At 40.8% G+C, this 144179-nt stretch overlaps 3 protein-coding genes and 2 long non-coding RNA genes across 9 annotated transcripts; 3 read left to right on the top strand and 2 right to left on the bottom strand.

The window, feature by feature from the left end:
* Positions 1 to 7800: 7800 nt before the first annotated feature.
* On the bottom strand, positions 7801 to 11075 carry LOC310713644. 2 transcript variants are annotated; one of them, XR_014529379.1, is made up of 2 exons: positions 11024 to 11075; positions 7801 to 10553 (listed from the first exon to the last, which is right to left on the bottom strand). It is a non-coding gene; the product is annotated as an uncharacterized lncRNA (long non-coding RNA). The 2 variants fall into 2 exon arrangements; XR_014529380.1 differs by lacking the exon at positions 11024 to 11075 and adding an exon at positions 10701 to 10765.
* On the top strand, positions 10697 to 60582 carry PDE7A (phosphodiesterase 7A). 2 transcript variants are annotated; one of them, XM_083517978.1, is made up of 13 exons: positions 10714 to 11543; positions 23952 to 24012; positions 36094 to 36177; positions 46020 to 46171; positions 48122 to 48185; positions 49607 to 49702; positions 50770 to 50870; positions 51202 to 51333; positions 52424 to 52519; positions 52893 to 53033; positions 54952 to 55048; positions 57248 to 57328; positions 58707 to 60582. In XM_083517978.1, exons 1-13 carry the CDS (start codon positions 11406 to 11408, stop codon positions 58916 to 58918), a joined length of 1455 nt encoding a protein of 484 aa, XP_083374104.1. In that variant the 5' UTR covers positions 10714 to 11405; the 3' UTR covers positions 58919 to 60582. The 2 variants fall into 2 exon arrangements, with proteins under 2 accessions (XP_083374105.1, XP_083374104.1); XM_083517979.1 differs by lacking the exon at positions 36094 to 36177 and having other exon boundaries at positions 10697 to 11543.
* Positions 60583 to 65094: 4512 nt separating this feature from the next.
* On the bottom strand, positions 65095 to 86805 carry MTFR1 (mitochondrial fission regulator 1). 2 transcript variants are annotated; one of them, XM_083518020.1, is made up of 8 exons: positions 86588 to 86805; positions 80318 to 80459; positions 78929 to 79027; positions 71401 to 71519; positions 70319 to 70557; positions 69009 to 69261; positions 68466 to 68616; positions 65095 to 66558 (listed from the first exon to the last, which is right to left on the bottom strand). In XM_083518020.1, exons 2-8 carry the CDS (start codon positions 80381 to 80383, stop codon positions 66499 to 66501), a joined length of 987 nt encoding a protein of 328 aa, XP_083374146.1. In that variant the 5' UTR covers positions 80384 to 80459; positions 86588 to 86805; the 3' UTR covers positions 65095 to 66498. The 2 variants fall into 2 exon arrangements, with proteins under 2 accessions (XP_083374146.1, XP_083374147.1); XM_083518021.1 differs by lacking the exon at positions 86588 to 86805 and adding an exon at positions 86497 to 86517 and having other exon boundaries at positions 80318 to 80461.
* A 2211-nt stretch (positions 86806 to 89016) lies between these two features.
* Positions 89017 to 106698, top strand: ARMC1 (armadillo repeat containing 1). 2 transcript variants are annotated; one of them, XM_083518053.1, is made up of 7 exons: positions 89017 to 89291; positions 92024 to 92223; positions 94555 to 94646; positions 98737 to 98926; positions 103343 to 103459; positions 103556 to 103630; positions 104384 to 106698. In XM_083518053.1, the coding sequence occupies exons 2-7, from the start codon at positions 92050 to 92052 to the stop codon at positions 104573 to 104575; spliced, it is 840 nt and encodes a 279-aa protein (XP_083374179.1). In that variant the 5' UTR covers positions 89017 to 89291; positions 92024 to 92049; the 3' UTR covers positions 104576 to 106698. The 2 variants fall into 2 exon arrangements, with proteins under 2 accessions (XP_083374179.1, XP_083374178.1); XM_083518052.1 differs by having other exon boundaries at positions 89018 to 89291; positions 92027 to 92223.
* Positions 106699 to 109737: 3039 nt separating this feature from the next.
* Positions 109738 to 112708, top strand: LOC310713783. The gene is made up of 2 exons (XR_014529460.1): positions 109738 to 110227; positions 110261 to 112708. It is a non-coding gene; the product is annotated as an uncharacterized lncRNA (long non-coding RNA).
* The last annotated feature ends 31471 nt before the right edge of the window (positions 112709 to 144179 follow it).

Consider the following 144179-nt stretch of genomic DNA (forward strand, 5'->3'; position numbering starts at 1 on the left):
AAACGCCATTTCCAGCTCCTTGAAAGATTTCAGCAATGGCATCTCCGAAAATTTTTACACATCACTTGGGAAGACAGGCAAACTAATGCCAATGTACCGGAAGAAGCAAAGATTACCACTGTCAAAGCAATGACTCTTCAACATCAACTTCGTTGGACTGGTCATGTTGTGCAGATGCCTGATCAACGTCTTCCAAAGCAACTACTCTATTCCAGACTTTAAAATGGAAAGCGTAATGCTGGTGGTCAACAAAAGAGTTTTAAAGACTCTCTCAAGGAAATCTTTAAAAAGTAGTATAAACACCGACAACTATGAATCACTGGCCTGCAAGTGCTCCAATTGGAGAACAGTGTTTACCAAAGGTGTCATGGACTTTAAAAACACTCAAACTCAGCATGAAAGGGAGAAACGTGCTAAGAGGAAGGCATGCTTGGCAAACCCTCACCTTGATCAACTCCTGCCCGGAAACCTATGTCCCCACTGTGGAAGAACCTGTGGATCCAGAATTGGCTTCCACAGTAACTTACGGACTCACTGTTAAGGCTGTGTTCATGGAAAACAATCTTACTCGGCTACGAGTGATCACCAAAGAAGACTCTCAGGTAAGTGTGTGTAGGATGGCAAACTCAGTGGCTGAGAAGACCCAGTTTCCTTACTTATATGTGAAGCATTTTTCCCTTGGGAAAAGCTGGTGTTTCTATGAAGAATAGTGAGAATTAATTATACTTTGCTGTCTGTGATACTGTGTTCATACTGTGTCTGTTTTTCCTGAGTTTTTGCATAAGCTTTTGGATACCATTTGTTGTTTTCCGTAGTGATAGCAAATATTTGCATTTGTGGGTTTGGAAACATATCATTTCACTCAGCTGTCTAATCCTGGGTTCCTGAACAATTCTCTTTAGCTGTTAAATAAAGACGAATAGTGGTACCTCGGGTTAAGAACTTAATTCATTCTGGAGATCCGTTCTTAACCTGAAACTATTCCTAACCACTTTAGCTAATGGGGCCTCCTGCTGTTGCTGCACCGCCGGCACACGATTTTCATTCTCATCCTGAGGCAAAGTTCTCATCTCGAGGTAACTCTTCCAGGTTAGCGGAGTTTGTAGCCTGAAGTGTTTGTCACCTGAGGTGTTTGTAACTTGAGGTACCACAGTATTGCTTTCTGGAGGGGCCAAAGAGGAATAAAAGTGGGGCAAAAATAAACCAGAACATTTGTGGTATAAAAACAAAGAAGAGAAAGAGATGGCCAAGAGTGACCTGGTATTGTAAAGAAATATGGTGCACCATCAAGCAAAGCAACCTCTTCATTTAAGTACTGTCATGTGGTAACACTGGGGAAGCATAACAAAATGAAAGGAAGCAGAACAAATCTACCACCAGTACACCGTGATTGTGTCAAGAATATGTTAATGAAAACAATAACATTTGTCTGGAGGGGCCCTTAGTCTAACCAGCAGTGTTAAAAGGTATGAAGAGATCCTAGATCCACAGAAAAACTCACTGAGGAGATTCTAATGAAGCAGGTGTCTCCTCAGCATTCAAGTTATCTTTTATTGCAAGGTATTTCTTGTTATGACTCCATTAACCAATAAAGCTAATCTAGGCACTGGCCTGTTTCCAAGGAAAATAGCTTATCCATGACAGATAAATACAATTCAGTTACAGAATCATAAAGATACAGATGTCTAATATTTAGTCCATGGTTTGGCACATTATGTGGTCTTGAATTTCTTATTTAATCACTAGAAGCAAAGACAATGATTCAGATACACGTACCGAAAAACTGAAAAACTTCAGCAGTGAAGTGCTAGAAGCAATGGTGCCAACTTGAATAAAATATTGGGGGGGGCAGCCCAACATAATAAATAATATGATGCGGTGCGCACACACCCATTTGAATGGCAATGCCCATCAACTTGTGAGGGAGGGGAGCGAAGACCCCTCAGCCCCTAGAAGTTGGCTCCTATTCCTGGAATGCCTGAGTTTATAGGTAGAGTTTTACTATGGAAGTAACCCCGTTCTCCAAAACAGGCTTGTAGCCAGAAATATTGTTTTTTAAATATTTATTATTATTATTGTGGAAAAGGAACCTTAAGGAGGTAGTGCCATATTGCAGAGCAGCCAGAACATAAATACAAGCAGCCTTGTTTGTTTGAAGTTAAGTCTTGCTGGATCAGACAAAAGGCTTGTTCAGTCCAGCATCCTATTCTCATAGTGGCCAATGGGATGCCTATGGAAAGCACTTAAAGAGCATATTCACTTCAGTGTTCCACATGGTGGTCTAAATTGCCCTTAAAATTGATTTATGCCAGCAAAAGGCAGCTCATTCATAGATGGTATTTAACACCAAGAAAATTAGCACAAAAACACCCAGAAACTTCACCAAGATGAGGCTGGTGAGGTATATATATTTACCGTATATGTGGTGGGAGCGTGACAAAATTGTGGTTGTCAGTTTTATGTAAGATTAGCAAAATTACTAAGCAGCAAATAGAAGTGACACCATAACTAGCTTTATTTAATATATTTCAAGGTAATAACTCAAATCTGCATGATAAAGAACTCATTAGTCATCTGCTATCATCTGCTAACCTAGAAATACTATAGCTAGAAAAATCTCTCAGGGGTTTAACTTTACTATGTATGCAAGTCTTCCAGATAATAATGAATCCCCACCAACCGCATATAACTATATATGACTAGAGTGGCCCCACAAAAGAAAAGGGGTTTAGGTTTCTATCTCCCCCCCCCCCCACATTCGCACAAACACATCCTGTTCTCCATTACCCAATAAAGGAAACATTTAGTTCATTAATAATCATCCCTGCTCTAAACTCACTGGAATATCTATTTTTTTATTACTAGATGGCTGCCACTCAAATAATGCTGATGAATGTACTTAAGAAATATTGTATTATTTTCTATTTATAGATTTTTATGACTCTTTCCCTCACTTCATTGTCTTCCTTTTGTTGACACTTGCTTTTTAATAGTTTTAATATTAATATCAGAAATGTTTCTTATTTGTTAAAATTTAATAAAAATGATTATTATTTTTAAAAATCATCACAGAAAGCGGGTTAGACATATCAAAGTAGAAACAAAAGCGGCCAGAGACATCATAAATACATTCCAGACTTTTGGTATAATAGAAATTATTATTGTTGTTTAGTCGTTTAGTCGTGTCCAACTCTTCATGACCCCATGGACCAGAGCACGCCAGGCACTCCTGTCTTCCACTGCCTCCTGCAGTTTGGTCAGACTCATGTTGGTAGTTTCGAGAACTCTATCCAACCATCTCGTCCTCTGTTGTACCCTTCTCCTTGTGCCCTCCATCTTTCCCAACATCAGGGTCTTTTCCAGGGAGTCTTCTCTTCTCATGAGGTGGCCAAAGTACTGGAGCCTCAGCTTCAGGGTCTGTCCTTCCAGTGAGCACTCAGGGCTGATTTCCTTCAGAATGGATGGGTTTGATCTTCTTGCAGTCCATAGGACTCTCAAGAGTCTCCTCCAGCACCATAATTCAGAAGCATCAGTTCTTCGGCGATTAGCCTTCTTTATGGTCCAGCTCTCACTTCCATACATCACTACTTGAAAAACCATAGCTTTAACTATACGGGCCTTTGTCAGCAAGGTGATGTCTCTGCTTTTTAAGATGCTGTCTAGGTTTGTCACTGCTTTTCTCCCAAGAAGCAGGCGTCTTTTAATTTTGTGACTGCTGTCACCATCAGCAGTGATCACGGAACCCAAGAAAGTAAAATCTCTCACTGCCTCCATTTCTTTCCCTTCTATTTGCCAGGAGGTGATGGGACCAGTGGCCATGATCTTCGTTTTTTTGATGTTGAGCTTCAGACCATATTTTGTGCTCTCCTCTTCCACCCTCATTAAAAGGTTATTTAATTCCTCCTCACTTTCTGCCATCAAGGTTGTGTCATCTGCATATCTGAGGTTGTTGATATTTCTTCCGGCAATCTTAATTCTGGCTTGGGATTCATCCAGTCCAGCCTTTCGCATGATGAATTCTGCATATAAGTTAAATAAGCAGGGAGACAATATGCAGCCTTGTCGTACTCCTTTCCCAATTTTGAACCAATCAGTTTTCCATATCCAGTTCTAACTGTAGCTTCTTGTCCCCCATAGAGATTTCTCAGGAGACAGATGAGGTGATCAGGCACTCCCATTTATTTAAGAACTTGCCATAGTTTGCTGTGGTTGACACAGTCAAATGCTTTTGCATAGTCAATGAAGCAGAAGTAGATGTTTTTCTGGAACTCTCTAGCTTTCTCCATAATCCAGCGCATGTTTGCAATTTGGTCTCTGGTTCCTCTGTCCCTTTGAAATCCAGCTTGCACTTCTGGGAGTTCTGGCAAGCCGCTCCAGTATCCCTGCCAAGAAAACTCCATGGACAAAGACAACAGGCATAGAAATTATTACATGTCTATAAAAATAAAAACAACATTAGCAAGGCTATTCTTTATTTTCCAGGGGATGAGCTGCAATTTCCTCTTTTTAAAGGCAAGTTGATGGCCATCGCTACATTATATGGGAGCAAATTCCATAGTTTAACTATATGCTGTGTTTCATTCCTTTGCATATTTACACAAATGTTCTACTGAGGTCAGTGGGCCTAAGTGTGTATTGGATTGAAGCCTTAAATATTGAGCAATTGCATAGATACTGCTTGCACACTTTCCCTTGTGCCTCTAGTCTATACACAAAAAGAGCTGAAGACTTTCCAATTTATTGAAAAGTGAAAACTGAATATTCATTGAGGGCCTGAAATATTCTGGAGACGACCTGCTGTGGCTACCTTGTGCCAATTTGCGTTTCAATCTCGTTGCAAAAACTCAGGTAGAAGGTACAAGTTGGTCCCACTTCCTCATTCAATGCTTGCAAAGCAGAAGTCCAGTCCACCTTAAATATATGTCAGGCTCCACTTATGGCTGGGTGTTGCAATATATTCAAAACAAAATTAAAAATGTTCCTTCCAGTAGCACCTTAGAGACCAACTAAGACCAACATGGCTACTTACCGGTAGTTGGTCTTTAAGGTGCTACTGGAAGGATTTTTAAAATTTTGTTTCCACTACGGCAGACCAACACGGCTACTTACCTGTAACTAGCAATATATTCAGATAGCCCTTTGTTTCATGGCTATCTTTCTTTGAATCTGTTTGTGTTCAATAGCTTGGTAAAAGCTTGGTAAGCAACTTTTCTTGACAGACATTACTATATAACCTACATTTAAGCTGTCTTTAAAACACTGTTTCAAAGCAAATCGAAAGTAGACACCTTGTTTGCAGTGAAAACATTGTTTTCATATAAAAGTTGCGGGGTTGGAATTTGAGCCATACATTTTGACCACTCAGATTTTATGTGTTTTCTAAACCTGGCTGCTAGTCAAACATTAGGTGAAACAAATTTTCTGACCAATCTTAAAGAGAAGACAATTCCTAAGATACGTATTTAGAAGAAAAGGACATTGAAAATATGATACAGTGGTACCTCAGGTTACATACGCTTCAGGTTACAGACTCCGCTAATGCAGAAATATTACCTCGGGTTAAGAACTTTGCTTCAGGAGGTGAACAGAAATCGTGCTCCGGCGGCGCGGCAGCAGTGGGAAGCCCCATTAGCTAAAGTGGTGCTTCAGGTTAAGAACAGTTTTAGGTTAAGAACGGACCTCCGGAACGAATTAAGTACTTAACCCGAGGTACCACTGTACAGATTTAACAGAGCAATCATTCAGGCTGGATCTAAACACATCAAAGAGGTGTTTCAGTTAAACGTGTTGCAAACTTTGTATGAGAAATCGGGTTAGGAAAAATGGGACTCCATAGCGCCATCTGGTATCACAGTGTCATAATGCATACGCAACACATATAAAGCGCTTTTTCTTTGCCAATGTAGCTGAGTTCACATTCAGAGTTGTGCTGGTAAAGGTGGGCAGTTACCTCTCTAGAGTTCACATGGCATCCAAGCAGTACCTTGGGAGGTGGTGAGAACTGAGTCTTCTTATATTTTTTCTAACTTGGTATAGATTCCTGGTGAGTTTTCTGGGAAACCAATGAAATGAAGGGGTTTAGTGTCTGGGATGGTCTGCAGTCCTCCAGTGTGTTGCCCATAACCCATCCATGACTCTATCCTATTTTAGTGATCCAACTGGTCAACTTAGCCAGCACAGCCATCCTGCAGCATGTGGAGGCATTTCCACAGGTGCGTGGTTGGTAAAGGTGGAAGATTTGCACTTTCAATGGCATTGGGAGCCTTCCTCTCATCCTAATTGCTATGGCTCATCTGTGCCAGGTATTCCAATGGACAAGACAGCCCAGAAAGTTCCAACTGGGCAACTTGCTCCAACAAAGGCTGGAGGTAAGGCTGGAAAGGAACCCGAGGCCTTGAGTCACTTCACCCAGTCTACCTTTCCCAAGCTCCTCTTCCTTGGTTTGAAGGCTGTGGCTCTTATAACACCAATCTATAACACCCATATTTTGTTGGGAGCTGTCCAGAGTGGCTGGGGAAACCCAGCCAGATGGGCAGGATATTAAAAATTATTTATTATTTATATTATTATAACCTTCTGGCCCACAGGCAAGCTTGTCTGAGCCTTTCTGCGGCCTCTTGCCCGACACGTTTTCTGTGCTGCTAGGCAGGTGTGGTAGAATGGGAAGTATTTGATTCCTCTAAGTCAAACTTGGGGGTGGCATGTGCAAGGGTCCTGGATTAGGCTCTGCAAGTTCCAGACTGTTAGCCTCAGGTTCTGTGGGCTCCAAACCATTAGTCTTCGGGCTCTGTTGACTCAGAAATACCAGTGCCAAGATCCTGACCTGATTCTCCAGTTGGTGGTACAGTCACCTCATACTTGTCTTGCTTATTCTCTTTTGACTCTGAGCTCAATACCATGATACAAATGCTCCTCACTTGGCAAACCTCTTAGTATGGTTTTGCACTATTAGTCAAATAGTAAATTCCTGTATCGTGGGAAACACCTCTTATTTGCACTCTGCTTGCAGTTTCTGTAAAATTAATTGGCTGAAAATAAGAGTTCTAATTGCACTTTTAAAAGGTTGCTAATTAATTTTAGTAAAGAACAAGATTTCATTTCATATAAATGATGCTACCTCCATTGTGAAATGTGAACCACATTCTAAAATGTTTTGAACCAAAATTGTAATAGCCACTCACAATTAGCATGTTATTTTAAATATTAGACTTGCACACAGTGAGATGTCATTTCCTCCCCACAGTTGTACACGAGTTGCATGGGTTCTACACTCATGTGCAAATTAAACTCATCCAATAAACACTACAAGCATTGTAGTTAATTAAAACAAATATTATTGTTTGAAAATAAGAACTTTGAAATGTATTCAGCTTCTGATTTTTCTAGGCTTGTATCATAATGTAGTGTAGATGTTGGCAATGTGCTCACACAGGCTGTCTGTACAGCTGCGTGTGAAGTAATAGATAGAAGAATGTAAGTTGCCACAAACTGCTGTGGGCATCACGGAACGAGCCTGCTTTACACTTTATGTATTGTAGGTTTACCTGTGGGCTCTCAGCATCCTCAAGAAACCATAGTTTACTGTGTGTTTGCCTATATTTGCATTCCTATTTAGTGTCTCGGGCCCAAACAGAAAAACACCTGCTTTCTCTTTCTACATTGTTCTTTGCTGAACCCAACAAATCCCATGGCTTTCAGTATCACCCATATGACCATGATTTTGAGATGATGTAGAGATATCAGACAGAGAGCTATAGCAAAGGGTCAAATGTCAAATTTGCATAATCATTAACCATACTGTTGACCAGGTAGACATAGATGGCTTTATTTTTATTCCTCCATCTCCTTTGCTTTTAATCCCTTACCAGATAATATTACTTTACTCTACACAAATGTGAAAAATGGTGAAAAATATTCATTCTCTGGTAATCATCTCCTTGATACCTTCCTAACCCCATGAGGCTCTGGTAACAGGTGCATCCCAGCCTGGAGAATTCATATCATAAATCACAATTATTACCTGATAGTATCAATACGGTGGCCTATCAGTTTACCCATCCATTTTTGCTACAGGGCTAGAGTTCTATATGTCATAGCAAGTGTAAGGTGACAAGCAGAGACAAGCTGAGAAGAGGAAACAAAAGAGGGTGGAGAAAGAGGTGCAGTAAGCTGAGGAAATATTTTCCTTTATCACGGTGCTCTCAAATTTCAAAGAAAAATGATCAGGAACTCGGTTTTCTCTCTCCTTCTCATACTTCCACACCTTCCATTGTGCAATCTTGGATCTTGCATTATACTCCACCTGCATATTTGCTTTGGCAGCAGGAGCAGGAAGTGGCTAGAGTTCAATGGGTTTGGTGCTTTTGGTGCTTTCAATTGTTTATGTTTCTTCTGGGAATTCTCCCCCTCCCTTTACATATATAATGTTATAGTGTGGCACGTGGGGTTTGTTTGGAGGGATGTTATTACATTAGTTCAGTTGCCCTTTAAACACACGCAAAATAATATGGAAGCTATTTCAGCATGATGCAATCTATGTGGTCAGGGTTGTTTTTGAGGGTCTTTTCTGCAGTATTGTCATCCAGAATTGCCAGCAGTGAAGCTTCCAATTCAGTGTGAAAGGCCCATGTGATTTGCCTCCTGGTCATACTATTGACATGTATATCCCTGCAGAGCAGGAGTAAACAATTTTGGAAAATGTCCCACACATGGATGTTTGTGTGGAAAGTGCTGTACCTTAAAAAAGTAAAAATAAAATCCATTATAAACAACCTGATAGCATGTCCAGACATACAATCTTGTTCTTGCTCATTCTTAAGATGCTTTATGAAGGAACATGCATTCTAGGCATTTATAATGTGCCAGTGATTTAGCATTATGTCTCAGTCTGATTAAAAGCCTGGAAATTAATTGGTGGCACCCTTGGATTCAGTAATTCCTCTACATAAATAAAAAACCATGACTACACTACATCATTTGGAGAATAATTATGGTTCCTCAACTACTGGATGGGAATACTTTCTTATATGAATCACAATTCCCCTTTAGGAAGAATGTTGCTTTTTTGATAGTTTTCAAGTGATGGCAAAATTGCATATCTCCATAAGTTGTGTTCTGGCTCCCATTCTTTTAAACTTTTATATTAATGATTTGCTGCCATAATTAGGTAATGAAAAAAACCCTTCTCTGGTAATTAGGAACAGAAGGATATCAGTCTTGACGTATGCTGATGATTTAGTGGTCCTCTCTTTCCTGATTGGGCCTCAAAATCTATTTGAGGTATTCAGCACATACTGTAATCAAGTCTGTCTATACAATACTCTCAAGGCCAATATTATGATTTGGGACAAACATAGTCCTAGGTATAAATGGTGCTCAAATCAGCAAGCTTTAGAACAAACTAACTGTTTAGATATCTGGTGTTCTCTTTAGTGAAACCCTCTCTTGGAAGTGTCATATATGTGGTGTATACACTGCTGGAGTCTAAGAAGGTAACTGGGGTATCTGAAGAAGTGTGCATGCACACGAAAGCTCATACCAATAACAAACTTAGTTGGTCTCTAAGGTGCTACTGGAAGGATTTTTTTTATTTTGTTTTGACGACAGACCAACATGGCTACCTACCTGTAACTAGAACTGGGAGAAATGAGTGAGTTTTTAGGTATTAGGGATGTCTGAAGTGTACCAGTGATTAAGGGCCAACAGCATGCCAGGAGTGCTGGAGTTTCTTCCCAGAAGACTTACATTGTACTATACAAAGCTGTATACAAGACTAATTATTTACAGTACTTATAATTATATCCAGATTTTCTTCTTTCATGGAACCCATGGAGGCATTCATGTGGTTCTCAAGACAGTCCCAGACTAGACCCAGCCCTGCTTAGTTTCAGCAAGGCTGTGGTTTCATGTCCTTTCTTCACATATACCCTGCAACCTATCATTTTTGAGAGCTGAAGCAGTACGATAAGAGCCATTGTTTTCCATAGCTTACAACACAATTCTTTTCTCATGCTAATCCTTTTTGGGCGAACAGGTTTTGTAGGTAATTGAAGCACTACAAAAACATGCAAACAAAGGCGAGAGTGCAATGAAAGTGAGCAATTGTCAACAATGACTCTTATCATGTCACCTTGAGTCCTTCATCTCCTGCCATCTCGCAGAGAACAGGCTAGAAATTGACAAGGCAGTCGTAGGATGGGTTGAGTGGAGAGGAAAGAAGGCAAGTGGAGCTGGAGCCACATTGCAAAGCGAGGCAGAGGTTGCCTAGGGCGGGCTGAGCCTGAGAAGTGTGGTTTTGAGTGCTGCTGCTGCTGCACTAGCGGCAGCAGCAAACAAAAGCGCCGAGTGCCACATGAATCCCTTCAAAATGTAACTCAATTTATGTGAGATTCTGTAGGTAAGATAATTAAAACAGAGGCGAGGAGGGGGAAGGAAAAGTCGGTTGGATGTTGCGGCCATCAAGTCTGCATTCAGCCAGAACATCAATAGAGATTTTCTCCTCACGAGGTGCTGGATAACGAAGTAGATCGAAACTGAAGAGATATAAGGGGCCTCTAGGTAAAGAAAAAGAAGATCCTATATACTGAGTAGGGAAACAGAAACGATTGTGAAGAAAGCACCCGCCCTCCCTTTACTCTCCCATAGCAAAAGCAACGGGGGGGGGGGGTAAACCAGGCAGGAGGAATGACGTCACGACGCACAAGCTCCGTCGGCGTCCCCGCTGCGCAGAGGCGCGCCGACACACAGCCTGCCCGCCCGGCCGCCCGCCCGCCCTGGCTGGTGCTTCCCTGGGCGCGTGCGCTCGCCTTCGCTTGGGGCTTGCGCCTGACTGCGGGCGCGGGAGAGGCAAAGGCGGCCTCTCCTCCTGCACGCGCAGCTGCTCTCCCCCCCGCCCGCTGACGCTTCCGTCGCCTCCACCACAGCTGCGGCATCACCAACCGCCACTACCTGGCCCCTCCCCTCGCGCGGGGCCGCGCCTCGTGCCGGACAATAGCGGCGCTGCCGCAGCCGAGTTGTGTCTCACCCAAATCAGCCCGCCGCCGTCGCCGCAGCCACCCGGGCCCGCTCGCCGGCACCCATGAGCGGCGGCACGCGGCCGTCCCGGCTGCGGAGCTGACCGGGGGACTCGAGACGGGACTTGCCGCGGCTGCTGCTTCTTCTCGTCCTTCTCCTTAATCCTCGGCACTTGCTTCCCCCTCAGCCTTCCCTAGGGCTGCGTCGGCGGGCGCGGAGCGGGGTGGGCCGGGGTGCGGGGAAAGCCCCCTCAGTGCCGCTTCTCCTTTGACCGACCCGTTCCCGGCGTGTGGGGCAGGTGAGGGCGGCCGGCCTGGCCTCGCTTCGCTCCGGGAGCCTGGCCTGGATTTTGTGGTCGCTCCAGAAGACGAAGCGGCGGCGCCTCCGTTTCAATGGAAGTATGTTACCAGCTGCCGGTGCTGCCTCTGGACAGGCCGGTCCCGCAGCATGTCCTCAGCCGCAGAGGAGCCATCAGCTTCAGCTCCAGCTCCGCGCTCTTCGGCTGCCCCAACCCCAGGCAGCTCTCTCAGGTGAGGCGGCCTCGAAACACCCCCTTCCCCTCGCGCTTCTCCCTTCCCCTGCAGAAATGGGGTGCTGGGGTTGGTGGAGGAGTCCGTGGAATTGGGGAGTTTGCAAAACACACGAGATCAGAAGCAAATATGCCGAAGAGGCGCTTGCCTCTGCGGAATACGCTCTTTGCTCTCTGTCGGTCAAGTTTTGTCATTTGTAATGCTGGGTAGAAATGCACTCCAGAGTACATAGCGATGCCTTTGAGGTGCTTCACTGTACATTTATATTGTCCTGCTTTTGTTGACACGTTTCTTCAAGGAAAGCTAGGGTAGTTTCTGCTTTTATGGTTGTCTTCTATTAAATGTTCCTGGGCTAAATAATACTGCTGAGAATCTAGAGGGGGAGCTACCAGCTGGCTATTGCCAATACACTTGCATTTTTATTTTGCAAGACAGCTGTAGTGACATCTTTTAAATACTTTTTTTTACCCTTCATGTCAGAGTAGTTATAAAACTTACACAGGGTGTGATTCAGTCAAGGTTTTAGAGGGAGAATTAGTTGTTTACATTTGACTGGATTGCGCCCAGTCTCTTAAATGTTTTGTGAAATATTGGATTCCTTCCCTAACACCATATGGACTAATGTACAGTATATAATGTTCTTCCCTTATCAACCACTGAAAGCTTTTAGATAGAACTGTCCTAGATTTGCAGTGGTTTCTAAAAAAAACACCATGTTGTCTGTGCAGTTCACATTGATGTATCCCATTGTGATTATAACAGTAACAAAATTATCCATAATAAATGTAGGTAGGCGGTGGAGTGTGGAAAAATAGATCTTGTTGCCATTTTTGGCTCTCTTCTCTTCAAATGTTTTCAGAATTCATTTGCCAATCTGTTGTTGCCCCGATGCAGTCTGCTGAGATTTCCCTGCAAATGATAACAAATCTCTGAACTTTAAAGCATCTGCCCAGAATAAGATATAATGTACTTGTTTTATTGTCTGATTTGTGAGTATTCTCAAATAGCATAATCCCATGTAAGATTACTCAGAAGTAATCGAGTTTTATTTATTTATTTGTAATACTATATACTTCAGTAGAATATTGTACAACAGCTACAAAGGCCTGTGGTTATAAACAGTACAGTGGGGCTTACTTCAAAGAGGTGGGTATACGATTGAGGTCTAAACTGAGTATTTTCTAAACTTATTTAGGCTTCAGTTTTATACCCACTACCCTGGAAATAGGCCCCATTGAACTCATGCTGAGGTGATATGTATAAGATTGAACTGTTGGGTATCTAGTGGTGGAAATCAATCAATCAATCGATTGATTGATTGTATACCACCCTTCATCCAAGGATCACACAAAATGCATAATAACAAAACAAACACATTTAAAAGGTCATGGAATTTTGTCCTGTCTTTGACATATGTGGGTAAATCTCTTATTAAGAGAAGAGGAAATCATCCAAGGTTTTGCCTCTTCCTCTGGTGCATAATAATAGCACGTCAGAGTTTGTTATAGAATATGTTTGTTAGGTAATATTCATTTTAATAGAGAGAACATACATAGTTGGCCCAACGTTTTAAGTGCTAGCATATAGGAATACAGTGGTACCTTGGGTTAAGAACTTAATTTGTTCCAGAGGTCCGTTTTTAACCTGAAACTGTTCTTAACCTGAAGCACCCCATTTAGCTAATGGGGCCTCCTGCTGCCGCTGTGCTGCTGCTACACGATTTCTGTTCTCATCCTGAAGCAAAGTTCTTAACCTGAGGTACTATTTCTGGGTTAGCGAGTCTGTAACCTGAAGCGTATGTAACCTGAAGTGTATGTAACCTGAGGTACCACTGTACTTTTATGAATATTGCCTTAAGAGTAGAATGAAAAATATGCAACTTCTAGTTATTTAGAAGTACAGATTTTGTTTGGTGGAGATACTCTTATTGGGAACTACATGTTATGCATTAACACTTAACTGTCCTGGGGTCTTTGTAAAGAAAATTAGCTTTAAGGTTGAACGGTGAAACTGTGTGGGAAGAGGGTGGTTGCTTCTTTTCCTGTCTGCCATTTTTCTTTGCTACTCCCCCCTACAACAGGATGCAGGTAGACATTTAGAGGTATTAGCCTCGGTTGCAACATCTGCAAATAGTGTGGTGTTAGTGCTTCAATGACAACATGAAAATGTACTGTTCTAGCTCTAGTCTAAAATAATTCATATGCTGTGTTTTACTCCTAAAAAGGGTTCACGTAAGAATTCAGGAAAAATTAAATTAAATACCTGCAGTTTCTGCCACAGGAAGTGATATGCTCATGGATCTCCTTTTCTGGATTGTGGGGTGTGTGTGTGTTGGCACTAGTACATCAGCCCTAAGTGCTTTTACACTTTGAACATGTTTGCATGTACAGGCATATCTCAGAGATATTGCAGGTTCAGTTCCAGACCACCACAATAAAGCAAACATTGCAATAAAGTGGATCACTATTATTTTGCGTTTCTCCCTGTGTATAAAAGTTATTTTAAGCTATACTGTAGTCTGTTAAGCCAGGCCCTCCTGGCTGCAGGGGTGGCAAGGGAAAACGTGGTTCCAGCCCCAGCCAGCTCTGCTCCTGTGGCAGAGCTGGGGTGGGGGCTAGCCAGTTTTTTTGCCCTGAGTGAAGCCTCTGGAGGGGGCACCATTTAAGCTTCCAGCCTCTCTCTCTCTCTCTGTGTCTATGCAAATGCATGTGGGGTGTGTGTGACAAACTGGGTCTTTGACCCAGGTGAAATAAAGCCTAGTTTTGCCAGTGGCCAGAAGAGGGGCAGCGTGTGTGTGCGTGTGCGTGCGTGCGTGTGCTTCCTTCCCCTGAGAATGGCCAGGCTGCCTGCAGCTTCACCCACATCCTAGCACAGAGCAATATCTGAGCACAATAAAATGAGGTATGCCTGTATACACATTTTTCTGAAGGTTAGTGAAACTTACTTTGAAGTTTAGGCCTGAGGATCATAGTATTGCTTGACTCTGATGTTTTTAGCTGAAGCTGCTATCCCTATTAGCTTTTAATATATATATATATATATGTCTGTTTAGCTTTGGGGTATAGTATTTAACACAAGCAAGTTGGCTGACATTAGCTAACTTTGTTACATGTTAGTCAATTTTCTGTGTACTAAACGTTATTTCTGCCTTGGTCCAGGTATCTATTACATAAAAGCAAAAGTCCTTCAAATGTCTATTGTTTAACAGTTTTAACTATTGTAGTGTGAATTGAATGCCTTGTTATTACCAGTGAAAACCTTAACCTGAAATGCTGACTTATAATTCCCCTGAATAACTTCACTGAAGGAGTAGGGTGAGATCTTTCATTTTACAAGTCAGGCAAACCTCTTTGCCACATAATTTTTATTGTTATGAAGTCCCCTTCTCAGTTTAGACCTTAAACTTTAAAGACTGTAGAGTTTGTCATTTCCATCACAAGAAGTGTTCTCCATAAACAGCCAGTTTGAGAGCCTGAGATAGAGATAAGTATTGCATTCAGAATCTTTTTCCATTTATGCTACCCAAAACAGAAGAACGTACCAATAGATTCTGATGAACCTTTTGTAACTTGTTTTACAATTGAGAAATCACTTCTAGTAACCAATCAGGTTTAAACAACGTGCAATATTCAGGAGGGTTCATAAATAGTTCTAGTATTGTGTTTATTGTACATATGCTGGTCTTGGATGGTGTAGCAGGGCAAGGTCTTATCTTTAAAAGAAAGCATACTTTTAGACACATTGTGCTAGTGTGGTTAGAATCTTCTTCAAGAGCACTTTCAGCCCCCTCACAGCTGTATCAAAACAAAAGTGAAATACCATATTTTTCTATGTATAACACGCCCCTGTGTATAAGACTACCCCCCTTTAACACTATTTAAAAGTAAAAAAACCTAGTCTTATGCACGGAAAAGTATGGTAATATTAGCAAACAAAAAAGGCAGAGCTTTCCCCCACAGTCACTCTGTTTTTAAAGTCACAGTTCCTTTGATAGGCAATATACAAACACAGGGTAGATGGATTTCTTTGAACTCAAGCAGGCAATGAGATTGGATCAGTTGAAATAACTTTGATAATATCTCGGTTCCTTGACTGTACTGTTGTGTTCTATTGTCAGCTAATCTGCACGTCTTGACTGTTTCTGTTTTATAGGGATAATGACATCTTTGGGTTCCTTTCCTTCTGTGTTTCAGAAGTAACCTGTGCTTTCACATGTTCCTTGGTAATGGATAAAAGTAGCTGTCAAATGTTATAGAAGCTTAAACTTCCTTCTGCACTGAAGCTTTGCAGGTTTGGAGGTGTTGTTTTTCTTTTTTTTTGCTCCCCTAAATTTTATACAACAGTATTTTTCCACCCTGGCCATTTTGAAGTTCTGATGCAGGGAACATTTGCAGCCATTTACCGTATTTTCTGCCCTATAGGACGCACTTTTTCCCTTCCAAAAATGAAGGGGAAATGTGTGTGCATCCTATGGGGCGAATGGAGGCTATCGCTGAAGCCTGGAGAGCGAGAGGCGTCGGTGCGCACCGACCCCTCTCGCTCTCCAGGCTTCAGGAAGATATCGGCAAGGCTTGCGGGCAGCAGGACCCGTTCTGGGGTCGGGGGAAGCTCGGGCTTCCCCCGTCCCCAGCCCCGCAAGCTCTGGGAGCGATGGCGAGGTTGCGCGCAACCTCGGCATCGCTCCTGGACCCGTTCTGGGGGCTGGGGTCAGGGGAAGCTCAGGCTTCCCCTGCCCCAAGCCCTGCAAGCTCTGGGAGTGATGGACCCCCAGCCCCGAGGCTAAAAACAAAGCCAAGACAGCTAGCGGGATCCATCCCGCTTGCTGTCATGGCTTCTTTGCTCTTTGGGGCTCAGGGGGGAAATAATTTTTTCCCCGTTATTTCCCCCCCCCCCAAAAGTGCGCCCTATGGGCCGGTGCGCTCTATAGGGTGAAAAATACGGTAAGTTTGTACTTTGGGCTGTTAACATTATGCCTGTGGGTAACCTTGGTCTGAGTGTGAGAAGTTTTGTGACCGATCAGCACCACTATGCTGCTTTAATAGTTTATTTTTGCAGTGATAACTAGGGAGTCTGAAGTTGAGGCTTCAGTAGATAAACATGCTTACTAAATTTTCAAGATGAATTGTATTACAGTTTCATACTGAACCACTGTATTTGAGACTAACCAATAATTTTGGCGGCCTTTTTCTTGAATGATAAATTGTGGCAGGTTTGGTGGTGGTGTTTTGTTAAAGACAACAATAAGGAGACAGTGGGTTAATTAGTGTGTTTAAGTTAGCAGTGGATTAGTGTTGAAATATTTTGTATATTCTTAATGTTGAGGAGCATTCTAAGGTCAGATAGTAGAGAAAATAAGCAGACATAACCTTCAGCCTCTTCGTTTGATCTGGCTTCATAGTCTGATTGTGTGTTAGTGAAACATTAGACCACCTAGTTTTAGAAAGAGTGCAAGCTTTTAAATTGCATGTTCTTAATCAAGCTCGGGGTATTTAGAGAGGGAATGAATCTTGTATGTGGAAGCTGATAAGTGATTAGTTTTTCTAAATTCTTGATTAGAATTTAGATTGAAGTTGATGAGGCTATATCAAATGATGTTTGTCTTGTGCAGTAGTAGTATTTTTCTGAAATTTTTAGTAGCTACCTCATAGACTTGCACACTGTTTGTTCTCCCATGAACATTTCATCTTCCATCCTGGCCCTGGGAAAGGTGGATGTGGTTTGCCCTAAAGAGCCTGGCAGGCCTAATTACACCCATGTGCCAGAGGTTCCCCACAACTGAGCTAGAGCTAATTATGGTTAACATTAGGGTAAATGTAACCTTACATCATGGTTAATGTAGGGAATGTAGGATGGAATTTGTGTGGAAACAAGGAAGATTGAAGGGAGAGAGGTTTGTGTGGCTCTACATTTTTGATCTTCAAAGAATGAAAGCTGAAGAAAGGTTGGTCTCAGCTGTAGCTCCTCCCATTTGCTTCAAACCTGCAACCTGTTTCCACAACATTTTTGAAAACTGCTCCCAAAATACCGTACTTTGCTCTATACAAGTACAGTAGTACCTCTGGTTAGGTAACCCTCTGGTTACGTAAACTTCAGGATGCGAAAGCGGCAAACCTGGAAGTATTTGATTGGTTTTGCCACGTGCGCATGCGCAGTGGAAACCTCGGGATCCGACTGGATCTCCAGAACGGATCCCGTCTGCAACTGGAGGTATCACTGTAATAAGGGCATTCCAAATGTCACTAAGTTTTTGATACAGTCTTTGCAAATAATAAATGGAATTCTGATACTGAGCTGCTAGCGAATTGCAACTAATTGACTAGAATAGTTCGTTCTTCCTGGGTTGCACAATTTTACTGCTGCCCTGTGCACAATACTTAACTTATACACACAGTCCTTTGGTAGTTATTGCTGATTAGTTTCCAGAATCATCAACACTTCTATCAGTGCAGATGAGCTAGGCTTAATTTGGACAAATCAGGAACCCTCTATTTTCTGAACATAGCTGCTGCCAGTATGGAAGGTGTCCTGTGAACTGTAAGCACACTGTAAACGTTTTGGTTTATTTATTTTACAAAATTTATATACTGCTTGATCATAGTAAAATCTCTAAGCAGTTTACAAGAAATATTAAAAATATTTTTTTATTGTCAGCAGTGAAAAAGACTAAAATGTGTCAGCAGTTATGTGTCTGGATAAAGGTAAAGGGACCCCTGACCATTAGTTCCAGTTGCGGACGATTCTGGGGTTGCGGTGCTCATCTTGCTTTATTGGCCGAGGGAGCCGGCGTACAGCTTCCGGGTCATGTGGCCAGCATGACTAAGCCGCTTCTGGCGAACCAGATCCCTGAGTAGAGGTGCTATATGCTGACAGGGTCATACTTACTGTGCCAGCACTATTGCAGCAGTGTTCTGCACTAACTAGAGTTTCCATGTCAAGTGCAAGAGACTATCTACACAGAGTGCATTATATTAATGCAGTCTTGAGTCCCCAGTGCCTGAACTGCTGTGGTCAGGCTCTCCTAGCTCAGGGATCTTTGAAATTGTTGTACCGTAACAACTTGTAAAAGGCACTTCTAGCCATGGAGGCTACCTGGGCCTCCAGAAATGGGTAATATTATTGAAAATTATATTATTATTTAATAATGTTTAGCGTGCTTCAAAAATATTGTTGATGGTTTGAAAAAACAGTTTGACTCCACATTTACGTGATCAGCTCAGTTTGTATTCTGGCCATATAACAGCATTGATAAACAATGGGTACAAAAATATTAACTTGAAGTAGTCCTTATTGGCTTCCTTGATAACCTATAAATGGTTATTTATATTTTTACACATTTCTTCTGAGAAAGTATTTCAGTTCTTAGCATAAACATTTAGCTGCTTGAATAACTAGGAACCCATAATTTTTTCAGGCGTGTTACAATACTGTTGTTGCCCAAATCAGGTTATACACTACACCCACAGCCTGCTTCCTGATACGATACTGATTCCGATATTTTTTTTATCTTAGTGGTAGGAGATTAGATTAGCAGGATTCTTAAGAAACGTTTTCCAGTTGGTCAGAGTTAAGTGTTGTAACAGGGGGAACGCAAATGTGGATTGGGAAAGTTATTTCTCCATTGACAGTTGCCTCCATCCAGGCAAAGATGGAGGAACTTTTTTCTATGTTTGATACACTCATAAAGAGAGGTTACTTTCTCTATCTCCCCCGTACCCTGCAGCAAGAGTAAAACTTGCAGCAATCAATAGGAAGATCACATGTCTCTTGTTGATCCCAACCAATCACATGCCTGTAAGCTTTCCATCAATATCCTCTGATATTCTTAATAGAGCCAACACCCCCTCCTTTGCCATTAATTATCCAGTATCAATTATCTCCTTAAGAGTCCCTCACAAAGTTCTGTAGATGCAGACCTCAGTAGGCAGTTGTACCTCTTGTAGATATTGCCTGTGAAAGCCATTATCATTTTAGAGGATATGTAATTTTTGAGGTAGTGACATAGTGTATTCATTAGAACACTAGACTTCTGGGAAATATTATAACAATTACAGAGCATTATTTGTCTAATTTGAGATAACTTATTAATGAACCAGTACTGTACTTTGATAGGATTGGAATCTGTGCCGCCTTTCCCAAATGATTCAAAACATGAATTTTTAAAGCAGATTTTTTAGTTGGCTTTTACAGGCATCTCTTACATTCGTTTAAAAGGAAAAGTGGATAATTCCTGTTAATGTATAAAAACAGCATGCGGCCTTTAAAATTATATGGCATTAGAATAGAATTAAAATATGATATTCTAATCTAACCTTAAATTCTTTTAATAGTAATATAAAAAATTACACCATAAATAACAGCTTGGATCCAAAGATCCTGCTGAGCATGGATCATATAGATTTTGTGTTTGTGTTGCTAATCTCCTCCCCCCCACCTCTGCTCTTGAAATTCTTCGATCTGCAGGATATTGTTGTGTGGGTGGGGTGCAGACAGGAAAATTTGGTGACTCTTCCCATTGTGAATGGATGTACCATTTGAGTAGTAAGATTCTTCTTGTTTTCGGAAGTAGTGGGATATTGTGCTGAAATATATAATAATAATAATAATTAATAATAATCAGAATCAGAATCAGAATAAAACTTCAAACATTAAAAACTTTCCTAAACAGGGCTGCCTTCAGATGTCTTCTAAAAGTTGGATAGTTGTTTATTTCCTTGACATCCCTTGACATCTGATGAGAGGGCGTTCCACAGGACAGGCACGACTATCAAGAAGGCCCTTTGCCTGGTTCCCTGTAATCTCACTTCTCGCAGTGAGGGAACTGCCAGAAGGCCCTCGGTGCTGGACCTCAGTGTCTCAGCTGAATGATGGGGGTGGAGACACTCCTTCAGATATACCGGGCCGAGGCCGTTTAATAAAAACAGTGGAAGCTGGAACATTTGTGCTTTCATTTTGTACTAGTGCAGATAGCACTCTGTTTGAAGCAATTTAGTTCAAACAAATTAAAGACTAGATATATGTTGCTTGTAATCAAATCCCGGTGTTCAAAAAAAATGCCCAGTATTGCAAATACTTATGTCTGTATTTTCTAAGCTAGTGTTGAGTAATCTGTGGGCCTCTTAATATTATACTCTACTTTTCACATAACCTGGGTCTCAAAGTTGCCTAATTGTCTAGTTGCTATTCCTGACTCTTGGTCATGCTTTGCATTACAGTCATACCTCGAGTTGAATGTGCTTCGGGTTGAGCGCGTTCGAGTTGTGCTCCGCGGCAACCCGGAAGTAACAGAGCAAGTTACTTCTGGGTTTCGCCACTTGCGCATGCGCAGACGCTCAAAGTGACGTCACGCACATGCGTGGAAGCGGCGGCACATGTCTTAATGCAGACATACAGAGGTGAGCAAAGACAGTAGTGCTGCTGTCCAGGCTAGCCAACCTAGCGCTCTTTAGATGTTGTTGGATTCCATGTCACATCAGTCTCAGCCAGCAAGGCCAATAGTCGGGAATAGTTGGAGTTGTACTTCAACAACATCTAGAGGACACTAGGTTGGCTTCTTCAGATCTAGAAACACAACTATGTCACAGTTTAAGTTTTGGGAAGCTGGGACACAAATCTTGGTGAACTTGGCCAGCATCTTACTAATATAGTCAAAGAGATGGACTTTGGGGAAATACAGAAAACAGTTAAAGAGATGTAGCTGTAGCCACAGACATGTACAATGGTCCCAAGGAATGGGGAGAAGGAAGCAGGAGCCAAGGTAAAGAGAGAGGATAGAAAGCAGTTGGCTTAGAGAAATGCCAGGTTACTAGTACAGTGGTACCTTTGGTTACATACGCTTCAGGTTACAGACTCCGCTAACCCATAAATATTACGTCGGGTTAAGAACTTTGCTTCAGGATGAGAACAGAAATTATGCAGCGGGGACGCAGCGGCAGCAGGAGGCCCCATTAGCTGAAGTGGTGCTTCAGATTAAGAACAGTTTCAGGTTAAGAACAGACCTCCAGAACGAATTAAGTTCTTAACCCGAGGTACCACTGTATAGTATATTTTAAAGATGCTTATTTATGATTGGTTCTTAGTTAAGAATGGGACTTTCCTATCATGGAGTTTGATTCCATATATGTGTCATTATTGCTGGAAAGCTCTGGTACATATGCCTACTTCAGCACCACAATGGGAATTTAGACACAGGTGTTCAGGTACAGGCAGATTCAAATCCAGGATGTCCTTTAGGTAACCTGCTTTAGGTAAGGGCTATAATGGTAATCACAAGCACTTTAAATTGGCACAGTTTAGTGGCATATTACAGTGATAAGCTTTTTGCGTATAGAGCAGGTTAATAGTGCTCTAGTAATTAGCAATCTCCTTATACAATCATCGCTGTTAGTCGTGAGCCCATCCTGTATATGCCGGATGGACTTCACTATTGTGGGCTTGGGAGGAAGAAAGCTTCCTATACACATTTGGAGGTCACTCTTCCATAGCTAGCAGTAGGAGACGTGAATGTACATAGCACTCTGGTTTTTAAAGAAAGGCTTTAAAGTAAACCTTTAATTAAAATCTAGACACAAGCTTTAGTTCTGTCATGCCAGCATTCTTTTTATATAAGCTCACTGGGAAAAAAATGACTAAAAGGAATACTTATTCTTTATATGTAGAAAATGGTTACCAAGAGAACAGGTGAGAATGGATGATGATAGTCATTTAGCTAATTCTATGCATGTAAAATGCAAATTAATGTCTTGCATTCACTACATGAATAACTGTAGTAGGATTACATTCCTAGTGTTTAAAGGTCTCTTTGGGTGATGTAGACTTTAATTTTCTCCAACCATTAACCATAGTTAAGGGATTATTATTACTTATATTCTACTTTCCCATACAAAATAGTTCAAAGCAGTTCAGAAGGACAGAGGTTGTAAAGATTGGGTTTCAGCACTGTGTGAACTTGCACAATAGAACACTGACCTCTCCCTCTTGCTGTAGCCATGGTTAACGGCTACATCAGTGCTGACATTAACTGTAATTGACTAACAAGTGTATGGGTAACCATGTTAGTGTCCTATAGATGGGAGGTATGTTGGGAGAAGTATGCTTCAAGTATCTAGCGTGGATAACTGACTAGCTCTGGTAAAAAGCACTCCTAATTAGCACTGCCACTTGAACCTCTGCAAACAGTGCCAGTCAAAAGTAACCCTATACAGTGGTACCTTGGGTTACAGACACCTCAGGTTACAAATTCAGCTAACCCGGAAGTAGTACCTTGGGTTGAGAACTTTGCCCCAGGATGAGAACAGAAATTGCGTGGCAGTGGCGCGATGGCAGCAGGAGGCCCCATTAGCGAAAGCATTCCTCAGGTTAAGAACGGACCTCCAGAACGAATTAAGTTTGTAATCCAAGGTACCACTGTACTATAGTGGTTCCCAATTAGCTAAGTACTGCAGACCCCCTATTTTTAAAATGCCAAGCCATGGACCCCCTACTTTTGAAAATTTTGATAGTTTTCTTCAGGTGAATGGTGCCACAGACCTCCTGGGGTCCGCGGATTACCAATCTGGAACTACTGCCATACTGCAAACTTGATCAAACTTGATCAAAGAGAGTGGACTCTGTCCAAAGCAGGCTAAACCTCAATGTCTTTTAATACCAGTACAGTCATACCTTAGTACTTGAATGGAATCCATTCTGGAAATCTGTTCAACTTCCGAAAACGTTTGAAAACCAAGGCGCAGCTTCTGATTGGCTGCAGGAGCTTACTGCACTCAGTTGGCAGCTGTGTAAGGTACATCAGATGTTCAGGTTCCAAATAATGTTCGCAAACTGGAACACTCCTGGGTTTGCGGCGTTCGGGTGTCAAAATGTTCAAGTTGCAAGTCATTCGAGAACCAAGGTACAACTGTAGTTATACAGATAGTAATGAAAGCATCAAACATTACTTCAGATAGATTTGCTTGGGATCCTGGTAGCGTGCTGCTAATCACTGAAACCATATATTTATTAAAGTGACTATAACCAATTTTAAATTCTTATAGCAAAATATTTGGTCTTCCATCTTCATCAGTTGCTCTGATAAAGCAAATAGTGAATAAGATATAAATATCTCACTATCACTATCTCACATCTTTTAGAGCATAATAACTATGTGGTTACATTCTAGAAACATATCAGTGGTTAAAAACATAAGAATCCAGAAGCATAAGTAAGCACTAAGTCTCAAGAACCAGCAGTCTAAAAACATACTTAAAGAAAGTCAGATTGGAGCAAATAAGCCTCTAACCATGGTTAAGGGGTGTGTGGGGGCGGAGGTGGGATTGTGCAGTCTGCTGACCCACTCCTTTAAACATGATTAATGGAGGTAAACCATCCAAAGCCTAATTTCAGAAATAATTATTTTCTGTTTTTTGTTTCCAGAGACGTGGGGCAATATCCTATGACAGTTCTGATCAAACTGCATTGTACATTCGCATGCTAGGTAAGTGTGGTTGTTTGTTTCAACACCCAGATGTATGTATATACGTGTGGCTGTCTGCTGTTAATTAGATGGTGTACACTACTGCATTTTAAAACCTTTCTGGTTTTTATTCCTCCCTCTTCAGCTTTTCACAACGTGTGTTGCTGTTGCTTGCTGTTTGGCTCTGAGTATTTCAATATTGTTTAGCACAAATTTCACACATTCAGGCACTGAGCAAATGCATAAGGTAAAGGTTCTCACAAAATAGGAGATCACAGGCTCCCCAGCAATGCAGATTTAACAGAGAAGCGATGAAGGCATTGGGGTGGGTGCAAATATTAGAGAAAATTTTATATTTCAACATTTCATATTGCACATTTTATGTATTAAGGCTGATATATTTGAGTAGTAACAACCTTTGCTTGCTTTGAAGGTTAGTTCTTGTAGCCGTGTTTCTTATTTCAAATGCACAAAGAGACTAGCAGAAACTTGGCACATATGAGATTAAGAATTTGTTTTCTTAAAGTTGAACTTGAATGACTCATCCAAGCAAATATTTGTATAGGAAAGTTTCAGCTTAAACTGTAAACTGAATATTGTTATGCGATAGCAATCTTGAAATAGCACAATGGTGACTGATGGGAAATGGATGAGTGTGAGGAGTTTCAATTAAAAACATTTAAATTGCTTGCTATAAATAATAAGTAAACGTTGGAGAAAATTCCAGCATAATATGTAATCAGTGTTCTGTGCCTCTTAAAAAAACAAAACAAAAAAGCAACAATTTTTGCTTAGGTCGTTGGCTTATTTATGTTTGGCAGGGACTTGTTAATAGGATTTTAGCTTTGAGATCATTGGATCATGAAGTTGCTATTGCTGAACTGTTAAATTTCCTAACAGTAGTAGAAATTGATGGCCGTCAGTAAGTTACACATTTGTTACCTGTATATTATTGTAGCCTTTCTGAGCATCTCTCATTTTAATCATTCTCACAAGTAGAATAATATGTCCATTTGTGTCCATGCATTTATCTTTGTCACTCTTTGCGCTTTACAGTCCAGCCTTGGAAAATTAGCTGCTCTTTCCAGGATTCCATATGGGATACCTTCATCAGACATAGCTAGTTTTCAGCTGCACTGCAGCCATTGGTGTTTCTGCTCATTCTCCTTTTAAAAGGAATGTAATTGTTGGTGCCTATGCTTCCATGGATCTCCTGGTGTTTACATTTGTGGAGTCAGCTTTTCCTTACCATTCAGTGTAAACCAGTTATCTTCTACTTGGATTATTATATACTCTTTCACAGAGTTCTTTTGAGCTATTTGGATAAAATTCAGTAGCCTTATGTACTATTAATTAAATATGTACATGTAATATCAATGAGTATCAGATCTTTAGCACTAATAGTCATTTACTATCTTTTAATTTTGAAGTTAAAGTTTATGGAGATAAATCACATTATAAAGGGGGGATTAAACCATTCCATAGTCATTATATATTATATGATACAAGGGAAAATTATGGATTTTCTTAGACAGAGACTAACATCAAATCCAAATCCAGTTATTTTATTAACAGAATTATATATCATTAAAAGATATTTTATTGGGGCTACACTATGAATTACACAAAAGTTTGAAGGGGCAGCAACATTGGTTTAGCTTGATGATAACCCCCTTGTGTATTGCAATGTATGCAAAGGGTTCTTTAGCCCACCAACTTCCTTCTGTGTGAGCTGAAGGGTGGTCCTTAAGTCAGAGTAGATCCACTGAAAGCAAATCTTTGGTTGGAGCAAATGATTTGGTTGGATGTCCCTGTAAAGAGTTTTCTCCCAGAACTTCTGTTTTGTGTCTGAGTTTAGATATAGTCAAATAGAGGTTTAAACTCATATGCAGAAGAGCTCTACCAAAGCCTCTGTTGCTGCTCACAGTGGCAAAGAGGCTGTTTAAATAGCCCCATAGGAGTAAGTTTTTAGTGCTTAATAAAAGGGGGCCTTGGGATTTGGGGCTGGGCTGGGCTCATATAGCTTCAAGGGAATGAGCTTGCAGGTCACCAGTTGCCTACTCCTATTATAATTGACTTAGGTGTTCTATTTTGTGATGGTACTGTTTGAAAGTCATTTTAAAAACTTTTCCTTTCCATCCAGACTACATAGCCCATGAGGGGATTGTTAATTGTGTGGCAAAAGCAACTTTCCTTGTTCTACTTATCTTTAGTGACTGTGGAAGTATATTTGCACAGCAGCCTATTTAATTTATATGTGTCAGGAGATAACATAGAAAGTTTTAAACTGTATTGTGGAATTGTTTGTACCCTGCCCTGGAGCTTATGATAAAGGGTGGGTAATAAATTGCAACTAAATAAATAGAGATAGTTTATATACTCCAGTTTAACTAAGGATTTGTTCAGTCAGAATTCTTTCTCAAAGTTATACTAACAGTGAAATCAGAAATGGGTCATAGGGCTTGCCTGACTCTTCCACTTCTGTGTTAACTGGGAGAGCCTGTATCAGTTGGACTATGCAGTCTCTAGTTCAGAGAAACAGAGAAGTTAATCTGAAACCAGTGTATAATAGAGAATCTATTGGTCCAAAATGCCGATGAAATTTTGATAAATAACTTGGGGGCAACTGTAGATTTTAAAAAATGCAGACTAAACTAACACATGCAAATGCTATTCTATGAAATACCTAGATAACTCTCGTAAAAACATTGGCGTTCAAAGCAGGTAGAATGAGGAAAGAACATTATGCAAGTCATGACTGCTATAAATGCATAAATGCATAACTGTCTATAGTCTTGGAGAATTCTTGGACAACAGGTGAGGTCCCTGCAGATTGGAGATAGGCATATGTTGTCCCCATCTTTTTAAATATAATTTTTATTAACAATTTCTTAGTTTACAAAAACATGTGCATTGTCTCTTTGGGTAGCGGGGGGTGGGGTGGGGAGACCCAGGTACCAACCAGTGGTGAGCTTGACATTGATACCAGGAAAGTTCATAGAACAGATAATGAAACAGTTGGTGTGTGAGCACTTAGAAAAGGATGTTGTGATTACCAAGATCCAGCATGGGTTTCTCAAAAACAAGTCATGCCATTTCTTGTTTTGATAGCATTACAAGCTGGTGGATCAGGGGAATACTGTGGACATAGTGTATCTTGATTTCAGTTAGGCATTTGACAAAGCCCCTCATGATATTCTTGTGGAGAAGCTGGTAAAATGTGGATTGGACAAGGTAACTGTTAGATGGATTTGTAGCTGGTTGATAGACTGAAACCAAAGAGTGATCACTAATAGTTCCTTGTCATCCTGGAAAAAAGGGACAAATGGGGTGCTATTCAACAGTAGAAGAAACTCCCATGAGAGGTGGTGGACTCTCCTTCCTTGGAGGTTTGATGGTCATGTGTCATGTATGATGTAGCTGAGATTCATGCATTGAGGGGGTTGGACTATCTGACCCTCTGGGCCCCTTCCAACTCTAAAATTCTATGATAATATATTGTTATATTGATCAATTATAAAAGATAAGTGCAAGTTAATGGTCTTCAATCTATCCACTTTGAATGCTGACTCGTTTTTTAAAAAAGATATCTAACACATCATAGAATGGCATTGTTAAATACTGATTTTATTCTGCATTTGTTGGTGTTCAGTCTCTCACACATTTATTGCATCATTGGATAATCTGTATAGATCCTTCTTTGGAGTCCAGTTTGCTTCCATTCTCTTAGTTTTTGATGCTGCTGTCCTGTTTTTTGGATCTATAGTATAGCCATTATGATTAAATTTTATTTATCACTACATGTGCAAGTTGAGGAGTGAGTATTGTCTGAAGAAGTCTTAAGTAAACCCTTATGTCTAAATTTTATTTAGTCAATAATCTGTTGTGGAATAAATGTAATTTGTGAATGCTATTAAAAGAAATACATACCTTACGTTATATCTAACAGTTGATAGCTACTCAGTTGCAGTTTAATTATTTTTCCACAGGACATAATCCCTGGTATAAGTAAACAAATGGGCACATGCTACTTTAAGTGGTCTACTAACAGTTTTGCTGAGATCATTAGTTAGCTTATTAAATACCCTCTCTTCTGTTTGATAGCATGGTATTTTGCAGAATCTTGTACAACCTTTTAAAATGTAATTAAAATTATTTAAAAGTAGTACCCACTCTCTCCCAATTTATTCACTTGATATTCCAAGAGGAAAACTGTATACTGTAATAGACATCCTGAGTTATCCTTTCCTTGAGGTTGCATCTGTTACCAAGGAAAGTGCCCATTCTCTCGCTACTGCTTGGTATTTCAGTTATTTCTTGGTTGTTGTTTTTTTAAAAAAAATCTCTGTTCCTTCTGTGCTAGATATATAGGGTGTTACCAAGTCCTAATCATAGTCTATTCATTGAATCAAATGGATTTAGGTTACATAACTCAGCAGGTTTCAGTGGATCTTATCCGAATATGATTTAGTTGGCTATAATCCATTCCCCGCCCCCCCCCCCCCAATTATCTGAGCTATTTAGATACAGCTTGTGCAAAATTATATCCTGGATAGATATTTAATTCTGTCCTCTCATTCTAAGGTCCTCTATCTTGGGAATTTTCCCTCCTCCAATCTGGAAAAGTAAACAAGTTGGAGGAATAATTGTGTTGGTCTAGCTTGCTGTTCGTTGGTTTTTTTCCAGGATTTACCATTTAAGTTTTTTAAAATTCCCTTTGTCTTTGTCTTCCCTGCAGTTCAAACTTTTTTTTTTTTAAATGGCCATGGGAATTGAAAGTATTCTGAATGGAAGCTGGGTTCTCTACTATTGGGAACCTGGAATTCTCACTAAATAGGTAATGGTAGAATAGTTACTAGAGCAGGGCAAAGGTTTATGCAAATCCTCCTAGCTCGCTGGTGTTCCAACAAGTGCTACAATGCAGCTCAATCATCTGTCCTGGAACTGACTGTTGAAGCAGCTGGATTAGTCTGTCATAGGCCAATACTTCTTCACTTGGGTGGTGGGATCTGCTACTGTCTTTTACAGGAGGCAAATTCCCTTCCAGTCCTCAAGTACACTAACTCTCAAACTTTAGAGAGCTAACAATTAAAAAAGAAGGATAACACTTCTAAACTTAAAGAGTAGCAGAAAGAAACACAGATGCCAACAGCAGCACTACTGTTGCCAATTCAGAAATATATGCAAATATATGCAAAACTTTTTATTAAGCCAGGAGAGATGGGCATAACAGTTTTTTTTCTGGCATACTTCGTATTTTGGGACAGTGACTTTTAAAGGCCCCCACTTTCTACTCATAGATATCCTTAACTTCAGTGAGGGGAACTCTCAGCAGGACCTGCCCAGAATATCTTATTAGAAGGAGGTATTTGTCATATAGAAAGTGCACTGGAATGAAAACCTCCCCAAAACTGAGGTGCATGTAGGTTGTTTTAAAACAATAAAAGGAAAATTAGATGACCTGGCTATGTCTAGACAATAAACATAGGTGGTGTAGTATATTTTACTGCTAATGAGTGGGACAACCTGATTAAGTGATACTACTTAAACATGCACCACGTAATTTGCTCTAATTACCAATTGCTGAGGGCGATGCTAGCAGAGTGAGTGATTTGTCCTGGGACAATGAGTCTTACTAGGCAGTAGTAGTACACTGATCTGCTATAGTTAAGTACGTAAATGGAAGTGGTCCTTGAACTTGAGAAAGCATATCCTTCATGAAGCACTGCTGTTTGAAGAGCTCAAACATAGGGAGAAAAAGAACATTCTGACTTTTGAAACCAAGCAGTGGAATAAGCAAATAATCAGTGGAAAAAGCAAAATATGTAAAACAATGACTCTGAAATTCAGACCTTTTAAAAATCCCAAGTAAGTTTTTGTAGGAACATCTTATTTGTAATTGAGTTCATTATCTGCTTGAGGTCAACTTAGATGCAACACTGTGGTGAACAGTTAGTGCACAAACACTCTGGCATTCTTTCCTTATATCTGATACTAAAATGCTTGATCAGTGCATTCCCTGGTTCCACTCTCATTTGAATTTCCAAAATTTTGGTAACAGGCTTAGATGCCATGGTTAAAATTATTAATATTAACACTTAACATTTTAAGCACTTTGTATGTTAAGATAATAAAAGTATAAGACTCCTGTCTACTAGCTCACAATCTCAAGAGGCGCAAGACAAAAAGGAAAAAGGAAGGGGGGAGCATTGGAACAGCTGTTATTTCACTAGTTAGTAGAAGGCACCAAGTTGGTTACTCTCACTTGTCATGATGATCTCCTTGGAATAGGGCTGCCCAAGACATTTTGTGTGAATGAAGATCTACACCAGGAACAAGCAGGGAATAAAGATGTACATTGGGAGCAAGGCAGGGAATCAAATCAACATTACTTGACAGTTGAAACTGGAATCAAAGTCTGTTGTGGAGGACAGGGCTCCTTCTCTGAATCACACTGGGCAGGTACGGATCCCAGGAGACCCCAGAGGGCAGTGCCTGTCATTTCCTCCCAAGTGTGAGAAGAGACCAGAATCACTTCCTATTTGCCAAGAGTCCACTGTATAGGGGGCATGGGGTGGGGAGCCTGCCAAGAACGCAGCAGATCTGGCCTCCCAAGGAGTGTGTTGCAGCAGCAACAGCAGCAGCAGCAGCAGGCAATGTATTTGTTGGCGGCCAGATCTGCCCCTTGTGGATCCTGCCACCCGAGGCAGTTGTCTCACCTTGCCTTAAGGGTGGGCAGGGCTGGCCCCACCCTGGAAGACAGGACATACAGTCCATGGTCTGCTGGCTGGTGACAGAGGTTAGAGTTAGTCTTGTTACTTTGCTATATACAGTATCTATTACTGTGAAATTGTGACAACATTCTCCTGGGGATATGTTTTTATAACTGGTGCTTGCAAAACTCGGGGTGCTTAAATTTGATGCAGTGTTGTATAAAATGCTACATTTGAGGTTGCTTCTTGTCTTTGAACGTGTCTTCTGTGTAAAGCAGAGCAAAACTTTTAAGATAAGAATATAAGTAACAAAAACATTTTATTGAGTTGGCAAAAGATGGATCCAAAATAGTCTATGCTTGTAAGAAGGAACAATTTTCACTTCCAGCTGCAGCACTGAATGTGAATTGTAGGGGAAGGCAAGGGGGTAGCACAGTGGGCTGAAGTAGTTGGTGGCTCCTGAAAGCCCATGCACAAGCCATCAGATGCAAATGTAATGTGGAATCCACAATTCAGTGTTGCAGCCATTTATAGTAATAGTTTATTATCAACGTTACAATTTTTTTTTTTGTTCTCAATACAGATTGAATCTTGTCTGTATTGTAATCTGAAATGTAGCTTTAATTCTATTTCTAGGAGAGTTTAATAAAACTCAGCTTAAACACATTCAGTAGCCAAAGTTTGATTTCTCCCTGTATATTTGCCAATTTCCTTGCTGAGCATAATGGTGTGCTCTTTAATGTTGCAGTAAATGGTAATAAATCTGACAGATGAGTATTTATTGCGGCTACAGTAAAACACACAAAATTGATCAGTGCTTATGATTGAAATATGCTATATTTACCAACATTAAATTTTGTACCAATAGAACAGAGGTGGGGAAACGCATGCATGGGGGCCAAATGCAGACTTCCAAACCTCTCTGTTGGGTCCTTGGCACTCTTCCCATGCCACACCCCTCACCAGCTTTTTTTCACTCTCTCTTTGAGTGTTTTTGCTTAACTGGAATGTGTTCTTGGACTCTTAATAATGAGCTTAATAGTGAGCTCTTAATTGAGCATGTGTGTTTGTGTAGAACCTAGCCAACCGTACAAAGGTAAAATTTTCTTGGTCATCCTGATAAATAATGTTTATTGGGGAAAGGACAGGGGAATGTGACCCTGTTATTCTTCCTAGGTCTCTCAGTTGCTTTTGAAACCATTGATCATAGCATCCTTCTGAGCCAACAGTGGGATTGGTATTGGAGGCATTGCGTTACAGTGGTGATGGTCTTTTGGCTCCCTGGTAGTTGTGATGTGGGCTGCTGCAGGGTATAATCCTGTCCCCAATGCTGTTTAACATCCATATGAAGCCATTGGGAGTGGTCAGTAGGAAATGAGGGTATAACCCTGTCCCCAATGCTGTTTAACATCCATATGAAGCCATTGAGAGTGGTCAGTAGGAAATGAGGATTGAGGTATGCTGATGATATCCAGCTTTACTTCTCTGTAGCATCTGAACCAGGAGATGCCAGGCAAGCCCTGGACTGGTGTCTGGGTTCAGTGGTGGGATGGATGAGGGCCAATAAACTAACTCTGAATCCTGGTGAGACAAAGGCACTGTGAGTGGCTCCCAAGTCCAGATAATTGGTCAATTGCCTGTTGTAGATGAGGTCATAGGTCCCCTGAAAGAGCAGCCTAGTAGTCTGGGGGTGCTCCTGGATCCATCTTCATTGCCAGAGGTCCAGGTGACCTCAGTGGCGAGGGGTGCTGCCTTTTAAGACCGCTAGCTGCAGCTGGTGCAAAATACTGTATGGTTACTGGGACAGGATGTAGCCAAGCACCCCCTACTGTTGAAAGAATTGCATTGGCTACCAAGTAGCTGCAGGGCTACATTCAAGGTTTTAGTTTTGGTGCATAAAGCCCTATACAGTCATACCTTGGGGTAAATATGCTTCAGGATAAGTATTTTTGGGTTGTGCTCTGCGGCGACCCGAAAGTAACGGAGTGCGTTACTTCCGGGTTTCGCTGCTTGTGCATGCGCAGACAGTCAAAATGACGTCACGCGCATGTGCGGAAGCGGCGAAACGCGACCCGCACAGATGTGCTGTCACGTCTTACATTCTATACAGGATACGAACGGGGCTCCGGAATGGATCCCGTTCGCATCCCAAGGTACCACTGTACAGCTTAGGTCCAGAATACCTGGCAAAATAATATTATCCTATATATGCCTAATCAGTCACTGCACTCTGCAGGTGAGGGCCTCCAACAGGTACCATCTCATCAGGATATCTGTTCTACACAGCGTAACAATTGGACCTTTAATGTTGTGGCACCTACCATTTAAAATCTCTCCTCTTTGACAGCTGCTGTCCCCCCCCCCCCTTTTGTCTTTCCTTTCTTAAAGAAGCATTTTAAATTGAGATCTTCCCCAGTCTTCAGCTGTATTGAAATTGTTTTAAATATCACTCGTTTCATCACACATTTGCTGCCCTGGTCTCCTTTGGGAGGAAGGGTGGGATATCAATTTCATAAATAAGTAAATAATTTGTTTAGATTTTACCAGTGCCATTTAATGCATAGATAGAGTTTGGCATAACATGAGCAAGCCTTAAACCTCAATCAATAGACGGGGTCAAATGCACAGTGCTAAAAGTTCATAAAATGTTTATGTAAATGACTCACAACTCCAGTTCCAGATACTCCTTGGCCATTATGACATTTTGATTTCCATGTGGTGTTTCAGTGCCCCCATACCTTGAATCAAGTGAAATACAGATTTTTTTATTATTATTATAAAAGCATGTGGGGTCAGTTTTACCACTACAGTGGTACCTCGGGTTACAAACACCTCACGTTACAAACACTTCGGGTTACAGACTCCGCTAACCCAAAAATAGTACCTCGGGTTAAGAACTTTGCCCCAGGATGAGAACAGAAATTGCATGGCGGCGCAGCGGCAGCAGGAGGCCCCATTAGCTAAAGTGGTGCCTCAGGTTAAGAATGGCTTCGGATAAAGAATGGACCTCTGGAACGAATTAAGTTCGTAACCAGAGGTACCACTGTATTGTGGTGACTGACAGAACTTAAAAATACATGCACTTGAAATCCTAGGGATTGAAGTGTCCCTGCAAAATGCTGCTCAGTTTATTAAATTCTTTTCATGGATGGGATCCAGTGTTATGCCTTCTCACACCATGAGACTACTACTTGTCCTTCCCCTATAGTCCCTCTCATCTGCCCCAGTGATTTAGGAAACCTGTTGGAGCAGATTTTGAGGGCTTGTGGGGTGCTGGAATATGGGGATAAGAGAAACCAGAAGACCTGCTGTGCAAGCAGATTTCTGTAGTGGATGCAGACAAACATAACTACAGATGCTTAGCCCAGAATTTGCTTTTTTCATATTTTGTAAGAAAAGAGAAAATCGGTTATTTGAAAACAATATTTTCATAATTATAATCAATGGACTTTAGGTGAACCCTTTACTCCCATAGGAATAAATTTCCAAAATATGTTGTTGAAGGTTTCTTCAGGTGTATTTATAACCAGCCAGCTCTAGCAGCTAAAAACATACACCAGGCAGTGGCTAAGAAATGAACACATTTGCGGAGAATGGCATGTAACAGCTGCTGACTTTGTCATTAATGTGCCACTAGCCAGTGGATAAACTAAGGAAAACTGTGGCCCGTTGCAGGGAGGGAGACTGACAAGAAATTCCCTCAAGATTCTTTACTGATAAATTCTGGAATATCAATACCAACTAGCATTTTTGGTTCTTAAGGAGATTTGATACTGGTAAGTTACATGTCAGAGAAAGAAGATGATTCTTTCTTTTTTTTTTTTAATGCTGTAGTGAAGTTTTGGCTCATAGGCATAGGACTAAATAGGTCTGCCAGGGTCAAAGCGTAAGCAGCATTTCTCTTACCCTAAATCTTAGCACTAAGATCAAAGATAAGCTTTTTTCTGCTCTGACTAGTTGAATTTTGAATCAGCTGATATATAATGTCAGGTAATTGACAGCTGAGCAATCCTGCCACAAGTTCAAGCCTGAGATCATCATTATAACAAAAATGCTTGAGATTTATTTCATTATAATGAAAGTAAAAGTGTTATGGATACTGGTGAAGTGATGAGTCTCTATACCACATTAAAACACTTAATGAAATGGGGCCACTAATGTATTTTATCAAATGTAGTAGACATCTGTTTAAATGCCAGTACTGTTTAGAAGCTAACAGCCACAATGGAGTGAGTTTGGAGTTGGTTATACTGTACTCTGAGATGAATACAGAAACATAGTCATATTGTCTGAGATGTCAAGAGAGGAAGCTTCAGAATTGGTAGGGCCTTCCACCAGGACAGCATAAAAGAGGAAGCTATTGCCTCTGTTGTTAATGCAACAACAGAAAATTGCAGCAACAATGTGCTTCATGTAACCATTTTGTCTGTTCTACTCATGCAGTTGTGAAATGTGCTGCTTGAGTAATGTGTGCTATGGTTGCAAGGTCTGTAAGATTTGTTGTTGCAGGTAATTCACAACTCATGATTATTGCACAGTTATACTTGTGTAACTGTTATAATATGTATGTTAATAGCGCAATACGTTTTATGTTTAAAAAACTGTGGGGTCAGTTAGATCCTACATACTGTTCTTGTAGCTTTATGTGCTTTGAGTTGTGGGGTATTGTTGACCCTGATAATTTATCAGCAGGTTTTTTTTTAATACTGAAAATAAAGTTCTCAATGAAGGCATACTTTAGCTTGCAAATGGTGTCATGCTTAATATAGTTTTATTGGGGCACATTTGACTAAAAGATTGTAATTTGAGGCTTTTTTATGTTGACAGCGCTAAGCTCACATAGACCCTCCCCAACTTCCCTTGTCAAAGCAAATAATAATTTGCCATTATGGCTGAAATGATCAAACTATGATTTGTGCAAGCCAAATTAAAATTTAAAACAAATGAGGAAGTTGGGGTAGGAGTGAGTGTGTTGGTCAAAGACTAGTTCACATAACATGGTTTGCTGCTATTTCCAAACTGGATAATACCGTGAGCTGTTCAGTTGTAGCAAGAAGCAAAATAAAATTCTGTGTTCTTGTTTAGTTATTTTCACCTCATTATGGTGATAAAGCATAGCAGATGCAACTTCATCTATATACTTATGGCTAGATTTGATGAGGTAGGAAAATTTTATGGAGAGCATGCAATTGCATGTTTGAAAGATTTTAAAGACTTTGTTTTGAACTATCATCTTTAAAATAAAAGGCATTGATCAGGGCATTTAGTAGGTTCACTGTATGACTGTTACACTACATACAGAAACGTCTACACCTTGCAACTGTGCTTGGTTGCAATTTTCTCTGTAGCTCTTCGACACGGTGTATTTCACTTTTGACCCTATTTCTAGGAGATGTACGAGTAAGAAGTCGGGCAGGATTTGAAACAGAGAGAAGAGGTTCTCATCCATACATTGATTTCCGTATTTTTCACTGTAAGTATTTAAATAATAGCAGAACAGTAATAAAGGGTTCCATTTGTGTTTGGCTGTGGGGCTTCAAATAATTGATGGCTGATTTAAAATGGAAATTTACATATTTTTTTTTCATTTCCCTGCAAATCTGTTTGGAGAAATTAAGAATTTACACAGTATGTGTGTGTGTGTGTGTGTGTGTGTGTGTGTGTGTGTATATATATATAAATCCATGTGCTACAGAGGTGAAAAGAAACTGTTTCTTTTAAATTAATGAATAAAAGATCCATATTCTCCAGCGTGCTATGCAGTCAGCTTGATATGAAGCTGGTCTGTTTCATATTCTTATTCCCAAGTATGTCACCAATACACCAACAATACCTGTGCACCAATAACATCTCTCTGTATGACTGATAGAAGAAAATTCTTATGTAGCTATGCATGCTGAATATTAAAAGTAGGTTGGATTCCAGAGATGCAATTACTCAGCTAACTGGACACTGTTGGAAGATATTGACTTTTTCTAATTCCCCCTGCTGCCTCCCCTGAAAATTTCCTCTGAAAATCTGCTCTGGTAAGGGGGAATCCTTCAAAACAACATGGGAGATGACATGGGGGAAGGTGAAATTGTTAATTGTCTCCCCTTCACCTCTCTTGGATCTGACTTGCTTTTGTGAATAGAATGAGCCCTCTATGGAGGGGCAAGTCTGTATTCAATCCATTGCCTATGCTGTTGTAATTCATTTGGTAGAGCTTTCTTGTTTAATCTAAAATTCCAATGGTAAAACTTCTCAGCAGTACAGCTTTTGGTTTCTAGCAGAATCTTGCTCCCAGTAATTCAGGTTTCCTGAAGTTTAGCTTAGCTATTTTTTCTGCAGCATGAAGCCTGTTTCAATAAATACTCAAAAAACAGAGCTGAACCTAACTGCAGTGCATGGAGTCTTCACCTACAATGTCAGGTGTTAAATTTTTATTTTCTTTTCCCATTTTTTGTTGATTGTTTTATGTACACCACTTAGAAATGCACATAATTAAACTGTATATAAATGTATTGAATAAAAGAAGAGAAAGTAGTTTAAATTGCAAAATAACCTCCTCTTTGTGATATTCTTCTCTCTCCCTTTTCCCTAAAGTTAAGAACTGAAAGATATCATGACAAAGAATGAATTATCTTTGTTTAAGCAACCATTATCTTTAGATGGAAGTGGAGATATTTGTCCTTTGGCATGAAGGTTTGAGAATAACATTGACAAGTTTCTTCAGAAAGAGAAATCATTCACTATCCATAAGTAGTAGCACAACAATAGAACGGTACTTGATAGGCCTTGGTAAGACATTTAAAGCAATTTTTTTCAGATGCAGTTATCCCCATAGTTTCCCTCTTGGGCAATCCTACACCAAACACTAACTTTGCACATATATATTTCTTATTTGAGAAATTATTTGATTAATTTTATTATCTTCAAAATGAAGATGCATCCATATTCCATAAATATTTTAAAATGTTTAGTTTGTTCTGAAAGCTGCTTCCTAATGTTGATGTTTCTGAGAAGACTTGGCTTGGCTTCAGCTGGACATTGTATAAAGAAGCAGCATTATGCCTGAGATGTTTTTCTTCCAAGGGATACTCTTAAAGGCTTATATAAATTTGCAAAAACATCCACCTGATCTCCCACACATAACTTTCATAACTGTAACTTTCAGCTGATGTACGTTGTTTGATGGTTTAGTTAATTTTGTTTATTATAAACGAACACTGATTTTATACGTGTTTGTCGTTCTCTACCCCTTTCTGGAGATCACGTGGTGCATGGTGGGCTATCAGTATTTGATTTTTTTTTTTATAATAGTTTTTTTATTACTTTTTTCCAGGGTAAAAAATACATCATCAATAGCACAACAAAAGCGGTTTTACAAAAAAGAAAAGAAATTATAGAAAGAAAAAAGTTCACTTTTTCACATCAATTTTCATATTCAACCAGACTTCCCCACGTCCTCCATCCCCTGTTTTCTTTACAATAAAAATAAACAGCAAATTAATACCTTATTTCAAATGTTTTTGTGTTTTCATTTAGTTATATAGTCCACAATTTATACCTTTCTAAGTCTTAACTTGATTTCCAACGTTTACCAATTTCAATACTGAAGCATGTTTTTCCAGAACACTTAGCAAATTCTCAACATTCATATAACTTATAATGTTTTTGTAAATAGTCCTTAAATTTTTTCCAGTCCTCTTCCACTGCATCTTCTCCCAAATCTCGGATTCTGCCCGTCATTTCAGCTATTTCCATGTAGTCGATCAGCTGCGAATGCCATTCTTCCAGCGTGGGTAGCTCTTGTGCCTTCCAGTATTTGGCTATAAGAATTCTTGCTGCTGTAGTTGCATATAAAAAGAAAGTTCTATCTTTTTTTGGCACTCTCTGGCCCACAATGCCCAGGAGGAAGGCCTCTGGTTTCTTGTGAAAGGTGTATTTAAACACCTTTTTCAACTCGTTATAGATCATTTCCCAAAAAGCCTTCACCCTCGGGCATGTCCACCAGAGGTGAAAAAAAGTTCCTTCAGCCTCCTTACATTTCCAACATTTATTGTCAGACAAATGATATATCTTTGCAAGTTTGACTGGGGTCATGTACCACCTGTATACCATTTTCATGATGTTTTCCTTTAAGGCACTACATGCCGTGAATTTCATACCGGTGGTCCACAACCTTTCCCAGTCCTCAGACATAATGTTGTGCCCAATGTCTTGTGCCCATTTTATCATAGCTGATTTGACTATCTCATCTTGAGTGTTCCACTTAAGCAGCAAGTTATACATTCTTGAAAGCACTTTCGTCTTAGGTTCAAGTAATTCTGTCTCTAATTTTGATTTTTCCACCTGGAAACCAATTTTTTTGTCTTTTTTAAAAGTCTCTAAGATTTGGGCATAATGAAACCAGTCTCGCACCTTTCCTTTCAGTTTCTCAAAACTCTGCAACCTCCAAGTATCACCATCTCTTTCAATTATCTCACAATATTTCAACCAGCCACTCTCCATATTACGTAATTTTATGGCCTTAGCCTCCACCGGTGATAACCACCTCGGGGTCTTACTTTCAAATAAGTCCTTGTATTTAGTCCAGACAATGAATAGAGCTTTCCTGACAATATGGTTTTTAAACAATTTGTGAGACTTTGCCTTGTCGTACCAAAGATATGCATGCCACCCAAAAGCATTACTATGCCCTTCCAGATCTAGGACATCAGTGTTTTCTAACAGAAACCAATCTTTCATCCAGCAGAGAGATGCAGCTTCATAATACAATCTTAGGTCCGGCAGGGCAAACCCCCCTCTTTCCTTTGCATCTGTTAATATTTTAAATTTTATTCGGGGCTTTTTGCCCTGCCAGACAAACTTCGCAATGTCCCTCTGCCACTTTCCAAAACATTCCACTCTGTCCACGATCTGAAGGGTTTGAAACAAAAACAACATTCTTGGCAATACATTCATCTTAACTGCTGCGATTCTACCCGACAAGGTAAGTTTCAATCTTGACCATGTTTCTAGGTCCTTTTTAATTTCCGACCAACATTTTTCATAATTATCTTTGAACAAATTCAAATTTCTCCCAGTCAGATTAACCCCCAGGTATTTTACTTTTGTAACGACATTTAATTCTGTTTCCTTCTGAAACCCATCTATTTCTGAAGGTGTCAAATTTTTTGCCAAAACCTTGGTTTTTTTGTTTGTTTAGCTTGAATCCCGCCACCCGACCAAACTCAGAAATTAGTTCTAAAGCTCTTTTTGTGCTAACTTCTGGCTCCTGTAATGTCAAAACCAAATCGTCTGCAAAGGCCTTTAGTTTATATTGTTTTTCTCCGACCTGTATTCCTTCGGGCTATCAGTATTTGAAATAAATAAAGTGGAAGAGCAATATTGAATCAGTTTGTGAGTTGACATGATAACACTTGTCTGAAGGGCTGTTGCATAGTAAAGGGCAAATACTCGGTGCTGCTTCAGTGGGCAGGAGTAGATGTAATGGGCTTAATATACAGGAGTTAAGATTTTGGTTGAATAGTAGGATAAACCTATTGACAATGGAACCAATTAACTAGAGACATAGTGGGTTTTGCCTTGCTGAAGATCTTCAAGAAAATATTGGACTGCTGATGGTCTGGAATCTTCTTGCTCTGGTTTCCTGTATCTTTAGGAACCTCATGCTGGACTTTTGTCACAGTTGTGGCGACAGGACCAGACACTGTTTTCCAGAACTTGAAGTTTGTAGCATTCAACTTGTGTTTATAGTCACAGAAGTCTCTTAAATTCCAATAAAGTACTTTTTAAAAGTCCCATGCCCTCATCTTTTTTTTTTTTTAAAAAGGCTTACCTTTTCCAAACAGAATTGACATATGAAATACCAGTTTCCTTCTGTAACAAGTGATGAGCAAAGTTTGAATCTTACAATGAACTGCATATTCAATTAAAAACGTGTTTTGTTCCATAGAGGTAATATTCTTGTTCCCTGGTCGTCTGCTAATTTTTAATTTTGAACTGAACAGATGGAGAATTTATCTCTAAAAATTGAGACACAAGCAGAGGGCTTTCTAATTTCTTCCTCAGTGTAAACAGCAATAGAGGGTTTCTCAGGGTTCTCCTCTTACATTCCCACACTGCTCACTCCCCTACACAAAGCAAGACAGGTGAATTGAAGTGAGCAGCCAAAGCATGCAAAGGAAAAGTGCTTAGCAGTTGCTGTTGTTTATCTCTACTCCAGTGCATTATTATTAGGGTGCAGGTTTTGTTAGCTACGGTAAATCTTAGGAGGCTGCCTTATGTTGAATCATACTGTTGGCCCGTTTAGGTCAGTATTGTTGTATTTGGAAGCAGCTCTCCAGGATTTCAGAGAGGCCCACATGGAGGTGTTGAGAATTAAAACTCTGACTTTTTATGTGCCAAGCATGTGCTTTATCATTGATGTATGCGCCTTCTTTTAAATGCCAATGCCAATTCAAAACATTTGGACAAATTAATAATGGGGCTGCTTAAGACATAGTTAGGGCTTGTCTAAATCAAGCAGGATATCTCTGAAGTGTCCTAGACCAAAGCAGGGCGTTCCAAAGTGCTTCAGAGATGTGGTTGCTGCAGACAGTGTGTCTGCAAAGATGGAAACATTTCTCCTGAAGCTTGCCATTAAAGGAAAGGCGTGCGTACTTGGGTGGGAGGGAGGAAGAACTCCTTTGTGGCTGATGGGTCTTGATTCTGATCAAAGAGAATGATTTTACCAGGGTGCTTCAATCACAATGCTTTGGGGAAGGAATGTTAAAGTAATTTATCACTTTGTTCTTCTATCTCCTGTTCTGTAATTGTTGTTTTGGGGGTGCTTGCTTGGAACACAATCAGCATCCATTTCTCTGTGTCCACACATTCACTCCTGTCAAATTAACTGCACTTTCTATGGACAGAATCCAACTGATACATCTAGTGCAAGGATTTCCACGTGTTACACAACTTCCCTTCCCTTTCATCTTCTACCCTCTCCCCTGATCCTCCAAAAATCGGCTCAGAAGGATTGGAGGAAATGCACGCATTTAAGGGGGCATGCAGGGAGAGGAGAGGAAGGGGATGTTCCTTTGTGCAGGCCAAAGTCCTTGCACTAGCAGATCTGCATAGTTTGATACCACCCTATAACTTTGGGTGCCAGTTGAGCAGAACACGAGCATGTAGCTGCATTTTTCATTAATCAGTATTTCCTAGCCTCTGCTCTCTTCTTTTTGAAATTTTGCAATTACTTTCCTTGGGCACCTCTATAATGTATGACATAGGGGAGAAAGCAGATCTCTCCTCCTAGAAATCAACTTTAAAGGCAACTAGTACAAAACCCCATAGACCTATTTGTTGATAATTAGGCTGGGTTCTTACACTGGGATACCTCTTTCCATGTATGTTATATTTTAATGCAGCTCCTCACAAAGCAATGGGGGGAAATTAAGTGAATCTGTTTTACCCAACCTCAAATTGTTAAGGTTTCGTTGCAGGAAAACTACTGCAGCTATCCAGTGCAGTGAATTCATTCCCTCAGAACTGGCAATGATGCCTGCTTATTTCTTTCAGTTATCCCTCTAAATAAAAATACTATTCCATTTGGGGGGGGGGCAGTATCACATTTTAAAGGTGCCCAGCAGAGAAAATCCATGAACCTCTTAGAAATTCAGCTGGTGCTATCCGCTCAAGATGGATAATAGGTCTGCAAATTTCATTCATTTCTATCAAAACAGAAAAAGTTGAAACTATTTTTTAAAATTCCTCATGAATGTGAATGGAAGGAGCACAAAGCTTCATTTTTCTCCCAATCAGGTTTTGAATTCAGACCCTGAGCTCAATTTTACATCTTATGAATTGGTGTAAACAACAGCAGCAGCATGTTGGTGTATAATATAGTGTGTAAACAGACTTAAGTTTGTAAAGGGTGCTTTTGATCACTGAAACATTAGTTGAGTTGGAGCATAGAGATATGAGTGTGTGGAATTTATAATTTTAAAGCTCAACCTATTGTATATTAAAATTCAAAAATGGTTATCTTGAGATATACAGTATGCTCACAGCTTATGCACATTTAACTTGTACACATTCAGCTTGCTTGGCAATGAAAAAAAAATTAAAAGGGGGTTGGGAAGAGGGCAGTTGTCCAGGAAAAAAGACTTTGGCAGTCCCGCCCTCCATTAAACGCAATGTGTTTTGATTATGTGCAACTTTGACTTTAGGTGCGATCTACAGAACATATACCCTGCATAAGTTGTGGGCTTACTGTATTTACCTTTTTATATGCTTTCCCATATTTCTCCACTTTCCTCTTCTTCCTCCTATTTGAGTGACTTATTTCATTTGTGCTGATGGTGTTTATTTTTAAAACAGTAATGTGTTCTTTCCCTGTTTTCTCCAGTTTGCATGCTTCTCGTGTAATACTTTTTCACTTGGCTACACCCCCAAATAATCAGTGCTGCTTTAGTGTTATTATGGACAGACGCAGACTCATTATTTCATTCGTGTAGGTCTTTTAAAAACTTGTTCTAGAATGAATGGAAGAGAACTTTTCAAACCTTAGGTTCCGATAAAAAAACAGACTGACTGGTTTTTATCTCTGATCAGGATCATGGGATCTTTAAGTAGAGGTGAAAGATTTAAAATCCTGTGGAAATGTCAAGACATTGTCTTGTAAAAAGAGAGGAAGATGAAAGGTTGTGTTCTTGTGAGAATAATGTGTCTTACTAGCAATGAAGAGTGCTGAAATTCACTTTTTAGTATGTTACTAGGAGCATGTGGAGGTTTCCAAACTGCTGTGTACTATTTTTGATTAGCTAAAATTAATGTTTCATGTGTAAACTTGGTAGGGTGGGTAGGGTTATACTGTAAATTCTTCTTTTATTTTGGGAAGGATAAAAACAAAATAGATTTCAGAATTTGCTTTTCACACTATGAAGTGTAGCTGTCTTAGAGGATTTGATGTTCACCACATAATTAACGTTTTTATTCCACTGAAGGAAGCAGACGAAAGAACCTTAAATTTAACAAACTAGAACCGTTATTAATACTTCACAAACTGAAAACACAATAAAACCCACAGGGCAGTTTACAACATAAAACCACAAAATGAGAACACAAAATACATAATAAAAGCAAGAACAAAAATGTAAACAAACCCTTCCCACAAACACATTTAAAAGGCCAATAAATGTTAATGAACTAAATGCTTGGATATAGAGAAACGTTTTCGTCTGCCCCTAAAGATGAAGCTGCCAGGCGAGCCTTCTAGTAAGTAAACCTGTAGTGCAGACCATTGCAGAGGTGGAGAAACTTCAGCTGTGTTGGCTCAGCTTTGGTTTCTTTTTTACTAAAACCCCACCCAAGCCAAGTACAAAAGATATATAGTTGAATTAAATAACATTGTGCCTCTGAGTCCATTCAAAGCCTAGGAATTCATTCCACTACAAAACTGAACTGAGCTCATGGTCCTTCCACACAAAAGGCTTTCTTTTAGCTTTATTTCAGCATCATGATTTAGATGGGAAAGTTGTTTTGTTGAAATTGTTAAATAATTGGGAGTAAACAAAATAAAAGATGAACTACTGCAAATCACCCTGAGATATCCTCATTCTGCCTTCTGTACACCCTTGTTAGTGAATTTAAGAAATTCTGTTTTAATTCTGAAGTCTGTATTTGTTTCATATTGGAGAATTGTACAGTATAAGATAATTCCTTATACTGTAGTTACAGGTAGGTAGCCGTGTTGGTCTGTCGTAGTCGAAACAAAATTAAAAAATTCCTTCCAGTAGCACCTTAGAGACCAACTAAGTTTGTTACTGGTATGAGCTTTGTGTGCACACACGAAAGGTATCTGAAGAAGTGTGCATGCACACGAAAGCTCATACCAATAACAAACTTAGTTGGTCTCTAAGGTCCTACTGGAAGGATTTTTTTAATTTTGTTTCGACTACAGCAGACCAGCACGGCTACCTACCTGTAACTACAGTATAAGATTTTAGTTCAGAGAAAGCAGGGAAATACCTTAGTTCCCTTTTCATGCTAGCTTTTTGGAGGGTGGCCTCTTCCCATGCTATTCAGGTAATGTGGGACACCCCTTGTTCTGTGGGAATCCAGATCCTAGAAGAGAAGATTCTGGTGTTTGGGCAAGCCACAATGTGATCTCTTGTAGGATGGGCTGGAGTTTCTCATACAGTCTTGAGAGGCCCAGGAAGGAGGTGACTTGCACTGACTCTCATGGCTGAGAGGGGGACAGAGTGTACTAGTAAAAGATGAAGCAGAACAGTTGTTTTCCTGACCAAATTGTCTGATAACTCCAGGAATATTAGGGATGCTCTTTGTTGGGGAGTGGCTGTAGTGCTTGTAAGAGACCATAGCAGGAACAAACAGTAAAATGAAAAGTACACTTTGGAAATAAGTGCTTTCTGCTTGGTGCAAATGAAACAGCACCTAGAGACTGGGAGCAGGTATGGGATTGTTAACTCCCTTTCCTACCCACCTCTTTATGTGTTAGTTCCTCACTCCCATCACTCTCCATCTCAGTTTACTGTTAATGTTTAGTGATGCTTAACTGTTTCAGATTTAACCTGTGCATAATCCTAAAATTCATTTCAGAACCAAACCTTCCCAGTGTATTTTACTTTTTGGTAGTGTTATTTCTGATGCAGATCTCAAGAATTTATTCACTATAATACATCAAACTATAATACATCAGATATACCACAGTAGTGATTTGCTAATTTAATCTTGAAACTGGTTTTAACAGGGGATTGGGTTTTGTAAATCCACATTAACAGTTTAGTTGCAATTATATGATAATTGTAGTATAAGGATAGCCATTACAAGCCTAACAAGTTTTCCAATAGCTTTGGTGTGTTTGGAATTCAAGAGTTGGATCCTAAGATCCCCTGAATGGAGCTCCATTTATGGAAAACATGTTCCCAGCATCCTGTAACAGAAGGGGGACCATGCTTTTCACCATTCCCTTCCTACACTTTTTTTGCAGGTGCTTGCACTTTCTGGAACTGTTCTGTGAATCCTCCAGAATAGCAGGGAGAAGTACTGGTGGGGTGGGTGTGCTATAGTGAAAGGGAAATGGCAAAAAATGCCTCCTCCCTTCTGTTAGTGATTGACTTTGATAGCTGTAACCCTAAATGTGCAGTACTGTTTTAGGTTACCATGATTCTATTTAGGTACAAATATGCTGAGGTTAGTGTTAGGTTAACATGTGTGATTACAGTGCAGAACACAATGCTTGAACTGAATGCTGTTCTTATAGATCTATTTTTTAATGTTTTATAGATTCACCATGCATTTAAGGCTCTTTATTTCCCCCCTCAGCAAATTCTGAAATTGATGTTTCTGTGTCTGCAAGAAATATACGAAGGTTACTGAGTTTCCAGCGGTACTTGAGATCTTCCCGTTTCTTCCGTGGTATCACTCTTCCAAATTCTTCAAACATTTTAGATGATGATTATAATGGACAAGCTAAGGTCTGTTTTTGAAACTATCATATAACTTTGCCATGAAAAAAATATTGATGTGTGTTAAGATCTGTAAGTGACCATGTATTGCATGTACTAAATACTTTTGGACTTATATTTATACTCCATAGAAGTAAATAAAGCAAAAATAAAAATGAGGGTATGAGAATAATCAATAGTGAGATTACTACAGTTGGTAACAGGAAATAGTTTGAATAGCTCAGAAAATTCATTCACTGTGATGGCAAGCTGAGTGTGTATTGTTTTAGAAATTATAGTAGATAATAGATACTGTACTAGACTTGGCCAAAATGTCTTAAAAGGCAATGAAGTATAAAACCTAATTGGATAACTAAGTCAAATGCTGAAACTTCATTATATGTTTGCATTTAGTTGTGTTATAATTGGCAATACCTTATTCAGTCTGCCTCTTTTTGTTCTCTAGAACTAACATTATTTCCCTCAGATATTCCCCCTTCTTTTTCACTTCATTAGTGGTTTTAGAAACTGAACATCTCTTGAGTAAGAACAAATATTTCTAGATAATCATACATACAGTAAACTGAAGTTTTCCTCTTTAGTATTGTTTGTAAGGGAGAAGTCATGTCTGCCAATGCTCTAGGAAAAATCTTAAATTATGGTCCAAAGCCACTTGTTCCATTTTTTCTTCCTGCCCTGGTATAGTTTGTGAATGTGCTCCAGGAGCGGCAGGCACAATATGATGCTGTACTCATTCTGTGCATAAATATTTATATGCAGATATATGTATATTGGGATGCGGGTGGTGCTGTGGTCTAAACCACTGAGCCTCTTGGGCTTGCCAATCAGAAGGTTGGCAGTTCAGATCCGCACAACGAGGTAATGCTCTGTCCCAGCCAGTGCAAGTAGATAAATAGGTACCACTGCGACGGGAAGGTAAATGGCTTTTCCGTGCGCTTTGGTTTCCGTCAAGGTGTTCCGTTGCGCCAGAAGCGGTTTAGTCATGCTGGCCACATGACCTGGAAATCTGTCTGTGGACAAACGCCAGCTCTCTTGGCCTGAAAGCGAGATGAGGGCTACACCCCATAGTCACCTTTGACTGGACTTAACCATCCAGGGGTCCTTTACCTTTTTACCTCTACCTTACAAATATGTATAATGACTTGTGCACAAGTTTGGCCCTTGTTTCCACAAGGGGCTGTTTAAATCAGTCTTAGGGTATTGTTACTCTGTACAGTGGATTTGCCACATCTGGCACAATATAACTATTCTCTGTGATAGCGTATTTGGTCATGTGGATGAGAAGAGTGAAGGAGTAGTGTGTAAACTGAACATTTTCAGAGCCCGTGATGAAATCTTTTTAGTAAGCCAATATGTGCATGAGCTTCATGTACTCAACACACAGCCCCCTTTGCTTCTCCCTTTGTGTGAATTGAACAAGCCAGGAAGCCACAGTTAACCATACTTCCTGTTGAGAGCTATCTGGAAGGCAACTTTAAACCATGGGTTCATATTCTAGCTTGTCCCGTCCCCCAATGAAGGGAGGAGTGAAGTGGAAGCAAAAGGGCTACATGGGAGTGCATGAAACTTTTGCACATCCCTGTTTATTAAACTGAGATTTGGCTATGTTTGGGTGATCAGTGTATCTTAAGGAAAGAGTGTTTATCAATGCTTTTTCCATATAAGATAGTATTGTAACTTCCAGATGAGAGAACATTGTGGCTTTAAGAAGCCAGCTAGCTGCAACTTATGACCCATTAGGCAAGATCAGTTGCAGAATGACAGTTTATGGGGTTTGTGAAACAGAAATAAGTGGTGTGGTTACAAATATGCTACTGATCACCTTTTACATCTTTGCTAGTTCATTTTCAGTATCCTGTCTTGATTTGTGGGGTGAAAGGAAGGTGAATCAGATATGCAATGTATTCAGATAAGTGCTTTTAACTTATTTGTGAAACTTCCTTTTTGTTTTCCTTTCAGTGTATGCTAGAAAAAGTTGGAAACTGGAATTTTGACATTTTCCTTTTTGACAGGTTAACGAATGGTAAGATTAGTGGTTTTTTAAATATTACTCTTTAAGTCAGTTGTCCACTAAGCCAGTCCCTTTCTCCTACTTTTCATTGAAGAAAGTTCCTTTTTAAAGTTGTGAATGAGTGGCTGTTTCATGCAAACATTAAGTGCACATCCCAGACTCACTACTGATACTGTATTATTCAGGTATGGATAGCCCATATGACCTTGTTATTTTCAACAAAAATATGCTAATTCCTTACATTCAGCCCTTTATACCTTGATTACCATGTATCCTGTATGGACTTAAATTTGTAGTGTTGGAAATAACTTCTCTCTGAGAAAGAAATCCTGTGACTTAAGCAACTTGAAACAGGCAGTATATTCAGTTTTAAATATCTGCTTTACACTATATATTTGAAATGGACAATATTTATATAGGGTATGGTTACCATATTTTATATTTTCTTCCTCTTAATGTAAAAAATATTACCATGTGTATTAAAACCCACTGAATTCTCATTGATTAGCTTTACAGAAAGTAGTTGATTATTAAATTTGACCACTTGTCCTGAGAAGCATTTGCTAGACACTTATTCTGTTTCTGTAAAATGAGATAAAGTTACGTTTTTTAAAGGAGAGGGTACATTCCATGAAGTCTGAATTTTTAAAGTGGTTCTCAACCTTTATGAGTATGCATACCCCTTTTAACCCCCCCCCCATTTATTTATTTTTACAGACTTTTAGAAGCTTTAAGATTCCACACACCCCTCTTATTTGAGCATCCAGAGGCACAGATGGCATTGGGATGCTATATTAAAGCCCTTGGCAAAATCTTTCTTTGAAGGAGCCTCTCCCTCCTTTAATCTAAAAATGTGTTACATTTCACAATTTTCATATTCATTTGAGTAGATTATCCAATACAGAAATTTCATTTATATGAGATCTGTGTTTTTATAAAATTCTGAACTGACAAATGCTATTAAACTGATGGGTTCACTTTGCATCACCTAGAGAGATTCTTCTGAGTCCCAATTCATTGCTGATGGATCAGATGTTTTGCACTGAAGTAAAAACACTAAATCTTAAAGCTTTAACTACTATTCTGCCTGAGTAAAAAATAGAAACAAAATGTGCTTGAAATTCTTAATCATTATGTTGAATGAAACCACTGTTGTTCTGTGGATCAGGAGGAATAATTATAGTAACTTAGCTTGTGATGGTAGTATACCACAGAGCTTTGCTAGTAATGTGGATAATAGAGATAATAGAATATTAGCTGTCGGTTACTTGCAAAAACTAGTAAGTAAGATTTCTTGTAGCTGGTCTGGAAGCATGTGCTGTATGAATGACTTGCTTCAGGCCCATGCAATAGAGTGCCTTAAAACATTTAGCCTGTCTACATTTTTGATGCTTCCCATTAAAGATGATTTTGTGTTTTTTGGTTTTTTTTAGGAAACAGTTTAGTCACCTTAACCTTCCACCTGTTTAATCTTCATGGACTTGTAGAGCACTTCCAACTCGATACAATGAAGCTCCGCCGATTTTTAGGTAAAATTTTTCAGAGGTTCACTTCAGTCAGTTTTGCAAAAATAGGCTACAACAGCCCATTTGCTACTTTAAATTATGCTGTCCAGCATGGAGAGCCCTAAGGAACTGGGGAGAAGAGAGAAAAGGGTGATAGACTCATGAAATGATCGGTATTGCTGTTACTGTCATGTTAGTTGCCAATTTATTTTGCAGGTTTTAAAGTGTTTCTGTTAAAAGTGGACACTCATCTTCTAAAGACTTTTTAAAAACCTGCTGTACACCGTTTACTGGTGGGTGGGAGGAAAGAATGTTGGATGGCACAGGTGCTAGCCAGCAGTTGCCATGTGCCCCGCCACATCCAACCATGCTTCACAAAGCACTGCAAACCACAACAGATGTGCTAACTGTATGAAAGCCTGCATTAAAATATTATTAAAAAACAAGAGGAACCCACATCTAAAATGCTTCCTTGGAGAAGGAAAGGTGACTCTTTTTGTGTTATAGTTGTGTTGTTTAGTAAACAATGTAAAACACTAGTCAATAAAGGTTTTTGTTTCAATGTTACATTTAGATCTGCATAAAAATGCATTTTGTATAATGGGATTTTCCTATAATAGAACAGCTTTCGTGCATGCACACGAAAGCTCATACCAAGAACTAACTCAGTTGGTCTTTAAGGTGCTACTGGAAGGATTTTTTTTATTTTGACTATGGCAGACCAACACGACTACCTATCTGTGAATGGTTGAGTGGTGTAAGTTTCTTCTAAAATTTATATGCTATGTAAAGTGTGAGTTCGATCCTCTATGTGAGCACCTAATAAGGGCAAACACCTGGTTTACATGATTACTCCTCCACCATTTTAGATGTAGGGGAAATAATGTGCACTGGGACTTTATGGACAGATATTCTAGTGCATACAGCCTGATTTGCACTGAAGATAATCTGTATGGTGGAAGGAGGATCATGGGCTCATACTTCTGCTGGCTGAATGTGTGACCAAAGCTGTTTGGTTTTTCAACAGTAACTTATAAAAGTGCACGATGATATGGAAGGTAAATTAATGCAAGATTTCTTCTCATTTGTAGTAATGGTTCAAGAAGATTACCACAGTCACAACCCATACCACAATGCAGTTCATGCTGCTGATGTGACTCAGGCCATGCACTGTTTTTTAAAAGAACCTAAGGTAAAAATATCTCCTAACAGTTTTCAGCAAAGAAGTTATACAGTTTCAAAAGCAGATTTCATGTGGCATGGGACCAGCCTTTTTAAAAAACAAATAAGTAAATACTAGTTTTGTGTAATAAAAATGTACACCTCCCTTACTGCTTTATTATTGGTCTTCCTACAGAGAACTCTGAATCCTATATTCTAGATAAAAGTATAAATAAATGAAAGAAGAATTTGATGCATTGAAAGATGAAATTCAGTGCATTTTTAAAAAGAACAGATGCAACCCAAGTTTGCTTGAAGTGTCAGTAGTGAATATTCATGTGGTCATGCTTTATATATTTCAGCTTTCCCAGTCCCTGACTCCATGGGATACTCTTCTTGGCTTAATTGCAGCTGCCACTCATGATTTGGATCACCCAGGTGTTAATCAGCCTTTCCTTATTAAAACAAACCATTATTTAGCAACTTTATACAAGGTAAGTGAGGAAAAATATTTCTGTTCGGAAAAACATAACCAAGTGCAAAAATGCTTACTTGCTGGTAGTCACAAATTCTTGGTGGGAGAGATTTTTAAAGGAGTGATTTAATTATTTATAGCAGCTTTGGGGAATGGATTGGCTCAAAAAGTGGCCACACCTCTGGGAGCAATCTTTGACTGGTGGAAAGGCTTAAATCTGCCAGAAAACATTGTGTCTTGTATTTGGTGTTGTTTCAGTTCAGCGCTGAATGCAAGCTATGCTGCTTTCAGCAGAAAACCTCCCCGGTTAGGAGCTGCAATTCCCACAAGGAATCAATCCAGCCGGGGTTGCGTTTAGCATATAATTAAATAGCACCAAATGCAAGCTCTGCTGCCAAGGAACAGTTGGGATTGTGCTTTACGTGTCAATTACCTGATGCCATATGATTGACAGCTGGGCATGGCCAACCAGAAAAGGTGTACAAGCTAAATTGTCCAGCTTGGGGTGCCTATTGCACAACGATCTGAAGCTGAAGTTGGTTGGGGCAGACCTTGTGTGATTTAAGGTTTTTAACATCAAAGCTGGTGCCTGGGAGCAAACTGGTAACGAGTGAAGCCCATCGAAGAGCTATGTAATGATGGTCTAAATGGAAAGCTTCTTCCAGCAGCCACATTCTGGAATCCAAAGGTGTAAATGAGAGAGTTGGGTAGCATCTTCTGCATACTGATGATGCCGTATCCCAAAGCTCTGGGTAACCTCCCAGTGATTTCATGTAGATGTTGAAAAAGCATGGGAGATGAAATTAAACTTTATGCCACCCATAGGCCCCTGCACCACATGCTGGAACTTTCCCCTACGGTAGGACTGGAGCCATTTTGAGCCACAATATTGCCTAGTCCCAAGTTGGAGAGAGAATTCTGAAGGATGTGATCACGGATGACACTGAAAGCCACAGAGACAACCAGGAGAGGTTGTACTCGCCCTGTCTATCCCCTAGTGAAGTATTGGCATAAAGGATTGTTCATTCATGAAAATACAATTCAGAATTCAATGAATATTTGATAACCATAATTCTCTCTCTTCCTCTTCCTCTTCCCTTTCTTTTCAGAATACCTCAGTATTGGAAAATCACCACTGGAGATCTGCAGTGGGATTGTTGAGAGAATCTGGATTATTTGCACATATGTCACTAGAAAACAGGCATGTGTCAGATTTGCAGTATCGCATGCATCTATGGAAAATGTATTGCAGAACATTTTAAATGGATGTGAAATGGAAGTAAAAACACACTTCCAAGTAATATAATGTACTGCATCTTCATATGATGAAGGCAATTGTATCCCATCCACCCCAATCAAAACAAAACAAATCTTGATGCCTAACTTGCTACCCTTGAGTGATATGAAGACTTCGTTAAATTATTGCACTGTTGCACTGGGTCTTAGTTTGTTAACAAAACTGTATTTTATAGTAATTTAATCAGGGTTGGCCTGAATTTTGTGAAAAGTTAACAAAGACTGTTTAAATGTTGGTCACTTATTTCATTCTTCTTTCTGTGTATCTCCAATTTAAGGCAGCTGATGGAAAGCCAGATAGGAGCACTGATACTTGCCACTGATATCAGTCGGCAAAATGAATATCTATCCCTATTTCGCAGTCATTTGGACAAGGAAGATTTATGCTTAACAGAGGAAAATCATCGTCATCTCATTCTTCAGGTAATTGTTTGGTCCCTAAATAGAAAAGTAGTACAACTGTTCAGTAACAACTGCTTTGCCGTCTACTGTACAATAATTTTTGATTGATGCACATAGGTTTGAAGATGGCCTTATGTGTTATCTGATGGCATAGTTCTAACAAAAATAGTTTTCTAGTACAGAAAACTTAGATATTCCATTTGCCAGTAAAATGGTTGCAACTCAGTAGCAAATGTTTATCTTACTCTGTTCACCACAATCTTAAAACAATTGAAATTATTTTTAAAAAGATATTCTTTAACACTTTAAAATCCTGTTAATTATCTAAGTGATCTTGCTGTTGTTGCAGAATGTTGGGAAGTGAAAGTAGCATTTTTTAACTGAGCGCTTACGAAAAATGCTAGCTACCTGCTTTTCTTACTATTTTACCTGTACAAGTAAAACAATCAAATTGCTTTGCACGGCCTCCAGCCCCAGTGGCTACAGGCCTAAAATAACTCCTTAGGAATCAGTCCCCTGTGCTCTTTAACATGGAAGTAAGCACCATTAAACACAAGTGGGACTTGTGCGTCTAAAGCATGCCATAATCAGGCCGGATTAAGATTCATTGAAGCTTTGGAGGTATGCTAATTTGAGTGAGAGAAAGCTGAAAAACATTGCCATTTATAGTACAGAAATGCATTGTTCTGATTAAAGGAACCACAATTTTGTTGCCTCCAAACATTAAATCTCCATTTGCAGCCATTTTATACTTCCTTGTATGTATTCATAGCAGCCTTGTAGTTAGGCTAGGCTGGGAGTTGGTAAGTGGCCCAAACCAAGAAGTGGTCAAAAACAAGGATGAGAAGGGGGCCCTATTCTGGGCATTTCAACAGACCCCCAACCACCTCAATCCAGTCTTGCTTCTGAAACTTTTCCAAACAAGAAAGCAGTAGCATAAGAATGTAAGAAGAGCCCTGCTGGATCAGGCCACAGTCCCATCTAATCTATTCTGCTCTCACCATGACCAACCTGATGCCTATGGGAAACCACATGCTGGACCTGAGTGCAACAGTGTTTCCCCCTTTGTGATTCCCAGCACTGGTATTTAGAGGCATACTGTCTCCAATAGTGGAGTCATCATGGTTGGTAGTCACTGATAGGCTTATCCTCCATAAATTTGTCTAATCCGTTTTTAAAGCCATCCATGTAAATGGCCATCACTGCTTCTTGTGGGAGCGAGTTCTGTAGTTTAACATTCCGTAGCCAAAACAGTGTGCTCTGTTGCCCTGGGCTCCTTTTGAAGGAAGGGTGGGATACAAATTTTAAAAAGAAATAAAAGCAACGTTGCATTAATTTACAGGCAGGCATTCGTAAATGGTGAAGGATGAAGTGCAGTGTATTGATGAATGCTCTTTCATGATAACCAGACATAGCCATATTAAATTGATATTGCTTGCTATCAGACTTCTTTATTGGTGCTATAGAAGATGAATGTCTTCATAATTTTCCAAGATTGCATTGATGTTTCTTGGAGAGGTTAACTCATACATGTTTAAACATATTTCCTTCCCAAAACACACTGCTTGCTCAGCTAAGTTACATTGGATTTAGTGATAGCGATCCACATGTGTGCTGCATTGTAGCCCCCTTTGCTCGGTATCACTTGTCCATTACATATTGTTAAGGATTTTAAAAGAAGCTGACTTAGAAGTCACAGAATCAAGGAGTTGGAAGGGACTGACAGGGTCATCTAGTCAGCCTCCCGCAATGCAGGAATCCTGCTCACAGCCACCCCTGGGTGGCCTAAACCTCCAACCTTCTTTTTAACAGCCAGATGTACTGACCCATTGTGCCATGTGACACTTTGCATCATCTGAAGTTGCAAAACTTAAGTGTGTAGTTGTTAGCAGGCCACAATATCTTGCATAATATGTTGATGGTTTGTCTTATTTACTAGATGGCTTTGAAATGTGCTGATATTTGCAACCCCTGCCGGACTTGGGAATTAAGCAAGCAGTGGAGTGAAAAAGTAACAGAAGAATTCTTTCATCAAGGCAAGTAGCGAAAAGTTATTTCACTGTGGAATGTGAAACAAAATGATAAAAGAATGGTAGTGAAGCATGGCTCTTAGAGAAAATAGAAAATTTTATTATTTGCAATGACTGCACCTTGAATGGTTTCCTCAGACCATTTTTACTGTATAGATTGCAGCTTTGTAGAACACTTGACATTTCTGCTTACCTTAACTTTAACTGGATGAGAAGCTATTTCACAGTAATAAAGGCTTTATTTTCACCTGCTGCTTCAGTCCAAAGCCACATGTATTGAGGAAAAAAAAAGCTGAATTTATCTCCGTAGAATTGCTTGATGATTAAAAATTATGTAGGACTGTGCTATGCAAGTTCAAAGGTTGAACACACCGTTTTGTGTACATGGATTTAAGTTGTCAGTGCAATTGAGACGGAATTGCAGTTAGGTTTCTGGAATCTTGCACTTTTTGAAATTGTATATAATTTTTTTTAACTGTGCAGATCTTCACTGGTATTGCATTAAATAACTTGGGCTTGCTGATCGAAAGGTCAGCGGTTTGAATCCCTGTAACGGGGTGAGGTGAGCTCCCATTTTTCGGTCCCAGCTCCTGCCAACCTAGCAGTTCGAAAGCATACAGTGCAAGTAGATAAATAGGTACCTCTCTGGCAGGAAGGTAAACAGTGTTTCTGTGCGCTGCTCTGGTTTCGCCAGAAGTGGCTTAGTCATGCTGGCCACATGACCCGGAAAAACTGTCTGCGGAAGTGGACAAATGCCAGCTCCCTCGGCCTGTAAAGTGAAATGAATGCCACAACCCCAGACGTCGTTTGCGACTGGACTTAATTGTCAGGGGTCACTTTACCTTTACCTTTAAGCTATTAATGATATTGATAGCAACCAATGCCTACTCATTAGCTCAGCTTTTGAGTACAATATACTGTTACTGGATCATTATCACTTCTCACAAGCAGCGATTTTCCTTCAAGTAGCAATCAAAGGTTGGTTAAGTCTTGTCACTTTCCTCACTTATGATTTTTTGTTTTCGAAATGCATTTATGTATTTCAACAATATGGTTTTTAAGGCAGGGAGTGGAAGATTTTGAACCTGAAGCAGCTAACATGGCCCTGTGGTTTTGGATCTACAGCCTGAAAGTTCACCTACAAACTTTCCGCAAACCATTCTTGTATGAGAGATTATTACAATAGTGATAATTATGGCATGCTACAGGTCTTGTGAAGTAGTTCAACTCGTGATGTATTTTTTAATGGAAAAATTCATAATGGAAATCATGCTACTGATCTTTCAAGTTACATTTGCTCATTGAGAGATAAATGGGTAACTTTCTTGCTGGGTAATTCCATATCAAGTGATCCAACTTTTTTACCTCATGTTATCCAATTTTCTCAATATTTTGTACACTTGTTGAATCATAAAAACTAAGTTTAAATCTAAATTTTAGCATTTTATCTCATCTTGTTGCTCAGCCCAGCATTGAGATAAGTCAAAACTAAAAACACCAATCTCTTCAGAACCTCATGGGCTTTAATATATGTCACAAGATGGATTTACTTTAAATTTTAAATTGAAGTTACAAAACTTAAAATTTTAAAAAGAATAGATACGATTAAAAAATTAAAAAAAATGTATTATTTAATATTTCTAAGAACTACTTGCAAAATTTCATCTAGGGATCTCAATGGGATCACATTGAAAAAATATTTTGTATATACGTGTCTGCCTTATTGGGTTCTGTTTAGGATAAATGGGTCTTCTTGGAGTAAAACATAACAGAAGAAACAAGACTTCAAACTATAATATCAATTACTTCAGGCAGTTCTTTAGAAAGTTATGCAATTAAAAGATATCTGAAAAGCTAGTCAGGCTTTTCTTTTAAAAACGTGTTCCAAAGCAGAGTGACAGCTTGTTGCATTATAGAATTAACGTTTAGAAAGAATTATTGTTAGTACTTCATTTCATGAGCATTACAACAAAATGCTAGATCATATATGCTAGATCATTTATATGTGTAAACAGTTATGAAGCTAGTGTTCAAATGATAAAGCTGTGGTTTTAAATACGGCAGCTTTATTAAACAACTGAAGTTACATTTCTTAGATCTGTCTGGTATCTGTTAACATTAATAATAGTTAAATGAAAAACCTTAACACTTTCAGTTTTGTTGAATTGTCGAAAACGGCTTTTTAAATCAGTATTCTGTTTGTAGGAGATGTTGAGAAAAAATACTGCTTGGGCGTGAGTCCGCTGTGTGATCGACAGACAGAAACCATTGCCAACATCCAGATTGGTAACTACAGATCTATGTGATAAGTTACTATAGTTTCCATTAATATATAATATAGGGAAGATAAACTGTGTGATGTTTAGTTTTAAAAGTCTTTGCCAGTTTTTAAGAGAACATTTTGGGTGGTATTCAGCTTAGTTTTACTCCGTGTAGACCCACTGAAATGATGAACGTGTCCAAGTTAGGTCTATTAATTTCAGTTAACTACTGTTGAGTTAAGTTTAGTGAACGCTACCCTATGTTTAGTTGTTGTTGTTGAAATTTTCATTTTCATGAAACAGGAAATGTATAGAGAGAGTTTTCTGTTTTCTCATCTGACATTTATATTTCTTTGCCTGGATAAATTCTGACAGCTGCTTGTGAAGAGGCTTTAATTGTGACTTTAGGTCAGATTCAATTTTGTGGCAAATTATTTATTTTAAAGAGGGTGCTTGTTTTCTACTGGGCTACTTATGAATCACCATGAGATTCATGGATGAAGGACGGTATACAAATTTATTATTTTTACTATTTTTAAATGATGGAAATTTAAACAACATTGGCAGTATTCAACGAAAGAGTTGTGCTACTGCAAGTGGTGCCCCCTCTGCCCTCCCAGATCTGCTCAGGAGGGTTTGCGGGAATCCACAGAACAGATTCAGGAACTGCACAGTGGTGGGGGTGGAGCGGTGGGAGGAAATATTCCATTTGCTTAATGCTGTGTTTCCAGAGTTGGAAATTTGGTTTGAAGTGTCCTTTTTAATTCTGAGTTGTAGGCAAACTATGGCCAGCATGTCTTATTTGGACATCACAGCAAACCATGGAGACTTGCATGCACAACTCCTTTCCGCACATCCTGGTTTGATGTGGAGGAAGGAGTTGCTATGCACACAAGTCTCCAGCATGTTTGGTCTCAAGCAATTGAAAGATAGTAACAAAAAGAAGCAGCATTTAAATTTCTTGACCAGTATTACCCATAAAGTCCCTTACTTGATTCATGACTGCACTACCACATGTTTCCTGTCATAGCAGCATGGTGAAATCAGAGGGCTTTCCTTTACCTGATCAGTTTGAAGCAGCAAATGTTTATGGTTACTGATCTGACCCATATGAGATCTTTTGAACCCAGCAGTTTTTGTGTGACTCAGTAGCAGCCTCAACTCTACACAAAAAATATGTTGTATTCCTTAGGGCTTGAGAGAGAGAGCTTGTGTGTACTAAAATGTATATATTATTTTATTTAGTTTATAAATTGCCTTTCGAAAAGCACTCTGAGAAAATGTAATAAGTACAGGAAGATAAAACACAGTAAACTCAAATAACTCTTAATATTGAAATGTTACATGGAAAACACGGTCTCTTGTTTCTGGGGTTCTAATTCCAGGGTGTTTTTTCTCATTAGGTTTTATGACCTATTTGGTGGAACCATTATTCACAGAGTGGGCTCGTTTCTCAAACACCAGACTATCTCAAACGATGCTTGGTCATTTGGGATTGAATAAAGCTAGCTGGAAGGGTGTGCAGAGAGAACAATCCAGCAGCGGTGATGATACTGATCCTGCATTTGAGGAAATGGACTCTGATGTTATACCTCAGGAACACCGACTATCCTGACCCCAGGATCTGCTTAACAAAAACTGCCTCTTGCCTGGTATCTGTGGAACAGGGTTTGAGGATAAATTTTGTCTGACTGCCAAGGTTTCAGTGTAAACAATGCCAGCATTATTTATTTCCAAGTTTTTCCTTTGATAAATCATTTGAACCCAGTTTTCAGTTACAAGACCTGAACATAGAGCAATATGCATATGCCTTGTTTGGCTTCTGCATGGATCCTTGAATATGCAAACCAGAGGAGTGGTTGAAGCTTGACCGAGGGGAAAGTACGAGAAAATATTGTTACGTGCCACATCACTTTGTTTTTATTTGTTTTTAGAGAAAATTTGAAATCAGGCCTTCAAAGTTGCCACATGACATGGTGGATGATTCCTTCTCTTGGAATTTAACAAGACTCATTCAGTCCTTGTCCAAAATGTGGAAGAGTGAAGTGCCCCTACTTGGATGCCTCTGGCAAGAACTGATGTTTACAAATGTACTTGGAAACTATAGGTTCTAAATTAATCTTTCTGCATGGCTGTGAAGGAACCACTAAATTTTTTAAAAAGGAAGACAAAGAGATCAAATCTGAAACTGCAGCTCATTTTCCTGCTAGTAAAAAAGAAAGTATCCCATGTGTCATAATTTTGGCTGTGCATTGGAAAGAGCATTTTTTTACATAAAGCACAGCCAAGCTTTTACTCCAGTGCAGAATGGGAATGCAATTACAGCGGGCAGAAATACTTCTGGATTTTGGGAGGGGATGTGGGATGGCATAGAGGAGGAGAAGAAGAGTCTTCATTGTGCTAAGATTCTGCCGTGGAAACATTTGCATGTTGTTTTCACTATTGTACACTTGAACTGCACATGCAAGGGAAAACAGGTGGAATGATTATGAACACCAGAAACAGCTCAGGGTATTTGCCAATCTGAAATAAAGTGGGATGGGAAGTGTGTCCTTTAGAACAAGGGTACAAATGCCCCTTTCGCTGCAGTGTGTGTGTGTGTGTGTGTGTGTGTGTGTGTGTGTATGTGTGTGTGTGTGTGTGTGAGAGAGAGAGAGAGAGTAAGAGAGAGAGGGAAAAAAAAGTTTGTGTGTGTGAATACTTGGGGATGGGGGTGGGTTGGGGAGGAAGGGAACAATAGGAAGGATTTGAAAGGTAATGTTTTTTTATTTATTCTTTTTAGAATGTGACATTTTCATGAGCAGCCACAGGGGGGAAAGGAACAGGTTGCTACAGCTGCCTTAAACTATGCACAAAGCTAAGTGACCAAATTTTGTTGTTGATTGAAAAAGTGCATTGTTTACTTATTCCTCCCTCTACTGAAATGCTCCCCATTATGGGGTTTTTTGATGTGAAAAGGAGAAAATGTTTTTAAGGACAAATTTTAAGGACTAATTTTTAATCTTCAAGCATTCCTTTTTTGTAATTTGTTTTTTACATTGTTTTAAGTACTGTAAGCACAACTGTAATCTATTTTGAGGAATTGGTGCTTTCTTTTTGTTCATTTGTATTTCCCTTGTTACTGTAAAGACTGTTTATTCCATTCTGTTTACAGTTTGCAACAGCCATTTTTGGGAGAGAGCTTCAGTGTAAAGCCATTTGTAAAAGGCTTTGCCATACTCATTTTAATGTGCCTGTTGCTGTTAACTTTTGATTAATAATAAAAAACTTTTCACATTATCTCCTGAGTCCAGCCTTAGAAAAGTAGCTGAAACCACCTTAACCACATATTCCCCCTTTGTAGCTCCTTTGAGACTTGTTTAAACAGGTCATTACAGTGTTTCAAACTTACTTTGATCATAAAATTGAGAAGGCATAGGAAGAAAACAAGTCTTTTAGGTTGTAATCCTATACCTGCTTACCTGAAAGTAAGCCACATTGAACCCAAATGGCTTTTGAGTAAAAATATATAGGATTGCACTGTCAATTGCACTTCCTATTTTTCTTCAGTTTAGTTACAATCCAATTTCTTGGATTCAGATAGACCAGGGTCCACCAACCTTTTCAGACAAGTGCAAACATTTCGAATTTTGAGTGCTGACAGCACCAATCACAAAATGGCTGCTGGGTGGTGGGGCATACCACAAAATTAGAGTGCCTAGCAGTTTTGAACCTAGCAGTTCAAAAGCATACCAGTGCAAGTAGATAAATAGGTACTGCTGTGGCAGAAAGGTAAACAGCGTTTCCATATGCTCTGGCTTCCATCGTGGTGTTGTTGTGCCAGAAGTGGTTTAGTCATGCTGACCACATGACTTAGAAAGTTGTCTGTGGACAAATGCCAGCTCCCTTGGCCTGAAGCAAGATGAGTGCCGCACCCCAGTTGCCTTTGACTGGACTTAACCATCCAGGAGTCATTTACCTTTACCTTACTGTCATAGTGAAGCTTTCTCCATGCTATTTCCATACGTTTAATTTCTGCCTGCCATGCAGATGTTAAAGGCACAAGAACCCTGGTTTTCTCCAATGCCAAGGCTGCCATCCTGTGCCAGCTTACCTGAGAGTAAGCCCCATTAAACGCAGAGACTATCAGAATAGACCTTATATGGGTTAACTATGTGGTAAATTCTTAATAACGGCCTGATCTTTAGCTCCTGCACAGCAGAAGATAAGCCTAAGCCCCTTTGCAAAGTTTTTATATTTGCCTTTTGAGGGGATGGGGATTACGTAGCACCCACCCACATCTATTTATTGCATAGAACATAACTTATAGACAGTAACAGATGTCAGACAAATCTAGCTGCAACTTCATTCATTGGCCAGAAAGACTGATGAGGGGAGCAGCCACTGGTGCATTTTCCCGAAATCCCTTTAAAAAGTACTTGCAAATTTTGCTCCATAACTTTCTAAGAGGACTAGATGCTTTTTTAAAATTAAAAGCTGTCTTCAGCCTCTGCTAGTCTTTGTGGCATTGGGCCAGTGACTGCTGAGAGAAACTGCATTTCAATGGAGAGATTGTTTTGGGATTAGGAGGTAGAACTTTAAAAAATGCTCTTGTTCTGGGTTTTGAACCTGACTATATTACATATCCCTGCAGAAGAACTGACCCAAATCCTTATGGTCTGAACTGCAGTAAATGAAAAGTGGCATTTGGCTGAATCTTCCAGTTGCTGAACTGTTGCATATCATCTCTGAATGAGCCACAATTCAAGTCCACATTTATTTTGAATTAACCATTGAGAAGTAGTTTCTACCTCTCTAAATGTTCTTAAGATCCATCTGTATAATCATTTTAATGTTTCAGGCAATTCTGCAGAAATCTTCAACAGTGCGGAAAGCTTATTGCAATTTGCAATAATGCAAGAGTAGAGTTCTGAGACAAATATGGATTTAAATTTCCAGTAATTGTTTTTTTCCTGATGTGTGTGGATTTCTGAAACTGTTATGTACTGGAGGCAACATGCCTTTGTGGCCTGCTGTCCCTTTAAATCAATGTAGGGCTACTTACCTGTGGTAATGTGAGACAGACATGCAAAGCTGTCCTTGCAAGGAAACCAGCACTTTTTTTGTATGTTGTGAGAGGCAGATGTATAAACTCCTAATGCATCTCACTATAGGATGTGCATATTATGTGGCACATGCAATAGCAGGTTCATGCTTGACTTATATTTTTACTATTTTTGCCACTTGGTAGTATGTAAAGACACCTCCTTAGTGATAGGTTCTAAACTCTAGGTGGCTTGATAGTTACCTAGTTTATAGTAATCCAAGTTTATTCTGCTACAGGTAACATTCTCAATTTTACCCTCTCCTTATACTGTATCATAGCATTGGGAATATGTTTGGGAAACTAAGAGGATTGCTTTAGACCAGTGATGGCCAAACCTGGCCCTCCAGCTGTTTTGGGACTACAGTTCCCATCATCTCTGACCACTGGTCCTGTTAGCTAGGGATGATGTGAGTTGTAGTCCCAAAACAGCTGGAGGGCCAAGTTTGGCCATCGCTTTAGACAAATGCTTTAAGTGCTAAGCTAATTTAGATAGAAATCTTAACCAAACCAACATAAAAAGCAGTGGGCTATTTACCATCAACAATTCAAGCTTTCCCACAAATCCCTATTCCATTGGGCGCATATTTTAAGAGGCAGCAAAGGTTGGTATACTGAGAGGACTTTCTGCTTAGGCTCCCTGCAGTCACTTCACATGCAGTTACGACAGGTGTGGAGAACTTTTGACCTTCCAGAAGTTGCTGAACTGCAACTTCCATCATTCCTGTCCATTGGATGTGCTTACTGGGGCTGATGGGACTTGTAGCCCAGCAACATCTGAAGGGCCAAAAGTTCTCCATATCTTAGGAGTTGCATCTAATTATTATACATCTTGCCCTATCCCTAGTGTTGCCATTCTGTTGTATCCCTTTTGATAAAAACAATTGCTAAGGTAACTGCATTAATGAAAGACTAGCCTTGTATGATACATTTGAGTAATTTGAAGAACAAATTCAGTACAACTTAGAGGACTCATCAATGCTTATAAAACGTTTATATCTACGCTTTGTTTTCTTAGCTGGTGTGCTAAATTTTGGAGAGCATTTAACCGGGTTGTACTGCCTACTTTGAAAAAATACTGGAATACATTATTTATCTGAAAATAAAGTGAGGGAGAAATAAGAACGGAAACAAAGAATAAAGTCCAGTATGGATTTTAAAAAATAAATTTATATGCAGTCTGTAGGCACCACTAGAAGGAATATTTCAAGTTGTCAAATATATGAAAGAGTACCCAACATGAACACAAATTACTGCTACTTGGCAGTCTTGGATATAGGTGTGTATATTTTATGTATTTATTAATTGATAAAAAGCTTTTAGAATACAAATAAATCAATAGCTTATAACTAAAATACAGCAACTGAAAATGTTCAACCAATTGTAAGCTATGCTTTATATTGTTTTACGCAAATGTATCATTTGTCAACATGAAGTCACTTATAGAAACAGATTATCAGGGACTAGGTTTGGTCCAAGCGCCATAGAGAAACATGGTGGTGTGACTTCAGACTTTTATAACTAATAACCAATTAGCACAGTGCATGCTGTTTTGAGGATTTCAAAGCTGTACATTCTGGTTCTGGACCCATTTTTTTAGGCATTTAAATATTTTTAGGATGCATTTTCTTATATACAAGATTGTAGCCTATGTCTGATTTTATTCCTAAATACATAGGTACAGGATTACAGCCTTCCTTGACTGACGTAAGAAAAAGTATCCCAAAAATATGTATACAATAAAAATCTGGATTTAACAGTTTTAAAAAATGTTTCAAACTTCACCTATCACCAAGTGTCACATTTACATGTACAGTTGTACCTCAGGTTACATACGCTTCAGGTTACATACGCTTCAGGTTACAGACTCCGCTAACCCAGAAATAGTGCTTCAGGTTAAGAACTTTGCTTCAGGATGAGAACAGAAATCGTGCTCCAGCGGCGCAGCAGGCCCCATTAGCTAAAGTGGTGCTTCAGTTTAAGAACAGTTTCAGGTTAAGAACGGACCTCCGGAATGAATTAAGTACTTAACCTGAGGTACCACTGTACTCTTATTACCCCTACAAACATGGTGTGGAACCTGTGACTCTCCTGAAGATGATAGACTCCCACTAGCCTGTGCCACAAGGGATGATGGGAATTGTCTCCTAGCAACACTCCTGATTTGAATCTTACTCTTCCTGGGCTTAGGCAAGTCCTTCTGTCTCGACATTCCCATATGGGGAATAATACTTGCCTTACAGGTTTGTTGTAAGGGTTATAATTTGATAATGCACGTGAAGTTCTTTGAAATGTATTTAGTACTTGCTGGGTAATTCAGGTCTAGGGATTTTTCCAGAACTACCTGAAAAGAGCTTTATAGTACTTATCTAATTCTAATATGAATTTGTGCCTCAATAGAGTTAATTACTCAGACATTCCTCCCAGTCCAGTGGGACTTTCTCTGCTATGTACGCCCTTAATGGATCAGATCTTTCCAGATCCTATTCCCAGTGTACTTGTAGCAGCTGTCTCAACACTGAACTAATGCCTGCATACATTAGTCATAGGATCATAGAACTGTAGTTGGAAGGGACCACAATGGTCATGTAACTCAACCCTTTGCAATGGAGGAATCTTTTGCCTAACATGGAACCTGAACCCACAACCTTGAGAATAAGAGTCTCATGCTATGTGATGAACAAAAAATGAAATCAAGAGCCAGTAAGTATCTTTCTGATTTTAACTTTTTACATTGGTGGTACATGGCTAAATGCACATGAGCGTGGAAAAACAACAGTTGGCGTTAAGGCATCTTGCAGCATTCTACAGATCAGATAAAAAATAATCTGTAAAACAAAGCTCTAAATTTAAAAACTTAAAAATCAAAGTTTTCAAACATTTCAGGGACACTAAATTAGCTCTTCATAGAAAAACAGTGATAATTGTTTGACGACATGGGGTGTCAGTGGACTTGCACATGAAAACAGTTCTTCCACTTCACTCCCCTCACCTCAAACGTGCTGTTGAGGGTTGGAGCACATTGATGGGCTACAGGGGGAGGAGGTGAAGTATCACTGTATCTGCTGTTGCAAGTTGGATCTTGCTGTTGTAACTAAGTAACAAGCATTCACAAAATAATTGCCTTCTATTTCTAGAAATGAAATTTTATGCAGCACTGTACCATTTTCCAAATACAACTTTTCAGTTTGTTGGTTCCCCCACCCAAAAAACCTAGCCAGGATGGGTAATGCTCTACATCTTCAGTTGTTTGTTCCCTGTAAAATTGCAAACTCCTACTGAACTGAGTGGACTTGGTACCAAGTTGCTGGGACAAATACTGCAGCTGTCGACAAGAATGATCATAAGAGAACAACTAAGAAAAATATAACCCAGGCTCTGTAACCTGACAGTTTAAGGTCTGAGGTGAAGAAGCCCTGTTTATCCTTCCATTGGTAAATTATATATTCTGCTCTGGTTTCCTAACACAGAATATGCAGCATTACTTCTATTGCAGTTGTAATGTTTAGTCCTGTAAAAAATATAGTCCAAACTTTGGCTAATTTATTGCCTATAAATATGCTGCAATGTAACATGTGTTTTGAAGCAAAAATGAGTTGCTTTATTGAAAGATAATTACTAAATTTTGAAGTTTGTATTGCTGGAGAATAAATAAGGTTTTTAAAGCCATGCCTCCTTCAAGGTTAGTGTTTGAGAGGTAGAGTAGCTTTAGTAAAGTCTGAGTGCTTCATTTAAAGAAGCTGAAAACACAGCATGAGATTTCTATATGCAGAACATAGTTCAAAATTAATGTGTAACAAACTAAAAATAAGTCATTAAAAATTACCCTTACATTTTACCAGTTATTGCACTGGAACTATAATAACTTAAAGTTAATTTTTGTACACATGGTGTTTAAGAGTGTCAGTCATTCTTATATTGTCTATTAATACTCTAATACCACATTGACATTTCTGTACTAAAAAGCTGTGTTACCACAATACAATATTTATATTCTTAAACCTATTACTCAGGCCCCTGGATTTTTTTTAAAAAAACAAAACACTTGTTTCTCAAAAAAGCAGAAGTAGTTGTAAAAAGTCCTTTTGTAGTGAGGTAATTTTTTCCCCTGCTTAAGAGTTTTCAATTAGATTCTTCATTTTTCCTGTAGGCTTCAGCATGTGTGGCCCAAACTATAAAAAGAGAATGAGAGTAAGAACAAGGATCTGCACATACTGGGAGTAAGTTCATACACCAAGGCTACAGGCTACCGCTAGCATGTACTCAGAAGTCATTCTTACACATTTCTTCTACTTGTGGTTTTTCCTGATCAATTTTAAAATTGAGAAATTTAAGAGGCAAACCCAGAAGTGAAATAATGGAGCTTAAAAACCAAATAGGGTTATAAATAATTACATTTGTTTTAAAACTGCTGATTTTATTTATATGAATGTTTAACATTTGATTTTTAGTTTATGCTTTACATAAACTGTTTAGAGGTTTTTGTTGATTCAGTGGTATATAAATCTCGTCAAATAAATAAAAGAGTGGAATTCAGTTAGTGGTCTTGCACTTGTATAAGGGCATTTGATGCAGCAGACGCATTTACTGACAGAAGAGCATGATGTGGGTATGTTTTTGACAAATCCTCTTTCTTCCTACACCTTCCATGCTACTCCACAAGGCCCCTCTACTCTCTGGGGCCAATCTCCTGCAGGTGCTAGGGGAAGAGCGATTTGACAAAAAGGGCCTCATCTTCTGTTAGAGGCACCTGCAGCATCAAAAACACTTCTGTTAGGACCAGGGCACCAAATGGAGTCAACCCTGTGTTCAGCATTTTTGAAGTACAAGTAAACCTTTGTTTGGCAAGAAGCTCTCTAGTTAGAATTAGACTTCACCATCATGTCTGCCTGGGCCTTCCAAACCCCCTTAAATTCTATGTACCTCTAGTACAGTGACCAGTTATTTCATTACATACTTGTTCTTGCCCACCAACTGAAATAATGAACAATAGTTGCAACATACCCTCTGATGGCATTCTGCCTAAAGACCAACTAGCAATGGGACAAACTGTGTAAGTTAGCCTAGTTATTGGTGATAGCTGACTGTTACAACAGAACATATTAGGGGGCCTTCGTAGCTGGGAAATCCCCTCTCCCCAGTGCAAGTGTTGTTCTGAGACTAGAAGAGAAGCTTCCTGCTCACCTTGCCCTCAGTAATCTAGCACTATATTGCAGCTGCTCTATAGAAGGCTTGTATTTAACTATTTTTCTGGTTGACATTGGGGATCAAGAGTCTGCCCCTGGGTATGTGAATTTTGCTAAGGATGAGCAGGTTTTAAGACACAGTGAGACCCCTTCTCTGCAGCTACTGTGGTAGCAAGGCAGACTGGCAAAGGAGGAGAGTGCTTTGTTTCCCCTTTGCCAGCCTGCTGCACTGCTAGCCTGATCCTGTGAACTACCCTGAGACCTATGGGTATAGGGCAATATACAAATTTAATAAATAGTAAAAATTATAGAAATTTGTAGCAAAGTGGTAAAAGAGGGGCTCCTTTTAGGAGAGAAAAAAAGCAAGATTGGGCTTTTTGGGCAGGCTAGTAACTTTTATGGGCTTAACAATAAGGTTGCCCTATAGTATTTAACAACTTTTCTAGTCTATATGTAGCAAGGAATTACATGCAAGTGAACAAGTAGGCTAATGGAGGGACAGACAAATGACATCATGCTAACTTCACCAGTCTGTTTGGTACAAAATAAGACAGACTAGCAGCCTGCATCTTCATGCTCCCCACTGCATTTTCTGTAGATAGACCCATTTTATAATCCTACACTCCACATGTGAGAAGGGTTTCACAGCTACACAGGCCAGCCCCTCCAGCAGCTGGCTGGAACATGTCAGAAAGAGTCCAAGTCAGAAAAGCTCTCCTCAGAAATTGTGTGCATATTCCAGTGGCAAGCCGGGTCAACTTCCAGTGCATGATCCTTAAGATATAGGCAGTTGGCTACAATTACAGTTTTAAAGGTCAAGGGAGAACTGGGAGGGAGGATTAAAATCCTAGTCACTAGGGTCCAGTGAATCATAAATTGGATGCAGTGCTTACCAGCCTTGTGTCAGATTCAGGAGCCTGTTTCTCAGTTTCACTTGGGCTGTCACTTCGATATCGATAAGCAAATTTCTTTTTAAGAGCTTCAGCTATTAGTGCGGCAGGATCTGTTGGGTCGGCTGCTTTTCGTTTGGTGCTCTCCTCTGGTCTTCAAAAGAATAGAGCAAAACTGTTGAGTTGTAGACACTTCAAATGCCTGCAAAGAGAGTGGCTTCCTCTCTCTCTCTCTCTCCACCCCCCAACCCGGAAGGGTTGGTACTAACAGCTACAAGTGCTACAACACATCTTCCAGCCTCTTATCTGATACAGCACGTCTCCTGGCCCTGAGCTGCTAACTTTACCTAAAGAGGGATGTGATGTTCCTCCTAATCCGAAAGAGTGCATGATGGTGCAAGAGGGGGCTGCGGTGGGGTATGTGTTACCTTGATTAAGCAAATGACTGGCTACTTGTGTAATCTAGACAACCATCCATTGTTAAGTTTCCTCACTGAAAGCCCCATCCCCCCAACCTTCCTGAACAGAGAGCTGTAGTAGATTCACCTTTTCACAGATCGCAGCTTTACATTGTTCATATCTTTGAGAATATCTAGCATGTTTGGTATTTCAGGCTTCTTCGAATCATCATCTATAAAAGTCCGTCCGGAGTTTACTCTTTTTCCTTTGCGCTCCTTAATAAGATCAATGGCAGAAGTGCTCTGCTGGAGCGGTGGTGGAGGTGGAAGGGGTGGGGGCGGCGGGGGCGGTGCTGGCACTCCTGCTAGGACAGGAACTGATGCTGCAGAGCTTACTCCAGCTGTAACAAAATAGTCCATTTAATTATGCAACAATATTCTTCAGTAAATAATGGTTATCATTTCAAAAACAAAGCCCATCAAAGCAATGTAGTATTTTTCAATTGGGGACAGACATCTATCTAGGAAGGAAATGCAAGAAGAGTAGAGGGTGCCAAAAGGGCTTGGAATCCCATTCTCTGGTTAGGCTTACTAGTGTTAAACAAGTTTTAAAATTTCTACCCAGTGGGTGTGGATTATGTTCAAGCCACTAGAGAATGCTAGAAGTCTTTAAGTATGACAAATGTATAAATAATAAGCCATCACCAGCCATCTTATAAAATGATGACCAAATCAAACATATTTGAACAGTGCAACAGTGCTTTAGAGCTTACAACTGCAGATACTGGGTTGATTTTGGCAGCAGTCTCAGAAAATTTAACGTGCAACACTAAAGACCTTGCCAGCTAGGAAACAAGGTTCTTCGTCTCGTCCTTCTAATACCCTCCGCTGTCATGTTCAGATTGCTATGAAAAAGTAGATTATTAAGAGGGGATAAATGAGACAAAGGAAAGGGAATGCAAGGCAATCAAGTAGTTAATGTCTTTATACTTCTTCCAAGAAGTACTGGCAGTCTTCCAATTCATGTTTAGCAGTCACTAATCAGAGATGAATAAGTTGGAAATATGGTTTAAAGAATAATTCAACATCCAAAATGTGTTAACTGAAGCTTTCATAAAGTTGTTTTTAGACATCAGAATAGTAATCAGACAAGCTTTTTCAACTACTGCCATTCAGCACCTTTAAAATCAACAATGTCAGATAACACAGCAATGACTCAATATCACCTTGAGCCTACGTTTCTGCAATTGTTTACGAAAGTATGAATAGTCCAGTGGATGGAACAGCAAAGTTCCACTTCTAGTTCTCTCCGGTCAAGGTGAGTTAAGAGGTGAGATACCACAACTATGGAAGTCACCACTTCTAATGCAAAGAATAATCAGACCCATTGGAATGAAAGTCAATTTGAAAGAAAAGTTATAAAATCAGCTTTGTTATAATTTTTTTTTTTTTAAATACCTGCTGTCATATTTTGCTGTTCTTGTAAGCTTACGATTTTGGCTATTTGCGCTCTTAAACTGGCAAGTTCATTTTCTAGCACACTGATTTTCTGCAGAGCTTCATCATTTGCGGCCACAGCAATCTTGGAGTCTTCTTTTTCTTGCAATGGCTTTGGCAAAGGTACTTGAATATTTGGATCTCTTCCTGAGCAGCCTTCACCTCTAGGATATGTTTGGGATTTTGACCAAATGTCTGATCTGTAATCGACAAAACAATATACAGTAGGGGGAGAGGAAGGGGAAGTCCTATTGTGTGATTGAAACTCCATGTGCACAGCATCTTATGCAGCCTAAACCTTCTATAGGCATGAGGTGGTTTTTTTACTACTCCTTTGTACAGGGAATGGCTGCATAGGATATTAAGACTGCCACAACTAGCTAGTTCTCACTTCAAACTAAATTCCCCAAATCTGATTTTTTTTCATTAAGACACAGCCACCCCTTTCTCATCTTTCTGTAAATTTAATGTATAATGGCAGCCAAAGTATTTTCATGCGTCACTATCAACACAGGAATATACATTAACCTATAGTCACACTTAATGTGAAACACTTCATAACAGCGTATCAATTTCTGCAGGAATGGAAGAGAGCACTGGCAATACTGTGGCTTTCTCTGCAGTCTTCTCTTGCTTTATGGACTGTAGGATCATCATTCAGTAATGCAAAATGGAACCAATCTCCTCCCAACCCCACTTCACCAATATGTCAACTTTCTGCTTCTCATATTGTCAAAATGAAACTGGTGCATCCCAGAGGCAGTTCTTTGGGTTTACATCACATTACAGAGTCCTAGCCTACACCCAATAATCTAAACATTGGAAGCACCTGCCTTTACATTGTTCATTCCCTATCTTCCAAGTGCCAGGGGTGCTGAAACTTGTGACTGTCTAGGTGACTCTGCTGTTTCTCTACCCATGAAAACAACACTTGACAGCATTCAAATGAACAGGATATCTAGTTCAGTTCAACACACTGCTTCTTCCCTTGACACAGGTTGACTTAAAGAATCAACCACAGAGGGGCAGCTTCAAAAACATACCTGAGCCGTGTAAAGACTTCACTTTCTTCTTCAGCAACCCACCCCACATCTGCAAGGGAGACCACTCCATCATCTCTCAGTGGATTAGAATGACTGCCTTCTGCAGACTGAGATGGAAGCTAGATTTGAGTGGACAAGATTACATATTAGAATTCAATAGCACTAAGTTGACAATGATTTCACACATGGTCTTGCTTCCTTGAGGATAGTGGGAGGATGAAACATCCTCCTATTATGTTGGAGAGAAATAGATGGAGAAGGAGAAAGATTTCACACCAGGGTTAAATCCCACAAAGAATACTGCATGTGAACTAAACACAGAAATTTTAGTATTAGCACAATTAATCTATGAAACACATGAACTAATACAGTACAACAAATTGCAAATAAACCTATGTTTTCCAATGTGTACAACGCCAGGCAAGTTTCACTTTAACCTGCACCATAAGTCACTAGTTGCAATTTGGAAAGTTACATAAGCTAATAGTTACTGACTACAGTCCATGGACAATTCACTAATCTCACCAAGCATCTAGCAGTGCCATTCTTTCAAAGTGCCAAAAAGGAATGTTTTCATGCAAAAGAAAGTTCAGATTAAAGATTAAAGTAAACAGGGGAATAATCTTTTACATGGCAGAGCTAGTAAGAAACCTGGTCTGCATTCAATGTGCTCTTCCAGTTAGTAATACTTTGGTGAGAAATAGGAGTAAAGATAGAAAGTGAAAAATGTACACTGGGAATATGCTCTATGTGGCCAGAGGATGTGGGTGCAGTTCTAATGTCAAATAGTATCTGTTTCCAGATTTGCCAACAAAGCTAAGAAAGCACCATGATCAATACATAAAGGGTTGATACTGCTGTCTAGCAACTGTGGATCCCCCCCCCCCCGAGGCCAACTCCAAATATATGAAATTTTTTTTAGCCTTAAAGACTTGGAGCCAAATTTACAGGCCTAAGCAGAGGTTTGCTATTACATATTCTGTGTGGATCTAGTTGTTGAGACAGACAGACAGAAAGAAAGAAAGAAAGACAGAGATTGTCAAGTGCACCTATCCCTTGGCTATCACTGGGTTATTCTGACATGACTTCCAAGGTGACTATTATAGCAAGTTGCAATATAGCTTTAAACTCTACATTTGAAGCTCAATTAAGACATGACACTCAACTGTGACTCACACTAACAATAGTTTAATGTAAACCACGTTTGAGCTCCCATATGTACAGGCACATAGTGGTTTAGAGCAATGCTACTCAAAGTGGCTGAGGCAACCCAGCCAGATGGATGGGGTATAAATAATAAATTTATTACTGTATTATTATTATTATTGTAAAGTGGTGGTCCATGGACCAGTGCTGTTCTGTGAGTCATCAGTTGCTGGCCCCTGGAAACTCCACACAGCCCAGGTTGGGTGGGGCATTTCAGGGACCAAATATGTTACTAGTTCTTGGCACATTAGGGGAGGGAATAGCTGATCCATCACATCAGATAACTTGAGAAGTGCTAGTTTAGAGCTTTTCATCTTCTTAGTGCTTCAGTCTCTAGGTTATGGGCAGCCGACATGGAAACCTCCAGATGTTAGATTACAACTCCGATTATCTCTTTCCACTGGCCATGTTGGCTAGGGCTGATGGGAGTACAAGAGTCCCATATCCCCGTCTGTGGCAAGCATCCAAATCACCCACCACACATTTCTTTGTCCAACTATACTACAACTTTAAAGTCACAACGTCTTAAGCCGCAATCGTATGCCCACTTGAGCACAATAAGTCCCATTGAATATAGTGGGTCTTGCATCTGAGTAAGTGTGCACAGGACTGCCTCAATCGTTTCTCTCCCACAGTTGCAGAACAAAAACTTACAGCAGTTAAAGCCCCCTATGTAAGATCAAGCAGAAAATTAAGGCTCTAAAAGTTAATTTGATTTATGGTTCTTAATAGCAGTTCATTATGATTACAAGCATGCACTAATAGCTTAATCAAGTTTAATGAGAAAGGACAAAACTGACTTACTGCAGGTTCAGTGCACGATCCTGTGATATAATAGCTAAAGCAAGAAAGAAAGAAAAAAGAGGGAAAGAGAGAACACTATAGAAAAGTTTCAGTGTAGCAACAATCTAGAAAAAAGCAAGAGTTCAACCTTGGCACTGATTCTGCTGCTGTGACACATATCAAATCCTCACAACTGAGTAATATAAGGCTGTTCAATTTAGGGAATGGATATAATAACCTTTTCAGCTTGGAAATAGCATTAACTGTACCCAAAGAATATGTTTGCATACTCTCTCCTCTAGCTGCTTCCCACTTTTGTTGGAAATATCTGTAGGGTTCACACATTCTTGGCTCAGTTCCAGAGAAAGCCATCATTTGTGCTCACCATCAATCCTCCCTGGCACATATGCCAAAGGATTTACAGAGGGGTGTTTGTCTCTGTGGTGCTGGGCTTCTGGAGCAGGCTGAAGCCAATCCCTTGTGCTGCTTTTGCATGGTCAGCAGCACAGAAAGAACCAACCTCTCCCCACTTCTGCAAGTGAGAGGAAAGGTCTCATGTCCTACTGAGCTTTCAAGCAATAGAAGCAGGCTCAAAAGCTCAGTGTCAAATAATAGACTTCAGTGAGTGAGGATCCTCTCCATTATCAGGAATCCTGGCTTACCAGAGGGCCAAAGCTCTTATTCCTGGTGAATAATTTTATGGATGCAGGCCAGTGAGAAAATTTTGCAGATAGAGATGAAATATTACTCCTTGCTTCCTATTCCTTTCTTTCCCAAATAAACCTTGTTGACGCAGTCCATTTTCACGTTAAGAGGTAACATCTAAACCTCAAAGCCCATTATAACTGGAAACAGGTAAGTGTGTAACAAAGAAGTTTGAATGCAGGTGGACCAACAAAGGAAGGAAACATCTGTTCTTTTTACCTTTTATAAAAAGGCTAGAAACTATGCTCATTTTAATGTATCATGCAAGTGTATTTTGAAACAGCTAACATCAATGTAGTCATAAATTTAAAATCATTACTATACTTGAATATATTTTCTCTTCAAGAACAATTTAGAACCCACAAGATTTCAGTAAAATTAAATGCTACTGTCATACGACTACAATAAAAACACAGAATTCACAACTAATGTAAAATTCCCTGAAAGATTTCTTTCCTCCCACTTTCAAATTTGAAGAATGAATGCTATTGTAAATCACGTTTAATTAAAACAGTAACTTCAGAACTGCATGCATCACAAGGATACAGTTTTATTTAAATCTGTGGAACTATTGTCAGAAACGTCGCAGAAGAACAAGCATATGCAAAACAAGAATCCTGGGTGGCAGTGGCACCCTCAGCCTACAAACACTTATCTGGCATTTGGCATATAATCACAATATGACTTGTATTATTACAGAACTAAGATTCCAAAAAGGTTACACTTGCTTATATTGAAGGAACACATATTATTCTAAAAGTCAAAATAATGCTCTTTATATTTGAAACATGTATTTCTATTACATTTGTTTGCCCTTCAACGATTCTATGTATCTATTTCTCTCCACCTTTATATGAAGTGCCAACACTTCTTCCCCAGCCCTGTTTCACCATTTTGTTCCATCTGATTTTCACTTACAGTGGTGCCTCGCAAGACGAAATTAATTCGTTCCGCAAGTTTTTTCTTCTTGCGAGTTTTTCGTCTTGCGATGCACGGTTTCCCATAGGAATGCATTGAAAATCAATTAATGCGTTCCTAGGGAAACCGACTTCAGACCAGGTCCGGGGACAGTCTGTCCCCCGACCTCTTCTGAAGGCTGGGGGGGGGGGGGGACAAGGGCTTTTCTTCCCACCCCCAGCATTTTAAAAAACCCCGGGACAGCGGAGGGCTTCTCCGCTGTCCGGGGCGATCTTAAAATGCTGGCGGGCGGCATTTTAAAATCGCCCCGGGACAGCGGAGGACTTCTCCGCTGTAAGGGGCGATTTAAAAGCCCCTGGGAAGGCAGGCAGGGGGGACAAAGACTTTTGCCCCCCGCCAGCCTTCAGAAGAGGTCCTGGACCTCTTCTGAAGGCTGGCGGGGGCGAAAGTCTTTGCTCCCCCCGCCTGCCTTCAAAAGCTGTCCGGCCAAGGCTTCGCGGACCTCTCCGCAAGCAGCGGCAGCACTGCCGCTGCTGGCGGAGAGTTGCCGGCATGCCGAAGCCTGCGCGCGCTGACATCAGCGCGCCCAGGCTTCGTGGATCTCTCCTGCCTTCAAAAGCCGTCCGGGATAGCGGGAAGCGCTTCCCTGCTATCCCGGACTGCTTTTAAAATGCTGGCGCTGGGGAGCAAAGCCTTTCGGCCCCCGCCAGCCTTCCTGGACCTCTTCTGAAGGCCGGAGGGGGGGGGGAAAGGCTTTGCTCCCCACCGCTAGCATTTAAAAGAGGTCCCCGGAGATTTCCCTATGGGCTTTCGTCTTGCGAAGCAAGCCCATAGGGAAATTCGTTTTGCGAAGCGCCTCCAAAACGGAAAACGCTTTCGTCTAGCGGGTTTTCCGTCTTGCGAGGCGTTCGTCTTGCGGGGTACCACTGTATTTATAAATAAAAGTGCCTACTAGTCTATGTATCTTTAGGACTTTTCATCCAACTCCATCCCATTTAACTGTGTTTCCACAACTCAAAAATGCACTTATACAACTCCAGGCTAACACTGAGAAGAAATAATTATGACAGTGTATACCTGTATATATTAATCCTCCACCTGGGAAGCAATGTTAGTAATGTATTTACAGCAAAAATGAAGAATTTTGTGGCACCCTAAAAAGTAACACATTATAATATATACTTTTGTAAGCTAATCTGATTTAGTGGACTGTAGTCCATGAAAACTTATGCCATAAGAAATTTGTTAGTCTTTTAGGTGCCACAAAATTTATTTATTTATTTATTCTATTTAATTGTAATTATGCTGTGCCTTTCCTCCAAAACTAGGACTCACAGCTGCTCACAAAAATTAAAACAAATACCAATAAAACACAAATACAGTGGTGCCTCGCAAGACGAAATTAATCCGTTCCGCAAGTCTCTTCGTCTTGCGAAGCAACCCTATTAGCGGCTTAGCGGCTATTAAAGGCTTAGCGGCTATTAAAGGCTTAGCGGATTAGCGGCTAAAAGGCTATTAGCGGCTTAGCAGCTTAGAAAAAGGGGGGAAGCAAAAAAAAAAAAATCGGAACACTCGCAAGACGTTTTCGTCTTGCAAAGCAAGCCCATAGGGAAAATCGTCTTGCGAAACAGCTCAAAAACGGAAAACCCTTTCGTCTAGCGGGTTTTCCGTCTTGCGAGGCATTCGCCTTGCGGGGCACCACTGTAGCTAAAAACATATAAATGGTTATTGTTAAAAAGTAATTAAACTGTATTCTGAATTAAAACAATGTAAAAAACTACTAAAATGCAGATAGTAAAAAACCGTACAGCACACTATTAAGAGGCCTTTCCTTAAGAACAGCCAGTTTCCAGAAGCCTGGGGAAAAAAGACTTCACTTGCTGGCAAAAGGACAAGGAGGAAGCTAGTCCAGTTTCTTTAGGGAGTTCCGAAGTCTCAGAGCAGCCACCAAGTAGGCCCTCTACTGCATCCCCATGAGGCATGCCTGTGAAGGTGGCAAGACTAAAAGTAAAACCTCCCCCAAAGATCTGAGCTTGGACACGTTCATATAGGAGAATATGACCCTTCAGATAGCCTGGACCAAAGCTGTATAGTGCTTTAGATAACATAACCAGCACTTTGAACTGTGCCTGAAAACAGACTGGTAGCTAGTGAAGCTCTTGTAACAAGGGCGTTGTGTCCCTATCAACTCTCTAGTAGTTATAATAATATAATTATTTATTTTTTGTACCCCACTCATTTGACTAGGTTGCCCCAGCCACTTTGAGTGGCTTCCAACAGAATATATGAAAACACAACAGAACACAACACGTTAAAAGCTTCTTGATACTTTTTATCCTTTGTCTGACCTTTCTTAACAGCTGAAACACAAGCAGCTTTTACATGGCAAAGTGTGGGTTGAGTAAATGCAATTGGAGCTCTCCCTTCTAAGCATATAGAAAGTCTTTGTGCAAGAGCTGGCCATATACAGATTTTTTTTCAAATTACAGTGACACCTTAACAAGCCACTGCTGAACCCCATTTCCAAAGCTTCATAACAATAACATAGAATGGGAATTTGGGTATGCAGTGAAGGAAACATCCGAGAAGATAATTACCATTTACTCTGTCAACATGCCAAGATTTAAAAAGAGTCATAGATGTGACTCCTGGGGCTGTAGACAAAAGGAGCTCTGTTTCAATAAAAAAATTCCCAAGTTCAGAGCCAATTTCTAGCTGCATTAGAGACAATCACTCACTCAACATTTGCAGTAATAGGCTCTGCTGCTCCACAAAGTTACTCTACAGCAAGTTAATACAACATGCATAACCTTTCTACAATAGGAAGAAGACTGGGACAAATCCCTCTTCTAAGATGACAGAGACACAGCAAAGTTTTAAAACTGCTTAACTTTATTTTCATGAAAGCAAACTTTTCAAAGCATAGATCTACACTAGGAAGTGCACCAGAATATTCATTGAAAGAGTTCCCTGGACTTGTAGGCAGATGTTTAATGACAGCTATCTCTACTATTCCCCAGAGTCAATACTATTAAGCTTCCAACTCACAATATCTTGCTGAATAAATGTTTCCATAAGATGTATTTTAAGACGTTTCCCCATGACATTCAACAATTTTAAAAACTAACAGAGGTACACTTTTAAAGGAAGTTATACAATGTGCAAAACCTGTCTGTTGGGTTAGCAGGCTGCTCAGAAGATAGAGAATGTAAACTATTAAAATATAATAACAAAGGTAAATTTTAATAATTATACAGAACCTTCAACAAAATGCTGTAGTATGTCTCCAGCTCCTAAGAGGCGGATCCTTTGAGGTCCCTTGGTGTATTGTCAGATAAAGAGAAAAAATATTCTTGAAAAAAGCTTGAAAGGACCAGCTTTCAGGATGTACTAATGTGTCAGATGAGGCACAAAGAGGTGAGTATTGTAAGCTCACAAACACATTTGCTATAAGTTTTAGGTGCTTCAACAGATCCATTCTCTCTCTCCGACTCCGAACACCTCACCTGACACATTAGTACATCCTGAAAGCTGGTCCTTTCAAGCTTTTTTCAAGAATATTTTTCCTCTTTATCTGACAATATTTATATTGTCTCCCTCCCTGGAGAAGCCTCCTCCCTATCTAAAACATCAAGGCCTGCTTCAGATACACTGTTCCTTCTCCCTGCCCACCCCTGAGCTGATGGACACCATCTGTCCTGTGAGGAAGAGATCAAGGGAGGCATGTATAGACAAACTACATGGCCTGCTCTACTCGCCATGTTATATTGTTTCTTTTCATACTTAAAAATTGTAAACTGCCTTGGCAGAAAGGCAGTATATATGAATGCAAGACCCAGATCCAATTAGTTTGCTCTGACCACTAAGATTAATTTAATTTCCCTCTGGAAAGTGAAACAAATATTTAAAATCTTACCTGAAACTGAACTCTTGGACATTGTATCAGCGAGAGGTTGGTGCCAATTTTCCTTACAATACTTCTATCTCGACCATAAGGCTTACTAGACCAAAGCAACTGGAAGGATAAAAGAAAAACAATTTTATTACTGCCTAACATGATCTGCCTATCATGGAAATAATTTGTTTCTTTAAGTTTCACTGCAAATCCAGATCACCTGGGCGTAAGCCCCAGTTAATGCACTTTTGAATAAATATGCAGATGTGCACTGCAATGCCTCTGTATAAAGAAAAGTACATTGTGCAGCAGCAGCATCCATCCACACACAAATACTTGTGCAATGGAACTTTTTCATTCTCTCTCCCCCCCACCCAAAAAAAGGAACAGGGCAGGTTTGGGGATGTGCAGGGGGGAAGGAAATCTGTTTGGCTGTCAGAACAGCTAATATGAGATTTCATGCATTATGTTTTAACAAGGATAATCTACACTGGAATTCTCATGTGGACAGAAGACTAGAGAAGGATAAGGAAATGAATCTGGCCAGTGGGCCAGACCTTGAGTTCCTCCACCCACCACCACCAGGCCATTTTGACAGTTTTGAAATGGATGCAGACAAACAAGCCCACTCACTTGTCAATTCCTTGACGTAAGGTGAGTCATTTCTCTTTCGTAGCATGACAAGCCATGCTAAAAATAGAAATACAATACCAATTAAGCAGGGCTTGAAATTACTGATGATCAGTAGTGACTTCAAGCTCCACTTTCTTTTAAATTATATTTTAATTGATGCTTTATTGTTTTAATCTATTTTCCCAATTTTAAGTAATCCTCCTTGGAACCTTAGGGTGAAGGATGGGATCAAAGCCTGAATAAATAAAAAAAATTAAGTGTTTATAATACAGTGGTACCTCGAGTTACAAACACCTCAGGTTACAAACTCTTCAGGTTACAAACCCCACTAACCTGGAAGAGTTACCTCGAGTTGAGAACTTTGCCCCAGAATGAGAATGGAAATTGTGTGCCGGAGGTGCAGCGGCAGCAAGAGGCCCTATTAGCGAAAGCACGCCTCTAGTTAAGAACAGTTTCAGGTTAAGAATGGACCACCGGAACAAATTAAGTTCGTAACTAGAGGTACCACTGTACAGAGATTTGACTACCCCTTCTAATGTAACATTCATTTAACTCCTGGGCAAAAAAGCATACTGTGATGTGTTGACAAAAAGTGTATGATGGCAAGGCCAAATGCACTTTGGAGGAGAGGGATTTCTATAACCTGGGGGCCACAGGCACAAAAAGATGCTCTCAAACACTACTGCCACATGACCCTCAAAAGGGTGGCACTGTCAATAGGGTATTTCACACTGATCCTAACAGCCAGGCAGGTCTGAACTTCACTGTAGCACTTACCGATTCCATAGTTAATGCTGCTTGCTCAAATATCACCCTAAGTAGGTGCTTAATCCAGTAAATCATCTGGAACAATGCAGGGTTTCCACAATCTTGTTAGCTAACCACCTCAGTTTGATGGAATGCAAATGTTCCATAGTCACTCTGGGGAGAAAAAACACAAGTGTGAAACCATGAGTATCTGTATGCAACTCTTTCAAACTATGAGAAATGATCTAGAAGAAAACATATCAAAAAAGCTAAGTCCACAATTTTCACCGCAAGTACGCAATCAGTATTTATTGATTGTAATTTGTAAACTCACTTTTAGGCTCTGTCAAAACTGTCAAGTAGGATTTCCATAAATTGAAAATAAAGTTCTAGGGTGCAAGCAGGTTTGGTCATCAGTATACTGATGTCACTTGGCTCTACCTTTCCTTTCCATGTTCAGTTCCCAAGGAGGCTGTTGAAATCCTAAACCAGTACAGTGGAACCTCGGGTTGCGGACATAATCCATGACGGAGGGATGTCCGCAATCCGCAGTGTTCGCATCCTGAAGCGCCGGGTCTGCACAGGCACAATTGGTGTGACTGCGCATGTGCGAAGTGTGATTTAGCACTTCTGCACATGCGTGAGTGGTGAAACCCAGAAGTAACCCATTCCAGTACTTCCGGGTTTCCTGCAGTCCGCTATCCGAAAACACACAAACTGAAGCATCCATAACATGAGGTATGACCGTACCTAGTGGCAGTTCTGGGATGGATGCAGCAAACAAGCTAAAAGTGAATCAGATGATGCTGTGGGTGGGGAGTTCCCCAGTTCCAGAAAAAAGTTTACAACTGGTTTTGGATGGACTGGTACACTCCCTGATAGAAGAAGTGTGCAGTTTGGGAGGGCTCATGAATTTGGCACTGACTGGGGAAATCCAGTAAGTATCAGTGACCAGGAGTGTTTTTGGTTTTTGTTTTATCAGCACGGGCTCGTATGCCAACTGCCCCACTAACATGAATGGGATGACTCTGCCACAGTCATCCACATTTTGGTCATATTCCAACCAGACTACTGCAATGTGTTCTATGTGGGGCTGCCTTTGGAAACGTCAGGTGGTTCAGAATGTAGCTGCCAGGGTTCCACTCTGAATGTGTGTATCTGTGTATCTATGGAACATAACTGACAAGAAAGTACTAGTGATAATTAAAATACAAGATTCTTAAAAGCTTATGTTTTCAAGAAGCTTATATTTCATTCAAACACCTCTCACAAGGAACGTTGGTTATGTCTTGTGCACATCTAAGCTTTACCCCCACAATGTTTCAATTTTTAAAAATCTTACACTGCTTCCAGTCCTGTGACAAATGCCCAAAAATTGTCCTTTAATTTTTTTATAAGAGAAACAAATAATAAATGATAAAACTTGATTTAAGATAGCATGAAATAGTTGGTGAGAAAGTTGTTCAGAAAATAGCCTTGAGAGCTGCAGTTCTCACTATGTCTCCATTTACACTTTGGTCTTGCATACCCACATATACATGGCAAATTGACTAAGGGTCAATATGCCCTTTGCCTGAAAATGATGTATTTCAGGATTTTTTAATCAAATGCATAAATCATCAAAAAACCTACAAATACCTACTGCTCTCAGTTTAGTCCCTCTAAGAAAGAAGACGAATTTGATAATGTGAACATAATTATGATCATTTTGGAAACTTGTTAAACTTCTTAGTCAGCTACATAATGGAAAAACTGAATAGAATTTTTTAAAAAACTGACAACTCAGCGGACTACAAGACACTTGGGACAGTTCTAGCAAGAACTGTTGTAGTTAATTCATTGCCAGTGCTTTCATTACAAGCTTGTTTTAGTCAACAGTTTACCACTCCTAGGTAATAATATCTTCATGTGGAAACTTGGCACAGGCAACCTCAGTTGCACTGCCTTGAGGTTTACCGTTTATGGGATGTTTGAGATGCTGGTGCAGCTGTTCAGTTGACAGTTTCTCACATGCAGTACATGGTATGCAGTTCAGGGCTGCCATTTATTTTGTATCCCTTTGAACCTGGAATCATTTTCTTAGACTTAGATGGATCATTCCAGAAGACTAAAGCATACTTTCTTAAGAAAGCACAAATATCTGCTAGCAGCAAGTTCTTCTCTGACCCATCTGGGAAATAATGTATCACCCCATTCTCAAAACGAAACATGACAATATGTACTGTAATTCCATGTTTCTATTCTGGAAGCCGTGGAAGGGGAAACTATTAGGAGCCCTCTTTGCAAACTTTGACTTCCCCTTGGCTTCTCAACAAAGCAATCTGAAATTATTATGGGTACCTGCATGGCTTTCTACTGCCACTTATTTGTGATTATCCCTCTACCCATATCCCCCCCCCCAAAAAAAATCCCCACCAATGCCACCTACCCACATTTACATTTAAAGACTAGCAAATGTAATATGACATAAACTTTCAGCGATTAGACTCATCAGATGCAAGTGGACTTATTCATCAGATGCAAGTGGACTTATATTCATGAACTCATATGCCATAATACGACATTTTCTGCTTTTGCTGCTACAGACTAACATGGCTAACTTTTTGTACCTATCTGTACAGGAAAAGATGAAACAGTCTTCCAGGTGAGCCTTTCTGACTGGAATTGGCTCTCTAGAGTCTTAGACAGATTTTCTTCCACTACATTATTCTTCCAACTGAAGATGCCAAAGATCAAAATGGGGACTTTATACATGCAAAGTATGTGCTCTTCTACCACTGAGCAACAAATCCCCTCCTTGGCCTCTACTCATCTGCCATATCCTAACTGTGCTTCCTCAGCTCTTTAAATCTAAGAAAAGCAGCTTACAGAGCCAGGCTGCATTGTCAAGAAAAGCAATATTTTAAAGTAATTTTTTTATCCTGACCTTTAAAATGTTCTGTCCAGGAGGAGGAAACATATAGGACGGTAGTCAATGACAGACCTACTTGGAGTAATTAATTTCAATTGGTCTACTCTGAGTAGAAATTCATGAAATACAACTCATAGTCACATTGAGTTGGCACAGGAACAAATATTGGTATCAGAGTTGGAAGGGACCACAAGGATAATCTAGTATAGCCCCCTGCAATGCAGGAATCTTTGACCAATGTGGGGCTCAAACCCATGACCCTGAGATTTAAGAGTCTCATGCTCTTCCAACTGAGCTATATGCTTACCACATTTGGTTTATTTGAAACAAATAGAGCATGGTCCAAAATCAAGCTACACAGCAAGTCATGTTATTGCTTATTTGAGCTGTGTGGGTGCTACACAGGGGGAATGACATAGGGACCCACGCGACAGACATTCACAATTAAAACACTGTTTAAGATGCATTGTGACTTATTGTGACATGCAAACTAGGCCAGTGTAATTAAACTCCCAAACTAATGGAAAAATCAATTTATATACCTCAAAATGCAAATAGCTGATTTGGCAACAGGGGACACAAACAGTTAACCTTCATTGCATACAGAAGCCAGCTAGTGCAGTTTGGATTTAAATATCTCCACTCCTGTCTTTCTTCATTCCTTCCCCCACTTCTTCTTTTTATAAGTAAGTTTTAAGCCTGCAGCACCTAGATCCCTGATGTGCTTTAGAATATTATTTAGTGTTTTCTAAGTATACCCAGTAATACATAAGATACCAAGAACATAATATAGGCATTGTATCTCAGAGTACATAAGCAATCCCTATTCACTTTCCATTTGACTTTGTGGTCACTAACTGAGGATGAATCAACCTAATGATCTGGCTAGAGGTGAGGGTTTGCTACTCAAAATTACCAGTTTTGCACATGTTGCTCAGTTGCAACTATTCTGTATGCAGTACAGAGATAGGTTTTCTTGAACTGCCACTTATTTTGGCAAGCCCTATTTTAAGCTAGATAGTCTGAAACGGTAATGTTCATATTTCAAAGTCCTACAAATACCTATGATAATGAAACAGAAATGCAAGGCGTTTATATTCCTTTTAAAACATTTGCCTAATTTATAGGAGCACAGAATTTTCATTTGTGGTACAAACACTGGTTTCCACAATAAGCACAGTATACTGGAAGCTGCTTTGTATCAGAGATCAGAATTTGTTGCTTTGTATCAGAATTTGCTGCTTTGTATCAGAGATCAGAATTTGTATCAGAATCTATCCCAGTATTATCTCCCTTGACTCACAGCAGCTCTCTGGGGCCTCAGGCATTCTCATCACCTGCTACCTGATCCTTTTAACTGGAGATGCCAGTTTCTGCATGCAAAACATGTGTTCCACCATTGGTCTATGGCTCCTTTCCCAAAATGCTGCCTGAGCTTTAACAGAACACATAATCCTGAAGAACAAAGAGTCCTCATTTTTATGTCACCTTAAAAATACTTGTCTCAATAATAATAATTTTATTATTTTATTATTTATACCTGTCAGAGCTGCTCCCAGATCCTAGCTCACAGAGGATCGCGCTAGCCAGCGTTCACTTTATAAAAGTCTTTATTGAGTTACAGTTTCCATTTTCAAGCTGCCGCGTGCAGCTCTACGTCTTACAAGCTAGACCGGCGAAGCTCCGTCTGAGTCTCCGCCCCCTGTACACCAACTTAATACCCTAGCCTTACTCCACCTTTTCCGCCTGACCGTTCTTCTCTGGGTCCCTCTGCCCCCCGTGGTCTCTTCCTTCCTGGACTCTTCTGACGCTGACCCCCCGGACCCTTCTGTCTCCTTGCGTCGGGCTTTAGGACCTGGCTCCCTTTCCGGGATGCTTACTGCGCCGCCTTCCTGTGTATTTGAACTTGGCGCGTGCGCCCAACCTTCCACTTTCCGCTTGACCGTTTCTTCGCTCCCCGATGGAGGTGTGGCCACTCCTGACTCATGCCCTCCCCCCTGCTGCGAGCTGCCAGAGCTCGATACCTGGCGCCCTTCCTCTCCACTGCGCTCTGTTGGTGACGCTGGCCCCGATTTCCAGCTGCTGCCCTCTGAACCCCCTCTGGACCCTTCTTCCTGGGGTGTCCCCCTAGGCTCCCCCCCTGCTCTGGCCACTGGCGCTCCTTTCTGTGAATCTTCTGATTCACTGAAAAGACTTGGAGATCTCGGGTTGTCGTCATCACTCATCTTTTCTTCGGACTCCTCCCCTTCGCTCTCTGTTTCCTCCCTTGCCCTCGCCTCTGCTCCTGAACCCCTGACAATACCCTACCCATGTGACTGGGTTTCCCCATCAGCATTAGAAGACAGTAACTTGCAATTTCTAAATGACTTCCACCTAAATGCAACTATGTTTTCTACACACTATTATTCTCTGCACAACTTGTTTTTATATACCTAGCAATGTAAGAAGCACCAGAATGAACTAGGTCTAGCTATGTTAGATACAAGTTTTTGATGTGTGTGTGTGTCAATGTATTCAAATATGGCAAAAACAAATCTTGATCTCAGTCCCGACAAAAAAGTCAAAATGCCTTGCTTCCCCGCCTCTGCTTTTTGTTTACAGAAGTCACCACTGAGCTGGCACAGACAGGCAAGTTTCAAAGTGCTAGCAACGATGGCCCACAGTGTTGTTTACTAGGACGCAGTAGGAGAAAAGAACAGGTTAGAACCTTCTCAAGGTTAGCCCCTGTCTAACCAGTGTCCTCACACTGGAGACAAAGAGAGAACTCAGACGGCGGAGCATTTTGACCTTTCACTTGACTCCTGAAAAAAAAAGCAGTGCCTATTTTGTAACCCAAGGAGCGGCCAGATTTAGGCCTAACCCTGGAAATCAGGCTTTTTTGCCTACTCTGTGCCCTTTCCCCCCCGACAACGCGATGGCGGATTGCGATTACTCAAGGGGAGGGGGGGAGGGCACCGCACATGCTCAGAGGCACCCTCGCCCCCATTTCTTTCTTTTTTTACTGTTAGCGCTACAGTGCTACATGCTCCCAGGTTGGAGTGTGCCTCGGATCAAGGCCCGCTTTTAGGAAAAGCGGAGGGAAAACAGCAGTGCTCTCAACGAACTGTTGGGACTAAGCGGCACTCGGCGCGAGGAGCTCTGGGGCAGCGGCCACCGCCAAGCCACTCGCTCCCACCACCAGCCGCACCGGGCCGGGATTGGCGGGTCCCCTCAGGCGCCTGTGTGGGCATCCTCAAGTCCGGACGGCCAACTTCTCCCTCAGCCCCCTCCGAAGCCGGTTCAAAAGCCCCTCCCGTACCAAGCGCCACGCGAAGGGCTAAAACCGCAGCAGCGGACCCCGGGACCGCAGCACGAACGGAGAGGGCGCCGCCCTCGCCGCTCAAACTCACCGCCTCGCCCTGCCGGTAATACTCCTTTCTCAGTCACCTCAGCAGCCAAGTCCCGGCAGTTCATTCCCACACACGCTCCACATCTCTCCCCCGCCCGTCTCCTTCAACAACCAATCCTCCAGCTGCACCGGCTACAGCTCTTGGCCAATCATCGTTTGCCGTTGCGGGAGGTGAGGCTTCAGCTCCCGCCTTATCCGGGTCACAAGACGTTAGTCTACCATCGAGACGGAAAAGAAGATGGGTGACTTGGTTTGCGGACACGCTGAGAAATTCTTGCTCTTCGCGTGAACAGTACTGAAGGATCGCGCGAGAGCGCCATCTGCCGATGCGGAGCGCTCGGTACAACAGCCAATGATTACTTAGCAGAGCGTAGTAAAGCTGTACAACTGTTGTTTCTTTTCTCGTCCGGACTAGGTCCCTGTCCGCTACGACGGTAGCATTTCGCAACTCGCTTTTATCGGTACTGTCGTTATCAAAAGGGCTGCAATATGCAAATTAAAAATTATTTGCGGACTGCAGTAGCCCTGTGCAATAATATGGCTTGATACGCTGTCAAGCGTTTGTTTTAAATACGTAGTTGTTTAGATTTTATATTATATATTTGTATTGCATTTTATGTCTTGTAAGCTGCCTTGTGAGCAGCCTAAACATGCCTAAGTCTAAGGTATAAGACCGCTTCCTAAGTTCCTACTACTGTACTTTGATGAGGCTTACTCCCAAGTATGTTTAGGCTTGGGTTCTTATCCTATATCAGGGGTGGCCAACTCCCAAAAGACTGCACTCTACTTACAGAGTTAAAGCTTAGATCGTAGAATTGTTGAGTTGGAAGAGAGCCAGAGGATCATCTAGTCTAACCCACTGCAATGCAGGAATATGCAGCTGTCCCATATGGGGATCAAATCTGCAACCTTGGCATTATCAGCACCATGATGTAACCAACTGAGCTATCCAGGTATCTACCTCCTTTTTAAAATGTATTTTATTACTATTATTTGTATTTTTAAAGATTGCAGTGTGTTTGCAGTAAGCAATAACTTTGCAATACAGTAACGAAAATTCCCAACTAAAAACTTTACAGTAAACTGAAAACAACGTATGGCTGTGTTGTCATTATACTTCCTATTTCAATACATCAAGAAAAAGCCCATTTCTCAATAAATTTATGGGGAGTTAAATACCACTGATAAAACGTCTTATAAGTACGGAAATTGATAAAATGCATGTTGCTTCAGAAGAATGCATCCTAGTCAAGACACCGCATAGTCTTCCTTTGATGTGGTCCAACTTTAGATGGAGTCCAACAGGGTGGCAACAGCTTTGCCACAATGCCCCCTGGTCCTGACTGATTTGTTAAAGTCTTATGGCAAAAAAACTCAAGACTTAGGAAGTCTGCCTGATTTCTATCAGTTAAGATAGCTGATAGAATGGAATGCTGTTTATGTTGTCAGTTTGAAAATAAGGAAGATGGAAAGCAGGGGAAGAGAGGGAATTGACTTGCTCTCCCCCCTCTCCCCGGAATAATTTAAGGGGTGTTTCAAGACAATACAATTTTTCCCCCACTCTCCAGAACTGGATACCTCCCCTCTTATTTCATATAGGGACCCACGTTAGGAGCTAGGACCCCTCTATTGCTATATGTACTGTATAGTACAGCAAGGGGGAAACTTCAGAGCCTTCTCCTCCCACCCCTCAATTCTTCCTGCTCTAACCTAAGAGCACTCCTGTGGAGCAGATCCCATTTGTAATTGTTTATCTGTTGAAGTTTTACCCTGCCGTTACTCCAGGGAGCTAAGGGTAGCAAACAGGGTCACCCCACGCTCCATTTTTAAATGTTTATTTTTGGTTTTTACGAGTGGAAAAAAAGGTTTTATTCATAAAGTACTCCAAAATTCGTTTATTTTTCAGACTCACGATATGCTGGTGAAAGAGGAAATTAAGGCTGCTATCCAGCCCAGGAGTAAGCCCCATTCAATTCAATACGACTTACTCTTGAGTAGAACTGGCTAATAAGGCTGCCTGCATTCCCAAACTAGAGATGAAGAGCCATTCAACGCAGCGGGGCTTACTTCAGAATATACATACACGGGACTGCGCTGCAACACTTCCTTTTCAACCTGCGGTAGCAAACCCCCGAGGGAACACCCACAGATACATCGCGCTGAACAGGAGCGGGACTCGCTTCCCATAAGCGCTCACACCATCGCTCTGTTTATCCTTTTCGCCTACAAGCCCGCTCGCGCCATACTCTCGCGTGACAGCGAAAGCTCACGGCGCCGAGAAAGGTCTCCCTGGGACTTGTAGTTTCTTAGGTCCACCTAAAAAAAAAAAAAGCTTCACCGGCTCCAACCCACAATGCCGCGGAAGTCCAGCCAGCCGCATTTCACCAATTAGAGACGCGCGTAACAAGGCGAGCCGCGACTGGCCAGGAGGTGCTTTCGGCTGCAGCCAATGGGGTTCCCCGGATCGTCGAGGTGCCGGAGACCTGTGAGCGCCCGCCTGGCTGGGTGAATGTTGTCTCCGGGGGTAGAAGGTTCCAATCCTGCTGACCTCTGGCCGGGCGCCCCGGGGTGCAAAGCGCCTTCTCCCCGCCCGGCCTCCTTTCGCACGAGGGCGGCCTCCGCGGCAGCAGATACGTGACCTGGATCGTTCCTTCTTCTGGCGGGGCGGGAGCAAGAAAGCGCCTCCCCTTTCGCATCCTATGAAAGTGAGGGCGGGGAATGGGGGACCTTCGGAGTGGGGAGTCGGTGGGGACAAGGAGGCTGGTGAGGGTTAAGGGGTATTAGGACCCTGAAGGCAGGGGAAGCCAGACCAAGGAGAGTGACCCCGGGCAGGGTAACATGGAGTCCCCTGACCTCTTCCCATCACAAGCTCTTATTTTAAATCACCAAAACATCAGGGGTTTCTAATGGCTGCCTTTCTTTCACAGTATCAGCTTATGTATGTGTACTCTGAATTAAGCCCAATTTCGTTTAGTGGGGCTTAGTCCCTGCTAGCCTAAAGTGTGGTACTATGTGGGTCTACTCAGATGGAAATTCCATTGGGTTCAATGGGTAGTCCTCCCAGGTAACTGGGGAAATGATTGCAGCGGAAGCTGATTTCAGTTATCTGGCTCTGGGGAATGGGGAGGAGGTTTAAGCACTGGCGCATAAGGTAGCCATCCCTTGTGTACTGAACTTCTGATATTTTTGCGATACAAACCAGTGCGTGAAATAGTACAAATGACAAACATAGCACCTTGGATGTCCACATCTGGGAATAAGTTCCATCGCAGTGAGCTAGATTTACTTTTGGCTGTCTATTTGGTTAATGGTTGTTTCATTTTAGAAAAGCCTTGCTGCAGCATCTAAGACTTGGTGTTGGAATATAGCCACAGTGCTATATGGTGAGTTGCTTTTGTTTTTGAAAAGAGAAACAAAAGTGATTTCTTTGGGTCTGATTTTTTATCAGACTGCATATGCTTGCAAGTAAGTCCTATTGAAACAAGTAGGACTTCTAAGAAGGCATGCATACACCTGGCAGAGTTTGAGTATGAACTTGTGCATGCTTACCAGGGAGCAAGCCCTACTGGCAAAGTGGGATTTATGAATAAACATGCATATAGGATTGTGCTGTGCACTGAAATAAGTAAAAAACAACAACAGTGAAATAGATGAGGCATATTTGTTTTATTTAATCACATATAATTCTTAATATGAGCATGTTGTCAGTCTCTGGCTCAGGTTGTGGTCAGAAGCTGTATCAAGTTTCTTTGGTGATATTTGTGTAATTCTGAATCAGTAAATAGCACAAATATTTGTCTGTGGCCCTAAGGACCATCAATTTCAGTAAAGGCCACATACAGTACTTAGGGTTGATCCTAAGCACAGCTTTTGAAGTTAGCTTCATGGAAACAAATATCCTGATTTCCAGACCAGTTTAATTTCTCAATACTTTATTCATGGTGGAGTTAGCTCATATTTTTAGCTCAGTGGTTTTCAAATTCCACCTTCAAGGAGCCCTTTCTGCATTGCTTTGTCTGCTGCAGAACTTGAGGGTGTCCACCCTCAAGAACCTTGTGCATTCAGAATATTCTGGACCATGTTTACTAAGGTGAACAGACATTTCATAGAGAACACCGGCTATACTGGTCCTCATTGTTGCTGCATGTGAGCTGTGAGTGCACCCTGGATTATACTCAACAATGTCTTCATACTATGCAGGGAGAAATAGGCAAGCTGTCTGTCTAGGAAGCTTTGGTTGTTGTCAACATTAGCCATACTTAGAGTAGACTCATTCAAATCATTGGATATCATTAACAAGTCTGTTTCAGTGGGTTTACTCTGAGTATGACTTGGTTGGATTCAATCCCTTGACTGTCATCATGGCTCTTTCAATTGAGGAACCTATGATAAGCATATGAGGATTCTCAGGAGCAAAGTTTGAAAATTGCTATTATAATAATCTAGTTATTGAATTTAGGTTCCGGCAGTGCTTTGTGTTTTGTTTTGCCAGGGGTGGCATGCAGCAGTTGAGAAGGTTAACTTTCCACTACTCATGCCATGCTTCCTTTATTCAGATGATAATTTCAATGCACAATTTTGGAAATTAGATCCTTATGGAGATTGTATACCTTCATATTTCATCCAGCATTGCAACTGATAAATACATAAGCTGCGTGAAGCTCTTTGGGCACTGGTCAAGACCTGAACAACCACATGCCTTCATTTGCTTACCCAAGAGAATTCTGTTCTGTTTACTGTATAATAGTCCCTTTAGGCACTTTTGAAAGCTGTATATGAAATGTTATGTTCACAATGCATGGAAGCCCTTGTTATATCTAAAATAGCATTTTGGATTCTGACTGAAGCCTTCACAATATTAAAAACTTGGGGACAATTCTCACTATGTTTTTGTGCTTTGTGTGTAAGTGAAGGTGAAATGCAAATGATTTAGTGATTATTTCACCCACCTATCCCATTTACTTGCTTTTGGGGTAAAGCTGGGAGTCCTTGCATAGTGGGATGGGCCAAAGGGTTGAGCTTTGCCAAGCTTTACATATCTTTATATGTACAAGATGGTGATAACTGTGGATTAGGAATAATTCTTGCCCAGCAAGAATTATTCTATTACTGAGTGAATGGCTAACTTCTGATGTTGATAGCTGAAATAGCAATAAGATGTGCTATGTATTAGATTCTTTGACTTGCTGTCTGATTTTGGTGGAAGGAAATGGGAACTTTGAGTGCATTGAAATTTAAAACAATACATACTGTGTCTTAGGTTTGCCTTTTTGTTGAATTTTGAATAGTGATCTGAGCAGCATGTGCTGACTAGTGTCTACATGTGGTCTTTTAAAGACTCCTAAAGAATTACTTAAGGGAATATAATTTTAACCACACCAAGCTAATGACAGTGGCCATTAACTCCACAATATTTCTAATAACATTTCTTTTCCAGCAGAATTTTGTGTATGACAAGCAAAAATGAACAGCAGCATGAGCGAAGAGCCTGATGCGTTATCTGTAGTTAATCAGCTGAGGGACCTTGCAGCTGATCCCCTAAACAGAAGAGCAATTGTCCAGGATCAGGGATGTCTACCAGGCCTTATCTTATTTTTGGATCATCCCAATCCCCCAGTTGTCCATTCAGCCCTACTGGTAAGTATCATCTGTTTCCTAATTGTGCAACTTTTTTCCTATGCATTCTATAGCATGACTATGTGATTGGCACTCTAAATTTCAGGATTTAATATTAAATAATCACTCACTGGCTGTTGCAACCATATTTTACACCAGTGTGTTTCCATAAAATATCTTAAAACAAAACATCTTAGAAAATTTTACTGAAGAAGAAAAGATGTATTGTAATAGCACAGATTCTTAGCCAGAGAGGATCACCTAAACGTGTCAATCCCAGATGCAGCAAAACTGAAATGCAGTTTATGCTCTTGTCACTCTGGTACATTCTGAGAAACTATGGCATTGAAGTGGAGGATTTCTTTAAAAAGAAAGAAATTTATTGATGCAAATTTGAATGATACCAAAGTTTAGCAATGTATATCAGCAATGTATACATGTATATCAGGAGTAGTGTTAATTCTGTTTGATGCCAGGTCACGCCCCCACCCCAAGGTAAAAGTAGTCATAGTTCTCATCTTCCCACTCTCCAAATCAGAATCTAGTCCTACTGAAATAAATGGGCCTTACTCCCAGGTAAATGTATAAAGTGTAAGTTGGCAGTCTAAATTAATAATGAAACATAACAGAAATACTCTTCAGCAGGTATTAGGGCAATGGACATGCTGTATCAGAGCTGTTAGGAACTAAGCAAACATTAACGTTGGCACAAGACCAATTACACAACACAATGACAACTGGTTCAAGGTCCTCTTGTTTCTGAATGTCACTTAATCGTGACACATACAGTGTTAGAGCTCAGAGAAAATAAGATGCTAAGTAGAACAATGAAAAACCCAAATAGTTTGTATGATAACAGTTTACTTCCCAAAAGCAAACACCCATATACATACAACATCTGTCAACTAAACTTATCCTTCTCCAACTGAACAAGTTGACAGGCTTGCTCTTAAAAGTCTATTAATCTTAAAGATACCATAACATCTATCAGCATGGGATGTATGTGGGAAAAGGGTTGCAGAATAGGAGAGAGGAGGAGGCATGGAAATGATCTGTGTCAAGGAAGAGTTGAGAAAAGGAGGAGGGTGAGGAAAAAGGAGTGAAGGTGAAAATGGGGGGTGTAAAGGTGGTTGAAAAAAGGAGGGGTAAGAGGCATGGGTTTTCCCAGTAGTGATGTATGGAAGTGAGAGCTGGACCATAAAGAAGGCTGATCGCTGAAGAATTGATGCTTTTGAATTATGGTGCTGGAGGAGACTCTTGAGAGTCCCATGGACTGCAAGAAGATCAAACCTATCCATTCTGAAGGAAATCAGCCCTGAGTGCTCACTGGAAGGACAGATCGTGAAGTTGAGGCTCCAATACTTTGGCCACCTCATGAGAAGAGAAGACTCCCTGGAAAAGACCCTGATGTTGGGAAAGATGGAGGGCACAAGGAGAAGGGGACAACAGAGGATGAGATGGTTGGACAGTGTTCTCGAAGCTACCAGCATGAGTTTGACCAAACTGCGGGAGGCAGTGGAAGACAGGGGTGCCTGGCGTGCTCTGGTCCATGGGGTCACGAAGAGTCGGACACGGCTAAACGACTAAACAACAACAACAACAAGAGGCATGGGAATGGAGCTGAAGATGAAAGGGGATGGAAGGTCTAAAGAATAGGAGGGGATTGTGAAAAGGGTGCTTTGTAGGTGCAATATGTGGAAGGAGGAAGGTGCACAAAGTTACCGTGAAGGTGTGCAAGGGGGAATTGCGCAAAAGGAGGGGGAGGAGGCAAGGACATGGGGTGAATGTGAAAATGGGTGTAAAGCAGGACTGCAGAATGAGAGAGAAGTGGCTTCAGAAATGAGGTGAAGGTGAAAGCGAGCTTAGTAGTTGCATAGTTGGGATGGGGGAACTGGTAGGTAGGTTGATGAGAGGAGGAAGCAGGAGTGCAGCCCCTAGTTTTATATATAACACAAAAACACTTCTTCAGCAGCAACAATGCAAATACAATGCTTTGAACAGCTGCACATTTAACATTCATATTTTGAGTTATCCCATTATACACAACTTGCTGGAAATGTTAACTTAGTTTTATATGATACTATATTTGCTGATAGACAACTGAAAGAATCAGTTCTCTTAATTCAGTATTTAGTCAAAATCATATTTATATAATTACTGGGATTTTTCTAGACAAGAATACACCAAAAATATTTTGGGGTGCAGCTTATTAAACTAAAATTGCATATGTTCTAACCATTACATAAAATATCTTCAAAATTGATATTGTTTATTTTTGAGAGATGTATAAAAGAAAAATTAGAAACACTAGCATTATTCTATTAAATTACTTTAACTTGCCCTTTCTTACAGGCTCTCCGCTATTTGGCAGAATGTCGTGCCAACAGAGAAAAGATGAAAAGTGAACTAGGTATGATGCTGAGCTTACAAACCGTCGTGCAAAAGTAAGTATAGTGTGCTATCTATAGTAAAAGTACATAATTTATCATAGAATCCTAGAACTGTAGAGTTGGAAGGGACCCCAAGAGTCTTCTGGTCTAACCCCCTGCAGTACAGAAATCTCAGCTAGAGCATCCATGACATCCAACCTTTGCTTTAAAATCTTCCAATGAAGGTTGGAGTATGTACGTATTTCCTTCCTACCACCACCTTACGAGGGAGTCTGTACCCCCTTACAAACTATCAGATTATTGTGGTATATAGTGCGTTTCTGTCTTAAAATTGTTTTAAGCATAAGGGACCTGGGAATTAGATTGCAAAGGTGGCTTCCTTGTGTAGGTTCAAGCAGATTCCTTTCATAATCTCCAATACAGTGGTTCCTCGGGTTACATACGCTTCAGGTTACACACTCCACTAAGCCAGAAATAGTGCTTCAGGTTAAGAACTTTGCTTCAGGATAAGAACAGAAATCAGGCTCTGGCGGCACGGCAGCAGCAGGTGGCCCCATTAGCTAAAGTGGTGCTTCAGGTTAAGAACAGTTTCAGGTTAAGTACGGACCTCCGGAATGAATTAAGTACTTAACCCGAGGTACCACTGTACATGAATTCCTGGCTTTGCATGTAACATTGAAAACACTGTGAGGATACTGGTATGTTCAGTAGTTCTTGATACTAAGTGGCTAGTTAATGAAAGCAAAAATCCAATTACTTGGCTTGAAGCATTCTATTCCAAGATAGTATGCTTCTTCCAGAGTCTCATACTGAACTACTTGAACTAAACCCATCTATTCACTCCCCCCCATTTATTATTTGCCTAAAACGATTAGCTCAGTAACTATGTATTTAATTGCACAGGAGTCCCTTTCAGGTATGATGAGATGCACACAATCCTGTAAACCAAGCCACTGCCTCAGTTTTGATTTAAGACAATTTTACTTGCTTGTACTTCTCAAGAATAATTAATCATGGTTAGAAGGTCACAAGTAGCCTTCTAAAATTGGACCCTTTGTTATGACACCTTCCCCATAAAAGGCTATTTGAAGAAAAAGATGCCCTCTCTGACACTACAAACAGGATTATATGGTATACTTTTAAATGGGTTGTGAACATTTTATACACTTAGCCGAAAGATAAATTATTCATGCACACTAAGAGTATCGTGCAGAGTTTGGGAATGCAGTGTTGGATGAATTGCAAGACATCGTAATAAAAGGTAATAACGCCATCTAGTGTGTCAAATTAGAACAGACCAAAATAATTCTACTTGATCTGAAGATACACCTTGTTTTGTTATATGTTTTGTCAGAATTATAATTGTTGGTTGGAAGGAAATACATACATACTACAAATTTTCAGAATTGAACATATTTCAGGAATTCGGAGTTCAGTAAGCATGTTGCAAAACAACTTAAACATCAACTTTTGTTTTGTGATCTTATACAAATATTATGTTCTGCAATCATGCTAAACATTAAATCTTCAAAACTGGTTAGGGGCTCATCTATAGCTGTACCAAAACACTCCCCGAATATCATTGTCCCATTCACAACCTGCAAAGTTGGGTGCCATTTCTCCACTTTCCAGAGGGGAGGGTATGTGCTGAAATTCACTCTTTGCTTTAAGCAGTCATGTCACTCCATTTTTCTTTTTTTAGTGGAAACCATTATTCCCCCCTCCCCCAAGTACCTTCAAATAATAATTTTGGGCTTCATTGCATAGAATTGGAAATAGGTGATGATGATGGAACAAGCAGTATTTTAAAGCATCCATTAAACTTGATAGCTGGGCATTGTCTGAATTCTGCGATGTTAGAAATGCTGTAGTCTTCCGTGCAAATCGAAAAGCTATGAAGGGAAAATGCTGAAACAGGCTCTTGTCTGATATGCCGTCCTTTCTTGACAGCTTGCTGGAATAAAAAGCAAAGATTGCTCAAGCTGCTGTTTTTAAAAGGAGCAGCATATTTTAATTTGACGTTAGTGTATGTGAAAGATGCCAGACTGACAGTATTCCAGGCTGAGGTCAGTACCTATGGAAGGGAAATAGCCAGACTGGCAGTGGCCTTCTTTTCCTCTTACTCCTTTGACTCAAAGGGTTTTTTTGCAGTTACCCAAAGGAGAGCAATGTTGCTTGGTCCCTCTGTTGTCAGCTAATGCAGAAAAGTTGCTTGTGTCACTAAATACTCCCCCCCCCCACTCGTCATATTTTCAATACATTAAAATGCAAAACCCATTGCTTTCTGATCAAATAATGAACCACCCCACTTCTCTGAGCAAGAAATAAAACCCTAGTTGGGGCAATGCAGATAAGCTCAGTTGGTTTTCTGTTGGTCTAATGGTGCTGTTGGACGGCATTCTGTCAAACGTAAGTGGCTGCTGTTCACTCTTATTGTGAAATGCAGAGTATCTGTGGGGAAAAGACAACAAGGAGATCCATGGTTTGAGACAGGAGAACGAGAATGCTGGATGGATGTTATGGGCAGAAGAGGGAGAGCAAGAGGAATATTGGAGAGAGGAGAGTTCCAGAGAAAACTTTGCAGGGAGCAGTGCTGAGGTGAAGAAGCCCAGCTCAATAGAACTCCTAGTCAGCTAGGGCTCTCTGCATAGTGTGGGCAAGAAACCTCAATGGGAATTAAGTCGGTGCATACAGTTTTGATAGTCAGATGAAAACTTTTCATATTGGGGCATTAGAAGGGTCATGGAGACAAGGTATGGAAACCATGGATGTCTGCCTGGTTTTCATGTTGTTTGGAGGGAGGGTTGGGTTGGGGGTGTGTGTGTTTCTGTTGCTAGTGTTGGTTTTTTTGTATCTTTATATTTTTTTGTGATTTATGTGGAAATTGTTCAGTTTGGTTGTGTATTTAATGTTTTATTTATTGTTTATAAATACTTTAGTTACGTTGCAGTTATGTGTTTTTTAATGTTGTAAACCACCTTGAGGGGGGTTTGAACTGTGGAAAGGCGGCATCCAAATAAAATTATGTATGTATGTATGGTTCCTAATTCAGCTAAAGATAACCAGACAGCATAAGAGGAAGTTAATGCATCGCTTAGCTTCATATTGAGAACCTGCATTTTGGAAATTTATAAAACTGCTGTACTGCTGCTGTACTGCTGAGGCAAAGGGTGTTGGGATTGTTATGTGGGTGCCTTCCTTCAAGGTTTTTCTTTTTCTTTTAATTCCTCTTGTGTGGTTTGAATTGTCTGTGGGCAATTTTTGGTGAGAGGAAGGAGTACCAGGTGCAGGGGGGTGCAGTTCATCTGTGTGACTGATGGGTGACCACCTCCCTTGTTATTTATACTGCTCTGTCAGTGAATGGTTTCATTGTCTCCCTAGTTTTTGCAGTACACTTTTGTTCAGTGGAAGGACTCGACTGGTGAAAGTGGTTGGTGATTGAGTGTGAAGTATTGGAATCACTGAGTGGATGGCGTGTTTGTGCATATTGGTGAATGAGGTGTGGGTGTAGGTTGGGACAAGTGATACTGAATAAGTAGTAGGTATCATTGATTTGTGTAGATGTAAGGCAACACAGCTCCTGTCAACCTAGCAGTTTGAAAGCACTCCAAAAAGTGCATGTAAATAAATAGGTACTGCTCTGGTGGAAAGGTAAACGGCGTTTCTGTGCGCTGCTCTGGTTTCGGTGTTCTGTTGCACCAGAATATTTAGTCATGCTGACCACATGACCCAGAAAAACTGTCTGCAGACAAACGCCGGCTCCCTTGGCCTGTAAAGTGAGATGAGCGCTGCAACCCCAAGAGTCGTCTGCGACTGGACTTAACTGTCAGGGGTCCTTTACCTCTAAGGCAACACTTGAGTGTGATGTGTAGTATTTGGTGAGTCAGGCTGTGCCTTGGCAAGAGGAAGGGGGAAGGGATCCATGACTCTAAAGGTGTTTCAGATATGGTGCCATGTTTTTGTTCTTTCAGATTTTATTATTTTATTGCATCGCATTGTACCCTAATTTCTGAGTTATATATATATCATGTTATTTGTAAATTGCTTAGAGACTGTATTAAGCTGTTGAAATATATTTAACAAAACTAAAATATGAAGGATTGTAAAGCAAAATCCATACAAACCTCAGTTTGCTTTGTCTTAGGACCACCACACCAGGAGAGACAAAATTGTTGGCTTCTGAAATCTATGATATTCTTCAGTCTTCCACAATGTCCGACGTTGACAATGTGAATGAGATGAATTCACGGCGCCGGAAAGCTCAGTTTTTTCTGGGAAGTACAAATAAACGTGCTAAAACAGTCGTGTTACACATAGATGGCCTTGATGATTCGGTAAGAAAAGGGTGTTTTGGGGCATACAATGCACACTTATGTATCAAGGTGTGTGAAGGGCACCTTGTTTTCTGTAAGCATTACTTGAGTTTACAGCTTAGACTGCTCTGTACTAAATGCCATAAACATAATAACATTTATGAAGTCTGTACCAATCTTTTAGATGTTGGTGACTTGTAGGAGTTGATCTTAGTAGAATTTACAGTGGTACCTCGCAAGACGAATGCCTCGCAAGATGAAAAACGCGCAAGACGAAAGAGTTTTCCATTTTTTGAGCCGTTCCGCAAGACGGATTTCCCTATGGGCTTGCTTCGCAAGATAAAACGTCTTGCGAGTTCTTGCGAGTTTGTTTCCTTTTTCTTAAAGCCGCTAAGCCGTTAAAAGCCGCTAAGCCGTTAATAGCCACTAAGCTGCTAATAGCCGTGCTTCGCAAGACGAAAAAACCGCAAGACGAAGAGACTCGCGGAACAGATTAATTTCGTCTTGCGAGGCACCACTGTACTATGCATCAGAATTTACTAATGCAAAACGTTAAATACCCCCAAGAAGCTGACAGTAGAAAGATCACATTAAATAATTGATCGCATTAAGTTTGGACATCAGAACATCACAAGCTGCAGATCATTGGTCCCTCTAGTGATACCGGAAAAGGTTGATCAACCTAGCCATCAGATGAATGGTAATTTCCCCCCGGTGTTTTTTCTTCTTCACATCATGAGACATTCATAACAATTTATCAACTTCCCATTGTTCAGGCCTAAGGAAATGTTGAATTTTCTTAGCCTGCTCTTCCTAACATCTTTTCTCATTGCCTGAGATTTCTCTTGGCTATTGGATAACTGTTGTAATAATGAGGTCTCAGTGGATTCTCCATGCAATGTCAGAATAACTTCTATAAATTTATCCTCCATTCCCCTGTAGATAACACCCCAGGGTCATGTTTGCCTTTTTATGGCTGCCAAGCAGCATGCAAGGCTGTTTGAGCATGTTATCCACAAGTGCCCTCAGGTCTCTGTTTCAGTTTTGTAGCCTTTTAAATTATCAAACCTGATCTTCTGCTGCACTGGCTTACATTTGTTTGGGGGTGGGGGGCCTAAGTAACCCTTTTAAGAGAACCAGGTCTGTATATATATCCCATCTTCTTTAATAAAGTCAGTGGCTGTTAATCGGATGAATAATGAGCATATGCATACCCCTCCTTTCCCAGAGTTACCTTCCTCCTCTTCTTGCCACCGCCATTTTGCCTCCTTATATTTCTCTCTCCCCTCCTCTGCCCGACCCGCTTCTTTAAGCCAGGTTTAATCAGTTCCAGTAGTCTTGTCCTTATTATGTTTACTGACTTGGTAGCTCATTTGTTTGCCCATCACTGTCTCTAAAGCTTCTCTAAAAGCCAGAAAAATGCTGCCTGTTTCTATTTTGCCTGCCAATTTAAATACGCGTTACCACCGTAAATGGTCTGTGGTCAGCATATCTCAAAGCTGCCTGTATTGCTCTCCTAAAACAATGCTAATGCAGATCCTTGCAGTTTTACTCCTCTCTGTTGAGGTAAAGCTGCTTGTTTCTAGTAGCCAGCATGCAGTAAGAAGTGTAGACATACTTAATTTGGAGGGCTTCCTTAACTGCTGATGGCCTGGCAGCATATTCCTTCAAGAGCAAAAAGGGGCAAATGTGTATTAAAGTTTATTTGGTTTTTTAAATTGTCCTCAAAACCTTCTCTGCTCTTAGGGAGATTTTTACTTGCTTTTTAGTTTGTGCACAGCATGCCATTTCAGTCTACAAAGGGCAATGAAAAACACTGTTTGTAAATCATTTTGACCTCCAAGTGCTATCTTAAACTATAGTCAGCACTTGCAGCAATTCTGAGTTTCAGGGAGGTGCTTCTAACATGGGCACCTACATTCATCCGTGAAATGTAAGCTATCTTCAAGTGTAGAAATAATAATAATAATAACAACAACAACAACAACTGGGATAATCATGTTCTTTTTGCCTCTTTTTCTTAAGATTTTAGGCAGTTAAAAAAACCCAGGAGATTAAACAAGCAAGCAAATGCAAACCCTAAAGGGCAATAATAACTGAACAGCTGTACTTTGTTTTTCACAGAAATGATACTAATTGTCCTCTCTTGTGAAATCTTATGTAATTACTATCTAAAGCTCTATGTATATCCCAGCAATATACTTTAGTGGGCATCATGAACATTTTGTCACTACTCCTGCTTGCCCTGCCATCTCATAATCACCACCATCATTTGTTTGTATGCTGCCTTTCCATACTTAAAACCATGGTCAAGGCAGCTCACAACGTGAAAAGATTTGCATAATTACAAGCATAACAAAAATAATCAAACAATAAATCAAAGGCATCAAAAAGTGCACAGCCATAATTGAACCATTTCCACATAAATCATTATAAAATGTAAAAATTAATTAATATAATTTCAATAACAGTCACAAACCCTAAACAATACTGCTGTGTGTGTGTGTGTGTAGGACTAGGACTGTTCTTTCTCATAAATACAGATTTCCAATGCAGTCAGGTGTATCTGCATGTTACTCTTGAGGCAGAAACCCAGATAAAATTCAGCAGTTTGACTTAATCTTGCCAAACATGAACTTGTTGGATTTTAGTTCATTTTTCTTCCAGCTTTTCTGGATATTGACTAAAAGCTTTGGGCCTCCCTATAGAGGATGAACTTGGAGTTGGTTATCTATGCCCTAGTTACACCTCGGGGGCTAGGTCACTGTAATGATGCTCTCTGTATGGGGCTGCTTTGAAGCAAAAAACACAACTTGAAAATTGGAGCACATTTGACTAATCTTATTTCACCTGAGTTGGCCTGATGTACATGCTGAAGTTTTACATATTGTTTCAACGAGTGTATTCTCTGGTTCAGTGGTAGAACACCTGTTTCCCATGTAGAAGACCTCAGCTGCAGCCTCTGGCATGTCCAGGTAGGGCTGGGAATGTGTCTTGCCTGAAACCCTTGCGAGCCACTGACACTCAGTCTAGATAATACTGAGCTAGCAGATGCACCAATGGTATGACTCTGTTTGAGGCATCTTCCTATGTTCCACTGTGGTTTCCAGTTCTGGTTTTGCAGACAATTACCGATACTGGTTTTTACAAACCACAGCTTTTTCCATATGAATGCAGCATCAGACTGTTTGCCAAGCACCAGAATGTATAGGGCAGAATTGGTGATTTATAGCGAGAATTGCTAAACCTGAAAGTTGCTCATGTAATGTCAGACCATAGTTTGATACTACTTATGAATGAGTCTCATGTTTGTGTGCTCCCCATGTCTTGTGTTGTTTGCGAGGAGACTGGGAGTTCCCCGACTTGGATTTGTACTTTGGCTAAACTTCAGACTGGGCTCTGAAACCATGGTTTGATCCTTTCTTGCTCTTAAGGAACCTGCATCCCCAAATTTGGATGCAATGGGAAACTGGTGGCTATGCAAAATAAGAGGAGGAGGAAAGTGTGTGAGTCTGAGGCCTGTGTAGGCTTGTTAACATGGCAAAACACCATGGCTTCCTGTTACATCTGGGCCAATCTGCTGCCTTAGCCATAAACCCTGGGTATGGGGAGCTAGGCTTGAGGAGGGAGTTAAGAATGCAGTGCCGGTTGAGAAGAACGTGTTCGTGTCGTAAGACACCAAGCAAGCAGCTCGTATACATGATTATGTAGGCCAGGCTGTGTGTTTCACACTGCACTTGTGGTAGTTCTAGGAGGCCACTTATTTGTATGCTGATGTCTTTGAGACACTCAGTAAATGCACGGAAGCACGCTGAGCTAACGTAGAGCAGGTGCAACTAGCACAGGTCAGTGTCGTGTTGTTGCACAGTAGGCCCTGTCACTTGCTTTAAACGTAAGCGTTCACTTGTGTGTTTTGTGAGCGGACATTTTCCTTTGCAATCAGAGTTCAGTTTGTGCAGTGCAGTGATGTCCATGAGCTGCCACAGATGAGGTAGCTGAAGGATACAACAGCTGCTTTGATGCATTCAGTCAGTATGGATACAAGGTGTCTGATAAATAGCAACTTAAACACTAACTGCTCATCAATGAGCATTGCAGTCAGTCAGAACTTAACCACAGGGGACTGTTTAGCTGATCATACGGAGAAAAGCTTGCTTTGCTTTTCAGCACTTTCCCCTCATTATTCACAGTTGATTCCATTCTAGTTTGTCGTCAAAATGTAGGCAGGAATGTTGTTTTTAAATTCTCTTATGGCTAAATTCAGAGCCATTCCTTCTCTCATATATATATATATATATATATATATATATATATATATATATATATAAAAGCATCATTCTGCTTCAATTCATGTGTCTTGTTTCTTAACTGATCTGTGTTTAACATACGCAATTATTTATTAGGTGTTTGCAAATAACTGGTGCCGTTAATTTTTAGTCTCGGAGAAACCTTTGCGAAGAGGCCTTGCTGAAGATTAAAGGGGTCATCAGCTTCACATTTCAAATGGCAGTTCAAAGATGTGTAGTTCGAATCAGATCAGATTTGAAAGCAGAGGTAAGGTTTGCAGCGGTTTGCCTTTCACATTTTTCTGACGCCGAGTAAAGACTTACCTGCTCTTCTTTTCTAATTTTCCATTTTCTTGTTGTATAGGCACTGGCAACAGCAATAGCATCAACCAAAGTTATGAAAGCCCAGCAAGTTGTGAAAAGTGAAAGTGGAGAAGAGGTGAGAGAATGCTCTGTAATTTAGAAAACAAGCCTGTTGGTAGTGTTGGCAATTAAAGAAAAGCAATTAAATGCAATTGGTCCATTCTTTGGGTGCAGCAATAATCCCACTGGCTGAACATACATGAAACTGTATGCCGATGTGGCTTTTTTCGGATGTGTGTGTATGTCGTCTCCTTTAATTTCTACTTTGAATCCAAGGCATGTTATATCTATGCAATGTAAGCAGCAGTGTGTTCATACAGGGCACCTCACTTCCTGAAACAAGAGAAAGCTTCTGCTTTTGTGGAGCTTTCATGCCAACTGCACATGGAAAATCTGGTAGAAGTTGAATGTGTGTCACCGGTTTAGCATTGTAGAATATTGATTTCAGTTAGCAAGAGGTGCAAAATAGCCTTATGCAATGAAGGAAGGCATTAATATCATGTTGCTAAGAGCGTTTGCAGTCTTCTGAATTACAGTGATTATATTAAGCGCAAACGTATCGGAAACTCAGATTAATTACACAGGTCTCCAAGAGCTTGGTCCAAAGCCTGCTATAGTGTAGGTAAACTCTTCCCATTGGTTGAGGGTTATCAGGAAGTGAATGGAGGAGTTATTTTTTCAGACCTATAAAGTTATCTTGCATGCCACAGTTCCTAGTTTTGCTAAAACTCTGAACTATGTCTAAAACAGCAGTTGCATGAATGAGTGATGCTGAGCTTCGCAGCAAGGTCAGATTGGGTAAAACGACTTTCTGAATCCCATTAAACAGATGCTGGTTCCATTCCAAGATACTCCTGTAGAAGTGGAACAGAATACCGACCTCCCTGAGTATCTGCCAGAAGATGAAAGCCCTTCAAAGGAGCAAGACAAAGCAGTGTCCCGGGTTGGATCACACCCAGAGGGTGCAGCCAGCTGGCTGAGCTCAGCTGCAAACTTTCTCTCCAGGTCCTTCTACTGGTGACTTTGAGTCAAGGCTTACAGGACTGTGTGAACCACCAACAGGGGGCCAGTTTTCCATTGGTGTGGTGAACTGCCAAGTGCAATTTGCAATAAGTTATCACAACAGATTTTTAGACTACACAAAACATATGCTGTCTTTTACATTTTGTTGGACATTTGGTCTTTCAGGCCGGTGAGAAAGATGGAGGCATTTGTTAATGCCCTTGCCCTCACCTCTGTTCTCATATGTTTTATTGCCTCACTTTTTAATATGGGTCCATGATTAACCAAACTTCATTGAGTGTATAGAGCTTTAAGTTAATATTAGTGATAAACACATACAGAACCCATTCAGTACAAATCTCAGGACATCTGTACAAGGAAATTATTAGCCCTTAATTTTGCATAGATTGAAATGCCTTTTTTTCTTTTTGCCTTATTTCAGATTATATGTTTCCCCTGGAAGGTCATTCTAATGGGGGAAAACCCGAATTGTTTACCATTTATTCCCTTCCCCTGCACACTTGGTTCAGAGCTGGTATGTCATTATTCCACTTGGTGCATTGCAACAAGATTGATTCAAACTTTACAGCCCTTGATGTGCTGGGATTTTTGTTTTTGTTCTAAACTGTCAGCCCTTGACCACTCGCAGTTTGAACATTAGTAAATAAATGAAGGTGGAAATGTGAACGTGTAAGTAAATAATCTGTAAAAAAAATGCTTGTAATGATGCCTATGACTTTGTAAATATGATCAGAAACCACTGATTGCAATTTAGGTTGGATAAAGAAGCTCTGGTTTCAAAAGTTGCAGCCTACTCCAGTGACATCTTGGTTGCAGAATTTGTCTGTGGTAGAAAGTGTGATGTTGGCCTTACTCTGATATTATTTTCAATTGGTTTAACGAGAGCTAAAAATGTAATATAGTGGCCAATGGGTGGGTGGGTGGGAATAAGATGCCTAATATGCCATTGTGCCACTGCCCTACAATCTAGACTTTGGTTGCTTGGTGGAAATTTCGTGTGTAATCCCAGTTGCCTTTTTTGCTTCCCAATTCCACCGTTATGCCCTGTGGACAACCATTATGAAATATGGAGCAATCCAAAAATTGTTAGTGAAGCCTGGAGCAGGGCAAAAGCCAGCATGTGCCTGATGCCCGGGGGGGGGGGGGTGAGCATCCTGGAAAAAGTCCTTGTAAGTGCACTCACCTAGTCTAGACAACACGGAAACCTGCGCCTGAAGAATTGGCTTCACTTGGCAGTCTTGCAGACAATTAAGGTGCTTGGACCATCGCATCTTGTCTCTGCCTAGCTTCCAGAAAGGATCATGCAAGTAAATATTCAGTAAGCAAAATATTAAGCATAGCAATTAGGTTACTGAAATATTGTCTGGGATTTTTCTCAGTGCGTTAGAAAACCTTGTACGCAACCGCACCACAGGAATACAGCTGTGACACTGCGATGCTACCCTAAAGCTGATTCTGCAGTGCTGCTTTTTGTGGTGTGATCCATACAAATTTTTACTTAAATCAGTGACGTACACGTATCAAGGCAGTGCTTTTGCCCCTTTGGAGGTCTTATCTCTGTGTCTTGCACAGTAGCAGTAATTAAGTAGCATCAAGACGCTTATTAGTAAAAACAAAATGGCAGGGGGAAGTGTAAAGTTCCAATGATAAATCAAAGTTCTCATAAATTCAGCCTACTTTTGAGATAAAGAGCTTACTTTCAGATTTTATTTCTATTTTTTAACGTACCTAGTTTATTTGGTTGAAGTTTACACGCACAGAATACAAGCTTTCTAAGGCATGTATTGTATTAAATATGTATTTCGAAGCATATTGCTGTCTAGAATGTTACAGTACCAAACGTGTTTGCAAAGCCCTCTGTTGTGTAGCCATGGATACAATGTTTACTTTTTGTTTTAACATCTCTCTCTCTCTCTCTGCAATTTGCATTGCCGCACACCCACCGCTCTACCTGACACACCCCTTTGGATATTAATGGTTCAGTACAAGTAGATATTAAGACTTGTGTAATCAATCTGTAGGTATATATTTTTTCCTTTGGTCAGTATTGCAGCTCTCCCAGTTAAAGCATCTATAAAAGAGCTTTGGAAATACTGTAAAATAAAAGTGTAATATAATGAACTGGCATTCCTCTAGTTTTATAAGAGTTTTTAAGGGTTTTTGTCTCTAGAGCAGGAATGGGGAACCTGTGGCCATCCAGATATTGATGGATCACAGCTCCAGTCATCCTCCCCGTTAGCGACACTTTTGGGGAATACAGGGAGAATATCTGGGTGGCCACAGAGTCTCCATCCCTTTCTTTAAAGCTGGTGTTTTTTGCTTTCAGAATTCATAAGGATCAAAATGTGCTCATGGTCACAATTGAGGGAGAAGGACTGCAACTTGTATTGGGGGTGCCTGTGTATTGATAACGAGAAACTATTATTATCCATGGAAGTAGAGTTCAGGTTGCCATGTCCATGGATGCAAGCTACAGAAACATACTGCTTGTTAGCAGAAACAAAGTATGGATTCTAGTGTATAGTATATGAGACTTGATTCAGCTCTACTACTATTCCATTGTTGAAGGCCTTGTCCCCTTGCCCTTGGCCACCTATTATGATAAGTCATGATTGGTATCAAAACGCCATTGGTTTTCTTTATTCTTCCAAAAGTCAGATTACTCCATTTAATTTGCTAGAGAATATGTATTCTGATTAGATGCAATGTCCTATTTTTAATAGCTCCAAATCTCTGTGTGTCAGAGTTGAAATTTCTCATCATTCCTCTTAAGCTCTATTCTTGTGTATTCTTATCTATTGACAAGCACAAAGTCTTGGTTTTATTTTTGGCTCCCTCTTTACTTTGCCCCCCCCCCCATATTTAGCCTGTAACCAACTCTTGTTTTTCCAATATTGCAGAAATGCAACCTTTCCACCCCTCTCAGTAAAAGCCAACCTTCACACAAGTCATCTCTCACCTGGATTACTGCAATGGTCTGCACTCTCATCTTCTATTCTTGTATGTCATCCCACAAATTGAAGTTTTCCTTCCAAAGCTGCTGTCTGGGAGGCATCATATTTTTTTTCCATATTGGGGTTCACTATTTTTCTTTTTAACTCATCTTGAAATTTCATACATGTTCTGCCAATGCTGCACTAGATGGCAGCATAGAAATATTATTGCAGAAACTCAGTATCTGAGAAAGAGACTGGACTGCAAGCTTTTGAATTGCACTTAGGGTTGATTTTTGGATGCATGATGATTTATCCTGGCATTTTGCAATATGTAGATTAGCGGCAGGATAGGCCTATGAACTGATGGACTACTTCTCTCTCTCTCTCTCTCTCTCTCTCTCTCTCTCTCAATATCTGATAGTAGATTCCTCAGGGGTATTTTTAGAGTTCTCATAGAATTTTAATTTTTTTTTTATGCTGAGGAGGAGAGCCCATACAGGAAATGTGTGGTTTTAATATGTTCTTTCTTTTTTGACATGAATAATGTATATGGCTAAGATGGGAAGAGTTGGAAAAACTCCACAATTGAATACACTGTTTATGACAAGATAAATAATTTCAAAACATAATGCCAATCCACCTATCCAAGTAACCTGCAAAATATTTGAATACAGTGGTACCTTGGGTTACATACGCTTCAGGTTACATACGCTTCAGGTTACATACGCTTCAGGTTACAGACTCCGCTAACCCAGAAATAGTGCTTCAGGTTAAGAACTTTGCTTCAGGATAAGAACAGAAATTGTGTTCCGGCGGCGCAGCAGGCCCCATCAGCTAAAGTGGTGCTTCAGGTTAAGAACAGTTTCAGGTTAAGTACGGACCTTCGGAACGAATTAAGTACTTAATCCGAGGTACCACTGTATTCAAAACTTTTGGTATTGGGCTGTCATACATAAATCATACAACAGTAAGTCTACATGAAAAAAGCTATCATGGGTGCAATCTATCATTTTTTCCTGCACAATTTTCCTTTAAACAAACAAATGTATTTTTTTAATGAACCAAAGTTGATCAAGAGCAACCTGGTAGGTAGATATTGTCTAGTGTGTGTCTATATATCCTAGTAGCTTTTGCTACTAAAGCATCGTCTTATGTTCCGTACCAATCTTACTGCACAGTCCTAACCATGTCTACTTAGAAATTAAGTCTTACTGGCCTTGTTGGGGTTTACTCCCAGGTAAGTCGGGTTAGGATTGCATCCTTAGATGTTAGAGAGCCTGTGGAGTGTTGGGGATGGGCTATTGAACTTGAACTGCAGATGATGTATGTCCAGATTTTGCTCACTTATGGACTGAATGGTCTAATCACTTTTGGACCCTGCCATGGGAGGATGTAGCGTCTTTTGCCCCCATCAAAGTGAATCAGTCAACTGACTACCAAGATCTTTTATTTTCTGTTTACAGCAGGTACCGTATTTTTCGCCCTATAAGACGCACTTTTTCCCCTCCAAAAATGAAGGGGAAATGTGGGTGCGTCCTATGGGGCGAATGCAGGCTTTCGCTGAAGCCTGGAGAGCGAGAGCGGTAGGTGCGCACCGACCCCTCTCGCTCTCCAGGCTTCACGGACCTCTCCTCAAGCAGCGGGAACGCTCCCGCTGCTTGGGGAGAGTTGCTGGCATCCCGAAGCCTGCGCGCGCTGATCTCAGCGCGTCCAGGCTTCGCGGATCTCTCCCCAAGCAGCGGGAACGTTCCCGCTGCTTGGGGAAAGTTGCCGGCATCCCGAAGCCTGCACGCGCTGATCTCAGCGCGTCAAGGCTTCGCGGATCTCTCCCCAAGCAGTGGGAACGTTCCCGCTTCTTGGGGAGAGTTGCCGGCATCCCGAAGCCTGCGTGCGCTGATCTCAGCGCGTCCAGGCTTCGCGGATCTCTCCACAAGCAGCGGGGACGTTCCCGCTGCTTGGGGAGAGTTGCCGGCATCCCGAAGCCTGCGTGTGCTGATCTCAGCGCGTCCAGGCTTTGCGGATCTCTCCTCAAGCAGCGGGAGCCACCACTGGGCTCCCACGGCTTGCAGAGAGCTGCCTGTTTGGGGGCTGGGGTCGGGGGAAGCTCGGGCTGCCCCAGCCCCGCGCCTGGGGGGGAAATAATTTTTTCCCCTTTATTTCCCCCCCCAAAAACTAGGTGCGTCTTATGGGACGGTGCGTCCTATAGGGCGAAAAATACGGTAATTGTGTGCAGGTATTTGGGGCCGTTTTCTCACATCAAAGTATATTCTGACCATGCTATCCTTGCTTGCGTACAATGCTGAGGTTATTTATAGGCCAGTGGTGTAGAATATGACCATTTTATGAAAAAAAAATCTGGGAAGGGAATTGGTACAATATACATATTTGAGATATAATTGTACGTATAATTAGAAAGAATCTAATAAACCTAGGGTCTCGTTCCCCATTTCCTTTATATTTTTAAGGCTTCCAAGATCTGTGCTTAGGATTTTGCAAAGGTTAGAATTTTATACCAGTTGGGTGCTTAGTGATCAAAAACTGAGAGGAGAAAAAAACCAAACAGCTTTTTTTCTGGCACACTTGGAAAGTGGACTCCTGAATGGAGAGGTAGCCAAAAATCTTATTTCCTTCCCCAGACTCTGAGTTGCTACTTGGTAAGATGTTTTAATGAGCGCTGGCAGTTCCCCAAAAAGCAGAGTTGAATGGTACATGAAGTACTCAAGCGATAGACCAGACAGGTTGTGTAGAAGGGATTGTAAAGGGGTTTCAAGAGTTGACTGTTTAACCTCCTGTAGAAATCAATGCTTGTATAAGACAGTAAAAAACACATCAGTAAGAGGCCTGGTTTGCAGAAGCAACTGATAAGGTAGCAATGTCAGCCTTGTTCGGAAGTTCACCTCATTGCATGGGAAGAAAGCAGTGCTGGGCTGGCTAACTGTGCCCCAACTTGCGCCCCAGTTAGCCCTGCCAACAACATCTGCACACACAGCACAAATGTCTGTGGGAAGAGAGCATTCTCATATGCAGCTGTATTATGTGAAGGCTTTCACACACTGGGGGACCCACAGGAAACTACAGTAGGTCCCCCATTAGGTGGTCCCCATAATTTTCTTCTGAAGTTTTGCCTCAGCACTTTTTTCAAATTAAGAAGGCGTGCACATAATATCTCTGTGTGGTAAACCTCCCCTAAAACTGCCTACGTATTTAAATACTCTGGTATATTGAGGGAGGCGCTATAGACGCATCCCCCTCTCTTTCTCAGCTGCTAGATATATTTGTGTGTGTTTTGGGGAGTGAGATGAGAGTCCTATAGACTAGCAGGTAGGAAAGCCTGGAAGATGTCTCCCTTGGTGACAGAGCATTTTAAAGGAGTAGTCACTTTCTCCGGTGAGGAAACTAAACACAGTATTTTGTGTTCTGGTCCTCTCAAGGTGAGATAATTTAGGCTTCTTCCTTTTTTACCTAAGTGTTCTGTGGAACTGTTGGGACTACTTGGAGAGGACAGAGCAGATGCAACGACCGCATAATACAGATCAGTGTTTAAAAAGGGACAGGGAAACTGTGGCTCTCCTGATGTTGTTGGTCTCCAACTCCCATCAGTTCCAACCTAGCTTGGCCAGTGGTTGGGACTGATTAGAGTTGGAGTTCAACAACTTCTTAAAGACCACAGCTTCCCCATGCTGCCTCTGAGTAATGTAGTTGTATTCTCTAGGTGAAGCTAAGTCTTGAGTCCCATCAGGGGAAAAGGTGGGGTATAAATATATTATAATGGTTAATAATAATAATAATAGTTGGGGAATATATGTCAGAAATTAGCTTTTTAAACTCATCACACAGCTCCACATCCTGACTTTCATTTTATGGAGTTGCTGTAAGGAAATAGAATCATAGATCCCTGAGGATGATTTAGTCAAATTCCCTGCAATGCAGGAATATACAGCTGTCCCATACATGGATTGAACCTGCGACCTTTCTGTTATCAGCACCATGCTTTAACCAGCTGAACTATTCAGGCACACACACATACATTTCATCCCTTCTAATGAGAGCCTCATGACGTGTCTTTATTTGTCACTGATAGATTTAATGCTGGACTTTTTGTTGGGCTCAGTCTATAGCTACTACCTTTTCTGGGGATCAGTGGTCCACGACAGATCTACAAAACTCGATCCTTGCATAGCTGCAAACATATATAAGTTTCACAAAACTGCACAGGGACAATGCAATGCTGATGGTTCTCCAAAATAAATCAAGCCAGCGGCACTCCCACACCCTGCCGAAAACGTACAAGGAAGCCCTAATGTTCCATACTGGCATAAGGCAAAGTGGAAAGTTGTGGGTGTTGTTGATTCTGCTACCAAATATTTTGATACCAATTACAGAGCGGTGCAGCTAGGGATGTTTTCAGCACAGTTATGAGACAGAAGTACAAATACTGAGTCAGATCATAAAAGTGCAGAAAATCGCTTGCACCACAACAGATGTATAACAGCAGACGCTTATGTATAGCAGAATATGAATCAGAGGCCAGGCACAACACTGCATTTTATGTAGATGGTTGTGGCTTATGTCTTGCATGTGGAGGAGTAGGAATGAATGATTAAAACAAAAATATTCTGAAGATCTGCTACTGTCTTGCCTTGTTCCTTATAATGCAAGGCACAAGGAAATGGGTGGCCCTCCAGATGTTCAATTCTAGCTCCCATCAGTCCAAGATAGCTTTGTGTATGGGCAATCCTGAAGATATTTGTGTTTTGAGGAGTTTAGTGATCTAAATCAGTGGCCCTCTTCCTGCCCCTGTTTCTTCCTTTTCTTCCTCTCTAAGCTCTTTGATGGCTGAAGAACAGCCTTTAATTTCCTAGTCCTAATCTGTTGGAAGAAAGTGATAGTGCTGGGTACCTTCACCTTCTTTGATGTTAGACATGGTTTGAAGAAAGTAAGGCATTGGGAGAAGTGGCTAATGCATGTAGGCTGTCAGGCAAGCCATGAAGGCTAACAGGATAGCTATCTACAAATCGGGTATAGTTTTTAGAAGCTCATGCACGGACTGATCAATCTCAGGGCTGTGCAAACTGAGGCTACTTGTGGGAGTCGCTTCACCACTTCTTGAGGGCTTCCAAGTGGCAGATCAAAGTGCTTGTTTGGTAATGTATATAATGCTTGCTGTTTAGAATAAAATACTTAATCTTCTCACTTACTTGTGTTTGTATTGCCTCTGATTCTCATTTTAAATGAACCACCTTGCATTTGGCAAGACACTTTGTCAGGGGTGATAGGAGTTTCTAGCCCAGCAAAAATTGGGGAACCACAGACTGCCATGGAATTTTTACAATGAATTGGGTTTTTTGGTTTTTTTTTAAAAAAATGTAAACTGATGTGGAAATGTGGAGAATGGAATTTAAGATTGGAAAAATGAGAAACCGAGATTGACATATTCACCCATCCCTTGTGATTATCACTACCATGCCGCCATCCTCCCCTTGATTTCCTCCTATCTCCAATCACCCAATGGGTGGTGCAAAGCTGAGCAACTGCCCTCCAGGCACCTGCGGATCTTCACATCATTGCTATCCCCATTATACTTTTTCCAAGAAAAGCTGTAATTTGTGTTTACGTCCAGTTTAACAATCCAGTCCGGGTGGCTGCATCCTAGTACGCCTTGAAGCTTCCCTTGTAGTTTTGAAGAGACAACAGCATCCTGTCCTGTCTCTTGTTAAATGGCTGTCATGTTATTTATTTTTAGAGGTTGAAGTTAGCCTCATGGATAGATGGAAGCAGTTTGGGATTCTTAGCATTTGTGCAGAGCCTTTTACTATCTTCACACAAGTTGGATTAAGCCTCCTGCTTGAGGAGCTGTCAGCCTGAATGCCCTCAGAAATTAAGCTTTCACAGTTTTCCATCTGGGTCTTGGATGAAGCTGAAAAACTGTTTCAAATTGCCTGTACCATTTGCTTAGAGAGAAAATTAAAGTCATACACACACCTGCTAAATGGTTATATTAGAGTCTTTCCAGATGATAAAAAGCTGATAACCTCCCCCCGCCTCAAAAAACCAAGTTTTTTACTAAAAAAAGAGGAAAAAGCAACAACCGACATTTCCCTGATCAAGTGCAGCAGGATATCCTATTCTACTTAATGAACAGTGGGCAGGAAAAGAATCTATGCACTACCTTAAAAGGTAAAGGGCCCCTGATAGTTAAGTCCAGTCGCGAACGACTCTGGAGTTGCAGTGCTCATCTCACTTTACTGGCCGAGGGAGCCAGTTTTTTGTCCGCAGACAGTTTTTCCGGCTCATGTGGCCAGCATGACTAAGCCACTTCTGACGAACCAGAGCAGTGCATGGAAACACTGTTTACCTTCCCGCCAGAGTACTACCTATTTATCTACTTGCACTTGGATGTACTTTCGAACTGCGAGGTGGGCAGGAGCAGGGACTGAGCAACAGGCGATCACCCCGTCACAGGGTTTAGAACCACCGACCTTCCGTTCGGCAAGCCCTAGGCTCTGTGGTTTAGACCAAAGCGCCACCCAATTAAATGAAGAGAAATGCTCCGAAGAGTGGACAGGATTAAAACAAGTAGCATTATAAAAGTAAAGCAAAGGGAGAACAGAAATTGGTGGGATGCTATGGGAAGGGCCAGCCAAAGGCATTGTGTTGCTTGAAGCACATGACGAGATAACACAGCCCACCTGCCTCATTCCATGTCCAAAGCTGACCACACTGGCAACTGAATCTTATTTTGACACTGACAATGGGGCATTCATCCGCCACTGCACCTGAGGGCAGAAGACTAGCTTAGAGGGTACAGGGCAGATCACGTGTGTCATGCATAGCTCTGTTTCTATTGCTCAGCATCTGCTGCCTGAGGTGGCTGCCTCTCTTTGTCTAATAGTAGGACTGGTCCTGGCCAGGGGAGTAGACTTCCACATAGCCAATACTCTCCCACCCCACTTGTGTTTAAAATGGTTACATGAGTCAGGTTGTGTCAGTGATTGTATCTGTGTCAGGGGAGGGGCTGGTGAACATAGTCCCACTCTCCCTCCCTCAGCATTTACTGCATGCCTGGGGGGAGGGGGGCTATTCTTGAGCACAGCCTTTCTATGAATTGTGTCTTCTGCCATGGATACATTGATTGCTCTTGAGTCTAGTCACCGCCTCAGATGTAAACCAGTGTTTTGCTGTCCACTGTATATATAACCTGGGGGAGGTATATTTTACCTCAGACTGGCAAGGGGGAAAATACCCTGAGCTATTCTTGGCCCTTGGGGGGGGGGGATATATTTTGTTACAAATAGCCTTTGACAACTCTAGGTTCAGTTTCTTCCTTAAAAAAAAAGCTTTTGCCAAAGACCTTGTGGGGTGCCCGATTCCATTCATATTCTCCAACAGGGTTTATTTCACTCGGGTGATTATCACATAAACATCTTCTATGTGCAACGGAATTAACAGAGATTCCATTTGTTGAAATCATATGGAGACTGCAACTGTACTCTGCCTTATTACCAAATGAGTACAGCATGCCCTTCAATAATTCTCTAAACTCTCAAATGCCTTGGAAATAATATGCTGGAATATTACTGAACTGTGACTGAAGCACCATTTGTGCTAAATGTGACAGTGCACAAATGATATTCCTCAATAAAAGTTCAAACTACATTAATCTTTCACAGAGGTTCATTGACCAGGAAGATGCCTTAGATACAAAATAAACTGGGGACGGCCCCTTTGAAATTACTTCTACACATTTTTGCTGTGTCTGTTTTTCAGAATCATATACATTAATTTCTCCCTTGTATGCATAATTTTAGCATGGGACATTCTAAAAAGCAATAAATTATATTGTTTCTACATCAGTATTAGCAAAAACATTAGGTCTCTGTTTGTAATACAGAAATCCCTCTTGGATCATGCTATCATTAAATATAATGTGTAATAGTCGGCAATGTAATATACTTCTTATTTTCATTCCTTTGGGAAGAGCAGACATAACTCACTAGCAGATTTGCTCTCCTTGGCTAGATTGAGTTACAACCATTCCTAGCACAGGAGTGGGGGGGGGGGAGAGAAGGGTTTATTGTGCTTGCAGTTAGACATTCTTTCTTATGTTTGCTATACAACCCCCTAGCATCACACATAGTGTGGTCTTCCTACACAACTTTTAGGAGAAAGTACGTACTCAATGCAAGTATACATATTATAAAAGGGAATTAGTGCAAACAGTCTGTGCAATCTGTAATGTCTGAAGCCTGGCAAAATATTCACCACTTGTGGTTGCTATGCACTTCTTTTCCTTTATGGAAATGATACATGTGGTGACAATGACCATATAAGTTCCTTAGGGATAAATAACATTGGCAATGGTGTGTGTGCATACAATTTATTGAACATGTCAACAGCCTGCAGTCTCTGAAAATATGGACATATCTGCAATTGATCGCCCAATGCTGGTGCACGTTGTTAACACTGGGCTAACAGTATAGTAAGTTTGTCCAAAATTCAAAGTGTTTAAGGCCTATCAATAGCCATGAAGCATTGAAGAACAGTGTGTTCCATACAAACTCACCCAGTTTTGGATGGAAGAAGCATTGCTCAGGGGTGGATTACATGCTTTGCATACACAAGGTCCTGCCCTTGACCTCACTAGTTAAATGTTCAGGGAGCAGATGGTGGGTAAGTTCCCCACCCATGCTGCAGCTAATTCCATTGCGCCAATGGAAAACTTTATTTTGTGACTTATTAAGCTCATTAATTTACATTTAAAGCAGTATCGCACCACTTGAAGCAGTCATAGCTTCCACAAAAACATCTTGGGAACTGTAGTTTGTCGAGGATGCAGAGAGTGTTAGCCAACTCCTATTCCCCTCACAGAGCTACAATTGTTAGAGTTGTTTAACAGTCAATCCGTCTTCCCAGGAAAACTCTGGAAATTGTAGTTTTTTGAGGAGAATAGGGGTCTCCTAACAACTCTCAGTACCCTACCACTTCCAGGGTTATTTGAGGCAAAGCCATGATGGTTAAAAGGGGTATGATATGGTATTTAATGGATAGTGCAGATATACTGATGTTATATAAAATGTTTAACCCTGAACGAGAGAGAGAGAGAGAGAAAGAGAGAGAGAGAAATTAACGGAAGAGCAGCTCTTTCAGCAAGCCAACTGACTAGGGATATTCAGCTGCTCCTGATAAAGATGAGTAACAACATTTTTGTTCCCTCATGAGCTTTACTCATGGAATGTTTCTAGTCAAATGCAGTGCAATACATTCCTTCCTACACTCTATATTATGAGCTGTATTGGGTGAGAAAATTATTAATATGCTGGTGGGTGGTAAGTAAATATTTAACAATATTTGTCTTGATGAGCCTTGCATGAAAATGAAATATTTGATCTGCGATATTACTTAATTTCCTGCACTCCTCTCCTCTACTACACACCTAGGCCTAAAGGGGTTTTGGACTTGTGTTCCTCGAGCAGCAGCTTCTCAGGCCACATAGGACATCAGTTTTGAAACGATGAATGATCCTTCAAATATAGTTTGTGATTTGGCATTGGGAGCTGCCTCCTGTTGAAAGACAACTTTCAAAAGAATATTCTATGTTAAGGACTTGGATTGAATGGTGTGAGGAGTAACACTTCCACTTATGTGGGTGGTTTCCTCATATCGGACAGTTCTCTACTCAAGGAGTCCCTTTTGCCTCATCCAATACCATTTCCATGCCTATTGGGGGAAGCTTTGGAGGTGAGTGGGAGCAATGCAGGGACTGCAACAGGAAGGAGGAGGCAAGAAAAGTTCATTGTGTGAGCAGAACTTCACTTAGGAGGCTACTACTGGTATATCAACCTATCATCTTCTACGGCTATGCTGAGTACAATGGCTTTGATGATTTCTGATGAGTTTGTTCCCCTTGCCCTGCCTAGAAAAAGGACTGAACCAAGAGCCTTCTGAAGGCAAAACATATGTGCTATCATGTCTATGCCTTCATTTTTATGCAGTTTTATGGGCTCAAGCCAGACTGCAGAGGAACATCACTAAAAAGACTGGAGAACATCCTTTTAGAAGGACTATAAAACATGATTGTGTTTATCCACATTATTCTACCCTCTTCTCCAAATGAAATTTTTATGATGATGATAATTATAATAAATCCCTGCTTCAGTTAGCTAAATGCTGTTGCTCCAGATGTTATTGAATCAACTCCCATCATCCCAAGCCAGCATGACTACATTTCAGTCCAACAACATCAGGAGCACCACAGATACCACACCTCTGCTTTAGAGTCTTCTCCTCCTTTCTAAGCAAAACTGTCATTGCTATTCTGTACCATTCTGTGCATCCCTACCCACAGGTTAGAATGAATCTTGACACTTGTATGGGGCCGATGTGGACAAGAGAGATAGTGATACTGTTTTTGGAGTAAGACAACACTAAGCTAAGTATTTTGAAACCTTGAGCATGCCAGCTTTTCTGGCATGAATTTTCTAAGGAGATGCAGCCCGTGGTGATGTCTCCCTCCCTCGAAGAAGAACAAAAAACCCAGGAGGAATGATCCTTCAACCAAATGAATCTTGTAAACAGTCTTTGAGTAAAAGAAGCAAATTCCATCTGCCATTCTACCTCCCACGAAATCGAAAAAAGAGGCTACATTTCTCCAACTGAGCGGAAGTCTCTGATTGCTAAGCATGAGGTCTAATTGATCACAGTGGAACATGGGGCTGAATTCTTTGCTTTTGGAAACTGCTGGCATAGATTTAAGTGCAGGATGGGGGGGGGCATGAAACCATGAATGATTTATTGGTGAGCTCTAGATCATCTCTCAGAAGGTGAGTTCAACGGCTTCACTTAAAAGATTAACCACCTAATCCTAGAACAGCAATTACAGCAAGAGCAACCTTATTAGGCAAAACACATTACATAATTTAGAGTGCTAACTCTATTGATAAATCTATTCAGCAAAGCTGAACTCGTGGCACACAGGCAAGTGGTTAACCCTTTTCATCTTTTGACGACCATGAATCAGTGGCCTGGTGCATTAGTGAATTTCCATGTGATGTGTTTTGCAAATTGCATTTGCAAATGCACATTTCCCCTGTATATGTGTCACATCTGTGATGTTTTGGGTGTGTGCATGCATTCAAAGTGCTTCCCATCTATATCACATTAATACAATGATCTTTGCAAGGAACCATAAAAATTCTAGGTAAAACAACAATGATGGTCTTGGTCTATCTACTCCTTGCATTAAGAGGGAAGTGAAGAAGGCAAAACTGACGGAGGGTGGGCATGCTTGGGAATGTTTTAGGCACAAGTGGCAGGTGATTAATTGTTATTGACATTTCTTTCCTGTCCTTACTTGCAAAGAAGTTCAGGGTGGAAAAGCAGCAAAAGGATGAAATAAAAAGTATAATAAAAATATTTTAAAAGAGCTTCTAAAAAAGTTTTAAAACAGCCACTTTCTACTCACAGCGAACAACACATAGGCAGGAAGGCAAGCCTCTGCTAAATACCAAATTTCTGTGGTTAAAATTATCCGAATTCTGCAACCCGAATACATAATGCAACTTTTTAAACATTCTTTATTGAAAAATAAGAAGTATAAAATTGTAAGTGCACAAGGTAAAATAAGGCAATAAAATAACACCCGTATAAAAAACAAGCAAAAACTATAAACATTACTTGATTATTATTGTAGTTATCTTAAACCTAACCTAATACAGTGTTTATAAAAATGAATTTCAAATATCATTAAATTTGTCCATGGTGAGTCTACTTTTCTATGTGACTTGTTCATGTGTTGCAAATTTGTACAGTCATACCTCGAGTTGAATGTGCTTCGGGTTGAGCACATTCGAGTTGTGCTCCACGGCAACCTGGAAGTAATGGAGCACGTTACTTCCGGGTTTCGCCGCTTGTGCATATGCAGACGCTCAAAATGACATCACACACATGTGCGGAAGCAGTGAAACGCGACATGCGCACGTGCCATTGCGCCATTGTGTCTTGTGTTCCATTTGGGATGCGAACGGGACTCCGGAATGGATCCCGTTCTCATCCCATGGTACCACTGTACATATATTCTATCCAATCCCTTGTTTCCAAAGGGATTAATCAACCCATTAATCACTTGAAGATCACAGCCCTATTTTAAATGCTTCTTCATTTAAGGGCTATAACTTGTTACTGTTCCAGTAACAAGAAGCCGAAAGCACCAGCCTGAAGATGACGAGTGAGACCTCGTCGAAACGTCGCCTAGACACCCCAACTTTTACACGGGAAGACACCCGAGGACACCAAAACCTGCATATATATATATATATATATATATAGCCCTAATATAATAAAACATTTTAGGATTCTCAGAAAGAACAATAAGACCAACCTGGTCCCATCTATCAGCCAGGAAGGAATCAGCTTCAGGGAGCATTTTTTAGCCTCTACTAGATAGAACTCTTACAAGAACTTTGTAACTCTAAGAAGTAATGCCTGAGATTTCCCTCTCCTACATCTCAACCCCTTTCCTTTTTGTTGTGTTCCTCAGACTATAAAAAACTGTCTTAAGTGTCTTATTATTGACCACTGCAAGCTACTCTGAGAACCTTTAAAATTAATATAATTTAATAGAATTGTAGCACTTGAAGGACAGAGGAAGACATTGAAGAAGTTGTCAGAAATAATGCTAAAAGGGTGCATTCCCCTTCTGTGTCCTTTCTATGTAAAACAAATCTCTGCTGTGTTTGAGTATTCCCTGGTGGCATGTCTCTTCTCCTGCAGAGCTTCAGTTCAGTAGCCTCAAATGATGACATGTGTCCCTGCCTATGAGAGCTTTTGGCTGAGGCTGAGCAGGTTTCTGGTAAGACAGATGTTCACCCTTTGGATATATAACAGGAAATTCATCTGATGTCTCATCAGCACAAAACCGATGGCGTGGTTCAACTTGAAAAGGGAATGATGGTTTCAAATTGGATTAAAAACAACCAAACCCCACCATTTCCCCAAACCCAGCCTTGTTGCAATTCCATTGGCAGAGCTTTGTCTCTGCATTCATTATCACCTTGGGCAAAAGTAAAAAAAAAATTCCCATTTTCTGGAATGCCCCTTTCAGCCAAACAAACAGCCACGCGGCTGATTCCACACTTCAAGAGTTGGGCTAAATTATTCCTTCGAGAGCCAGTGTATAAATTGGCTCAACTTCAGAGAAACATGACCCTGTCAGAAGACCTCATCAGCATCGCCTGTACTTTAACATGCAGCCTAATAAACAGTCAGGCCGTTTCCATTTTCAGGACTACTTTAGTCCGATCTCTCTACCAAGGGGCTGCCTAAAATGATCATATATGGATTACCTGGGTCTCAAAAAGGGGTGGGAGAAAGAAGTTTTACAGGCTGACCTAGATCTGCTCCAAAACAAATTGGTTCTGAAGATGTTGCTCAGTTCATTTCTATGGGGCACACAACATGCGTTCCACCCCCCTTCCAAGCTAAGTATATATCTTTTTTACTAAGATATTTCTATTTTGCTGGGTAATTTTTTTTTTAAATAAAGTTGTAAATGCTGGGAGGGGAGGGAGTAAGGGAATGTAATACTTCCTATTTTTAAATTCGTTGTGACTTAACTTCTGAGACAATGCAGAAAAGCTTAAAACAGGCTGACACTGTTGCCGTAACAAAAGAAACTAAGCCTGAACATCATTATACTAATTGGGCTAACTAATCCCTTGATTTCTCTGCACTCCAGATGTTTTCCTTGAGAGCCGACAGAGGGAGAGAGCAAGTACCTGTTTTGCAGATATTTAATCTCAGTTCCTTTGAGTGTTCACAGTCAGAGAATAACTCCATGTGGCACTGGAGCCATGTGAATAGAAGCCCTGGCAGTCGTTTGCAACTCTGTACTGCAGAGCCTTTTCAAGGTCTGGGGCAGTTTTGCAACAGGAAAGGGCAGGAAGGCTTGGTGCACTTAACCAATTTACTACCAGCTTTTTTCTCCAAAACTGCCATTCCCAAACCCAAGAAAAACACACCTCTTCACACCTGGTATTTGATATCTAAGATATTTATTATAGGACCCACCTTATTTTCTTTAACCAAACGTATACAATACTTGATTGTAGGAAAGCTCTAAGTGCTTTACGAGAAATATTTAAATTCATCAAGAAAAACAGTTTAAAAACAAGTAATTAAAAACATTTAAAAGGTAATTAAAATTAACAGTACAGTGGTACCTCGTGTTACAAACGCTTCGGGTTACAAACGCTTCAGGTTACAGACTCTGCTAACCTGGAAGTAGTACCTTGGGTTAAGAACTTTACCTCAGGATGAGAACAGAAATCATGTGGTGGCAGTGGGAGGCCCCAATAGCTAAAGTGGTACCTCAGGTTAAGAACAGTTTCAGGTTAAGAACAGACCTTCGGAATGAATCAAGTTCTTAACCAGAGGTACCACTGTAAAATATTACATGTCTATAGGTCAAAGTAGGCTTATCTAAACAAAAATGTTTTCAGCAGGTGCTGAAAAGAGTACAGTAAATGTTCCTGCTTGAAAGGTGCCTGAAGTGCAGGTTCTGCCACCATAGGGGAACCAGGCAGAGGGCCTTCTTGGTAGTGGCTCCCATCCTGTAGAATACCCTCCCATCAGCTGTCAAGGAAATAAACAACTATCTGACTTTTAGAAGACTCTTGAAGGCAGCCCTGTTTAGGGAAGTTTTTAATGTTTGATGTTTTCTCATGTTTTCAATATTCTGTTGGGAGCCGGCGATGGAGCGAAAGTCCCTGCCCCCCCCCCATTGCGCTGTTACTCCACAGCATCAAATATTCCTGACAAGTCAGGAAACCAAAGCAGTTTTTTTCTGCTGTGTCGTTGTTACAGGTTAGTGACCCCCCCTAAAAAAAGTCAACAACTTTGGCTTTCCCTCTCCTTAATAAAAGTTAATTTGGGGGCTCTGGGCGGATCTTTACACCCTGGCGGCACGTATGCTAAAGACGGCCCTGATAATGTTAATGGTGACAACTGCAGCCACATTTTTCGGGTGCAAATTTTTAAGAACTGAGTCTAAAATGGCCAACTGTTTGATTTTAGCATTGTCTCTTAGGCAGACGATTATGGCCACATACCCGTATGTCTTATGCTATACTACTTTTGGGTACTTGTTTAGTACTTGGTTTGAGTAAACCAGGGCAATCTTATGAAATATTGCTGTACTTTTTTAAAAGAATGTAATCCATGTAAAAACACCATGTACAGGCTTTCCTAAGCCATAAAGACAGGCCCCTGCCCCCAAGGATCTTCAAATGCAAATGTGGAGAGCGAGGAAGACAACGGGAGGGAGAGACAAGGGTAGCAAAGGATAATTGTGAGCAGATGCAGTTATACGTACTTAGACTTGGTTACAGCTGGGATGAGGATTAAGAGAATTCTTGCTTCATGGATGCTTTCTACTACTCTTAGCTGCCTCCCCTCACCCACTTTGCCTGGGAGTTACAGTTGAACTCAAAGCGATGTACTTCTGGGTGGACATGCATAAGATTGTGGTAGAATGAACCACAGGCAAAACATTCAGAAGGATGGACAAAAGCAACAAAGCAGCTATATAGACTTGGGCGGAAAGAACACCAGCTCGGTTTTGGGATCCTTCCATAATGGTTGACCCAGTTAATTTGAGAAATGTAAGCCTATTAGAATGAGAAAGGCATGTGCCTGTGCACTGCACAACTTCATAATACTTCTCCAGTCTAAGAACAAAGGCTCCATGTAATGTAAATACAAGCATGTTAGCAACCCGATAATACATAACAGAAGAAATTAAATGCATTTGACAGTAATTGCCTGCAGAAAAGACTGGAGATAAGCTAGAAAACACACACAAACAAAACAACACGACTAAGCGCATAACTGCCATATGCCAATGTTATATTAAGAAACAATGCCAAGCGTGTTTAGAAGCACAACCTTCACTAAGAAAGAGACATATTTCAGAAACTTGCCCTGGCTTTTGAAGGGATGGTGTGTTGTTGTGCGAGTGTGACTGATCATTCCCATCCATGATGGATACTAAGTGGGGAAGGAAATGTTAAAACTGAAAAACCATTCTTTTTCCATTTCTCAGTCTACTTAGAAGTAAATGATGCTAATAAAACAAGTCATAGTTGGCTAACAAAGTAATTTCTCCCCATATAAATCTTGACTTGGAATAGATTTGTATCCCATCATGCTCACTCATCTCCACATCTCCTACTAGTGACAAAATGTTGTGATCTGGATATTTCTCCCCTGGTTGTGAAATTCTTATAAAGCGTAAAACGACATTGGTAATAGATTTATTAATCTTGTACTGCTGTATAAATTACAAGTTAAAGCTGGCCTCTGAAAAAGTTCAATTTCTTTCATGGGTTGTTGTGGAAGGATGTGGGATACACACACACAAAAAAAAACACCTGAGGACAGGGATTGCTGGGTTATTTCAAAGGAGATACTTGAAAGATTGCTGGGAATAAGAATATAAGAACAGCCCTGCAGGATCATACTTAAAGGCCTATCTATTGCCACAGCCTATTCTCATAGTGACCAACAGGATGCCTATAGGCAGCAAGACGTGAAGGCAAAGCATTTTACTGCTTATGATAACTAGCAAATGGTAATCAGATGGGACCGTTTTGACACCAGTCCAGGATTTCATTCTGCTACCAGGTCATTTTGTAAGCTATAATCAAGTTACCCAGAGGAATCAGGAGGGGGAGCAATCCTACACTGAGGACACCTGAGGCTGTGACACACAGGCTAGACTAAGGGCCTACATATGCATGGCTTCCTGAATCTCTGGTTTTTCCAGCCCATGCCAACACCATAGCTGTCAACTTCCCCCCCTTTTTAAGGGAAATTCCCTTATTCCGAATAGGATTCCTCACAAGAAAAGGGAAAAGTTGACAGCTATGGCCAACGCCGACCTTTAGCCATGCTGCTGGCTAAATTGGTCATGTGACGCTGAACACTATGTGCTTAACTCAGGATGTTGCTGCTGCTACAGATCCTGAAAGTAGTATGGAGATGCTGACCTGTCCAGTCTATCATTGGATTCCTATCAAACAGGTTGCATTTGTTTTGCAAAGACCTCCGTTGTGGTTGCTTTAACTCATTCATATCTTCTTCCAAAATATGGAGATTAGCCCTTTTTATTCCCACAGCAAAGTAGTTAAGGCTGAGAGAAAGTGACTTGCCTGAGATTATCCAGTGAGCATCAATGCTGAGCAATGTTTTGAACCTGGGCTTCCCTACATCCCAGTCCAACACTCATCATATACTCTCCGATGAAAATAGGGGCATGCTATTCCATACCTTCCAACATTTCTCCAATGAAAGTAGGAACATCCAGTGGCGTAGCGTGGCAAGGCAAGTAATTTGCGCCCCCTAACCTGTGGATTTGCGCCCCCTAACCCGTGGATTTACGCCCCCTAACCCCCAAATGTTGCGCCCGGTGCAGCCGGGCCCCCCTGCACCCCCCACGCTACGCCACTGGGAACATCCCAAGAAAAAGCAGGACATTCTAGTACAGGGGTCGGCAAACTAAGGCCCGGGGGCTGGATCAGGCCCAATTGCCTTCAGGATCTGGCCCACAGACTGTCCGTGGATCGGCGTGGGGATTCTGTTCGTTTGGGCTGCACCATTTCTCCCCCTGTGCCATTCCATTCCCCCCCTCCCTCACACACACTGCGGCGCCGCCTCTTCCCTCCCTTCTCCAGGCTTCTCCCTGCCCTGACTATAGGAGGAAGGGGATTGGGCTGAGCTGGCTAAGCGCCATTTTAAACAGCCCCTCTCTGGAGCCAGCCCTTTTGCACCACTCGTCTTCCCTTCTCCACTGCCGCCATCCTGGTGCTCCTGTGGGCCAGAGAGTGGAGTGGACAAGCTCTCTCTGCCTACCCACGAGAAGCAGTAGTGGCAGCGGTGAGGGGTGGGGAGAAGGACTACTTGTCCCCCTCACCTCTTATTCCAGCCCCCCCCAGTGCCGCTTCTGTGGCCCGCCACAAGGTCTGAGGCCTGCAGCTAAAATTTTTTGCCGACCCCTGTTCTAGGATCAAATCAAAAACTGGACAGCTTCTGTAAATCTGTGACTATTCCTGGAAAATAGAGACACTTGGAGGGTCTGACATTGCACTATTCTTTCATTCTCTGGTTTTTTTTTGCATGGTTCAGTTGAGCCCAATTGTACATGTTAGTCTGAATTTGCTTCATTTCCTCAGGCTGTTTAGAAAATAGAACAAGAAACAATGGTTAGTTTTTACTGACACCTTGCTTCTGAGTCCCCGCTTAAGAAACACTGGTGGATTGTTGTTGTTGTTGTTGGCGGCTTTGTTTTAGGAAACACTTGTGATACTAATTGATAATAAAGATACCATTGAATGCCTGAAACATTTCCTTGAGAGGCTGGACAATTGTAATGAAATGGCCAAAAAACTGATTAACAAGCCAATATCTAATTGTTCTTGTAAAAGGTAGACATAATATTTATGAAAAAAAGACAGCAATTTTCTTTAAAAAGACTTAGAATACACTTACACGGAATCCAAGAATTCAAATTCAAGCCATGTTGGGGCTTTCATGTTTGAAATCTATCCATTAGTTTAGGTGGAAGGGTCATAAAACATTCTGTGAAATCAGGCACTGATGTATCACTGTTGAAGGGTGTTAATTTGGTTCTTTAGCACTGATTTGTTTAGTAGAACATACTAATTGCTTGGTGGATAGAACGAAACCATTTCGTGCTTTAGAAGAAGAAAAAACTGGAATCACTCAAAATAAATTGCTGGATCCAAGCAAGACAATTGTTCTGTTTATATCAGTTTGATCTGCAAAAGTAAAACATGATTATTCCAAATCTAAATAACACTGTGGTAAATTCTTCTCAAGTATTTGGGGACTTCTTGCTCTCAGGCAAGCCATGATGAAAACCTGTGATATACTCAGAATTGGACTGTTAACATAGCACAATGAACTACAGTTTGGAAAGAAGCTGGAGAAAAACATGAATATAGACATGCAAGCAAAGGCTCTCTTTGCACGACCAGCTTAATGTCAGATTAAAGGACATTAAAGTTAAATGCCCTCCAACCCCCACAAGGCATATGAATATAGAAAATTGTTCATTTTTCACCTGCAAAAGGCCCCAAAGTTCAAATCCTGGCATCTCCAGTTAAAAAGAGACCAAGTAATAGGTGTTGTGAGTGATTTCTGCCTGAGACCAGGCAGAAAGTCCAGAGAGTCATTGGTGGAGAGAGTGGACCTGGCGACACCCAGTATAGTACCTTTGGGTGCCCCAGTGCCCCTGGACAAGTCCCTTGGTGTCTGATGCCAATGTTCCTCCTCCTCCTCTTCTTCTTCTACAGTGTCTCATATCCATGTTTGGATATAACCCTCTTCAAGTACTCTCCAACGTTCTTGTATGAGACTCATTGAAGGCCTTTCCATTCCCCTGACCTGATTGCTGGTTAGCACCTGCCTGCCTGCCATAGAGCAATGCAGCCATCTTGGGTCCAGCATGTTGAGTGTCCTAGTGAACCCATCTAGTCCATGGAATAGGAACAGTATTGCAGCTAGGGCTGGCTCTCAGGGCCAAGGTCCCGGGACCCACAAAAACGCCACCCAGAAGGTCAGCTTGTTCATTAATTTGTAAATTCATAAATTACTACATTGACAGGCCACTTTCTAAGCCACAGTGCCTTCCAAGGTTGCTTCACATAGTGTGCTTTGCCAAAAGCTTTTTGAAAGTCACCAAAGACTTCTGATAAAGCTTAGCAGTCATGGAATAAGAGGTGAGGTCCTCTTGTGGATCCGAAAGTGGTTAAGTAACAGGAAGCAAATATTTGGAATAAATGGACAGTAGATGGACCCATGGTCTGACTCTGTCGAAGACAGCATCCTATGTCCCTAAGTATTATTTTTGTTTAGAATCACATGTTGGGATGTAGCAGGGAAGCTCTTTATTTACCCTTCAAACAGTAAAAAAGCCAATCCGTTTTGCTTCTAAGACATCAAATGCTAATGGTGATACTGCTTCCTCATTCTGTTCATGTCACACAAATGACATCCTTAGACTGATTACACACACACACACACACACACACACACACACACACACACACACATTGTGTGTGTGTGTGTGTGTGTGCATGCATGCACTGTTTTTTTGCAATGTTGAATGGAATTTGTATGGTTTAGTTGAACATCACTGTTTTGATCACATATTGTGAGCTGCCTTGGCCTTTTACTTTTTTTTTTTTAAGGAAAGGCAAGATAGAAAATTTATAAATAAAATATTTTACTTTTTTTTTAAGCCAGCAAAAAATGATTATCCTGAGCACGGCAAGTTAGCCTTTGCCAAATAAAATGGCTGGAAATGTAACAGGCAGTTTTCTGCAGTGATCTTATTAAAAGATTTTGTGTGGGGGTGGTTGAAAAATATGGTCCTGTGTCTTTGGTGCCAAACTTTCAAGCAGCATCAGCTGTCTCTTTACATGAAAGAAATAATATGTTGGTTTAATGTTCAGAAATGCATTTGTCTTATCACCAGAATAACATGGCTATAAAAGGACACCAGAAGCTTAACTACTGTGGAGTAATTCTGATGTTGCATGCCACAGGGTTTTTTAAAAACATGTATTTATTTGCATGGAAGCAACAGGTGCAATTGAGTAATTTTATGGGGAACTCCCATCTTTAGATAGTGTATTAAAATGGTAAAAGTAAAGGATCCCTGACAGTTAAGTCCAGTCGCAAATGACTCTGGGGTTGAGGTGCTCATCTTGCTTTACTGGCTGAGGGAGCCGACGTTTGTCTGCAGACAGTTTTTCTGGGCCATGTGACCAGCCTGACTAAGTCGCTTCTGGCGAAACCAGAGCAGCTCACGGAAACGCCGTTTACCTATTTATCTACTTGCACTTTGATGTGCTTTCAAACTGCTAGGTCGGCAGGAGCTTGGACAGAGCAACAGAAGCTCACCCTGTCACGGGGATTTGAACTGCCGACCTTCCTATCGGCAAGCCCTAGGCTCAGTGGTTTAGACCACAGCGCAACCCACTTAAAAATGCGGTGAGCCAGCCTTGCTGCATATGGGGGACGCCCTCAACACCTGACCTCAAAGTGTTGTGCAAAAGAGGCTCCAACAAAAAGCAAACATTATACCAGAGTGTGGGCCAGTTCATACCATTAGCAGGAACAAGTAGAAAGCTTTTTCTGGCTGAAGCACTTCAGGCTGCAGGCTGGTCTGAACTCTTGTCCCTGGCATGCTAGTTTTGTACTTCCAGGGAATATTTTCTTCCTGTGGGTTTTTTAGACATGTCACTTAACCTTCAGCTTCAAGAGTGAAGGCTTACGTCTTGAGTCTGCTGACTGTGTGGATTGGTCCAAATTCATTATATATGTTAGAAAAGGCATTTCTATAATTCTATTTGAGACCCCTATGATGAAGCTGAATAGCTATCTTAGAAGTACTTTTAAGAAGTATTTGGCAGAAGAATTCTCCTGCAGAGAAAAACAATCTGATGAAATAATTTAGGATGCAATCCATCTCAATGAAAGTCAGTGGGAGTGTGGTCATTGACTTCAAATGGATGTGGGCTGCAAGCAGAGTTACCTCAATGTCTGCTGTAGATCAACCTCAAATAGATAGCTCAGTAAACTAAAGCCAGCTGTTTGATCAATTGAAACAACTGATGCACTGCATGTGCCTGTGTTAGTGATTTGTTTCCAATGACATACATGCAGATGTATCATGTGAGCATCCAACCTTGTTATCTAGTTTTAGTTTGGAAATATGTAAAAGAGAATTGGGATCTCTGTAGAGAAATGTTGAATAAGCAGGTGATCATCCTATCACTTAATTGCTCCCTTGCCCAAGATTAACAAGAAACAGAATGTTGCGACAGACCTCTTTCTGCTCCACATCTATATCTATATCTATATCTATATCTATATCTATATCTATATCTATATCTATATCTATATCTATATCTATATCTATATCTATATCTATATCTATATCTATATCTATATCTATATCTATATCTATTTTACCAGTAGTCACTTTCCCCCCTTAGCTCATTGTATTTAAACTTATACCATCAAGAACAACTTCTTTAACACATGGAAATTAGCTCAATAAATTCCAATATGCATCCATTGATAAAATTTTAACTAAATTGTTTGGTATCAATTTTCATAGAGGTTGGGAAGCACTATCTGATAGATTTTTCTAAACTGCTATTATTGCTATTCAGTAAATTGCATATGCCATATATGTTCATATTTATTTATTATGTATATATATTTAATTTCCCATCTTTTAGAAAAATGCCCATATGGAACAGCTCACAATAATATATAAATTAAGCACAATATATATATATAGTGCATCATATTTAATGCTAAAGAATACACAATCACAATAAAATTAATAAATAACAGTAGCCCACAATGACATTAAAGTAGCATTCTGTCCAGTAAAACCATAAAATCACCAACATAATCAAAGATAAAATAGAAGTCCAAATAAAATCCCTGAAATCATGGGGAAACAACAGCTAAATTTTCAAGGTGTACATGCTGGGATAACTGTCTTCACCCCAGAGTCCAGGATGAAGTCAAAGAATGCAGTATCACTGACTAAGGAGCCAGAGCCAGAGTCTGATGCTCATGATGGCTGACAGGTAGGCAGGCAGGCAGGAGCTTCCTGAACCAGATTCTGCAGCACCCATAGAACAAGGCATCTCAAGGCATCTTTCCCTTGCTCTCAAGGCATCTTTCCCTTGGTTAAAGAACCAAGTGCCTCCAAGTCTGTGCTGATCCAACAGCGCAGGAAGTGCACCAGACAGAAGGCTTGGAAACACAGAAGTGACTGTCTGGAGGTCAGAGAGTTGGGCTGTTTAAAGATTAAAGATTGCAGCTCCCACAATAAAAGTGAAGCCTAGGAGAGGTGTACTGGAGGCAAAGGCTGAAAAGCCCACCTCTAACTTTTTTTGGAAGAGGTTGCTCACTTGGAGCTCTCCATGGTGGGTGCTGCAACACCTGGCCTGCCTTGTCCTGTGGACTGGAAAAGGTCAGAAAGCAGCTACCAATCAGCATTTCTTTCCATGGTTGTATGTGACAGACTAAGCACATGTACTTGTCATTTGTGATATTGTACACAGAGTGCACATGCAGTCACATACATAGAAGCAATATCCATGTAGAGACACTCATAAAAAGTGGAACAATGTTTGGGAGCGAAGTTGTAGGCCCAGGAAAATCAAACATGGCAGATATAACTAGCAAGTGCTCCAATATCTCTCTGGTCAACCAGTTATCATCAGATTTATTAGCTCTTTGTGACATTGTTGTCAGACAGGTCACCTAGTGAAAATGAGAAAGGGAAGAGCACTTTAAAAGATGTATGGCTGCCTAGAAGGGAGATTGCTGAATGATATGCACAGGAGGCTTATGAAAGCTGCAGAACACCTGGAGAAATGAGGAAAACATAGGGGGAGGACCACTTCTTTTTGAGACATTGAAATGTGGGATTTAGGGAAAGCGAGGCTTTCTGGAGCACCCAATGATAAAACGGCTGTTGTGGATCCTCTGGTTGACCTCACATAACAAACTTACAGATCCAGCTTTCTCACTGGTGACTTGGTAAACAGAATGCTCCACAGCTTATTTGCACAACCTGTAATAAGATCCACATGCTTTTTGAATGGTATTGGGTGGTATTCAACTATAACCCAGAGCAGATGTACTGAAATTAATGGACATAACTTAGTTATGTCGATTTCAGTGGGACTACTCTGAGTAAGACTTTGTTGAATACCACCCTTAATTTTTGCTGGAAATGAAAATTAGCTCCCCATGTGTATAAAGGAGGTAGAGTTCTCCCCAAACAATCTCTGAAACATTTCAACTGTATTAATACCAAAAGGAAAAGAGAAAAAATTGGATGTAGGCATGATAAAAAAAATAAAAGGATTTTAGGAAAGTACATGTGGGTGAGTGTGTGTAATGTATCTTTTAAGAATAAACTGTGCTTTATTTCTCTCTGTAGCATACCATATTGCTGATTAACCACTGCTTTCATAAAGTACAAGTGGGCCATTTAAACTGTTTCACCGCTGGTTAATGTACTGTATTGTGATCATTCTTTTTTTCCTATGGTACCTAGCTAGTGTTTTGTTTTTATTACAAATTCACCTACCCTTGTCTGCCGAGGAGAAAAGAAATTACACGACAGAGCCCCACAGCACATAAAACAGCAGAGATTCCTAAATAAGACCAGCCTGAAAGAGAAGCCTCTGCCTACCCGCGCTGTAATGAAATGCATGACTACAGGAGATAATAATAATTGCAGCAATAGCTCGTTACAGCTCCCAGATGATTTGGTGCTGTCAGGAGTGCACTGTCCTCTTGACATCCCAGGAGGTGAGAAGCATCACTGACTGCAGGCCCTGATTGGTGCAGTGAAATATTGCTGGCAAAAATTAAAAGGTCTTGGTGTCAAAATAATTCATGATATGCATATCTTCCATTCTGATGAAATGGCTGATATCCGGATTAGCAAGATAATAAAACTGATCAGGCTACAGTTAAACAATTTAAGTTGGAGGGCTGTTCATTTTGTAGGTGTCACTTGTCAGATCAAGGGGTCAAAGCAGAATGAAAGGCTCTCCCCAGTAACCTTCTGATGATTTGGATCTGGAATGTTCTTCATGATTTGTCCAAAGTTTTCATCACAGCACTGCCGAAGAGCATTACCGCAGCAGGCTGCATTCTGACATTCAAATCCCAGGAATGACAGGTTATTAGGAGAAGAGAACCGGCTGTACATACATTAAGCCTCATATCTTTGACCTGTAATTTGAACTGATAGTGATATTGTAATTGAGTGAGTAAAAAGGGGGGGATTCTTTATTAAAACACAGGAAGATGAAGAAAACGTTTATTTTCCGGAGATTTATAGGTTCATAAAATAAGCCTTTTGATGATGATTTATTTTACAATTTTTGAAATGCTGAACTATGTGCTTAATATTTATTTGGTTGAACAGCTATTTAAAATAACACTGTCTCCCATCTATTTCCAGCTTGTTCTCCAGAACCTGCGTTTGCACAGATGGAAAGATATTTGTGTGATATTGGAGTTCATGTAGTGGAATAGTTCAAAGATTATTCTAATAAGATGTACCTATGGAAAAATACAGTGCCCGCTTAATGGCTATGGTGTTAAGGATCCCTTGGCAGACTTCTGCAGCTTGTGTGTAATGCACTGGGGTTTTTGAGTCATGATTACAAGGAATGGGGGAAAGTGGGAACTGCCTTCTGTGATGCTTTTGAATGGAAGGATGGCACACCTGAGAATTTAATGAGGTTCGCTTCTTCAGTGTTTGGTCAGACTCAGTATCATCTCCAGGGTTACCCCCCTTTTTTTTCAAGGGGAGGGGCACGTGGGCAAGATGCCTTCAGAGGTCTCTCTCTCCCTGAGTAGGCACATCTCATAGGAGCATAGAAAACTGTCTGGTATTGAGTCAGACTATTGAGCTCAGTAACCAGTAGCAGCTCTTCAGGATTTCAAGCAGGAGCTCTACCTGGAGACACAAGGGATTGAACCTGGGATCTTCTGCATACAAAGCAGGTGCTCTTCTCCTGAGCTATAGTCTTTCTTCAAGTCACCTCCTCTGCTCAAATGCCCAGCATTGTTGCCTCTTGACCAGATCAATACCCACGCCCAGAGGGAGATGGCAAAGTGAGCGTTGGCTGTGGTTCTTTCCCTTTGCTGTAGTCTAGAGATGCTGAATGTGTGTTCTTCCAGATGTTGCTGAGCTACAATTCACACCATCCCTGATTATAGCCTCTGCTGGATAAGGCTGATGGGATTTGGAGTCCAATAGCACCTGGAGGGCCACATTTGTCCAGCCCTGCTCTAGTCACTGCTCACTCATTTGGAGAGGGCCAGTAAGCAGTTAGCAGCATCCATGAGAGGGATTCATAGATTTAGGGGGCCCGGGGTTATTAGACCTATTCCAAATATGGACCTAGATAGATGCCTGATGATGCCACTGAAACTAACCCTATCAGCACTCCAGGACAAATGTACCTCCTCTGTAACTTCCAAACACCCCTTTGAGCCCTTTCTAGCCAGTTACAGTTCTCCTGTACTTTACAGGACAATTTTTTTTTCAATGTAATGACAAAACTGACCTTTCAAGAGGTACATTACAGGCGGGATTAATTCTTATGGATATTCTGATTAGGAACATAGGGAGCTGCCTTGTGCTAGCCTTGCATTGGTTCAGCATTGTTCACACTCACTGGCATCAGCTGTAGGGCGGCTGAGTGGGAGGAGGCAGGCAGACTCCTCAGAGGCCCCACGGAGCCCCAGCTCGCCCTGCCCCGCAGACAGCTGCCCCTGCCCCCAGGTGCCACCCCAGGCGTCCAATCAGCTTGCTCCACCACTGACCCCCTTGCGCCCTAACATTTCTTGCAAAACATGGGGGCAGTACAATGTGACTGCACAATGTGTTTGATTGAATTTAGCAAGATATGCTTAAGATTAAATTGGTTCTGCAAAATTGGCTTAAATCGTGGAATAAGCAAAATATTGATTCCTCCTTAAACTCAGCAATGCCTCCGCCTGCTTTGTGATTTAAGGAACTGTATGATTTAACTAAAGCATCCTCCCAGTTCATGGAATCAACACCACCTTTTATTGATTGCTAAATTGCATAAGATTTACAAGGAACATGGTCTAAGCTATTAAAATTCTTACGCTTCATGGCTGTAGTCATTTTAGCATAAGCCTATATTATGTGAGGAGGAATATTCTCTGATTTCCCAATTCATATATAGGCTATAATCGAAAATTATTCGTCTTTATTGGATGAAAACCTGTAAGAATATTTGCTCTCTGAACAACACTGTCATTAACACTGCCACCCACAGTCTTGATAACAAACAGCCTTAATTTATCATTTGGAAATTCCAAAATATGTAAAAGGAAAATGTGCACATAAAACTATAATTGTGTTTAAAGTAATGGATCTGCAATGAAATCATATTCATAGTAAAAATAAATAATTGAAATCTAAGCAAATGCCTGACGATAACAGTATTTTTAATATGAGCCACGATTATCCCCAGACTTGCTTGGAAAACAAGCAGAGCAAGCAAATACAATTTCCTTTTTAAAACACTTATGTATCAGTGCTACCTTAACTACTTCAATGATCCCTGATCGGGATCAGCTGAGAGTTTCTTATTATGGTTAGAATACATAACTCTCAACAGCATATTTTGTGATCTCCATGAAATTATTTTGATCTCAGCTGCCTGCTTTGCTTGTCTTAACAACTCTTTTAATTTTTCTATGCTGAATATTGTTGTTGTTGTTAAGCCACTTTCTGCTTGCAATGCTTGGAGCGATTACAATCAGTATGATCAGTATCAGGAAGTCGTTGTTTTTATGTTCTTTTACGTTCTTTGTTGTAGTTTTTTGTCTCCCCTCTTTTTTACCTTATTTGATTTTTTTTTCTTTTCTCACTTCTTTTTTTTCCTTTTTTCTTTTTAGTATGAATGTATTTGTTTTTTCTTGTTGTGTGTATAAAAGGAATTCAATAAAAAGAATTAAAAAAAAATACAATCAGTATGACTGCTAATATCCTACCTAAGAGAACTGCTATCACTTCTGTCTCAGCTGAATTAAGATACCCAACTGGAGTTGGGTAAAGCCAGCTTCAAAAATATCAGCTTCCTGCATGGAAAGCACTGCAAAAGTATCAACTAGCTACACGAAAAGCAGGTCTAGCCCTATGCAGTATCTATGGCCTCAGGTGTAGGGCAGGTGGGTGTGACTTGCCCTAAATGGTCTCATGGGCCAAATGGGAACATCTAGTGTACCAAGTTTGACCTGTGAGCCAGAGGTTCCCCAACCCTTCTTTAGGAAATATCATTGCAAGCCATGTATACTTTATGGTGAATGACAGCTGCCATGTAAACAGAACCAGTCCAAAGTTTTTGCTGCCTAAGGCAAGAGGCAAAATTTCATACCCTGTGTTCCACATACATAGTCTAACCTGAATAGAATAGAATAGAATAGATTCTTTATTGTCATTACACAAGTGCAACATTGCACAAAGTGCAACGAAATTGGATGCCATCCCTTAAAACAACAAAAGCAAAACAACAACAACAACCAACAAACCACATTCCAGCCACACCCACACCACACCCATCAAACTCCCAGGTCACACTATCGAGTTACAGCATTCAAAAAGGCCACAGCTCTTGGATAGAAACTGTTTTTCAGTCTATTTGTCTTTGACTTGATGTTTCTATATCTCCTGCCAGAAGGCAGTAGTGCAAACAGACCGTGTCCCGGGTGAGATGAATCCTGCAGGATGTTATTTGCTTTTCTAAGACAACGGGAACCGTAGAGTTCTTCCAAAGATGGGAGAGGATGACCAATAATCCTTTGGGCTGTGGTTATGACCTTCTGGAGCACCTTCCTCTCCCTAGCTGTACAACTGGAGAACCAAGCACAAATACAGTATGTAAGAATGCTCTCTATGGAGCCTCGGTAGAAGGACACCAGCAGTCTCTCACTCAGATTGTTCTTCTTTAAAAGTCTGAGGAAATAAATTCTCTGCTGGGCCTTCTTCACCAGAGCAGTGGTATGTGCGCTCCAAGTCATGCCCTGATCGATAGCTACTCCCAGAAACCTGAATTCCGCCACCCTCTCCACCCGTTCCCCGTTGATATACAAGGGCTGAATGTCCGCCTTTTTTTCCCTGTAATCCACCACCAATTCCTTGGTCTTAGCCGTATTAAGAGCCAGATTGTTCTCTCCACACCAAACACAGAGCCGCTCCACCTCGTCCCGATAGGCGGACTCATCCCCTCCTGAAATGAGCCCTACCACCGTAGTGTCATCAGCAAACTTGATGATTTTGTTGCTGGAATAGATGGCTGTACAGTCATACGTATAGAGAGTGTAGAGCAGGGGACTCAACACACAACCCTGTGGTGAGCCGGTGTTAAGGCTAAGGGCTGTGGACATGTGTGACCCTACTCTAACCCTCTGAGAACGTTCTGACAAAAAATCCAAAACCCAGAGACAGGTGGAGTTGGAGAGTCCAATCGCCTCTAGCTTGGACACCAGTCTATGGGGGAGGATAGTGTTAAAAGCAGAGCTAAAATCCACAAACAGCAGCCTCACATAACTCCCCGGCTGCTCCAGATGGGACAGAGCAGCATGGAGAGTGGTATTGATGGCGTCTTCTGTGGATCTATTTGCTCTGTATGCAAACTGGTAGTTGTCAAAAGTTGATGGAAGACAGGAAATAATGTGACGGCGCACCAGTTTCTCAAAACACTTCATGAAGGGCAGCTGACTCTTGGTTCAACACTAGTGATGGGGCACCCTCTTCAAGTACACCCAAGGACAGCAGGCTAGCTTAGGGGGTTCAGAAGATTGGGAGGGCTGCTGCCCCCCTACCCACCCGATATCTATTATCCAATGTAGCTACCTCACTCCACCAAACGCTAGGGCTGGCTCTGTGAGCTACTTTGCCCCATGTACATGGGGTAAAATGATTACAGTTAAAGTAGTTACATGCAGTCATCTGTAGTTTGAACAGTATTCCTTGCATTGATGCCTTTTCCATTTACTGAACTCATCATGTTTGAAGCAGCCATGAAGTTTCCTTGTTTTGATTTAAATTTAATGCACACTAAGAGCACAGTGTGCTGTTGTGTGTGTAGAAGGGAATGGTGCTTATTCTAAGTTTCTGAGTATCCTAACTTTCTGACATATCTTGTACTTATTTTCTAGAAAAAGGGGTGAAGAGGCCCATGTCTGTGAGAAATCACCACTACTTGGTCTGAAAGCTCTATCTTTGAATCCTGAAGATGTGAGGGTTCCCTTGCAATTAAACAGTGTTGAGGAGAACATAGGTCTTTACCAGGTTTGGGTTACTTTCATGTTTTCTAATTTTGTATGTTCCAGAGTAAGCCCTGACATTAAAAACTGATTGTGAGCTCTAGCCCGGATTAAACCTTCATTGTATCCACTCTTAACATGTTGAATCTAAAATGCTGCTACAGCAAATGTTTAAAATCCAGCCTGTTCTTCATGAAACTATCATTTCACACATCAGTAACCACTTGATCTTTAAGCAGCTATAGAATTCCTCACCATTTATCATACCAAGAGAAAATAAACATAACTGGAGATGCCCTAATCCCAGATTTAGGTTTCTGAACAAAGACCAAAATTCTACCCAGAAGTGGGGTATCTCAGGCCTCGAGGCTGATCCAGCCTCCCAGATCTCTCTATGGCCCTTGCAGTGGTGTGCAGTGAAATTTTTTGGAGGGGAACAGTTAGGGCCAGAGACACCAGCTTGTGAGGATGATTAGCAGGGGAGGAGGGTGTCCTGCCGTCGCATGTGTGAGCATCGTGTCTCCATGCCTAAGCCAAGCAGAAGCTTCCCAGACTTTGGGAAGGAGGTGGCAGGCCTCTTAAAGGATGCCGGAGCCATGCTTTCTCCTTCCCAAAGCGGGACAGGTTTTGGGAAGGTGGAGGGAGGGCTCTTGGAGCTCGTTGGAGCATCGCACCTACCTCCTTAGCTGGGCAGAAGCTTCCTGGGCTTTGGGAAGGAGGCTTCAGGCTTTAATACTGTAATATTCTAATTTACCAGGAACATATAAGGGACTAGCCTAGTCCCCCTAGTCCACTGACTGCATGCCACTGGGCCCTTGGAATGTTCCCTAGGCCACAAGTCCTCTCCTGAGACCACCCCCTCATTGGCTTGCTTTGCACCTGTGTGTTTTGGCCCTTGAAGGCTTCTTGCTTGCCTAGATGGAAGATAGAGAGGGATGTGAATTCTTTGTGGAAACTATCCTACTGTCCAAAGGTAAAATTAAAATTTGTTGCATCAACCACTTTTGTTTCTGGCCCTGCCACAGGGAATATGGCCACAGAAGTTTGCCCAGAAGGGAACGAGGTCCTTGGACTGCTAATGGTTTTCCATCCTGCTCTACTCCCATTGCCATACAATATGCTTTGTTTATTTGCAGCTGACAAAGATTGCGCTCAGTTATGTTTTGATTTTTTTTACTCATGCTATTACTGATAGAAACCCCAACCCAACAACAGTGATCCATACAACTTTTCCCACAGTGTTACATGCTATAGGGGAAACTGTATTTTGCAGGGATGCTGCCAGCATTGGCAGGATGAGGTAACCTCAATCCAATAAAGGTATTTATTCAAGGCAAGAGGTTAATGTTAAGCAACCTGGAATCTATTGCACAAAACACAAATTGTGGAAGATGGAACTCATTCAAAACAACAATAACCTCTTGTTGAGCAACATGACAGGCGGTATTGCAGAATATATTTCATAGGCCAGGGTGGAGCAGAAGGCAGCCAACTCACACTGAAAGTCAGTGTGGAAAAATATGACAACATTGTGAAAAAGGTGTGTCTAAGTAAAAAAACCCAATAGATTGGATGGTATTCTTTTAAAAGCAGGGGATGGTTTGGTGGCACATAATGCATCTAGCTTGTGGACAGTAAGCAATTCTGGAATCTTGTCAGTGTCTGAATGCGTCCTCCAGGGAACCCAGGCATGGTGCCTTGTGTTACCTGTGGGTGAAAGACAGGATATAATTAGGACTGGCCCAAAACATTTTGCTGCCCGAGGCATAGGTCAATATACCTGCACTCTGCTATTCCATGTACAGGTGGTGACTGGAATTGCAGTTGAATGTTATTTCAGTTCTGGTAATGTGATAGTAGATGGCACCCATATAACCCCCTCCAACAGGGGTTACCACCACTGGCTCTAGCATCTGCCACCTGAGTCTTGTGGCCTCATTCTGCCTCATGGTAGGTCTGCTCCTAGGTATAGACACTGGGAATAAACAAATAAGGTTTCACATGATGTTCATACTGCTAGGATGTCTCACTAGGCTCATTCTCACCTTAGTGGCAATAAACCAAAGGGAGCTTGCTGATGGCTCCAAAATTCGAACTTCCCCTAATACCTTCTTCCTACAAGAGAGCAGGATGTGACGACAAGGACCTGCTTAGCAGACAACTGCCCTGTGCCTGGAGGCTGGACTTTGGCTGGACAGTCCACGATGATCCTTCCCAGGGCCAGTGGATGAAAGACTCAAATTCACAGGGCAGCATCAGCTTAGCTATGTTGTTCTTATAAGGTAATCTTGCTGCAGCTGCTTTAATCCCACCTCATTGCTTCCTTGCAATGTAGTTAAGGATGTGGGAGGCATTTCATTCAGTTCACATTTAAAGGTGAACCTACCTAATTTGCACTTCCTGAAACAATATGTGAACCAAAACAAAGCATCCATTGAAATTTGTACTTCTCTGAATTTTGCAATGCAGTTCTCCGGCTAAGTAATGTGTACAAAAATGCATATATTAGAATATGAGAGTAAAAATGCACATATTAGTGAAAATAGCATAATGAAAATGCATTATATTAGGGGAAATTACTCTGCAGAAATGTGTATATTGATCAAAACAGCTTATTGAAATCTGCACTAAATATGTACAGACTGATGTAGAAATATGGAGAACTGAACAGAAGACTGGAAAAATGAGAAACGGAGAGGAATCAAACTTGACAGAGCCACCCATCCCATGTAAGAAACAAAATATTATAATGGAAAGAAGAACTATTTTTTTTAAAATCAGTTATATTATGTGTGTGAGATGAAAATATACTTTTAAACCTGACCTAAATCCCTGTGTGTCTTATGCATAATGCAAGGAAAACAGTAGTTAAAGGAATAGTATTTATATTTTGTAAACTGACAACACCTTCAACTTCATTTCTCATACACCGTATGAGGATAAGAACCTGTCAACACTAAAAATAGTAAATGATGATAATAGTAAATGCGAACAAATTTGATATGTTCTATAAATATTATCAATTCAATATATCTGATAAGAATATATCTTACTTTGTCTGCTAGGAGTAACCACTTATGTGACAGTCACAGTCATGCATGCCATTTTTTTACACACATATGTTAATTTACATTAATATACATTTCCACGAGTATCATATCTTGAAGTTATTTAATTTTTGGACTCAAATTCTAAAGCTTATTTGATGCCTATTACAGGGTCTATGCTTTCTCCCATTTTATTTTTTCATTAGGATATAAAAATAGTCATGGGAATGCAATGTATTTCATTATGTTCTTAGAGTATGGAGGGGGTAAATCTAAATTGGGAGAGCATCACTAATTTTCAAGCAGAGTAATTTATTCTGCAGTATTTAAATGCTGCAATTTTCACACTCAGGCACATGCTGCCACATCTATCTTTCCCCGGGACCAGTCTCTGTCTTGCTCTTTCCTTTTCATCTGTGAGGGGTTTTTTTTGGCATTTTTTTTTTCATAAATTCGACAGATGGCCTCTTGATGAATCCTTGATAATACTGTCATGTAAAGCAGCTAAGGCTGGAAATCATCTCGCAACAATTTTTCATTGCTGAGAGAAAATTGAACAGAGACAAACATCGCTAAGTCCCTAACAACAGCGACCAAAATCCACTTCTTATAAATAAAGAGGACAGGCTTTCTTTGTAGTGCAGTCAGGCTCAACCACCAGTATCTGTGTAATGCCCCTTGATATTTTTTTTAAATACTACTTTTAGTGCATCCTTCAAAGCCCAGGGTTTTTAAAGTGTTTTGTTGCTTTCATATTCAGAACATTTTCCAGGCTCTTAATATGTTCTTCCTCCCAGACCCCCTCCTCCCAGGTCTTTATAATTGTGGATCAGGTGAAGTTTGCTTCCCCTCATTTCAAGGTCATGCACCACTAGGACCATTTTCCTGACTCAGAGGGCACGTAATTTCACAGCCGTGTAGTCCTCATTAATCCACCCTGAGTGGGTGCTCAGGAAGTTCCAGATCACAGATTTGTTTTTGTCTTGTTCTCTGACTCAGTGCTTCACAAAAGGATTAGATTAACCTCCTCTTGATTGTATTTATATCTTACTGCATCAGGGTAGAAATAAAGTGATTTCTCCTCCTCTTGCTGCCGACCTCCTTTCTCTGCTTCTGGGACCGACCCAATTCCATTGCAAGGAAGAGCTGGTTAAAGGGAGCCTTACAGCAGCTGCAACACATTGCAGTCTATCTGAGCACATGGCGATTACTGCAGCTTCAATGCTCGATCTCTTCCCACCCCTAGGCCCTTCCAGTCTGCTGTCATGTCTTTCTGAAAAGCCATCCAATCCAAATCAAGGTGGAGCACATGTCCTCAGCCAAGAGAGCAAATAGTGCAGGAATTCCCTCACAAATGAGCCTTGCAGAAGAACGAAATGGTGATGTCTCAAACAGATATGGGGAGCCGACACGTTGCCAGTCATAACCTCTTCCTTGTCATGTGTGTGATGTTTGTTGTTGTTGTTAAAGTTTATTTATATGGCTCTTCGTTACAAAAATATATATACCGTATGGTTTACAAAATTAAAACAGTAAAACCAATGTGTCAATAAAACGACAAAGGCATAAATCAGGAAGAACAAAACATTTCACATATAAATGAAATGGCAGAAATAATGCACAAATGCTCCAGTGACTTACATGATGCTCCCAACTTGCAAGGCTCAGGTAAGTACATTGATATTGAAAGGAAATCACTGGAGGCACCTGAACATCTCTGAGTATGGGGAGTCCAATGAGCAGAGTGCTATAATGCAGAGAGACCTCTTCTGGGTTACAGCATACTAGGCAGCACTCATTAATGTCACCACAAGTGGGGCCCTCCCCAACAGATCTCAAAAGCTGTGCTGGTAGATACTGGGAGAAGTCAAAGTCTTTTAGGACTTCATAAACAAGCATCAACACCTTGAGTCTGGAAGCATAAAGGCAGCCAGTGTGGGTCATGCAGAACTGGTGTAATGTAACTCCAGTTTGATGAGGCATTCGAAGAAGAAGAAGAAGAGTTTGGATTTGATATCCAGCCTTTCACTCCCCTTCAGGAGTCTCAAAGCGGCTAACATTCTCCTTTCCCTTCCTCCCCCACAACAAACACTCTGTGAGGTGAGTGGGGCTGAGAGACTTCAAAGAAGTGTGACTGGCCCAAGGTCACCCAGCAGCTGCATGTGGAGGAGTGGGGCCACGAACCCGGTTTCCCAGATTACGAGACTACCGCTCTTAACCACTACACCACACAGGCTCTCGATTCGATAGTTTGGCCAAGGCATTCTGCACCAGGTTCAGCTTCAGAACAGCCTTCAAGGATAGCCGTACACAGAGTGCATTGCAGGAGTCCAAGAAAACATGACTCACTAATGGTGAGCTGTTCCAGTTCAGTCACAGCTGGAATACAATCCTTAGCTGAAAATAGGCACTCCTAGCCACTGAGGTCTTTGGGGCTTCAAATGTCAGTGTTGGATAAAGGAGTGGCTTCATCTAGAACAGGACATCTAACCACTTATTGGACATGGAATCCACTCACAAAGTGCCTTCAGGATTCATCCTCAGTTCACTGGCTTTCATTCATCCCATTACTGCCTCCAGACCCTGGTTCAGCATCTGCACAACCATTCCTGATGCAGATGGTATGGAAATATATAGTTGAGAATCATCTACAGATTGTGGACGTCTTGCTCCAAATCCTCAGATGACCTTTGCCAGCAGTGCTGCTCTAGGAGGATACATTGGTAGATGGTATCAAAAGCTGCTTAGTAATTGAGGATAGGAGATATTGATGGACTGGAGTGGTATCAGGGATGAGCTAGGAACTGTTCTTGGACTGGTGCTTACTTCAGTATGATTTCTTGCAATTCTCTATGTAGCTATGAGAGTATGCAAGGGGAAATTAGTACAAAAATCACCAAAATGGAGAACCACATGTATTTGTCATGGTTAGTAGCAAGTTATTAACATTATTAGACATTATTATCCCTTGACAGAAATGAGGCTGCCCAACCCTGCTTTAATCTTTATCTGTGAACAATACAGTGGTTCCTCGGGTTAAGAACTTAATTCGTTCCAGAGGTCCGTTCTTAACCTGAAACTGTTCTTAACCTGTGGTACCACTTTAGCTAATGGGGCCTCCCGCTGCCACCGTGCCACCACCGCATGATTTCTGTTCTCATCCTGAAGCAAATTTCTTAACCCGAGGTACTATTTCTGGGTTAGCGGAGTCTGTAACCTGAAGCATCTGTAACCTGAAGCGTCTGTAACCCGAGGTACCACTGTATTCCTGTATTCGACAGTGGAATTTGGTGCCAAGGAGTGTGGTGGAGTCTCCTTCTTTGGAGGTCTTTAAGCAGAGGCTTGACAACCATATGTCAGGAGTGCTCTGATGGTGTTTCCTGCTTGGCACGGGGTTGGACTCGATGGCCCTTGTGGTCTATTCCAACTCTATGATTCTATGATTCTATGATTCCTTGTTCTTAGCAATAGCAACTACATATAGCAGTGGCATATTCTTTATGCTCCTCTTGGGTAGGAATGACTTAGCTCTCAATACAAAGAATTCAAAGCCTGTGGGTACCCTGTGCCCCTCTCCCTCATCTTTCCCAAGCACACCACTGCTGCTTTTAGGAATCCTAGAAACCTCTTTTTTTAAGCACTTAAATGCAACTGCTAATGGAAATTCATGATTTTAAATAAT

The sequence above is a fragment of the Podarcis liolepis genome (assembly GCF_965112155.1).
Source record: "Podarcis liolepis genome assembly, chromosome: 8".
Taxonomy (NCBI): domain Eukaryota; kingdom Metazoa; phylum Chordata; class Lepidosauria; order Squamata; family Lacertidae; genus Podarcis; species Podarcis liolepis.

Excerpts from the sequence above, each read along its gene's own strand:
- PDE7A (XM_083517978.1), top strand. The coding sequence starts at position 11,406 with ATGGAAGTATGTTACCAGCTGCCGGTGCTGCCTCTGGACAGGCCGGTC. Across the intron at positions 46,172-48,121 it reads ATTATAATGGACAAGCTAAG|TGTATGCTAGAAAAAGTTGG; the intron begins GTCTGTTTTTGA and ends TTTTCCTTTCAG. Across the intron at positions 50,871-51,201 it reads GTTTTTTAAAAGAACCTAAG|CTTTCCCAGTCCCTGACTCC; the intron begins GTAAAAATATCT and ends TATATATTTCAG.
- MTFR1 (XM_083518020.1), bottom strand. The coding sequence starts at position 80,383 with ATGATTTACTGGATTAAGCACCTACTTAGGGTGATATTTGAGCAAGCA. Across the intron at positions 68,617-69,008 it reads AAGCTGCGATCTGTGAAAAG|ACCAGAGGAGAGCACCAAAC; the intron begins GTGAATCTACTA and ends ATTCTTTTGAAG. Across the intron at positions 66,559-68,465 it reads CTGAATCTGACACAAGGCTG|TTTGGGCCACACATGCTGAA; the intron begins GTAAGCACTGCA and ends CTCTTTTTATAG.
- ARMC1 (XM_083518053.1), top strand. The coding sequence starts at position 92,050 with ATGAACAGCAGCATGAGCGAAGAGCCTGATGCGTTATCTGTAGTTAAT. Across the intron at positions 103,460-103,555 it reads GATCAGATTTGAAAGCAGAG|GCACTGGCAACAGCAATAGC; the intron begins GTAAGGTTTGCA and ends CTTGTTGTATAG. Across the intron at positions 103,631-104,383 it reads AAAGTGAAAGTGGAGAAGAG|ATGCTGGTTCCATTCCAAGA; the intron begins GTGAGAGAATGC and ends CCCATTAAACAG.